The sequence below is a fragment of the Peromyscus maniculatus genome, chromosome 1 (genome assembly GCF_049852395.1).
Source record: "Peromyscus maniculatus bairdii isolate BWxNUB_F1_BW_parent chromosome 1, HU_Pman_BW_mat_3.1, whole genome shotgun sequence".
Lineage (NCBI taxonomy): Eukaryota > Metazoa > Chordata > Mammalia > Rodentia > Cricetidae > Peromyscus > Peromyscus maniculatus.
Genome location: NC_134852.1, coordinates 29565969 through 29702042, shown reverse-complemented (window position 1 = coordinate 29702042; position 136074 = coordinate 29565969). Strand labels below are relative to the sequence as shown.

At 54.0% G+C, this 136074-nt stretch overlaps 8 protein-coding genes across 50 annotated transcripts in view; 2 read left to right on the top strand and 6 right to left on the bottom strand.

Moving 5' to 3' along the window:
* The window catches only part of Fbxo46 (F-box protein 46), a 17874-nt gene extending 2273 nt beyond the window's left edge, over positions 1-15601 (bottom strand). Inside the window, exons 1-4 of one of the 9 annotated variants that reach the window (XM_076572613.1) lie at positions 15492-15599; positions 3235-3411; positions 2824-2943; positions 1-918 (exon numbers count right to left, since the gene is read on the bottom strand). The exon at positions 1-918 is cut by the window's left edge and continues 2273 nt beyond it. In XM_076572613.1, the coding sequence (XP_076428728.1) occupies positions 1-650 (650 nt within the window). In that variant the 5' untranslated portion in view covers positions 651-918; positions 2824-2943; positions 3235-3411; positions 15492-15599. Of the gene's footprint in view, positions 919-2823; positions 2944-3234; positions 3412-4627; positions 5136-5229; positions 5339-15491 lie in introns of those variants that run through there. The other 8 variants (XM_076572619.1, XM_076572585.1, XM_076572589.1 and 5 more) reach the window with 8 other exon arrangements.
* Positions 15602-17463: 1862 nt separating this feature from the next.
* Positions 17464-37841, top strand: Meiosin (meiosis initiator). 20 transcript variants are annotated; one of them, XM_076572561.1, is made up of 14 exons: positions 17464-17779; positions 19863-19933; positions 22803-22893; positions 29074-29167; positions 30287-30412; positions 31271-31423; positions 32412-32517; positions 33199-33269; positions 33708-33863; positions 34180-34232; positions 34938-35093; positions 35163-35398; positions 35971-36060; positions 36912-37841. In XM_076572561.1, the coding sequence occupies exons 2-14, from the start codon at positions 19863-19865 to the stop codon at positions 37078-37080; spliced, it is 1572 nt and encodes a 523-aa protein (XP_076428676.1). In that variant the 5' UTR covers positions 17464-17779; the 3' UTR covers positions 37081-37841. The 20 variants fall into 20 exon arrangements, with proteins under 20 accessions (XP_076428676.1, XP_076428691.1, XP_076428671.1 ...); XM_076572576.1 differs by having other exon boundaries at positions 17537-17779; positions 35166-35398; XM_076572556.1 differs by having other exon boundaries at positions 17541-17779; positions 33172-33269.
* On the bottom strand, positions 37770-41494 carry Six5 (SIX homeobox 5). Its single transcript, XM_006993740.4, has 3 exons — positions 40660-41494; positions 39071-39873; positions 37770-38962 (listed from the first exon to the last, which is right to left on the bottom strand). The coding sequence occupies exons 1-3, from the start codon at positions 41442-41444 to the stop codon at positions 38373-38375; spliced, it is 2178 nt and encodes a 725-aa protein (XP_006993802.3). The 5' UTR covers positions 41445-41494; the 3' UTR covers positions 37770-38372.
* A 745-nt stretch (positions 41495-42239) lies between these two features.
* On the bottom strand, positions 42240-52582 carry Dmpk (DM1 protein kinase). 8 transcript variants are annotated; one of them, XM_076572442.1, is made up of 16 exons: positions 52272-52582; positions 50419-50510; positions 50107-50190; positions 49938-50033; positions 49542-49690; positions 49257-49350; positions 48854-49060; positions 48275-48538; positions 47555-47640; positions 45028-45139; positions 44339-44363; positions 44176-44296; positions 43997-44094; positions 43789-43835; positions 43407-43492; positions 42240-43082 (listed from the first exon to the last, which is right to left on the bottom strand). In XM_076572442.1, exons 1-16 carry the CDS (start codon positions 52429-52431, stop codon positions 42935-42937), a joined length of 1869 nt encoding a protein of 622 aa, XP_076428557.1. In that variant the 5' UTR covers positions 52432-52582; the 3' UTR covers positions 42240-42934. The 8 variants fall into 8 exon arrangements, with proteins under 8 accessions (XP_076428557.1, XP_006993800.1, XP_015842716.1 ...); XM_006993738.4 differs by having other exon boundaries at positions 43407-43496; positions 44176-44363; XM_015987230.3 differs by having other exon boundaries at positions 44176-44363.
* A 1063-nt stretch (positions 52583-53645) lies between these two features.
* Positions 53646-60871, bottom strand: Dmwd (DM1 locus, WD repeat containing). Of its 2 annotated transcripts, XM_006993773.3 has the most exons (5): positions 60386-60871; positions 58194-58376; positions 55133-56398; positions 54423-54497; positions 53646-54165 (listed from the first exon to the last, which is right to left on the bottom strand). In XM_006993773.3, the coding sequence occupies exons 1-5, from the start codon at positions 60818-60820 to the stop codon at positions 54118-54120; spliced, it is 2007 nt and encodes a 668-aa protein (XP_006993835.2). In that variant the 5' UTR covers positions 60821-60871; the 3' UTR covers positions 53646-54117. The 2 variants fall into 2 exon arrangements, with proteins under 2 accessions (XP_006993835.2, XP_076428527.1); XM_076572412.1 differs by lacking the exon at positions 54423-54497.
* A 2572-nt stretch (positions 60872-63443) lies between these two features.
* On the bottom strand, positions 63444-87138 carry Rsph6a (radial spoke head 6 homolog A). 3 transcript variants are annotated; one of them, XM_006993736.4, is made up of 6 exons: positions 86310-87138; positions 83826-84057; positions 70772-71536; positions 69630-69774; positions 68005-68122; positions 63444-63842 (listed from the first exon to the last, which is right to left on the bottom strand). In XM_006993736.4, exons 1-6 carry the CDS (start codon positions 86966-86968, stop codon positions 63605-63607), a joined length of 2157 nt encoding a protein of 718 aa, XP_006993798.1. In that variant the 5' UTR covers positions 86969-87138; the 3' UTR covers positions 63444-63604. The 3 variants fall into 3 exon arrangements, with proteins under 3 accessions (XP_006993798.1, XP_015842715.1, XP_076428477.1); XM_076572362.1 differs by having other exon boundaries at positions 63584-63838; positions 86310-87082; XM_015987229.3 differs by lacking the exon at positions 68005-68122 and having other exon boundaries at positions 86310-87084.
* Positions 87139-87161: 23 nt separating this feature from the next.
* Positions 87162-120292, bottom strand: Sympk (symplekin scaffold protein). Of its 4 annotated transcripts, none has more exons than XM_042272450.2 (27): positions 120087-120292; positions 115941-116064; positions 115732-115797; positions 112067-112120; positions 111909-111982; positions 109364-109490; positions 107866-108115; positions 106714-106884; positions 105453-105692; positions 102200-102354; positions 101816-101966; positions 99514-99718; positions 98692-98842; positions 96862-97097; positions 96332-96413; positions 96083-96196; positions 95212-95359; positions 94481-94641; positions 93390-93498; positions 93042-93142; positions 92457-92547; positions 91696-91797; positions 89248-89435; positions 88335-88511; positions 88107-88202; positions 87491-87847; positions 87162-87376 (listed from the first exon to the last, which is right to left on the bottom strand). In XM_042272450.2, the coding sequence occupies exons 2-27, from the start codon at positions 116043-116045 to the stop codon at positions 87248-87250; spliced, it is 3840 nt and encodes a 1279-aa protein (XP_042128384.1). In that variant the 5' UTR covers positions 116046-116064; positions 120087-120292; the 3' UTR covers positions 87162-87247. The 4 variants fall into 4 exon arrangements, with proteins under 4 accessions (XP_042128384.1, XP_042128389.2, XP_042128394.1 ...); XM_042272455.2 differs by lacking the exon at positions 120087-120292 and adding an exon at positions 119719-120002; XM_042272460.2 differs by lacking the exons at positions 111909-111982; positions 112067-112120; positions 115732-115797; positions 115941-116064; positions 120087-120292 and adding an exon at positions 112036-112056.
* Positions 120293-120335: 43 nt separating this feature from the next.
* On the top strand, positions 120336-131353 carry Foxa3 (forkhead box A3). Of its 3 annotated transcripts, none has more exons than XM_015987274.3 (2): positions 120336-120925; positions 129629-131353. In XM_015987274.3, the coding sequence occupies exon 2, from the start codon at positions 129659-129661 to the stop codon at positions 130625-130627; it is 969 nt and encodes a 322-aa protein (XP_015842760.1). In that variant the 5' UTR covers positions 120336-120925; positions 129629-129658; the 3' UTR covers positions 130628-131353. The 3 variants fall into 3 exon arrangements, with proteins under 3 accessions (XP_015842760.1, XP_006993796.1, XP_076428508.1); XM_006993734.4 differs by lacking the exon at positions 120336-120925 and adding an exon at positions 121066-121241; XM_076572393.1 differs by lacking the exon at positions 120336-120925 and adding an exon at positions 127022-127120.
* Positions 131354-136074: the final 4721 nt, after the last annotated feature.

Genomic DNA, 136074 nt, shown 5'->3' with positions numbered 1-136074 from the left:
CTCTCTGACCCCAGCCCCTTGGCGGGTCCTCCTTGCTCAGCTGACACAAAGACCACCGGGGCTGGGGTGGTGGGGCGCGGGTAACTCTGCAGGGCCAGGGCAGCTCTCTGTTCCACCAGAGCCACCATTTCTGCGACGGAGAGCAGGTCCACATCATCCCCGGATGCCGTGGGGGCCCCCTCAGTGGCGGGGGCTCCTCCTCTGCCCCCGGGGTCTGGAGGAGCCTTGGTGGGCTCAAGGCAGCGCCTCCTCCTCTTGGCTTTGGAGCTATCGCTGCCCCAGTGCCCTTTGACCTTCATAGAGCTGGCCCGGCTACCCCCGCCACACTGGTGGGCCACAAAGAAGGCCACCTTCTCCTTTGTATTTCCAGGCTTGATTACATACCACGTGTCTAGCAGAACTCGACCCTCGTCGCCAGCGGCTGCTGAAGAGAGGAGTGGAGCATGCTGGGAGGTGGGGGCTTCTGCAGCCAAGGCAGGCGGCGTGTTCTCTGAGTGTGCAGGCCCATGGTCAGGCTCAGCCCCACTGCTGGCGTCAGAGCAGGCGGGAGGCTTGAGGGCCGCGGAAGGCGGGCGTGGCTGGTTCTGGGAATACGTTCCAAAGGGCCTGGGGCACCAGAGCTGGAAGGGCAGGAGGCTGCCCCTGTCCATGCTGGGAGGTGAGAGCAAACAGCAGGCAGCCACTGAATCTCAGGACCAGGATGGTGGTAGGGAGCTCCACATGCCACCTGGAGACATAGAAAGTTGCAGCACTGTTGTGGAATATTATTTTAAGATGTGTTGCCGGGCGGTGGTGGCGCACGCCTTTAATCCCAGCACTTGAGAGGCAGAGGCAGGTGGATCTCTCTAAGTTCGAGGCCAGCCTGGTCTACAGAGGGAGATCCAGGAAAGGCACCAAAACTACACGGAGAAAGCCTGTCTCGAAAAAAAGATGTTACATTTGTTTATACTGTGGAACATTTGTTTAATGATGAAAGATGTGCTGTATTCTTTATGCTGCATTTGTTTAAACTCTCAAGCTGTGTTACTGTGCCTGTCTAAAACACCTGATGGTCTAATAAAGAGCTGAAGATGGTCTAATAAATGGCCACAGATAAGTGGGGCTGGCAGGCAGAGAGAATAAATAGGAGAAATCTGAGAAAGAGAAAAGATTGGGGAGCAAGAGAAGGAGAGGAGGAGGACTCCAGGGGCCAGCCACATAGCTACTCAGGAAGCCACAGTCTAAGACATAAAGGAAGGTATGCAGAAATAGACAAAGGCAAAAGCCCAGAGGGTAGATGGGATAATTTAAGAAAAGCTGGCTAGAAACAAGCCAAGCTAAGGCTGAGCATTCACAAGTAAGAATAAGCCTCCGTGTATTATTTGGGAGCTGGGTGGTGGGCCCCCAAAGATCGAAGAGTGAAGAGTATAAAAACAGCCAACAACAGAGCACTGAAGTCACTGCCTTTCTTCCCAAGGCCACTCAGTCTTCAGTTCTGCACCAGGGACAGATGACATTAGAGACTGAAAACTGTGTCCCAGACAGTCGAGCCGTGCAGGCCTACATATACCCGGGGAAGGAGGGAGGGAGGAAGGGAGAAAGGGGGGAGGAAGGGAGGCAGGTGTGAGAGCAGGAGGCCACCCCGGGCTCCACCAGACACCCCCCCCCCCCACACACACACACTCTCAAGGGCGGGGAGCATGGCTCTACAGTTCAGCCACAGCACTTGCCTGACTGCACCTCGTGAGGGGTCTGAGATGCGGCTGAGCGGCAACCTCTCTAGAAGGCTGGACTGTGTCCCTAGCACGGCCAAGAAAACAAAACTCTATCCCAGCCACACACCAGGGAAGCAGAGGGATGCAGCCAATGCCTTTGCTTCCAGTCCAGAGGCCTCCAGTTGCTGACCTTTAACCTTTATTATTTATTTTTTAGTTTTTTTGAGACAGGGTCTCTCTGTATTAGCCCTGGGTATCCTGAAATTCACTCTGTAGCTCAGGCTGGCCAGGAACTCTGAGATCCACCTGCCTCTGCCTCCTGAGTGCTGGGACTAAAGGCATTCGCTACCACACCTGGCCTAACCTTTAACCTTCAGCGAAAGTACCAGCTGGGCCAAGCTCCTCCTCCTTACACTTGTACCTTTAGTGGCCAGTTCCTGAAAAGGCAGACATGCCCAGCCTTGTCTACAGCTGCTAGGGCACACAGAGGGTAAGGTAACTAGGCAAGGGAGGAAAAGCTGAAGCCAGAACCAGACAGACCCTTAAGAAATTCATTCTTGGCTGGGTGGTGGTGGCGCACGCCTTTAATCCCAGCACTCGGGAGACAGAGGCAGGTGGATCTCTGTGAGTTTGAAGCCAGCCTCGTCTCCAAAGTGAGTTCCAGGAAAGGCGCAAAGCTACACAGAGAAATCCTGTCTCGAAAAAAAAAAAAAAAATTCACTCTCCACTTGTTTTGGGTCATGGGATTCTTAAATATGATATATGATGATGGTTCTTTTTCTTTTTGAGACAGGGCCTCACTGTAGCCCAGGCTAGTCTTGAACTCACAGCAATCCAATCCTCTTGCTTCATTCTGGGATTACAAGTGTGAGTCACTATACTCAGCTTTTCTGAGGTTATTCTCTGAGATAGGATCTCACTCTTTAGCCCTGGCTGTCAGGAGCCTAGCAATGCACTTGCTCAGCTCCCCAGGTGCCCGGGATCACAGGCCTGAGCTGCAGCATCTGTTGAGAGCACCCTTAATAATGACTTCTCTTTCTTGTTTGCATGACTGTGCACACATCAGCTAGTCTAGAGGCAGCTTTGTGACTGAGTTTGATGGCAGCACTTTATGTCTCACTCTACTTACCAGCAGGTAGCAGATGCCTAGTCTCCACTTTTGGCCCATCTCCTTGCAGACATCTCAACATGAAAACAACCCTCCAACAGGGCATGGTGATGAGTGCTTACAATCCCAGATCTGAGGAGGCTGAGGCAAAAAGATGGAGAGTTCCAGGTCAGCCTGGGCTACATAGTCAGACCTTGTCTAAAAAGATACAAACAAACAAATAAAAGGAAAAGAAAACAAAGAAGAAAATAACCCTTCACAAAATAAACCCTGAATATCCCAATGGAACAGAGAGGTAAGTAAACTACATGCCAAGAATTAAGCCCAGCCCACTGACTGTAAATTAAATTTTATGGAAACAAATTATGGCTGCTTTCATCCCAAAAGAGCAGAGCTACATCAATGATTGTATGGCCTGAAATAATTCATTACCTAGTCTTTTATAGAAAAAGTTAGCTGGGCTGGAGAGATGGCTCAGAGGTTAAGAACACTGGAGGTTCTTCCAAAGGTCCTGGGTTCAATTCCCAACAACCACATGGTGGCTCACAATCATCTATCATGAGATCTGGTGCCCTCTTCTGACATGCAGGGTTACATCCAGGCAGAACACTGTATACATAATAAATAAAAAGTTAGCTTTGCTGGACAGAAGTGGCGGTGTATGCCTTTTATTCCAGCTCTTGGGAGGCAGAGGTAGGTGATTCTCTGAGTTCGAGACCAGTCTGTTCTACAGAGCAAGTTCCAAGAAAGCCAGGACTACACAGAGAAACCCTGTCTCAAAAACAAAAAGTAAAAAAAAAACCCCAAAAAACAAAAACAAACAAGAGGCCAGGCTTGGTGGAGCACGCCTTTAATCCCAGCACTTAGGAGGCAGAGGCAGGTGGATTTCTGTGAGTTTGAGGCCAGCCTGGTCTACAGAGTGAGTTCCAGGATAGGCTCCAAAGTTAAACAGAGAAACCCTGTCTCGAAAAACCAACCAACCAAACAAAAACAAAACAAAACCAATCCAAACCCACCCACCCACCCCCCAAAAAAGAAAAGTTAGGGGATGCTATAGGATAGACTGCCTGCTCTAAATCCAGGCAAATCTGACACCCTATTACTTCATGGTCCTGCAGATGCCATTCAAAATCAGCCTCCAAACACCATCACCAGTAACAGAACCCTGATCTTAAGAATCCTTACCCAACCCCACCCTCATTTCCAGAATCTTCATGTCCACCCCCAAAGTATCCAGACTTTTTCAAATTCTACTTTAAAATTCCAACCTCCTCCTCAAGACCCTACTAAGCCTGGTGGCACATGCCTGTAATCCCAGCACTTGAGAGGCTGGGATATGAGACAGGGGGACTATATAAAGAGACCTTGCCCTCCCAAAAAATCAAAGAGGCGCAGGCCTTTAATCCCAGCACTTGGGAAGTAGAAGCAGGTGGATCTCTGAGTTCAAAGCCATCCTGGTCTATGTATCTAGTCCTAGGCCAGCCAGAGCTACCTAAAGACCCTGTCTCATAAATAAATAATAATGGGAGCTGGAGAGATGGCTCAGCAGTTAAAAAGTACTTGCTGCTTTTGCAGAGGACCCAAGTGTGGTTCCCAGTACCCACAGAGTGGCTCTCTGTAACTCCAGTTCCAGAAGATCCATCTAGTCTCCAAGGCAACAGACAGGTATGTGGTGCACAGACACACACTCAGGCAAAACAACCATACACATAAAACTTAAAACAAAAATCAAAATAATAAATCAATACGCCCTCCAGCACGGAGAAGCCAAATCACAAATAACTTTTCACACATCTGAAGATACACAGCAATACCCGAATCTCACAGGTGACTCAGTGGGTCTCCCGACATCCTCCGCTCATTCCAGACACCGATCCTTATTCTACCCCTTCATTCCCCAGAAGCTCCCGAACCTTGAAAGAACTCGGACATAAAAACACCCTCTTTAAAACGAACCCCAAACCAAACAAATATGTCAACAGTCCCTAATGAAACCTCGAGCGGCACAACGGCAGACACGTGTCCCGCGTGCTCCAGCAGGCTGGGAGGCCGGAGTCTCTGCAGCGCAGCTCTGCTTGCAGAGGGGCCGCAGGAAGGGAAGCGCCCCTGTCCTTGGTCACACGGGTGGGAAGTACTCAAGCCCAGGCATCCTGTGCCCACCAGACACCCCAACCACAAAGGACACCTCTAAAACACAGCCAAGCCCCCCACACTACAAAACGACCCAAACCCAAGGCGCCTCTTAAGCTCCCGGGAACCCTAAAGTGGCCCCTCCACCCCCGCAACTTTCCCAAGCGCTCAAATAATCGCGTCGGTGCAAACGCGCCCCCAAACCCTGGACCCGCCTCCTTCTCGAGGGGATCTTCCGACCCCCTCGGGTGACCCCCCTCCGATAAAAACCCAGACACGCCCCCCAGGCGCGCTTACCCGCAGCGCCTCCCCTAGGCGGCCCGGAGAACGGCCGCCCGCAAGCATGCGCACCGGAGCCCCGCGGGCCCGCCCCCTCGCGCGGGCAGGCGCGCCGCGCGCTCCGCCCCGCCCCTTTGTTGACAGACGCGCGCGTGACGGCCCCGGCCAATGAGCGGCCGCGGTTCAGAGCCGTGCCCATATAAGGAAGGCCCTGGCGAAGGGGCCCGACTTGGAAAACAGGAGGAGTAGGCGGGAGGTGACGGGAGGGGGCGGGCGGGATGGAAGCAGCCCGACGTAAGGGAGTGGGGACAAATGCCTGCCGTCCAGGACTGCCGCACGGGGAACCCGGGAACTAGCCACCGCACTCAAGGGGAGGAGTACTACCCGACGGCCCCTTGAAACCCGAGCCCTGATTGACGCTAGAGATTTAAAGGGCCACGCGGCCGGGGACTGGCGGGCTCCCGGCAGAAAGAACCACGTAGGGGAACGGTGCGAGAATCTGGCTTTGGTTACTAGTTCTGGCGGGGATGGAGAGAGGTTTCTCGGTGTGACACCCGGAGCCTTAGTCACCTCGCCTTTTAAACAAACAGGCAAGCCGGGTGTGACGCCTCAACGCCTGTAATTCCAGTAGTCCGGGAGGCTGAGGCAGGAAGTTTTAAGCCAGCCTGGGCTATATAGTGTCAGACTTTCGTAAAATAAAAATAAAACATACTAAAACACAAGAACAAGCAAAGCCACAGCAATAACAACAAACCCCCCAAATCCACAAACAGGCAAACTCGGGGCTGGAGGTATGGCTCAGCGGTTCAGAGCACTGGCTGCTGTTGCAGAGGACCTGGGTTCGATTCCAGCACCCGCAGGGCAGCCCACAGCCGCCTGTAAGTCCAGTTCCAGAGGCTTGGCATCCTCTTTTGACCTCTGCGGGCACTGCATGCATGCAGTCCACAGACACACATGCAGGCAAAACACCTATGTATTAAAAAGGGTGGGAGGAAAGCTGGCCTTTAGGAAACAGAGCCTGGGCTATGTCAGACCTTGTTTCAAAGGCCAAATGCAAAAACCAAAGAACAGATGTTAACCCTGTACTGGACCCCACAGCCCCTGGACTTGGAATTCAAGGCTAAGGTAACTGGCCATGAGGACCGGTCCAGTCTTCCCTACAAGGCTCCCCAAACCTCTGCACTCACTACAGGAAAGCAACAGGAAGTCACTCAAAACTGACTGTTAAGTTATCTTAAATTACAGACACCTTGTGTTGTTTCAGTGCAGTGCAGGTGCCTGGAGAGATGGTTCAGCGGGTAAGGGCATTACGACTTTTAACCAGAACTCACTTGGTAGCCCAGGCTGGCCTCGAACTCACAGAGATCCGCCTGGCTCTGCCTCCCAAGTGCTGGGATTAAAGGCGTGCGCCACCAGCACCCGGCCAGAGCTTACAGTTTTAAGGATTTATTTTTATTACTTTTAAAGTGTGTGTGTGTGTGTGTGTGTGTGTGTGTGTGTGTGTGTGTGTATTCGAGTGCAGTGTCCACAGTCCAGATGAGGGTGTTGGGGTTGCAGGCACCTGCGAGCCGACTGATGGGCTGGGAGCTCGGGTCCTCTGGAAGAGCAGCAAATGCTCTTAATCGCTGAGCCATTTCTCCAACCCTGTAATCCACAATTTTAATGGGAACCACAAACACACCTATCCCAGGAGGTTGCCTGAGAAAGCAAGGCTGATAGGAGCAGAGCCCCGCACTCTACACCCTCATTAAGTGCCCCCAATAATTAGAGAATGCACATTCCCACACCCTGATGTACAGAGATCCTCCTGCGGGCTGGTCCTGGATGCATAGGCTACACACATGACATTGGGCTCACCAGAAACAGCTCACAGGGAAGGGGAAGGACATCCACTCAAAGGCAACATAAATACATTATGCAGTTAGCAGCACTTAAAATTAACCCTTTAACTCCCACATCTTCTCACTCTGTAGTCCAGCCTGGCCTCCAACTCTTGATTCTCCTGCCTCAGCCTCTTAAGCATTGGCAGCCCAAGCATGCTCCACAACCAATGTGTCTCTTTTTTGTGTCTTTATTTGGGGGTCTATGTATGGCAAATGAATATGTTTGTGTGGGAGTGTGTAAGTGTGCTTGAAAATGCACACGAGTGTGTATAGTGGACACAGATCCACACCAGGTGTCTTACTCAATCACTCAGCACATGTTTCTTTTCGCCCACCCCGAAACAGGGTTTCTCTGTGTAACAGGCCTGGCCGTCCTGGAACTCACTTCGTAGACCAGGCTGGGCCCGAACTCACAGAGATTTTCCTTCTTCTGCCTCTCTACTACTGGGATTAAAAGTGCACACTGCCTCCACCACCACCACCACAGGCTGTACATGGTTTTTGAGGCAGGATATCTCACTGAAACCCAAGCTCAGTTGTAGCTTGATTAGGCGGCCAATGAGAACCGATCCAAATGTCTCCTCTGCCTGCCATCCTCCTGCTACTGGGGTTACAGATGCACACAGCTGTGCCTGGCTTCTTAGGTGGGTGCTGGGATCCGAACCCAGGTCCTCAGGCTTGCAGAGCAGGCTCTTTACCGACTAAGCCATCTCCCCGTACTGTGTTCATTCTTTCTTTCTGTGCATGTGTGTCTGTATGTAGGTGTGTGCACAGGTAAGGGTGCCCAAGGAGGTCAAAAGAGGGCGTCAGAGCCACCTGACATGGCTGCTGGAAACCAAACCCAGGCCCTCTGCAAAAGCCAGTGCTCTTACCGCTGAGCTACCTCCCCGGCCCAGCCCGGCCGTCAAGGATGAGGAAGGGAGCCCAGGCGGAGAAAGACTAGGTAGCTGCTCTGCTCTTCGGACTGAGCTCTGAGGCAATGCTGCCCACACTCGCCGGGCGTGGATTGTGTCACTCGGTCCTCAAGGCCATCACACTCAATGTTGCCTGTCTGAAATACTGTTCCTCACCCACCCCAGGGCTCACCCTTCCCCTCCGCCTCTGGGGGGCCTTGACGCAAGCTCACAGCTTCTCCACAACAGAACACAAACTCAGCCCTCGCTGGCTTCTCTCCGTCCCGCCCATCACCAGCCACCGCACCTGACACTTCGCTTATGAGGTGTGCTGTCTGCTTCTCCTTCCATTAAAATGGAAGAGTAAGGCTGGCATTTCCCTTTGTCTCGGTACAAGTACAGCAGAAGCTCACTTCAAACTGGCATGCCTGTCTCTTTGTTCCCTATCGTTTGCCTTCCCGAAGCATGGCGCCACGTGCCAGGCCCTGGGAACAGGCAAGAAACTTCAGGGCGGTTGACTCCAACTGTGCATTGCATCAAACAGCCCAGGTCACCGTGTGCAATACATTGTCTGACTGAGCGGACAACCCGATTGCTGGCCAACGTTTACGTGTCTACCACTGGAGACATCTCAATAGCTGGCCACTCCAGTCAGCTGCCCTGAAAAGTCCCACCCACCCCCTTGGGGGCCTTCCCAGGCTATCCTTGACCTCTTCCTCACCACCATCCTGCTTCTAACACCTGTCCCTGAGCTGGGCAGCTGAGAGGTTCTCCCTTCTCCAGCCTGTACATTTGTTTCAGGAGGGCTGGACTCTCTCCTTGAAGCTATTCTGGACCCGTGAGTAGCTCACTGGCTCCTCAGGGGTCTACAAGCCTTGCTTACCCATGCCCCATCCCATCCCAACCCCCACATCACCTCCGGCTTTTGGCCTGGGTGTCAGCGCTCCTCTCTCCCTCCGAGGGTCAGCCACCACACCATCCTCAACCTCGTCCTACAGTGTTTTTTAAGAACTGAGGTATGAGGTATAACTGAGGTTTAACAAACTGCTTGTTTGCCCTTTGGGAGGGGAAACAGGGACACAGGGAGGCCACCTCGCCTGGTTTCTGTCTGCTTCCAGGATCTCTACATGCCTGAAGGTTTAGATAGCTCTGTCCTGAGGATTATTAGTCAGAAACAACTTCAAAGCCAGCCCGATGGCTACATCTGTAATTCCAGCTCTCTGGGAGGCTGAGGAAGGAGGATCACAAGTTCAAAGCCAGCCTGGGCAACTGTTGGGGAGACCTGCCTCCTAAAGAGGGTGAGGTCGTGGCTTGGCAGTACAGCATGTGCCTAGAATCCACCAATGAGGGACTGCAAATGTGGCTCAGTGCTAGAGCATTTACCTAGCAGGCAGAAGGCTTTGAATTCCATCCCCAGTACAGAAATAAATAAATAAATAAGTAAATAAATAAATCGGGGTCCTGGAGAGATGGCTCAGCAGTTAAGAGCCCTGGCTGCTCTTGAAGAGGATCCAGGCTCAGTTCCCAGCACCCATATGGGTGGCTAACAACTATCCTTAGGTCCAATTCCAGAGGGTCTAGTGCCCTCTTCTGGTCTCTGCAGGCACCAGGCACATAGACAGTGCACATACATATATGCAGGCAAAAACACTCATACACATAAAATATTTGTTATTGTTTTTTGAGACAGAGTCTTCCTTTGCAACCCAAGCTGGTTTGGAAGTCACTATGAGTTCAGTCTGTGTTGGAACTCCAAGCAATCCCCCTGCCTCAGCCTCCTCATTGCTGGGATCACAGGTGTATGTCATCATACCAGAGCAGCCCTCTTTAGTTCACGTTCTGAAATGAAACTGATCCCCAGCAATCACTCGCAGAAACCAAGCCAGGAAACTTGCCCCTTACTGCTGGGTCCTGAGCCTTGCTTATTCATTTAACAGATGTTTATAAAAACCTGTATTGCAGGGGCTAGAGAGGTGGCTCAGTAGTTAAGAGCACTGGTTGTTCTGACAGAGGACCCGGGTTTAGTTCCCAGCACCCACTTGGTAGTTCACAACTGCCTGCAACCCCAGTTCCAGAGGGTCCAGTGTCCTCCTCTGGTCTCTGAGGGTACCACACACATATAATGTGCAGACATACATACTGGCAAAACATCTACACACATTAAAAAAACAAGGCTGGGTGTGGTGATGCACACCTTTGATCCCAGCACTCGGGAGGCAGAGGCAGGTGGATCTCTGTGAGTTCAGGGCCAGCCTGGTCTACAGAGTGAGTTCCAGGACAGCCAGAGCTACACAGAGAAACCCTGTCTCAAAACAAACAAACAAACAAAACAACAAGAACAAAACTATATTGCAGGCAGCTGTGGTGGTGCATCCTTTAATCCTGGCACTTTGGGCCAGACAGAGGCAGGCATATCTCTGTGAGATTGAGGCTAGCCTGATCTACACAATCAATCCAGGCCAGCCAGGGCTATACAGTGAGATCCTCTCCCAAACACAAACAAGACCTGCACTGTGACAGGTGTGGTTCCAGGCATTGGAGACACACGAGGAACAGGAGACAGAAATCCTTGTTCTCAAGGGGCTGCCATACTAATTGGATCAAGGGAAAATAAACACAACAGCAGTTTCCAGGTAGAAATAAACAAACACAGAGGCGAGGGGCTGGGCTGGATGGAAGGGGAGTATGATCTCCAATCAAGCAGTCAGTGAGGATAGGAGGAGGCCATCTCCTTCTCCCTACGAAGGTACGCACCACAGGCAAACTCTAACAGCGCTGCCACCACAGCTAGTAATATGCTGTCACAAATGGAATATTACAACAACGACAATCATTTTAGAGGCGGATGTGACGTCGAATGCCTGAAAACTCAGCATTCTGGAAGTGGAGGCAAAAAGATCCTGGAGAGCTCAAGGCCAATCAGGAAGGACTAAAGAGTCCTGATTGAGCACTGGCTGCTCATGCAGAGGACCTAGGTTCAATTCCCAGCACCCACAAGGCGGCTCACAACCATCTGTAACTCCAGTTCCAATGGATCAGACGCCCTCTTCTGGCCCCCACAGGTACTGCATGCACGTGGTATACACATGCAGGCCAACACTCAAAACACCTAAGTACAAATAAATATTGGAAGCTTAGTCTATAAAGTGGACCCGGGCTTCATGCTCACCATCACGTAAAAAGAAGTAGGTCATGGTGGCATACGTCTGTAACCCCACCACTGCAGGTACAGAGATAGGCTTGCTGGTACATACACGTGCAGACACATACACACACATGGATGTGCTATATGAGTGAGCCTCAGACAGGCACAGACTGAAATCCAATTTAAGATTTTTTTTTAAGCCAAAAGAGCATGGTACCTGGAGCCTGTGATCCCAGCACTTGGGAGGTGGAGACAAGAGAATCAGTCATCATCCTCAGTCACAAAGTGAGTTCAACACCAGCCTGGGCTTCATCAGACCCTGTCTTAGAAGAAGAAAGAAAAAAGCAACAACCACGTGTGGGAGCATAGGTCTACAATTCCAGCGCAGTAGTGACTGGGACAGACGAAAGTTTGGGGCCAGCCTATGCTACATAATGCGACTATTTCAGAAAACAAACACGGAGTATCAACAGTCAGCAGAGGTGAACAGATCTCTGTCGGCAGAGTTTCAGAGCAGTGAAACTATGAGGGTAGAATGTGCCTCACAAAACAGAAACAAAGGGGACGAAACGGCAAAATAATTTGGAAATGTCACTTGTTTTTCTAAGACAAACAAATGAAGGACATGGGGGTGGGGTGGGGGGGTGTCAGCTCACCCAGCTGTAACACACAGGGACAGGGGAAGTGAGAGATAGATGTTCAACCAACAAGCCCCAAACCAACAGGCGTTCAGATAATTTAAGAAAGAGTAGAGAGGCCAGGCAGTGGTGGCGCACGCCTTTAATCCCAGCACTCAGGAGGCAGAGGCAGGCGGATCTCTGTGAGTTTGAAGCCAGCCTGGGCTACAGAGTGAGATCCAGGACAGCCAGGGCTACACGGAGAAACCCTGTCTTGAAAAATCAAACCAACCAACCAAAAGAAAAGAGTGGAGAGACAATGCTAAAGGTTCTCGGGCTAGGGGCGCGCAGGGGTGGGGTGGGAGAGGACGCACATCCCTGTAGGTCATGACAACGATGCAAAGACAAGGCAGTGGGGGTGCAGGGGTGAAACCAGCAGGTGTTAGAGGAACTGGACCTCCAAGCTGAGCCCAAAGCCCTAGTGCCGAGAACAGTGCCCTGGCATTATGAAGAGAGGGAGCCCCGGAGGGCAGAGGCCAGTCTGCCTACCGTCCACTCTGGCACCTAGTAGAGGGTCTGGCCGCTTACGGAGTGAATCCCAGGTCAGCAAGGTGACTCACGAGTACTGGCACTGGCCGCCAAGCCTATCCAGACCGACTTCCATCCTCAGAACGCACACGGTGGAAGGAGAAAACCCACTCCCACTGACTTCCATAGACACCCCATAGTACACACTATATAATAGATATACAAATACACGCTTAGCTGAAGCCCCACTTCCTTCAGATGGCAACCTTCCTCTCCCCTCCCACCGCCCTCTTCCTTCCTTCCTAGGTCACGTGCAGCCCAGGTAGCCTTACACGTCAGCTCCCCACACTTCCATCTGAGTGGGACGACCATACCACGCTGAAATGTATTTTCTTCAAAGAACGGAAATCCCAGAAGGTTGTCATCCTTATTGAGAGCATAATGCAACAGGCATTTTAAACATGGCCTGACTGTCCATTCCCTCACGGGCTGAATGTGGTCCCATTTTACATATTGAAAAAATGGAGGTCAGGAATGGTGGAGCACACCTTTAATCCCCACACTTGGGAGGCAGAGGCAGGTGGATCTCCATGAGTTCACGGCCAGCCTGGTCTACACAGAGTTCCAGAACAGCCAGGGCTACAGAGAGACCTTGTCTCAAAAAAAGAAAAAAAGAAAAAGAAATCTGAGACTGAGCATGGGACACAGCTTAGCCGAAGGCATGGTAAGCCACCTGGCTCCGCCAGATGTCGGAGCTTTGGCCATAACCTTTACTACCAGTCAATGAAGTTATAAACTAAAGGCTCCAAGCAAATGACCCATGCTTGGGCTACTAAGACGGCTGAGCAGTGCTTGCTCCTCTTTCTGAGGTCGCAGGTTCGGTTCCCAGCACCCACATCAGGCAGCCCACAATCACCTGTACCTCTAGCTTATGGGCATTTGAACCGCCCTCTTCTGGGGCACAGGTACAACTCCCCACATCCCATACACATAAATGAAAGAATAAAGGTTTAAAAATAAAAAAGCCCAAATTGTTTCAAAGTGAATTACAAAGTTGCTAAGTTCCTTAAGGAAGCCCCCTTCCTGCCCTGGCCAAAATGTTAGAGGGTTCACACACACACACACCACCACCACCACCACCACCACCACCACCAACAACAACAACAACAACAACAAGAAAACCAAAAATCAAAACAAACAAAACCCTAACTCAGTTGTCAGCAGTATTTCTAACTCACTGGAAAGACTTGGGAATTGGGACATTCGCATACCGGGCAAGTGAATTATTAATATTTAGCTGGAGACAGATTGAGTTTCTGGGCACCTGTGTGGGAGCCTTGCTTAGGCTTAGGAGCCCAGGAATAGGGGGCAGGAAGGTGGGACTGGGAAGATCAGGGGAAGGGGGCAACTAGAAAGTGAAGGGACAGCACACCTGATGCTCCCTTGCTGGTTCCTCTTCCTATCTTCCTTATCCGATGTCTCCCATTTGTTTTAAAAACAAAAACATGGACCAGTGATGTAGCTCTGCTGGTAGAGCGGCTGCCTAGTGTGCACAAAGCCCTGGGCTGGATCCCCAGCACATCATAAACCAGGCATGGTGTGGTGCACCCCTGTAACCCCAGAAGTCAGGATAAGGAGGCAGGAGGATCAGAAGTTCAAGGCCATCCTCAGCTACACAGAGAGTTTGAGGTCAGCGTGGAACACATGAGAGCCTCAAAACAACAACAAATACTCTCTGGGCTGGGGTGGTAATCCCAGCACTCCGGATGCTGAGGGAGGAAGCTCAACAGGGCCCAGCCTGAGCTACACAGAGTCTCCAGACGTGTGTACTGTGCACTTACTCTAAGCATTTCCAGACATCATCTCCCTAAACTCTCCAGCCTACCTAGCTTATGGGTCTCATTTAATAGCTGCACAGAGTCCTAAGACTTGCCCCGGGTCACACAAAAGAATTAAATTCTGTCTGACAGTTGCTCTGGCCGGTGTCTCTACTCACCATATCTTCCTTTACTATAAGCAGAGGGGACTGGATGAAAGCAACCCAGGCAGATTCTGACCTGGACAGCAATGCTAGATTTACCATTTAATGCCGGCTGAGAACAAGAAAGCTGCTTAAACTCTATGTGCCTCTGCTTCTTTTCTATAAAATGGAGCACCTACCCCTAAGAGGCACTGTCTGAATCCGATAAATTAATACAAACAGCTAAAACCAAGATCGGGCGTGTTTGAAAAACTGGTAGTAAGGGGCAGGGGTGGAGGGGACCACTGTCAAGTTTTGGGGAAAAGTCTGAGGACCGGACTGAAAAGTAGGGACATTATTAGCAAGCAACTCTAACCCAGTCAACCCTCCTGGGACGGGAGCTTCCCTCCGACAGCTCTGAGGCTGGGTCTTAACTTCCCTATCGAAAAGTATCGATTTTTAAGGAGTCTCCCTTGAGCTATCTTCACAGGGGCCTGCTTGTTCTCATCATTACAGATAAGGACACAGAGCCTTCCAGAGAGACTTGCCTAGGTCACAAAGGAGGGGCAGAATCAGGAATCCCAAAACTGGACTGGCCACACAAACCACTATTCGTCCGGATCCCACTGGGGCTGGAAGGGTGCGAAAGGTGGTTCCTACCGACCTCCGGTCACATCAACGCAGAGTTCCGTGACTGTCCGGTCTCTGGTTAGATTAAGGCTCGATATGCTCCGCTCCTAAACTCACGCACCCTACATGGCCCTCTGGTCCTAGAGGCTAACCTACACCCTCGCTGACTTCCACCTCCCACGTCCTCAACTTGCCTGGCCGCCCCAGCGCGCAGTCAGAGAACTCGACCCAACTGCATCCGCAGTCAGTCTCTCCCTTCACTCTTCGAGCCCCGACTCCCATGCCCTTCCCTGTCCACCAGGCTAACTAACCTCTCTCGAAATCGCCCACTTCAGGGTCTCCTGCCTAGATGTCCAGCCAGGACTCCCCCTCGGAGCCTAACTCCCCCAGCTCCGAATCCCCTTACCAGTCAATTCCAACGCTTGACTCTCTCTCCACCTCCAAGACCCCTCCCTAGCCCCCATTCTACTCCCTCGGGCTCCCGTTCCTCTCAATCCCCACCCACAGCGATCTCTCCACGCCCAGTCCTTTCTTTAGCCTCAGTCTGCTTCCTCTCGAACCCGGGTCCCGAACCCCCCGCCCATACTCTCGAACACCCGCAGGACCCAGCTCGGGGAATCTCACCATCTCCCCGCGCTGCAGCTCGCTCGACTACGCGGGTTTCCCCCACTCGCTCCTCTCCAGCCTCCCCTTCCGGGTTCTCGCCCCGAAGCCCGCCGGGAATTGGAGTACGGGCGGCCACGGACTACAGCTCCCAACATGCAGCACCGTACCTTGGAGGCGGAGTAGGAAACACACGAGGCGGGCTGGGAACGAGAACGACTCAAATTCCCAGGAGGCAAAGGGCACACTCAGCTGCGCAGGCGCAGAAAGTTCTCCCGCGAGGCTCTCTGGGAAATGGAGTCCAGCCGCCTCCATTTTGGCCCGAGGCCCCTGAAGAGGAAATTGAGGCAACTTCAAAGCGGCGTTAGTGAGGGATGGAGAGTCGAGAAAGAAAAACATTTATTGATTTATTTATGTCATTTAACAATTGATGATATATGCGTTTCCCAAGCTTTCCCTCCCACTCCTCTCCTCCATCTCACACCCCACTTTTGCCTGCTACCTCCTCCTAATTCACAAACAAGAAAAGCAAGATGCTGGAGTGAGGGAAGCCCAGGCGCGCTGCGACTGTCTATACCCCAGACAGCAGGACCTCCAGAGGGCAGGAATCGTTATGTTCCTCGGTTAGGCAGCTAGACCAGTACTGAGTGGTTAGTTCATGCTGTTTGACCACTTTGGAGAAGCCTAGGAAGAATTAGCCCAAATTTCTAAAAGTTACGGTGAACGTAGATCAAGCCTCTGCCCACATCAGTACTGGGAGCCAAGACAGTTAACCCAAGGTACTAGTCATGGCCTGGTGGCTAGAAAACGTCTGAAGATCTCCACCCCACCACCATCATCGCGAAATTCCCATATCCGTGTACATGAGAACGTGCTTTCGTTTATTTTATTTGAGTGTGTGTGTAGATTAGAGGGTGACTCTCAGGAGTCTATTGCCCTTCTCCCAGAGTCCCGGGGATGGAACTCAGGTGTGAGGATGCGCCGCCTCACCAGCCCAAAAAAGCTTTCTAAAATGTACAGTTTGGGATGGTCATGGTGGCGATATCTTCTTGAATTTGAGGCTAGCCTGGTCTACCTACATACTGAGTTCAAGGCTATGAGACTCTATGTCAGAAAATAAACAAACGCCTGGAAAGATTTCTCAGCAGTTAAGAGCACATATCGTTCTTGCAGAGAACCTGAGTTTGCTTCCAGCACCCACCCTGGGAAGTTCACAACTGCCTGTAACTCCAGCTCTAGGGGGATCTGATGCCTCTGCCCTTGGGGAGACCTGTGCTGTGCGCTCATGCGCACATACTTCCCCCGACAGGCACCGTGTATACACAGTCAATAGTAACAATATTATTAAAGGATTTATTTGTTTATTATGTATACAGCATGTCTGACCGCAGGCCAGAAGAGGGCACCAGATCTCATTACAGATGACTGTGAGCCACCATGTGGGTGCTGGGAACTGAACTCAGGACCTCTGGAAGAGCAGTCGGTGCTCTTAACCTCTGAGCCATCTCTGCAGCCCTTGTTTTTTTAAATAAAGAAACTGTATAGTTTGTAGCCTGACGTGGTGGTGCACTCCTTGCCTTCGAGCGCCAAGCACTGGGCAAGCCTGGGCTACATAGCAAGCCCTGGCCCACACACAGACCCGAAAACGGTTACTTTGTTTGCATGTGCAGGCCCTGGCACCTCTACAGTTCCTTCAGGTCTACAAAGGCTCGTTTCGAGGAAGTTGGCAAGTTACCAGCCCGAGCAAGGTGCCGGGCACACCGTGGTCTTTAACCAGAGAGGCGCTGAAGGGAAGGGGTGGGACGGGGCACAGGAGGGCCGGCAGGGGGCGTGCTGACACCTCCCGCCAGTCTCCAGGGGGACCGGCCAGGGGGCGGGGCAAACAACCAGGGGGCGGGACCAACCAGGGGGCGGGGCCCTAGGAAAAGGCGGGAAGCGCAGCGAGAGCTGATTGGCCGGCAGTCCAGGAGCACGTGTCAGAGCTGCGGCCGGTGCCCCGCCGTGGGTGCGCGTGCGCAGGGCCCCCTCGCCGCCCCGCCCCTTTCCAACGCCTTCCCCCGCTCCCCGCTCAGGGCCCCTGCGCCGCGTGGCGGGAACGTGGAGGGGCGTGGCCTCGCCTCAGGAGCGCCAGGGTGGGGTGGGGAGGGCGACGTCGCACGCGCCTCGCGTCCTGCCATTCCTCGCTCGGCCCGCGCCTCGGGCGGCACGCGGCCCGCATCCCCGGGACCGGCGCGAGCCCTCGCTGCCCTCGCCCGCCCGCGTCCAAGCCAGAAGCCGGGCCTTAAGGCCCTTGTGCAAGTCTTGAGGAGGCGGGTGCTGGGCGCCAGCGCGGGCGGGGCGGGCGGTGCCTCGGCGCCAGCCGGCCGGGGGTGGCCGGGGGCGGCCGGGGGCGGCCAGGGGCGGCCAGGGGCGGCCGGGGGTGGCCAGGGGCGGCAAGGTCGCACCCTTAGCGTGGAGCAGGACCACAGGGCTTGAGGCCAGGCCTGGGGTGGAGGGGGGGATTCAGGCTAAAGCTGGGTTTCTGGAACGTTCTTCCTGAGTGGCGTGGCCGGCATGGTGGTTTCTGGAAAGTTCTTCCTGAGTGGCGTGGCCGGCATGGTGATTTCTGGAACGTTCCTCCTGAGTGGCGTGGCCGACAGTGATTTCTGGAACGTTCTTTCTGAGTGGCATGGCCGGCATGGTGGTTTCTGGAACGTTCTTCTTCCTGGTGGCGTGGCCGACATTTTTTTTTTTTTTTTTCTGGAACGTTCCTCTTGAGTGGCGTGGCCGGCCTGGGTCTCCTGTTGGAGGCTCGGCTTCTGGAGTCTGAAGGAGACCCGGAAATCTTTCTAGCATTTGGAAGGTCAGGGGTCGGATTTGACCGGGCCCGGGCTCTTCAGTAACAGCACGGACTATTAGGTGTGCACACTGTTAGGTGGGGCAGTTTGGGTCTCTGAGAGCTCATGCTAAGGCCTTGAAGTTGCCCCCCTCCCCACGGAGTGTAGGCGTCGATTTAGGGTTCTAAGTCCCAGTGGATGCTCTCGCGAGATCTAAGCTTTCTTTTTCTTTTTTTGGTTGTTTCGAGACAGGGTTTCTGTGTAGCCCTGGCTTTCCTGGATCTCGCTCTGTAGACCAGGCTGGCCTGGAACTCACAGAGATCCGCCTGCCTCTGCCTCCCGAGTGCTAGGATTACAGGCGTGCGCCGGCGCCGCCGCAGCCACCACCCCGCTTAGATCTAAATTTTCTAAGATCACAATTTGAAGATCTGAGGGTCAGTTTTGGAGTCTGCAAATATTTATTCTAGGACATGAGACACATTTTTGGGGGAGTGGTTGAGGTCTGTTTTGGAGGACCTGCATAGTCTATAGAATTTAGGCTTTTGTAGTTTGTGATCTTGATATTAGGATTAAGGTCTTATTTGAGGGTCAATAGTCAACATTTTGCACATCCAGGATCTCAGTATTAGATTTTCAGGGTTTTATACATTCAGAAGCACCTTTGGGGGATTTGGCCCTCACTTTTGGGATTTTATTTATTTATCTATTGGTGGTTTCTTTTTGTTATTGTTGTTGTTTGTTTGTTGTTCTTTGAGAGAGGGTCTCACTATGACTGGCCTGGAACTCAGAGAAATCTGGCTGCCTCTGCTTCCTGAGTCCTGAGATTAAAGGCATGGACCTCCAAGCCTGGCTTACTTTGAGATTAATTTTTTAAATTATTTTTTGTGTGTGAATGTTTTGCCTGCATATATGTATGTGTACCACATACATAGAGTTGCTGGAGTAGGTCAGAAGAAGATTGGAACTTGAGTTAGAGACAGTTGTGAGCCACCATATGGGTATTAGGACTCAAATCTAAGTCCCCTGGAAAGGCCGTCAGTGCTCTTAACCATAGAGCCATTTATCAGGCTTTCACTTTGAGATTTTAAAGTCAGTTTTCATCTGTTAATATCACCATCTATCTGGGAGAGGTAGAGCCAGGTGAATCTCTGTGGGTTCAAGTCCAGCCTGATCTACACAGTGAATTCTAGGACAGCCAGAGCTACACAGAGAGATCCCATCTCAACCCCCACCCACCCCTTTCTAGAGGTCTCAAGCCACAGTTTTCAGGCTAGACAGTTTGTATTTCAGCCTTTGGCATCCCATTATTGATGTCTAAATTCTGAGATCAATGTCTGGGAATTTGCTGGTTTTAGTTTTAGATTCAAATTTTAGGAGCTTAAGCTTACCATTTGGAATTTGTGATCCTCTGTTTAGTTTAGGGTTTTAATTTAGATTCCTGTGCCCATAGTTATGTCCTATTTTAGGATCTGGGTGCTTTAAAGATGCACCATGGGGGTGGGGAAGGGTGTACATTATTTGTCCCATTCATTCTGGAGTCCCGAAGGTCACTAATAATTTGTTTCCCTCTGTGCAGATGTTGGGTTCCGGCAGATACTTGTGTTTCCCTGATGAGCTCAGAGCTAGTTCTTTGAGTCCTACTGACAGGTAATGCTTCTCCCCTCTCCAGGACAGTCTCAGCCACTGCTACTGAATAGAATAATAGTAACAACACAATGTTACTAAACACTTACTGTTTCCCGATTGTTTGGTCCTTTGTATCTAATAACCGTTACAACCACCTGACAAAGAAGCAGAGGGAATATTCCTGCCTTTTCCCAGAGAGGGTTCTGAGGTGATTTCAGGCTTTGATATTCTTGGGGTTTTGTTTGTTTTTCCAGTGCTGGGTGTGAACCCAGGACTTTATGGTGTGAGGTGATAAGGAATTTAAAAAAAAAAATCACTATACTACATCCACAGCTCCCATTCCGACACTCTTTTCTTTCTTTTTTAGATTTTGCTTTGTTTTGTGCATGCAGTGCCTGTGGAGGCCAGGAGAGGGCACCAGATCTCCCTAGAACTGGCATTACCAAGAGTTGTGAGCCATTTTGTGGGTGCTGGGATTGCAACCTGGATTCTCTGTAAGAGCCCAAGTGCTCTTATTGCTGAGCCATCTCTCCAGTCCCTCTCATTCTGAGGTTCTTAAATGTTCTTTCTTCCATTCTGTTATTCACACATTTATACATCCACCCATCAGACAATGTTAGGAGTCTTTTGGGTGCTGGGGGTGAGGGGGAATACTGAAATGGCCTTCAGGGCCACATGCATGATAGGCAACCCTCTACCACTGAACTATATCCTCAGCTGTAGGAATCTGAAAAGGGGGATTCATATAGCAGATTGAGGGTTGGATTGGACTCCCTGTCCATCCTTCCAGTTTGGACAAATTAAAAACAGTTGGAGTTCATCTTGCCCTGTACTGTCTTCCCCTTAATGGATGTTCATCCAGCCCTCCTCATTCATTAACATCACAGTTAAGCACCTCCTTTGCTCTGGGCCTCTATGTAGGCACTATGCTCAGAAGGAGCACCATGAGGAAAATGAAGAATTGTGTATCCTGCAGCCCATTGCTTCCTGGAATCTTAGTCATCAACAGTTTAGGCTCTTGTTTCCCCCTTTCTAGATGAGGGATCTTTATAATAATAAAGACTCTTGGTTGCAGTGGGTAGAAACCTAGCTAAAACTAGCTTAGGCATAAAAGGGCATCTGCTGGATCATTGAAACAAAAATTCAGGGGTACCAGGGCCTGGCTGGTCCCAGGCAAGGGTTGAATGGTGCTTCCTTGGCTCCATCTTTCTTATCAAGCAGACTCTCCCTAGGGGAGGGCGCGATGACTCCTAGCTGCTCAGGTCCATATCCTGCCTGCTTGATCACCCCACAGAGCCTCTTTTCAAGACTCACTGAGTAAGTCCTGGTAACTTCTTAGATGGACCTTGGTTCTGCGCTCCCTTTCAGCCTCTCTGAAACATGAACAGAGAGTAGAGAAGTTGCCCAAAGGACAACTGAGGTGCTATTACCAGGGAAGGCGGAATGGAATGTTGGTTAAGCAAAAACAGCAATTATCAACAAGTCATTCAGTAATCTATGTGCCCCATTATCTATCATCCCTTACTCCCATCATTCTGAGGAATGATTGTGCCCTCTCTTTTCAGTTGTTTTTTTTTAAGATAAGATTTAGCTCTATCCTGAGTTGGCCTCAAATTCATAACAGTCCTCCTGCTGCACATTCTCAAGTGCTGGGATTGACAGGTGCAGACTGTGCAAGGAAATAAACAGATAAGGTCAGGAAGATGGCTCGGTGGACCTACAGCCAAGCAGCACCTCTCCTGTACTTCCATCAGAGCCAGCCTGAGGATTGTTTTGGTGTGGATGGGGCACAGCCATCAGGGGGGAGCAGGGTACAAGAGCTGGCAGCTGAAGGTCCTGAGGACGGTGTGAGGAGAGCTGATGACAGTGCAGGTGCTAGAGCACCCACAGGAGCCCTGGGGCAGTGGGGTGCTGTGTAATTTGGGAGAGGAAGTTGGCTCTACTCAGTGGGGGAGGAGTGGTGCTGTGCATGCTCTATCGTGGGTGTCTCATGAATTATGCAGTTGGGGATTAGGCCCTGGACGTTGCCACAAGTCAACTCCTTTCATGCCTGTATTGGGTCCTTTAGCAGGCACACGTTGAGTTTTCAGATTATGAGAGCCCAGTGCTTGTGCCAGGGACACAGTGGTGGACTGCAGGGACATTGAGCTCACCCACCCAGTGCAGTGAGGTCAGTCAGTATGAAAGAGCCAAAGTACTGCTAGGACCAGAGTGGCCAGCGGGGCCAGAAAAGGTAGGGTACTGTGAGCCACACAGCAGCTTGTAGTGCACACTTGTAATCCCAATATTCGGGAGACTAAAGCAGGGGCCTGCTGAGTTTGAGTCCCTCCTGGGCTACATAGCAAGACCTTATCTCAAAACAACAACAACAACAACAACAACAACAACAACAACAACAAAAAACCTCCAAATGCTCCTTAGGAATGGCATGACCTTGAGGGTGTGAAACAAGGGGGTGACAAAGTCAGATTTGTGTTTCAGAAAAGCTCCTGCTGCCTCAGAAGCTATAGATGGAGGAGGCCAGATGGGAGGCTGGGAGTCTTGTGAGGGTGTGAAGATGGTCATTCAAAGATTACGGATTTAACAAAATCAGAGTGGGAGGATGGGTAAGATTGGGGGACCTATTGGTCTAAGGGATAAAGGAAAATGATACGTTCTGATCATGTCTGAGACTCTGTCTTGGGTGTCCTAGAATGGGGGTAGAGGACAGCCTTGACATGAGACCGAAGGCTTGGGGGCAGGTGGCAAAGCTTTAAAGCTAGATGTGGTGGCTCATGCCTGTGATTTTAGTACTTGAGAGGCTGAGGCAGTATGGTCGTATCACTTTGTCCCCAAAAGCTATGTTTAATTTTAGATGTCTTAACCAAAATTGGCCCTCATCCCCAAACAGGAAGGATAAGAAGAACCACACAAACAAGCTTCGAGAGCTGGCCTTGCTGATCCCTGTGACCATGAAAACCAGAAACAAGAAGCACACCAAGGTGTGGGGACTGGAGAGGAGGCAGGCGGGAGGACGGGTGTCAGAGCAGGAAGTGGGGCCTCTCAGTGATGGACTTGAAACAGGGGTGGTCTTGCTCTGAGCAGGAATTTCTGGGAGTTCATGATCTCACTAGGGATTCTCTAGAAGCCAGTTCCTCACCCAAGGTCAACACGTGCTGTACCACTAGGCTATACCCATGGAAGTCTTTCAGGGTAAGAGGAGGGGTAGGTGGAGCAGGGGCTGGAGACAGCTCAGTCAGCACTTGTTACCCAAGCATGAGAACCTGAGCTCCAGTCCCAGACCCCACAGAAAACCATGTATAATAGGTGTCTTAGTGCATGCTTGTATTGGTCAACCAACCTAGCCTAATCGGACATTGAGCTCAGGTCACATTGAGAGATCCTGTTTCCAAAAAAGAAAAAGAAAAAGCCCACAGTGGACAGCCCCTGAGGAATGACACTGAAGATGGCATCCAACCTCTACATGTATGTGCACACCGGCACCCACATGAACGTGCACACTCACACAGAGAAAGAGGCAAAGGGAACTGGGAGTGGAAAAGTAGAGGCAGAGGTCACACAGAGAGCAGGAGCCCTCCAGCCTCACAGCTGCTGCCCGAGACTCCTCATTCTTTCTCAGCTGCAGGTTTTCAGTTGTTAAAAGGAAAGAGTAAGCCAGGCCTGGTGGCCCATGCTTTGAATCCCAGCACTCAGGAGGCAGAGTTAAGGCCAACCTGAGCTACAAAGTGACATCTAGGGCTGTTACACAGAGAACCTGTCTTTAAAAAACAAAAACAAAGGACAGATAACTTCTGTTCCTAAGCAATACCGCAAGACAAAAATAATGTCCTGGCCTGTAGTTTAACAACAGAGCTCTTGCCTGTCAAGTGCAAGGTTCTAGATTTCATCTTTGGGGGTGGAGGTGAGGTGCAGAGGGAAGACAAAAAGTGTGGCCTAGTTGTACATGCCTTTTATTCTAGCACCTGGGAGGCTGAGGCAGGAAAACTGCAAGTTCAAGGTCTGTCTGGGCTACAGAGTGAGTTCACAACAGCATGGGTAGCTTACTGAGATCTTATTTCAAAATACAAATGTAAACAGAGGACTGGAGATGGTAGCTCAGTGGTAGAGCACTTGCCTTGGACACACAGGCCCTGGGTTCAGAGAGAGAGACTTGAGGGAATGCATTATCTTTTCCTTTGGCAACTTGCAAAGGCCTCACACTCCTTGCAAACCATCAACAAAGTCTCTTCAGGGTCCTCTGTTTTCATATGGTTTCTCCACTTTTGACCCTCCTGCCTCCCTCTTACAAAGATCCTCATGACTGTACCAGGCTCATGTGGGTAATCTCAAGTAATCTCTCCATCTCCAGATTCTTAACTCAGTGACATCTGTAAATTCTCCTTGCCCTATAAGACAACCTAATCACAGGCACAGGACTCGGATGTGGCCACCTTTGGGACTGGGATGTGACTATGGAGGAATTTTCTGATGTCCTCAAGCATTTGCATATTTGATGTTATAGGTACTGTCACAGGTTTCTGGGAAGCCAGGGAAGAGATGGACACAGTTCCTGCCCTCAAGGAATGAGTCTAGCATTTTATAACTGACGAAATGTCCACCTCCTTTGGAATTTTCTCTAATGCTGTCTACTTTTTTAAATCTCTAAATTAATTTTTTAATTTTTTAAAAAATGTGTATGGGTATTTTCCCTACACGTGTGACTGTAACAGAAGAGGGCGTTAGATCCCCTGGAGGTGGTTGTGAGCCAACCTTGGGTGCTTGGAATAGAACCTGGGTCCTCCAGAAGATGAACTAGAGCTTTTATGTGATGACTTAACTTTCTTGATCTAGCTCCCTACCTCTTTTTTTAGGTAATAGGAGGCTTCATACATGCTTTGCAAGGATTCTGCTACCAAGCCATACTCAGCCCTCTATTTATTTAAATAATTAATGTATCTGTGGTACCAAGCATTGAACCCAGAGCCTTGTGCATACTAGATCAATACTCTTCACTGAACTATACTTATTCCTGAGACAAGGTCTCGCTAAGCTTCCAGGCTGGCCTTGAACTCGCTCTGTAGTCTTGGCTGGCCTAAACTTGGAATCCTTTGCCTCTACCTCTTGAGTGGCTAGGATTATGGGCCTGTATCATCAGGCCTGGTTTCCTTCTACTTCTGTTTTGTTTGTTTGTTTGTTTTTTGGTTTTTGAAGATGGGGTTTTTCTGTGTAGCCCTGGCTGACCTGGAACTTGCTCTGTAGACAGGCTGGCCATAAACTCAGATCCACCTGCCTCTGCCTCTTGAGTGCTGGGATTAAAGGTGTGCGCCACCACTCCTGGCCTACCTCTCTGTGTTAAAAAAATATTCTTACTGTGTGTATGAAAGAGAAAGTGGGGGGCACACATGTCTTGGCATGTTTATAGAGGTCAGAGGACAAATTTCAGGAGTCAGTTCTCTCCTGGACGGTGGGATCTGGGAATGGAGCTCAGGTTCTCAGGCCCGTACAGCAAGTGCTTTCACCCTCTGACTTGTTCGTTTACCCTCGCAGCCCATTCAGCTGCCTTCTCTACCACATATCCTCTCCTGTGCTCAGGAGCCCTTGCCCTTCCACACTCTGTATGGGTTCCCTCCTGGCCGCCTGGCCCACATACACTCTGCTTTCCAGTCAGTGCTCAGGCTCTGGGGTCAGTCCATCGTACTGGAGGAAGTTGTCCACCTGATCGTGTGGCCATGAACGTGCTGACTGGAACTGTTAGGGATGTCTTCCTTATGTCTGAGGTATCCATCCACGCTGCTCTGGCTGATTGATTGCCTCCTGTCCTGTATGAAACTGTAGCCTTTCCATATGGCCACCAAAGTCCTTATCACAGTGATTGTTCCCTCATTTAAAAAAAAAAAGCACACACACACACACACACACACACACTCACACTCACACTCACACTCATTTAGTTACTGACTGGAAGTGGTACATGTGCACAGTGGCAAGCACCTTCACCCACTGAGCTATCTTGCCGGCCCTGTTCCCTCACGTCTGCCAGGGCAAGGGCTCCAAAGGATGACTCTCTTCCTAGCATCCACCCTAGAGCATGATTGATAACTGTCGCTTCCAATTTACTGTGAATTCCTGGAATCAGACCCTGAATGTTGAGTATCTTAAACATGTCTCCTTCTTTAAAAACTAAAGTTTTAAATTATTATTTGGTACAAATGTCATGATACAATTGTCCACGATCAGGTGGACAACTTCCTCCAGTACGATGGACTGACCCCAGAGCCTGAGCACTGACTGGAAAGCAGAGTGTATGTGGGCCAGGCGGCCAGGAGGGAACCCAAACAGAGTGTGGAAGGGCAAGGGCTCCTGAGCACAGGAGAGCATATGTGGTAGAGAAGGCAGCTGAATGGGCTGGCGAGGGTAAACGAACAAGTCAGAGGGTGTCAGTTTTCTCATGTGGGCTCGTGGGACTACACACAGGATGTCAAGCTTAGTGGCAGGTGGTGCCTTTCCCTGCTAAGCCATCTCACAGGCCTACCTTCTTTTTGCACTTTGCTATGTAGTCCTGCTTGGCTTGGTACTTGCTTTATAACCCAGAGTGTCCTCAAACTAATGGCAATACTCAGCTTCTGGTGTTATGATTATAGGCCTGTGCCACCACATCTACCAAGGCTGTGAGAGATGTATGGACATGCTCACTTTTTGGGCGTGATGTTGGAACAAGGTTTCTATGTGTAGCCCTGGCTGTCCTGGAACTCTGTTTGTAGACCAGGCTGGCCTAGAACTCAGAGATCTGCTTGCCTCTGCTTCCTGAGTGCTGGGATTAAAGATGTGGGCCTCCACACCTGGCAACATGCTCACTTTAAAAAAACTTTCTTGTGTCTATTCATTCTATTTTATATGTATGAATGTTTTTCCTGAATGCATGTGTGTGCATCACAAGAATGCCTGGTGCCTGTGAAGGTCAGAAGAGGGTGTTAGATCACCTAGAATAAGAGTTATAGGGAGTTGTGAGCCCCTATATCAGTGCTGGGAACCAAACCCAGGTCCTCTGCAAGAACAGCAAATGCTCTTAACTGCTGAACCAAGTCTCCAGCCCCTGGACATGCTTACTCTTTGGTTTAAGAAATTCATGAAGAAGGCTGGGCATAGTGGTATGCACCTTTAATTCCAGCATTCAAAGATAGAGGCAGGTGGATCACTATGAGTTCAAGGCTAACCTGGTCTACATAGACAGCCAGAGCTACATAGTGAGATCCTGTTTAAAAGCAAAACAGAACAACACAACAACAACAACAAAAACTATGTGTTTTTTTTTTTTAAAGGAAGAAATTCTTGAAGGAACAGATTGTCCAGAAATACCCAGGGGTGGGGGAGGGAAGGAGAGAGAGGGAGATAGGTTGGGGGGCAGGGAGAGAGAATGAGAATGAGTGAGAATACATCATCCTAAAGTGCCTTCAGTTATTCAGTCACTCAATGTTCAACCGATGTTTGTTGAATGAGTTCTCTGTTGTGACAGTTTTAAGACCTATTATAACTTGAGATGGTCCCTGAGGTCTCACCTTCTGGTTGTAGTTACCAGGTCATGTTCCTAAAGCACCAAGACTGAATCTTCTAGCTGGGTATGAAGCCCATGCCTATAATTCGGGAGGCTGAAGCAGGAGGATTACCAGTTTGAGACCAGCCTGAGGTACACAGTAAGACCCTTTCTCAAAAACAAAACAAGAAAACAGAAACAGCCTTCTATCTTGAAATGAGGGATGGAGTTGAACCACCTTTGCGTGGAGCATTTGTGTACATCTCACAGCTACAAAGGTTTCAGTGTAACCCGTTCCAAGCCTGGTGTATGACATGCCAATCTAAGCAGGGGCCTGCTCAGTGCTCCGCTCACAGCTTTTTGCTCTTTTTTTTTTTTTTCTTTCCTTTCTTTTTGGTTTTTTGAAATAGGGTTTCACTGTGTAGCCCTGGCTGTCCTGGAACTTGCTGTGTAGAGCAGGCTGGACTCGAACTCAGAGATCTGCCTCCCAAGTGCACTCTCTTTGAATCCCTTGAGATCCCCCTCAAAGGCAATCTCATTCAAACAAAGACTAAGCCTTTTTAAAATTTTGTGTGTGTGTGTGTGTGTGTGTGTGTGTGTGTGTGTGTAGAAGGGTGGCAGGAGATATTCTCTCAGTCCCTTTCTTGTCCCTTTGTCTCTCTTTCTGTGGACTCTTGCTATGTAGTCTGTACTGTCCTGGAATTTGCAGTCCTCCCGTCTCAGCTTCCTGAGTACTGGGATTATAGGAGTGTTCCAGCATGTTTGGAATGATTTTTGTATTGTTTTTTAGTTTTGGGTTTCCTGTAGCAGCTCAGGAGGTATTTAGTGGCTGTGGTAGGCAGGTGGTGTCTGCCCACTGACCGGAAGCACCCTGATGGGGAAATCTCCTTCTCTAAAAGGCCCTGGCTGAGCCACCCCAGCACTCTCTGCCTTTGGAGTATGGAAATAGGTTAGCTAAGATCTTGCCTCAGCTAGCTCAAGGTCAAAGGGAGAGAACATGGCAGCAGATAACAGAAAGCAGTGTGGCTGCAGTGGAGGTCGAAAGAAGTCCAGGCTGTTACAGAGTGCTGGGAGGTGGGAAGCTGACCCAGCCTGGGCCAGATGGTCAGAAGGGAAGGGGCCATGCTGAAGTTCAGAGGGGGAGCAGGCAGGTGAGGGGCCTGATGGGAGGAACGGAGGGCCAGACAGGGAGGTGAGTATAAGCAAAGGGCCTGGTGCCAGAAGCTGAGCAGTATGTGCCAGTGACTGGAACCAGGAGGCTGACTGCCCTGGTCAGATTCCAGCCCTGCCTCCTGAGGTTTCCAAACCAGATTAGTGTTCAGCCTCAGTCTTCAGCTGGCTCTCTAGGAAAGGCTAGGGACTATACAGCAGAGTAGGTGAAGCTCTGCCAATAAGGCTGCTCTAGCCTCCATGCCCCCAGCCTCTTCTTCCTGCCCGAGTGTGGTATTATGTGGAGGGTAGGGTGTGAGGCACTTCCTGTCTCTGTTCCCCAGGAGTCTCCAATGTCCTGGGCCCTGACCCTTATACAAGTCAGGGTCTTACAGAACGTATCCTAGGCCAGCTTCCAACTCATGATCCTGCTACCTCTGCCTCTTGTGGAGCTGAGAGGACAGGTGGGTGGTGTGCCCCACTCTCCACCCTGTCTCTGCAGAAGGAGATCCTGCTACGTGTCCTGCACTACATCCAGTACCTCCAGAGAAGCATTGATGTGGCCAAGGCGTTGCTCAAGCTCCACAACAACAGAGGTGGGTTTGTGGGTGAGCAGTTCCACCTCCAGTGCCTCTACACCACACCTTTTCCTGGCCTCAGGGAAACCAATTGGCCACCTTCCCTTTCCTGGGAAGGTGACTGCATCAGAGAGGTAAGCAAGGTGCTGTAGGAGAGCCAGATGTGATGGCTCGCTCACACCTGTTACTCCAGCAGCCAGCCTAGGCTACACAGTGAGTTCCAGCCCAGCCTAACCTACAGAGCAAGACCCAGTCTTAAGGAAACAAAGCAAAACATGGACACTGTGTTTTGGAGTTTGGAGGAGGAAGCCTAAGAGCTTGGCCTTCAAGGACAGTACAAGGGAATCCTGCCAAACTGCAGAACCACTCTGACCAAGAGCATGTGGGCGTGAGGAAACGTAGAATGTTTAGGGACAGGCAGCAGATGTGATAGGGCACTGAGTGGGTTGATGCATGCCCTTTTCCCAGCCAGTTCTGATTTAGACTCTACTGTGATCATAGCCTCTCTGGGATTCAGTCCTGCAATCTATAAATTGGGAACCAATCAGCACTTCCCTCCTGTGTGTGTGATGGGAGTCAAATGGGTTAATACAAAGAAGCAACATGGTGGCTGCAGCACACAGCTCTCGGCACCATACAGTGGCTGGTGTGAAACACTTGGGCAGGAAGAAGAGGCTGGGGGCGCAGAGGCTAGAGCAAGGGGATGACGTCTGTAGGGCGGAGCAGAGGGGTAGAGATGAGAAGTATCAGAAGATTGAACCAGGGAACATCCTGCTCAGATTAATTTGCTTTTGTTTCTTTTTTCTTTTCTTTGTTTCTTTCTTTTTTTGGTTGATGATGTTTTATTTGTTTTTGAGACAGAGTCTTGCTGTATAGCCCAGACTGGCCTCAAACTTGCAATAACCCTTCTGCCTTAGCTTCATATGTGCTGGGATGACACATTTATGTTCCTATGCTTTCCTGCCCTGTCCTATGTCCTCTTGGCTGTGCCACCATAGATCTCAATTTTTTTTTTTTGTTTGTAAAGTCTGCCTGAAAACCTTCCCACCTCTTTCCAAGGGTTGGAAAACCTTGTCTGGGAGGAGAAGGATGTGCAGGACAGAATGGGCTCTGATTTGCCCCCTTCTCCACTCCCAGGGCTGGGTCGGAACCCATCTGCCGGCCCAACCTGGAGGAGAAGCTCCACCCCCTCCAGCTCTCAGAAATCACACTTTTGGGGAACCTGCTCGAGACCTCGAAAGAAGAAGTTCACCCGAGTGTCAGGTACATGTGGTCTCTGGAGGCAGGACAGGGAGCTGCTGTCCCTGTAGGGACACACTGGGTGAGGCCCTGCCAGGCTATGCCTGAGGCCACTCCCAGACCTTCCATGGGAGGCTGAGGCCTAGGGTGGCGTGCTCTCCTCTGGGCCTTCATTTCTTCCTCATTGGGACAGGCACCAGTCCAGGCCCTCTCAAGGTTATAGAAAAAGCCTGAGCAGACACTGCCAAGCAGTGCTTAATAGCAGAAGCACTGGCAAGGCCCAAGGAGGATGCTGCTGTCATCATTTATTGTCCTTGAGGTAGGGCACAGGGGAGGCGGGATGGTAGGAAGGTCCAATTGTAGTGGCCAAGAGTCCTGGCTCTAGCCCAGCCTCACCACACCCTCACTTCCCAAACCCTTAAAGGACCTCAATGTCAAAGCCTGTGAAATGGGACTACGGCCTACCTGATCACTAGTTTCTAGTCATGGCTGCACATTGGAATTACTTTAGGTGCTTAGAAACTTCCTCGGTGTGTACATACACATAGAAAGCTGGCATCATTGGCCTGGTGTGGAATGTCACACCCACTGTGCATCATGCTGTTAGAGCTCAGAGTTATGCAGACCGAGTCGGCTCAGTGAGCTCTGCTTGAGGAGCTGGGCACACCTGGGGTGCTGGTGAGTGGCCAGGCCAGGCAATGCTCTGGAATGAGACAGCCCAGAGCAGAAGAGTTCCTTCCCTGAGCCAAATTCTAAGGATCCTAGTGACCCCACCATGCCCCCTGACTCTGTCTGTTCTCTCAGAGCGCCCAACCTGGCCCCAGAAGCCTCGTCACTCTCTGGCTCTGGACCAATCTGAAAATCTGGTCACTGCACACCCAGGTCAGAAGGAAGAAAACGGTGCCACTTACCCAAGAGATCTCAGCCCTGGCACCCACCCTACAACTGCACCGTCCCTGTTGGAAGGTGATGGAGGAGGGGCCCAGCTGGTCTTCCTGGACATGGCTCAGAACATTGTTGCCCATGACATCACAAGTTGGTGCCTTTCCTCAGTGGGAACTTACTATTTTATTTGCATGTGTGTGTGTGTGTGTGTGTGTGTGTGTGTGTGTGTGTGTGTGTTTGTGAGCTCTTTCACAGATTTTGCCTTGGACAGTCCTAGCAACAAGGCATACGTCACTGAATGGGATGACACTGCCTCTCTTATCATGGGGCTTTCACCCACAGCTTTCCTTTCTTGTGTAGGGCTCAGTAAGGGAGGGACAAGATCAGGGTCACCCTTGTGTTAAGCTTCAAGTCTCAGATCTGGTGATGGAGGAGCATGTGCCTACTGGGCTTCCCTGAAGAAGCCAGACTGTCCCTTGGCCCTGTCACTGTACCAGAGGGGAGAAGGGATGGAAATACCTAAAAAGGACAGAAAAGCAGACCGGAATGCAAGCCTTGGCCTGGCACTAGCTCTGAGTCCTCAGAGTGCCCAATTCTCCATCATGCTCCCCCATTGTTCATGTACCTCCTCTAGGTCAGGCCATAACTTGTTGGTGCTTGTGACACAGTAGTGACCAAATTCTCAGTCCAGTGACAGAATTCCCCACATTTCCCAGGCCACCCAGACTTGCTGGGGTGCTAGAATGCCCTGGTCCCAGAGGAGGCATCATCTTCCTGCTACTATATGAGGCTAGACATGCCATTCACATGGCAGTGACTGGGCTAGCCCATTTGTATAATGCATTGTGCTTCAGTACAAAGACTTGCAGGGACAGGACAGGGCCAGCCACACTTGTGTGCCATCACTGTTGTCATGGTGTTGTGATTCCATGGTAGGGATGTGATCCTCAGTGCAGCTTCTGAGAGAGGTGTGAGTCAGTGCTGTGGTGACTTGGGCACCACAGCCTAAGGTTCTGGTTTGGGTATGGGAGGAGGAAGGCTGGTGGCAGAGTCTGGTCCCTCTCCTTCCCCTGTCTTGGGGCCCTGGAATCTGGCCCGTATACAGCCATAATCATCTTATTCTGATACCCCTTCCTAGGTGATCATGGTGCAGGGACCCGGGATGGTGAGCCTGACATTGACATCAAGGCTCAGAGCAGGGTTCAGAGGTCCTATTTCCTCACCAGGGCACAGCCCTGTCTCAGGTAAGGAAACCCCAGGGTGTCAGTGGCTGGGGCTGAGGTATCTGTGGAATGTGATAAATGACTTGACATTCTCTGCCAGAGCTCCCTGAATGGCACCCTGGGCCCAGCTGCATGCTGGCTGATGCCAGCTCCCATGAAGGTCTGGATTGTCACCTGCTGATCTCCCTTGCCTCTCTCCCCCTCCCAGCCTGTTCTCATCCACTGAGTGCTTCTCTACTACAGACCTTGACCATATCAGTGGGTCTGCCCAAACCTCTTCCTTGGCATTGGAGAATGTGGCCTGTCTCACCATATCAGCCTCTTGCCGTTACCACCAACCTTCCACTGAACAGCACAAATGTTCTCCAGTTCCCACACTGCCTGCTCTGAGCTTGCTGCGCTGGTCCCTATACTTGGAGCATCTGCCTCTCTGATTTACCTGGGAAGCCACCCTCTCCTATGTGCCCTCTGGTCTTCCCTGGAACACTCCACCACGGGGTCCCCTGTGTTGTCAGCATCTCATTTTTCCTCACAAGACTTTGAAGCACCTTGAGGGTAGAAGCCCCAGCTGATTAATTTCCCTGGGATTGCGTAGAGTTGGCCATGTGAACTCTACAAGTCACATCTGAGTTCAGCCCAGGGCTCTGTGTCCTCCTCTGATTCCAACTCTCACAGGCAGAAGTTATTCTTTTGCACTTCCAGTGAGGCAGACAAAGAAGCCCCAGACACTGACCCCTGGCTTCCTGCGTGGACCTCAGAGGACAGCCCCAACGGTGATTACAACTCCTCTTCTTGTAGGCTGTGAGCCTTCTGAACCTTCCTCTCCAGAGGGTTTCTATGGCAAAGAAAAGCAGGAAGAAGGTTGGGGAATGCTGAGCACAGGGATGGCAAACATACTGTCTATCATCACTCTGCCCCTGGTTGCTGTGCCAGACATTGCTAATCAATCCCTATTTTCATAAGCCGGCCACTACAGAGCTTTTTGACTACAGAGCTATGGCTCACTGCAGTCAGTCCGCTGGCTCTGGCACACTGTAATGTGTGATCTTTCCTTTTTTTGATGATATATTGCCAGGCAGTGTGCCTCTTAATTTCCTATACCACCACAACTCTGAATGGCAGTCTCTTTTCCCAGTGTCTGACACTATCCCTTCCAAGAATGCTGCTGCACTGGCGCTTGACCACAGTCCTAAGTACCATGATCCTTTCAGGGAGCCCACTGGCCGCGGGGTCTTCCCAGATCAATACCTGGCATGTGACGAACTACCTGAGTGAGATCTTAGGACTCAGCTCTTCCCTCTTCAGCTCCCCAAGCAAAATCCTGCCAGATCATGTCCTGGAGGACGGAACCTACTTTCTGACTGAAGGTGGGCTGCCAGAGTGGAAGGAGCTTTATTCATTCATAAAACATGAGGACACCCACCCACCAAGTACTGGGCCTTAGCTAGGCCCAGTGGATGTGCAGAGGGTCTTGAGGGGCCCATAGTCCCTCCCAGCATAGGGGCCAGTAGGCCATGTAGTAGAGGGGAGGCTCCAAAAAGTTGCCACACTCACAGTTGGCCTGTGAGTGAGACTGGGTCATGGGCTAGGAAATCCCAAAGGGGAGAAAATCATGGAGGGGACTGGGGCTAGCCAGGGGTGCTGTAAGAAAGGCGCCTAGTCCTGCCAGTGCTCTGCTCACAGGTCTCTTGGAGTCTTCAGCTGCTGCCTGTGAACTGGAGGGTCCCCAAGAGAAGGTAAGTTCTAGCTTCCTGGCTTGACTCCCTCACTGAGCATCCCACACCTCCATCCTTCCCAGTTACCAAGTCTGTCCTCACCGAGACCCGCCTTTGAGCTTACTGCTGCCCAAGAGGGCCTGGGAAAGGCCTGCCGAAGATCGTAGCTACCCCCCAAGCAGGGTGGGGACAGGGCACTTCTTTTACCTTCAGTGGTTTACCACTCACGGAGGAGCCGCAATGCTTCGTGTGTACGTGTTTAAGGCGTCCCTGTGTTTGACACAGGGTCTCTTGGGTCTCAGACTGTCCTCAAATTCTATCTTCCTGCCTCAGCCTTGAGAGAGCTTGGATTACAGGAGTGTACCAATTTATCTGGCCAAATAAGTCTCAATTCCCTGAGCATGGAGTTTACTTCAGTGGACTCATGAGGAAAGACTCCATTGTCATCAGGTTTTGTTTTTTGCCTCCAGCTCAGCCACAGGAGGGAGTAGGAGGGAGGGAGAACTGGTGCTGAGGCCGCTGGGCTGGGAGGGGCACCTGTGTCCCTGTTCTAGTCCCAGTTTCCTCATGTGTGAATTGATGGCATGAGGCCCCTGCTTGGGACCTTTGAGTCAAGGTTCCTGAGTTTCCAGGGTATGGAAACAGGCAAGGTGTCTCTCTAACCTGTGCTGTTTCTAATGCCCTGCATGTCCTGTAGTCAGTGAGTGTCTTCCTCATCTGGTCCAGGACACACCCTCTGAGGGCCCCACAGGCCCTCCTAACTTCGAGTCCTCAGTCTCACTGGACCACTGCTACCTATCGCTGAGTGAGAACATCAAGGTGCTGTCCAGCTGCAGCTCCAGTTCAGAGTCCACAGACACTGAGTCCCTGTGGGGACAAGAGGTGAGTGGGGTGGCCATCTACCCAGGGAGGACGGGGGTCTTCTCCCTTGCTCAGTCTTCTGTCCTGCAGCAGGCCAACCGTGAGGGCTTGCAGACCCCCAGTGATGAGGACAGAGACTACACATGGACTCCTACCCGACGGTCTTCTGGCCTGCTGGTAGCTGGCAAGAAAACCAAGAAGGTCCAGGCAAGCCAGGGCCCTGTGAAGCCCAAAGATAGCAGAAAAGCCTGTCCTGGCCAGGTGAAGAAAAAGTGTGTTAATGGCTTCATCATGTTCTGCAGGATGAACCGGAAGCAGTACATCCGGTGGGTGAGGGCCCCTGGGTTTTTACAAAGAGGTTACCGTCCCCATGTGCACCCCCAGACCATGAGGCCCCACTGCTGTGCCTTCCCATCCTGTGCAGCAGACCCAAGCTCAAACTTGAGACATCAGAGAAAAGGAAATTAATTGGCTTCTGTCACCATCAAGAAAACTGCCTCCAGGAGGGGTTGGTTCTGGGCTGGAGCAGTCCTGTCCCTCTCTCCTGAGCTGTCATCTCCAGCATGCGGGGCTACAGTGGCGGCAGGTTGTCGTCAGGAGGTGCAGGCTCAGTCCTGCCGGATGCCCTGAAGTCTCATCTCTAAATGTCCTTGGGGTGGACATAGATCAGGTGCCAGCCCTGGACCTGTCACTGTTGGCTGAGTTTCGCCGGGAGAACAGGTTTGGGGTGGGGGGCCTGTGAAGTGGTGGCTACAGGTCATTTATGCTTTGGGGGACACTGTGTCTCTTCCTTGCATCTTACTCTGGAGGGTGTAATGGGGCACTGGGAAGCTGGTGGGAGAGGAAAGATGGCCAAGGACCATGATGTGACCATTGTAACCTCTGCCTTCCTGCCCAGAGCCTGTCCTGGGACTGCATCCACAGCTGCCACCAAGGAGCTGGCTCAGCTGTGGCGAAGAATGACTCTGGAGGAAAGGAGACCATACTGGTGAGAAGTACCTTCCAGAGGGTGTGGGGGGAACCATGGGCCCCGACCTGTGACCCTCATGCCTCCCTCAGAGCCTCGTGACTTTACTAACAGGTTGGGGCTTTGCTGGGCTGAGGACTTGTGAAACAAATTCTTTTTCTTTGTATATGTATGGTGCATGCACATGCGTGTGTGGTATGTGCACACATGCACATGCATGCAGAGGCCAGAACAGGAGGACATCAGGTATCTTTGTCTTGCTTTTGCCTTGTTGCCTTGAGGCAAGGCCTCCCACTGAATGGGGATCTGGCCTTTACAGCCAGGACGGCTGGACAGCAAGCCTTTGGGATATGCCCGTCTCTGTTCCTAGGGCTTTGACACAGGCACACACAGCCAGGCGCAGCTCTTTATGTGGATACTGGTGACTCAAACTCACAGCCCAGAGCAAGTGCTTATTCACTGAGTATCTCTCTGGCTCCTGGGTCACAAGTTTTATGACTTGTGAGGTGACAGATAGAGTGTCACCTGCAGCTGAGAAGTGTCACCTTTGCTGGGTCTTGGACCTGCTGCCTCCATTTCTGCTTTGCCACATAGAGCACCTCAGTTATTTCCCGTCACTTGGCCTCTTCTCTCTTGTCTTAGTCATCCTTCCTCAACTCTGTCCCTTCCACCAACTTCAACCCCCATGTCTGTGGCGAGCACCCGGCGGCAGGGTTCAATTTAGATATCAGAACCTAGAGCCCCAAGAGAGACGGGCCCCATGGGGTCAGAGAGTTCTGGCTCCTTGAAGCCCAGGTTTGGTCAGTGCTAGGGGCAGAGATCTAGTGGGGGAACCTAGGAGCCGAGAGTGAGGAACCTCCATCTGTCCCCAGCACCAAGGCACGCAGGTTCAGCCGCCAACACAACCGCATTGTGAAGCAGGAGAGCTCCAGCAGTGAGGATGAGGATGGGGAGACCCCTAAGCCCTTCTACCAGCTGCTGGCTGAGAAGGCCCAGGTGTCTTTGGGCCTGGCTTCCCTGCTCTCCCTTCATGGCCAGTGAGAGAGCAGCCCCTGCTGGGTCTGCCATCTGCTTAGCTCCCAGGTCCCCCAATGTTTGTTCCCTCTGGGCCTCAGCAGCCACTGCTAAGGATCCCCTGCCCAGTCCCCAACTCCTGGCACCAGAGAAGAAGTGTGTTTACTGACCCAAGGCTGTTCTCTGCCTTGGGTACAGCCCTTCCCACCTGTTCTTAGAGGATGGGTGCCCCAGATGACATGCAGAGCTCCCCTCTGCTTCCAGAATCGTAGGTTTCAGCCATTTGTTTTCAATGCATCCTTCCCTGCTCTATTTATGGACTATCAATTGTCTTAAAATGAAGTGGAACCCTATTGAAGAGCAGGGAGAAAAAGAATGCTGTGTCCAGGATCCCTTGGCCCTGAGTGGGCTTTCCACACATCAAATCCAAAAGCCCTTTGCTTCTGAACTTGGAAAACCCTCCAGAGTCCACAGGTGTGAACTCAACCCCTTTACCTCAGGAATCCAGTCTTGGGATGTGGTGACCCGTGTTCATAATTCCAGCCTTCAGAAGGCTGAGGCAGGAAGATAGGATTTGAGGCCAGCCTGGGCTATGGAATATGACCCCATCTCAAAAAGAACCCAGACAAAAAAAGCGAGTCACAGCCTCAGGCTTGGGGTTGTCTCTAGTTCTCTCTCGGGCCGGTGGTTTGGCAGATGACCCTTACCCCAGTGGCTCTGTTGTCTGTTAACTTGACTTTAATTGAAATGGAGGCATTACATGTCCTAGAAAAATAAAGATTTACGATGATACAAACTAGACAAAACTAGGGGCCGGGGAAATCTTTGGTCTGGGGCTGGATCCTGGGGCTCAAGTCCAGGGAAGTAAGGAAGGCCCCGTGCACCCATTGGACCCTCTCAGCAGGAAGGGCTCTCTGGGCCACACCCTGGTCTCCTCTCCCTGGGACTCAGGCAGTTCTGGGAACACTGGGTATCAGTGGGGCTATTAATAGTGTTATGGGGAGGGTGCCGGCTGGAAATCAGCCACTCGGCAGGGCCTTCCTCAACTAGTACCAGGTAGAGGAGGACAAAGCCCGAGTCAGGACCCCTAGTGCCCCATGCACCGGGCAGGCAGAGCATGGGAGGGCTGTAACATGGACTTCCCATCAGGAAAGGACAGTGCCCAGGCAGGGGTGATTCTCTGGCTTCTCCAAGGCTTGCAGCTCGTCCAGGGCGGAGGGCTGTAGTGTGGGACCTTCAGACTGCACTCGACTGAGGGTTCCTCCTCCTGTCCGAGCACCTTGAGCACCATTGTCAGGAGAGGTGGTTGATCCAGGCAGTCACAGTTCCAAGGGCTCCTCCACAGGCACGGACTGCAGCTGCGTCAGGACCTTGGCCTCCGCTTCTAGCCCCTCATCAACCTCAGTCCCTGCTGTGGCCCCCAGGAGCAGCCCCTGGGGGTCTGGGTCTGGCAGTCTCAGCACAGTGTGGGTGGCCTGTGTCCCCAGCCCCTCTACCCCTGCGCTCAGTTCCAGCCCTGCTGGCCAGACTGGTACAGCCGCAGGGGACAGCATCAGACCCTCGGGCAGGGGTGTTGGGAAGCCGGGCAGCAGGCCAGAGGAGTCCGGGGAGAAAGGCAGGCCGGTGGCAGAGGTGACAGCAGGGGCAGGTGGCAGTGGCTGAGTAGAGACTGGCCCTAGAGTGTGACCCTCCGGGAGGCCGGGGCTGGGGGTCACTGGGAGGGCTCCTTCAGACACTGTGATGGCTGGCTCTTGCTTCAGGGGCAGGGCTAGGCTGGGGGCAGGTGGAAGGACCTGGGAGACGAGCATGCTGGTGGGGAAGGTGGCAGTGAGGATGATCTTGCCCTGCTGCACAGCTACCCCAGTGACGATGGGGCTGCCGGACACGGGGTTGGCCAGGAGAAAGTTTCCTGTGGAGAGAGGAGATGGAGGGCAAGATGCTGGGGGTCGGGCAGAAGTGCCAGAGGCAAGACACCTGCTCCCCCAGCCCGCCGGGCCGAAGAAAGCAGGAGGGGTACCTGGGGTGGTGGCCGAGGGAAGCTGCAGGGCGGTCACCCCCACACCGGAGTTGATCAGGTGCACGTTGGTAGGCCCCGGGGTAGCCGCCACTTTCACGGGGCTGCCTGGCCCAGCTGCCAACAGTTGGAGCGGCCCCACAGCCTGAGGCAGGGTCACCACCTGGGAGGTGGGCACCACCTGGGGCAAGTTCAGCAGTGGGGAAGTGGGGCTCAGGCCTGCTGGGTACCCAGACGAGGGGGAGAGTGGTACGACCTGAGGAGCAGCCACAGAGGGAACGGCTCCTGGGGTCAGAGGGAAGGTGGGGGCAGGTGGGGGGCCGGGGACTACCTGGGGCAGGGTCCCTGGGACTTCCTCTCCAGCTGCCCCCGGAACAGCCCCCTGGACCCCTTTGGTCTCAGGAGCCTCAGACGGAGCCTCCTCCAACCGAACCTCTCCAGTCTGAGGGTCCAGGACCAGGGAAGTCTTGGCCTCACTGGCTCCCTGGGGGCTGGGTTGTGGAGGAGGGGCACCCCCTCCTCCTGTGAGCAGCAGGGGCCCCAGGCTGGAGGCCTCTCCTAGGGCCAAGCTATTGATGATGACGGGGCTGCCATTGAGCAGCACTGCTGGGGGACTGCCGGCTGCCAGGAAGCTCCCATTCACCAGGATGGAGGAGGAGGCGGGGCATGTCGCAGGAGGGGTGGCCCCCGCTAGGAAGATAGAACTCTGGGGGGGCGCCTCAGCAGCCACGGGGGCCACAGCCCTCTCCAGGTCTTCGGGACTTCCGCTGGACTCATCCTCAGTAGTGGGGTTCCCATCGGACTCGCTGGCAGGAGAAAGGATGAAGTCTCAGGCCTGAAGGTTACACACATGGCCCCAGAGGCGGTGGCAACCCAAGCTCCCGTTAACTATTTGAGCCCTTCAGGGGATCCGCGCGAATCCCAGGGCCTCCACAAACCCTGCGGGGGTTGACAGCATGGCGGGAATGCCAAGCTGGAGGGAAGCTTTCCCGTTGCCTTGGCCTGCAGCCGAGCACCCAGGCTGCCCCAAGTCCCCTGGGTCAGCAGGCGCGTGGCTGCAGAGTGAGGCAGCAGAACCCTTTCCTCCAGTTCTTCCCCTGCCCTCCCCCGGGCCTTCAGAGACCAGAGCTAGAGGCCCGGCGCTGGGGTGGGAGGGGAAGGGCTTGGGTTACAAGGGAAACCGGAGCCGGAGAAGGTTCACGTTTCACAACAAAGACAGGCAACAGAGCACGCTGTTTGGGCCGGAGGGGGCGTGGGAGTGGGCGTAAGTAACAGTCACTGAGGGGCCAGGCTGCAGAGGTCCCCACCCTCGGTGTCTTAGACAAAGGCCCCCTTGCCCTTACCACAGCCCCTCCAAGGGGACACCCCCCCCCAACACACACACACTTTTCTTACTGCCGCCTGCACTGCAGTCCCAACCTGGAAACAGCGGCCATTCAGAACCTCTGCCCGTGGGGCAGCGATGCCCAGAGAAGCCAGGGTGTGCCTGGTCTCTGGGCTCAGCCCGTGAGCTCGCCAACGCCGGGGGCACAAAGGGTCAGGCGCGCAGACTCGACTGCAGCGGGAACCGAGGAGAGGGCCGGTCCCCTCACCTTTTGCAGGGCGCTCCGCCGCCGGTCCCAGTCCGGTCGCGCTGTCGCCGGTTCTTGAACCAGTTGCTGACCTGTGTGAGCGAGAGGCCGGTGAGCGTGGCCAGGCGGCGCTTCTCGTCTGGCGTGGGATAGCGGTTGCCGCGGTAGCAGGCCTTGAGCGCCGCGCGCGAGCGCTCCTTGAAGCAGTAGACGGTCTCCTCGCCATCCCAGATGGTCTTGGGCAGAGGGAACTTCTTGCGCAGCCGGTATTTGTCCACCGCGCCCAGCGCACGGCCGCGGGCCCGCTCGGCCTCGTGGTAGCGCGCGCGCAGGTAGAGGTCCTGCAGGAAGGCGTGGTGGGCGGCGGGGAAAGGGCGGCTCTCGAGGAGCCGGTAGAGCTCGGCGTATTCACCCCGCTGGAAGGCCACTAGGGCCCTCGCGCGCAGCACCGGATCGCTGCCACGTAGGCGCTCGGCCGGGGGCAGCGCGCCCAGGAAGCGGCTCAAGCGACCGGCGTGGCCAGCCTGCAGCAGCGCCTCGCACACGCACGCCACCTGCTCGGGCGAGAAGCGGAGGCCCGTGGGCGCCTCGGCCGCGGTCTCGCGGGGAGACCCCGGGCCGCTCGGGGACCCGGAATCCGCCGCTGCCGCCTCGCCCGCCCCGGCCGCCGCCGCCGCCGCCTCCCCCTCGGCCGCCTGCAGAGTCTGCAGAAGCTGGCGCGCTTCCTCCTCCTCCTCCTCGGTCGCCGCCGCTGCCTCCCCCCCGGCCGTCGGCCCCGCGCTCGGCTCTGCAGGCGAGGTAGCCATGTTTGGCAACTTTGGGAAGTTCCTCCCTCCTCTGCCGCCTCCTTCGGGCTTCCCCGGCCCCCTCCCCCGCCCAGCCCTCCTCGGCCCCCCTTCCCCGTCCCGGTCCCCCCGCCGTCTTCTGGCCCCCTCCTGGCCCAAAGGCTAGACTCAGCTCTGCACTCGGGTCTGTCCCTGTGTCTGTGTGTCCGCCCCCCTCCCCGGCTGTCAAGATTCTTTGTTTTCCTTCAGCCTCTGGCCGCGCTCTCGGCCTCCCCCTGCGTGTGCCTCTGGCTCAGGGCCTCAGTTTCCCCATCAGGGCAACGGAGAAGGTAGTGGATCGTCCAGGAAGCTAGTTTAGGGCGCGAAGCCGCCTCGATCTCCCGGGTCCCTTGAAGGCCCCCCTTCCTCCCCATCTCCGCGCCGCGCTCCGCCCCTCGGAATTCCCGGCCCCGCGGGGAGGGGGCGGATCTGGCGGGAGGAGGGGCGGGAGAAACGAGCTAGAAAGTTTGCAGCAACTTTTCTGATGCTTTGGTGCTAGGAGCGGATGCGCGTGGCTTGCGCAGGCGCGGTGGGAGCCCTGCCGGCCCAACCCCCTACTTTTTCAAGCTTGAGTAGCACAGCTGGGTCACAGCTGGGCGGGGGGGCGGTGTCTCGGGTGGCTTGTTGCTCCTCTCCTACTGGCTGGATGCCTAAACTCCGCCCTTCAGGCCGGTCCGCTCCCTTTGCGTCCCACTAGCTCCGGGCCGGCCATTGGTTGTCTCTACTGGGCTCTCATTGGCCCACCGGGGGCTTCCTCCCCACAACAGAAACATTCGCTTAGAGCAGACCAGAAAGTATTTTATTCGCAAGGGTCGGGGGTGGGTTGTCGGTGGGGACAGACAATAAATACCGAGGAATGTCGAGTCTCAGTGCATCCAAAACGTGGGTCCCGGAGTCTGTCAGTGAGTCAGAGGACAAGGTCAATAAATACCCAAACTGCCTTGGGGCTGGGGGGGGGGGCTGGGGGGGTTGCAGCCGTGGCTGTATGTGAGGGAGGGGTCGCAGCAACCCCCAGGAGCGGAGCTGTCGGAAGTCAAAGGCTTTCATGAGAGCTGGTAGAGGTCCTGCTGGTCGTTTGCTGTGAGAATGGGACGTCCCCAGAGATCAGGGGCTCATGCACAAGGACTTATGGTTTGTGACCGATATCTGGAAGCGTGAAAAGTGAAATCGGATGGGCTGAGCAGTTCGCCCATCCACGTCGGGGCTGAGTAAAGGGTGGTCGGCGAATGCCCCGGCGGCAGCGGCAGCGTTCAAGCCGCCAGCCCTGCAGAAACCGGGTTCCTGCAAACGGGTCCTGCTCCTCCCTCCCCGGCCGCCGGGGGGCGGGCCCGGATCACAGGCGTGGAGCCGGGTGGGAACCAGGCTCGCAGAAGTGAGGGATGGGGGGGGGGCGAGAAGGGGGGACGGTCTCTGTGCCGTTCCCAGGTCACACGGCTTTCTAAGGGGGCCTAGGCGAAAGATGGCTTGGAGTCCTAGGGTTCAGGGGGCGAAGGTGGCTCCCGGGAAACACCAGACCGGGGTGTAGGCCACCAGCCCAGTGCAGCCCAGTGTGGCGGCAGCAGCCAGAGCAGCGGCGAACAGGAGGAGGCAACGCGCCTCGGATAGGCCAGGCCTAGGGACCTGCAGGCAAGAGGGCGGCATTAGCAACAGGCCACAGGGGCCCACTGGCTCCAGGGAGCCGCCCGGCCTGCACCCATAGACGGGCCAAGAATCCTCGGAGCGTATCCCTGATTCCCACAGCCCGAAGCTAGTTTGCCAGCTCGCAAACCTGAGTTCCCATCAGAACTCATCATTGGCTACTGCGTAGCGGTCTGTGTTGATTGGCTGCGCGATCACCCTCCCTCCCTGCGGTGGGCCGAGCTCCACAGAGGCACAGCAAAGCGGTGGTGACACTCAGTGGGCGGAGCGAGCCGGAGGCCCGAGGTGGGCGGACTTGGGACATACCCTGGCAGGGAGCAGCAGGTGACGGCGGTGCACGGGGCCTGGCCCCACCAGCGGGCATTGGCCCAGAGCCACGGCCGGGGGGCCATCTAGCTGGAGAGAGAAGGGACAGGTGACCCGATCGGAGCCCAGCCCGGCCCGGCCTGGACGCCCTCAGCAGCAGGGCAAGAGGCAGTACAGGGAGTCAAGGCCAGAATGGGAACCTAGGACGTTCCTTTGGGGAGGATTTGGCAAAGGGCCTGAAACGAGGGAGAACTGGGAGATGCAGGCTGAGTGAAGGGCGTCTTCCTCCTAGAGCCCCCAAGGAGAGCGAGCCCTAAATGTGGGCGGGAAATGGGCTGTGGGTAGCAGATTTGAGCGGGGGTGGGGAAGATAGGGGTCTTACATGGGAAGGTGGATCCGTGGCCCAGGGACTGGGGACCCCCATGACAGCTGGAAGGAGAAGAGAGGTGTATGGAGCGTGGAGGGCGGAGGAGGGCGGTGGCTCGGCGTGCCCCAGCCTGGGCCCCTCCCCTGCTCCAAGTGTCCACACACCCAGCACGCCCCCATCTTCACCCAGCGCCCTCCTGGCCCAGGGTGGGTGAGGGACTCGCCTGCGGCTCCCGGGGCCTGCAGCATCTCCATCCGCTCCTGCAGCTGCCGAACGTGAGCCTCCAGGTCTCGGTTCCGGACCTCGGCTTCCTGCAGTTGGCTGCACGAAGATAGGAAGGTAAGCCAGTCCATAGGGTGAGGGGCTGCGAAGGTTGCTGGGACCCCGCACCTCGACCCCGACCTGGAGAAGTTCTGGTTGGCAGTGCGGATAGCCTCCAGCTCGCGGCTCAGGCTTTGCCGGGTGAGAACCTCCTCCTCCAGGGCTTCCTGGAGCTCCCGCAGCGTCACCACGGTCTCCGCCTCTGCTGCCGCAGCGGCGACAGCGGGGACGGCCGCTGGGTCACCAGCCGCTGGGTCGGGCACTTCGGCCTGTAGGTGGGGATTGAGTTGGGGACCAGCACTGGGCTCAGCCCCGCACACCCTCCCCCCACCTCCAGTCCCTGGTATCCTAGGAGCTTCTGGGAGTCAACACAGGAACTGAAGGGCTGGCATCAGTATGTCCCTCCCAGTTCATGTGCTTCAGACAAACCTGGCTTTACCCACAGACCTCCCCAGTTCGTGTGTGGCCTGCTGTCTACAACCGCCCCGCCCATGCCACCCACCCACCTGCAGCTTTTAAGAAACCAGTATCCCACCTGGTGGGCTCCAACCTTGTTCTTCCGACTAACCACGAGGACCCCCAACTCAGCCTCCTCCAGGTGGTCAGCAGTCCCTCCTTCCCTCCCTCCTTCCCTCCCTCCCTCCCTCCCTCGCTCCCAGCCCCACGCCAGGAGAGCATCTGCCTCTGAGCTGTATATTCCCTAGCTCTCGTTCTTTCCTGGAAGACAGGGTCTCATCGTATAGCCCAAGCAAGACCTGACTTTGCGATCCTTCTGCCTGTTCCTCCTGAGTAGCTAGGACGACAGGGGCTGCTGGGTCTTACTGAAGCAGCAGCCTGGCAGCGAACGGCCAGCTTGGCACGGCAGGTGCCCCCACCCAGCAAGCTCTGCCCCTCTCTCTGCTCGGTCTTCACCAGGCTCTCCTGACTACTCACCACTTGATCCGGTGGGGGCACTGGGGGCTCCAAGTTGAGCACTTGCAAGTCTGCCTCAGGCAACTGCAGGGCCTCCAGTTCCATGGGGGCGGGGTCCAGGGCCTCACTGTCTCTGAGAGGAGGAAGGGGCTACCAGACGGGGATCGGGGCTTCCCGGCCTGCGGGCACCAGGCCAGGCTCCTAAGGCCCCATGGCTGAAGGAGGAGCGGGGCACAGTGAAGAGAGCAGACTGCTAGGGCCGGTCCAAAGGGCCCCTCTGCCTAGCAAAGCCCCTGCTGACAGGGCCTCAGACTCTTGGCCGTCGTGCCCAGCGGTATGGCCCCACAGAGGGTGGGCTGTATCCCAACCTGCTCTAAGCAGCATAGGATGCTGCTTGCAGATCAGGACTGTGCAGGTCTGGGGCAGGGCTGATGGTGAGCAAGCTTCCCTGTACAGGAGGTGTTCCCCGTTTACTCCTGAGAAGAGGGCCATTCAGTCACTGGACATTTTGTGGCAACGGGGATTAAGCCCAGGACCTCATACATGCTAGGCAAGTTCTCTTTGTTGTTAAGACGGGTTTCTCTGCATAGCCCTGGCTGTCCTGAAACTCACCATGTAGCTCAGGCTGGCCTGGAACTTGCTCTAGCTAACGACCATGAACTTTGGATCCTCCTGTCCTTACCTCCCCGGTGCTGGGATGACAGGTGAAGGCACCATGCATACTCTCCGCAGTGCTGAGGCCGAAGCCCAGCCCCTGTGCATGCCAGCCAAGCACTCTGCCAGCCCAGCTGCAGCTGCAGCCTGGTGCTGGGATGCTCTCCTGCACTGGAGCATGTCCCAGCCCTGAAGCACTGTCTTTCTTGAATAATTGGTTTCTCTTTTTCTTTTCTGAGACTAAGGGCTTACTATGTACCCCAGGCTGACCTTGAACTTGTCATCCTCCTGCCTCCACTCCTCCAGCACTGGGACTGCAGGTGTGTGTGCCACCACATGCCTGACCAATAATGAATTTTTTTTATTTTTGGTGTTTTGAGACAAGTTTTCACTCTGGTTCATCAGGTTGGCCTCTTTGACGGTGGGGTTAGACGGTAAGCCACCCTGCCTAGCAACAGTGGATATTTGTCTATCTTTGTCTCTTGAGACAGAGTCCCTTGTAGCCCAGGTTGGTCTATATAGCCCAGGATGGTCTTGAACTTCTGATCCTCCTGCATCTACCTGCTAGGTGCTGAGATTATAGGTTTGTGCCACCACATCCAGCATAACAGATGCTTTCAAAAGGCTTTACTGACTAGGCACGGTGGTACATGCCCATAATCACAACACTCTAAGGCCAGCTTAGGCTGGATGAACAAGATCCTGCCTCAGAAAACAAGACAAAGAACTTTTAAAAACTCAAAAGTTGTTTTATTGTTATATGCTTCAATGAGTTTGTGTTCTTAAAATGTCAAATTCCAGGCTTGTTTTCTGAAAGTCTGGGTCCTATGACATGTCCTAAAAACATAAAAGTCAATAGCTGGGAGATTCTGGAAGGCTAAGTATAAGATCTTTGGGTTATGGCGGGTGGTGGCGGCGCATGCCTTTAATCCCAGCATTCGGGAGGCAGAGCCAGGACAAGCACCAAAACTACACAGAGAAACACTGTCTTGAGAAAAAAAAGAAGAAAAAAAAGATTCTTGGGTTATACAACTGGACTGAAAATGTTGAAGTACACATGGCCAGGAAAGCCAGAGCTATGTAACAGAGAGACTCGGTCTCAAAAAAGCAAAATAAAACCAATAAAATACATATGTGTTCCTGTGCAGGCTAGTCTTGTGTCAACTTGATACAAGCCGCGAGTCATCAAAGAGGAGGGAGCCCCAATAAAGAAAATGCCTCCAAGCTGAGCAGCGGCGCACACCTTTAATACCAGCACTCAGGAGGCAGAGGCAGGAGAATCTCTGAGTTCGAGGCCAGCCTGGTCTACAGAGCGAGATCCAGGACAGGCACCAAAACTACACAGAGAAACCCTGCCTCGGAAAAACCGAGGGAAAAAACAAAACAAAACAAAACAAAATAAAAACAAAACAAAACAAAACAAAAAAAGAAACAAGAAAAAACCCACCTACCTAAAAACATCAGGCTTCAGGCAAGCCTATAGGGCATTATCTTAATTAGTCATTGATAGGAGAGGGCCCAGCCCATTGTTGGTGGAGCCATGCCTGGGCTGGTGGTCCTGGGTTCTATAAAAAGCAGGCTGAAAAAGCCACGAGGAACAAGCAAGCAAGTAGCACTCTTCCATGACCCCTACATCTGCACCAGCTCCTGCCTCCAGGTTCCTGCCCTGCTTTGAGTTCCTGTCCTGACTTCCTTCAAGGATGGACTATGATGTGGAAGTGTAAGCTAAATGAACCCTTTCCTCCCCAATCTGCTCTTGATCATGGTGTTTCATCACAGCAACAGAAAACCTAACTAAGTTCCTCAGAGTCCTTGGTCCCAAGACTGATCCTTCGAACTGACGGACTGAAGTGAGCCTGCGTACACACAGTAGCCAGTGGGCAGTCACGCTTACCTGAGGGCCATGCAAGAGTAAGAGTAACCCACGAAAGGCAGGTGGACCCCAAGCGGCATGTCTTCCTGTATGTCCGACAGGGTCTCCTGTGGACGAGGTGCAGGGCTGTGGCCAGCAGTTGTCAGGGACGCCCTCACCCCTCCGATCATCACTGTCCCCCCTAAACCAACCCAGGAACTAGGGGGTCCCCCCATCCCTTTCTCTTCTCTCTTGTGGCTTCTGGTCGGGGCTCTGCCCACACCACACTTTCCTCCACTGCCAGTGGGCCAAGGCAGGACCTGGAGCCGGTTAAATGCTAAGAGAGCACTCTCCTGAGAAAGGATCTCCTGCCTCTCCCAGCATCCTTCTGGGTCTCAGCTCAGTCCCCTCCAAGAAGCCCTCTAGCACCTTCCAGAGCCCAGGTCTGCACTCCATTTTAGCCTTGCCAACAGTGAGCCCTCTCTGTCTTGAGAACTGGTCACTTGTGTGTCCTCAAGCCTGAGTGGACACATAGCAGTGCTCTAGAATAAAAATTTGGGACCCAAGAAGGTCATCACCCATTTTTTCAGTTTTCAAGGGAGGGTCTCACCCTACAGCCCTGCCTGGCTGGCTTTGACCCTCCACTGGAGATGCACCGTCTCTGGCCTGAAGGTGTGCACCATCACATCTAGCCAATCACCCCAGTTTTCTGGCGGGGGTTAGGGGGGTTCCCTCAACCACTCAGGAGACACAGGTACGTACCCCGCCCCCGCTCACCATGGCAGTGAGCCGGTCCTCCACCACATCAAAATTGCAGGTGTCCGTGGCACCCTCGAAGTCTGGTGTAAAGGGGGGCACGCTGTCTCTGAGACCCTCCCAATCAAGGCCACAGAAGAAAGGGTGCTTCTGGAAGTCACCTGCCCCACCTCGGCCTAGCCTTATCTCAGCAGGGCAAAGCAACCTCCGAATGAGATCTTGAACTTCCTCGGGGACACCCGTGTCTGCCAGAGGCAGAGACAAGTGTTCCTGTTCGGAAAGCAGAGAAAACCAAGAGGAAGTCCTGGGCTGAGAGCTGGCTCAGTGGTCAAGAGCACTGGCTGCTCTTGCAGAGAAATCAAGGTCCTGTTTCCCAGCACCCACATGGCAGCCCACAAGTCTGTGTGGCTCCAGTTCCAGGGGACCACATAGTGCATTCATTCATGGGCATTTCACATAGTGCACAGACGTACGTGCAGAATGAACGCTCATTCACACATATACAATTATCTTCAAAAAAGAAAAAAGCGTCAGCCTGGGAGCATGCGCCACCACGCCAGGCGCCCTGCGTGGCGCCCCGCTCACCGTGTAATGCACAATCTTGGCATAAGTCTCCGCTGTGGAGTCGGCGTAGAACGGTGTCTGCCCGTAGAACATTTCGTAGGCGAACACGCCCAGCGCCCACCAGTCACACTCGGGTCCATAGCTGCCTGCCCCAGGCCCTCCGCCCACAGCCTGCAGGATCTCAGGAGACAGGTAGTCCGGGGTGCCCACAGCCACCAGCGACCTCACCTGTGCCAACCAGACCTGAATACTTAGACCCTTCGCCACTGTCCAATCGGGAGCAAGGGGCGTCCCCAGCCCAGCTCCTCTTTTGCTCTACATCCGGCCCCGCCCCTACCCAAGCTCTGCTCTTCATCCCAGTGCCCTCTGCATCCTCTGGTCCCCGACTGGTGGGGAGAGTTTCGCCAGGCCCTTCCCACCATACCGTTCCGTCAGGCTGTAGTTTGAGGCAGGAGCCAAAGTCAGCCAGACGGATGTGCCCACACCGGTCCAGCAGAATGTTATCTGGTTTGATGTCCCTGTGCAGAGAGAGAAGAGGGAAGGATGCTTGAAGGACGTCCTTCCTGGGTCCCCAGGCTCGGTCCAGTTCCACCCCAGCAGGGATTCTATAGTTCTAGACCACATTCCTGCCCCCAATGGGATCGGACCTCAGGTACCCTTCCTTCCCACACAAACTCTGCTAACCCTCCAAGGGCCCTGCCGCGCCCACCTGTGCACGTAGCCCAGCCGGTGCACCGAGTCTATGGCCATGACAATCTCGGCCAGGTAGAAGCGCGCCATCTCGGCAGGGATCCGCTCCCCAAACTTGCTCAGCAGCGTTAGCAGGTCCCCGCCCACGTAGTATTCCATGACCAGGTACTGAGAGCGGGCATGTCACAGGGGGTCGGTAGCCCCCAAGACTCCCAGAGACACCCCGTCCCCAAGCATAGAGCCCTCCAGTGTGAGAGAGCACCCCAGAGATCCGAAGGCCGAACCAGACATCACCTCTGTTCTCAAGGAAGATCCCTCCTCTACCTGAGACAGTCCTACCCGGCCCTACTCCAGCTTCCTTGACTTAAGGTGGTGCATCTGTCCCTCCTGCCTGGTCACCCTGCCCGGAGCTCACCAGGTAGTTCTCATCCTGGAAGGCGAAGTGCAGCTGCGTGATCCAGCGCCGGTCCCCCTTCACCAACACGTCCCTTTCTTCCCGGAAGCACGACACCTGTGAGGTAGGGGAGACGCTGCAGAAAGTGAGCTGGAGAGACGAGGGCGCCTCCCGCAGCCCTGGCCCTCACCTCGCCTCTCTTCAGCATGTCCCACTTATTCATGATCTTCATGGCATACACCTGGCCCGTCTGTTTCATCCTCACCACCGCTACCTAGAGGCGGACCGGGTGACAGAAGATGAAGCAGGGAAGCAGGCAGGCTCCCCAGACAGGGCTCCACCCTATCTCCACCCAGCCTTAGCCACGCCCCCACGCACACAACACCGCTGACTGCCCTCAAGCCCCGCCTCGGCCTTAGGTTCAAGCTCATTCATCAATTTTTAAGGCTCTGCCCCCCGCTGCTCTGCCCCACCCACCTCAAGTTCCACTCTCAGGACTCACCTCACTGAATGCCCCGCGCCCGATCACCTTCAGAATCTCAAAGTCATCCCTCTGCAGTCGGACCTCCTTAAGCCTTGCTGCAATGGGCTCCACTGGGTGGGGTGGAGGGAGGGAGGGTCAGAGGTCTCTACACGCTTTCCCTGCCCCTCAGGATGATTTTAGGATTCTGCTTCCAAAGCCTCTGCCATGCTTGGGGGACCCAGAACTGACTGTCTCCACAGGGCTGCAGTGTGGCTAGGGAAGCGGGAACCTAAGCCCTCCAGCCCCACTCCACGTGAAGATGAGGGTGCTCAGTCAGCCGAGACCTCATCTAACGTCCTGGGCCGCGGCCTCAACAGGCAGCGGCGTCTGGCAGCCAGCGGAGGGCTGCACTTGGGAAACCCGGCGTGTGGAGCCTGCAGTAGGGGGGGTCACAGCCCCCAGGTCCTGGACACTGCGGGAAGGAAGCATCCCTGGTCTCCTTAGCGCCAGCGCTGCAGGGGGGGGGGGGTCTGCGCTAGCCAGGGTGCTTCGGCAGGGGGAGAGGGCAGCTAGGCCAGGGGCTGAGGACTCGGGGGCAGGGGCAGGGGGCAGAGGAAGGCCAGGCCTCCCCTGGGGAAAGTCAGGACTGGCAGTGAGGACAGGAGGACTGAGCGTGGGCAAGAGGGAGGTGGTGGGTGACGGGGAAGAGAGGGTTCGGGGAAAGTGGGCCGCTGGAGAAGACACAGCCAAGGCCAAGCTGGGGGGGTTGGGAGGAGAGAGCCAAGGCATTGAGCCCTTTTAAGGCAGCGGGAACCCAGGCCCCCTCCCCCGCCCAGGCCTGGCAGGGGAGGGGCCCACGGGATGCTGCTCAGGCCACAAAAGGACTGCTCCTAGAGGGCCAGACCCCCACCCCCACTCCAGCTCTCAGTTTACCCTGCCAGCCCAGCCCCATCCTCTGCAAAAGGGAGGTTGAAGGAGTCACTGAGGGCCACAGAGGAGAAAAGTCCTCCACAAACTTAGTGGCCTAGCCCATGGCCTTTACCTTTCCATCTGTAAAATGGGGGAGGAGGGGAGAATGAGCTGAGGTCACAGACATGGGCATACAGGTCAAGGACCAAGAGCAGAACCCTTCATGACAGGCACGGGGCAACACAACAGTGTTATTTGTAAGGAAGCTGGGTTAAGCCTGAGCTTTGGGCTGGATGTGGGCAGGAGCAGATAAGCTCCAGGCCCATGCACCAGGCCAGAGAAGCCCTTTGGAGAAGGGCATTTAAGTCAACAGGGGAACTAGAGGCCTTGCGCTAGGACCACGGAGGCAGGTGGACGCCAAGTAAGATCCCCAATCGGGGCCACAGGGTCTAGGAGGGACCAAGACGCTAAGGATGGGCACTCAGAAGCTGAAGTTGTTCTCCCTAATTTGGGGGGACAGAGGGGTGCTGGGTGGCGCCTGTCTGCCGGGCTGGCTCTCCCCCAGGGCCTCTGTGAGTCACTGTGCCCTCATAGTTCCTGGACACCTGTCAGGGCAGCTGGGGAGGCAGACGCCAAACACCTGCCTACAGGCCACACCCTGGCAGCTGCCCCACGCTGTCCCTCCCCACACTCTGGGAAACCAGGGAGGGCTGTAAAGCTCATTTTGGAGGGTGAGGGTCCTGGAAGAGAGAGCCGCCAGGCCCCTGCGTGGGTCTAGAGAGAAGGCAGCAGGCTGTGCCCACCCCAGCCCGCACTGGCTGAGTCATGGCTGGCCTCCACGGACCCCAGTCTGCCCCGCCAGGGGAGCGTGGGGTCAAGGGTCCCTGCAGGAAGCCCCCTCCTCTCCGGCCCCCCGCAGCCAGTTCCTGCCCTGCAGACCCACCTCTGCCGTGCCCCCACCCAGGCCTCCTGCCCATACTCACCCCACTGCAAGAAGTCGGCCACATACTTGTCCTGGGCTAGGTGGGAGGCGCCCAGCTCCTGGTGGACGCCCAGGAGAAGGTCGAGCAGGGGCTCCAGCCCCAGGAAGCTGGGGTCCAGCACCAGCTGCTGGAGCTGCCTCAGCCGCACCTCGGCTGACATGGTGGGCAGGCAGCACCATGGCCCCTCCCCGGGCCGGAGCTCGGGGTCCTCCTGTCACGGGGCCTGGCTGCCCCTGTCCAGGCCCCAGAGCCCGGGCCGCATGTCTGTCTGTCTCCGACTATCCCTTGGGTCCCTCTGGCCAGTTCTACGGCTGAGGCCTCCTCCTCTTTCCCCACCCCTTGGCCCAGCCCCCCTCCCGCCTCCCAGCCTTAACCCCTCCTGAGCCAACACCCCAACTCCCTTCTCTCAGGGCCCCTCAAAACTCAATGCCCAACGTCAAGGGACAGAGTAGTACTCCAGAGATGCCCTGAAAAGCCCCTCCCCGCTCACAAAAGGGAGGAGCACAGGGAGTTACAGGTGTGGGGTGTCAGTGCCCAGAAGGGCCGGTCTAGGCTCAGAGCCGGGAGGGGGGGAAAGGGGCCGAGGCCTGAGCCCACAGGGGAGGGGGCAGAGGCCAGGGGCAGCTTCTTCGTGACTCAGCAATGGATTCCGACTTTGGGACAGTTAAATTTAGTCCCTGTGCCTGCTGTATTACACGCCCCCCCTTTTTTGGCAGGAGGTGGAAGGGAGATCAGGAGGGAACGTATCCAGCCACCAGGGCTAGGGGTGACCTGCTGGCCCAAGCCTGGAGGAGGCAAGTGGTGGAGCCAGGCCCTCCCCAAGTGAGAGAGACCCCAAAAATAGCTCCTTGGCCACAGGCCGGGGCAGCCACATTCCTGCCTGGGCTAGGATTAGAGACAGAAACATTTTGGGGGTTGGGGGCGGAGTCACCTGGACAGCCAGCCAGGGGACATGTTAGTCTTTCTAGGGTGGCCAGTTCTCTGGGGAGGAAATCACGGCCTCGAGCTGGCACTTCATGGGCCAGTCACAGATGGGCCAGGGGCACCAGGCTGCAAAGGCATGTCCAGAAGAGGCGGGCAGCTCAATTCCCAGCTTCCTCCCTCCTCCCGCAAGAGCAGGCCTGGATAGTCCTGGTGCTTTGACACAAGTTTCAAAGCCTCCCAAGGACCTAGCGAAGGGGCCACATCAGCCTCTTGACTCTGGGGGTCAGGGGCTCTTCTTCCAGAGGCTCTGCTCAGGGCTGGGGGCAGGGGAGACTGTGGATTGGCCTTCTTTTGGTCAGAGCACAGCCCGCAGGACGGACGGACGGACACACACGGACACACACACACACACACACACACACACACACGCCCCAGGGAACAGAGACGCAGTGCAAACAAGGACTTTAGTATAAATAAGAGGTCCAGGGGGACAAGGAGGGCCCTGGGGGCTTCCATAATTTAACACTCTTCAAAAGCACAAACCATAGCAAGGGATGGGGTGTGGGCTGGGAGGGGGGACACCCCCCTGCCACCCTCTAACCCAGGGGCACTGTGGAGCTGGGCGGTTGTGGGTGGAGTCTCTCCCAGGAGTGAGCAGTCACATGCCGGGACAGGGAACTGTGTTAACACTGACATTTCGGAGGACAGGTCATTGTACTTGGCAGTGGGTGGAGGCCAAGCCTGCGGCCACACAGGCCGCTACATCCCCTTGGCTGGGCCAGTGTAGGGGTCCCCAGTATTTGTGCAGGGTGGGGGCTTGGAGAAGTCCTTCCATCATGATTAGTCTTGTTAATACAGTGATCCTTGAGGTCAGCAGGGAGGGTTATGGCTAGGAGGCTGGGGACACAGGACATCCACGGCTTCACACCACAGTGCCACTGGGGGAGTTGCCTGGTTGGGAGGAGATGCCCTGGGGAGGGTGAGAGGGAGGTTGGATTAGACAACACCTGGGCTTTTGCTAGTGCTTGGAGGGGGGGCGGGGGGCCACCCAAAGGCTTCACAGCTGCTTCTGCCCCAGCTGGGTCCCCTGGCCCCCCAGTCCAAAGCTGCCGTCCTGGCTAGGAACCAACAGCTCAGCGTCTTCCCTGCCCCAGGTGACCCAGGGCGGACAAGGCAGGGACAGTGGAGAAAAGAGAAGGCCACTGCCAGCTTGGGGGTTGCTCCTACCTCTACCACTGACTTGCTGGGTGACCGGGGCCAACTTGCTTCCCCTGCCTGGGCCTCGGTCTCCTCGTCTGTAAACTAGGGAGACAGAGGAGTTTCTTTTAGAATTCAGACTTCCCAAGCCCTACCATCCTGCCTTCGCTCTGAGGCTGCTCTGAATGCTAAGGCTTCTGGACTCTAACCTTCCACAGCGAGGATCTGAGGGCCTGAAGGCAGTGTGGGGTCCCAGAAGCTGAGCTCACATGCTCAGAACCTAGACAGACCAGGCTTTCATCTCACTAAGACCACAGCCACCGCACGGCCCATATGCAAGATGCAGTGACCAGGACACACACGCCACGCAGAAGCGCAGGCCTGGGCCCTGACGATTCCCATTCAAGCCTTGAGCAGCTGGCTCAGAAATGGAGTGTCTAAGAGACAGGCTGGAAGCCAGGCCCTCAGCTCAATCTCATTCCTAGAGTGTCAGCCCCAAACTAAAGTTTCACCATTTAAAATGCAGATTTCCCGTAAAAATAGGTTCTGCCTCGAGTGTTAAGTGCTAAGGGTGGGTCACTGGGCCATCAGAGGCCCTGGATGGTTGGCTGTGGGCCCCGCCATTCTCTCTCCTACACCTGACCTCTGCTGACTGGTGCCGGGAGGGTGTCCCTCAGACAGGCAGGAACCATCCTGATGCCCGAGCCCTGGGGGTCCTGCCCCAGGGCAGGTGGACTCACCGCCTTGCCTGGCCGAGCCCAGGTGCAGATGAGGCCCTCTTGGCAGGCGGTGATGATACAGTCCTCCAGGAACAGCAGCACGGTCAGGCGCTCCTGAGCGATCTTCTTGCACACGAGTGGCTCCAGCAGCGGGACCTCGTGGATTCGAGGGCACAGTGCCGTGCCCAGCACCTTGGCTGGGTCCAAGCGGCTGCGGGGAGCAGGGCCACTCAGCTTGTCACTGTTGCTGCTACTGCCCCCACTGCCCCCGCGGCTGATGTTTCCCAGGCTGTGGTAGCGCTTGTGTTCCTTTTCAGCCCCCCGGTCCCGGCGCTCCTGCAGGGTCAGCGTGGCGAAGCGGCCGATGCTGAACGGCGTGCCAGGCTCCACTGCTGCACTGGGCCCGCCAGCCTTACCGCCACCAGCCGGGTGCGGGAGGCTGTTGGAGCGTGACAGGGAGCGGGGCAGGGGGCCTGTGCTGCCTGTCTCTCCGGCCCGAGAGCTCCCCGAGGCTGGTGGGGTGGCCCCCGGTGTGCCTGGAAGGGTGCGGGTACGGGCCAGAGAGGGGTGAGGAGAGAGGACGTCCTCCGTGAGGTCCCACAGGCAGAACTGTGTGTCCTGGCCAGCTGAGCCAAAGCGGTAGGTGATGGAGCCAGCCTTGGGCAGTGGGGACAGTGGGGGTCCCGTGTCTGAGCTGGTGGCTTCAGGCTCCTCCTCCTCACCACTGGGATCTCCGTCACCACTGGATGATGCCGCCTCCTCTGCCCGGGTGGTGTAGGGATCGAAGGCCACGGCGTTGACCCAGGACTTGTGGCCATGGCCTCGAGCCACCACACGACCCTCCGTGAAGGACCACACGGTGACCAGGTCGTCTTCCCCTCCCGTCACCACATAGCGGCCATCGGGGCTCCAGCACACACAGAGCAGACCCCCAAAGTAGCTCTTCATGAGCCCACGCAGAAGCATGCTGTCAAAGTGGAAGACACGCAGACAGCCATCCTGGCTGACGCAGGCTAGGTGTCGGCCATCGGGTGAGAACGCAAACTCGTTGAGGGGCCCCTCCCCCACCGCCCACTTGGCCAGTGGATTGCGGGGCGCCTTGCTCTTGGCTGCGTAGACGGCGAAGCCCTCCCCCTGTTTCAGCAGGCTATACTGCGGTGGGGTGGAGGCGCAGGGGTGGCTGACATTGTAGAGGTACAGGTGGCCGCTGGCGTGAGAGGCGAGGAACAGACTCTCTGACTCAGGCAGCCACTTCAGGTATGTCACCTTGGTCTTGTCAATCAGCCGCTGCGAAGGGAAGAATGACAGGGTGGGGTTGGGAGGGGGTGACCACTTCTGTTGGGCCCCAGCTCCCCCACTGACTGGGACAGAGGAAAGAAGGGCTGCCTGGGAGGAGTCCACGGTGCCTCCATGTCCCACTTCTGACCAAGGCACAGGCCTGCTGTCAGAGGGCTAGCCTCTAGCCACTTCATTATGGCTGTCTCCACTGTCAGCCTAAAGATAAGAACTTCAACCTCCGAGTCCTGAGAAAGGGTCCCCATCACCAGTCCCAGCGGCTGGCACAGCATCCGAAGGACATGGCCAAGCAATGCCCTGCACAATCTGAAGGCACCTCACCCCCCGCCTCGGCTGCCCGTGTCAGATCCCTCCAGGCATCTCTCTTTCCCACACCGAAGTCTCGTCTTCCAACAGGAGCTGTAGGCTCCCTGAGCAAAGTGTGCCCACAACCCAGCACCCTGGCCCCACGGCCACCACCCACAATGCCCCCGCTGGCTTCACCCACTCGTAACCGCCTCTTCCTCGGTGGCCAGAGATTAGTAAATTCCAGTTCGCCCCGAGCGCTGCCCTGCCTGAAGCCCCACAGCTCGAGGCAGCCACTGTGATGACCCAACTTCTCTCCTGGGACCTGGCTGCGTCCCACCCAGGGCTGAGGAAGCCCCAGCCCTCGAAGCATCTCGGCCCTGTGGCTGAGGCACAAAAGGGCACGCAGGGTTCCTCTTGTGGCTCCTGGTGATGAGGAGGGCAAGGTCCTTCCTACAGCTTTCCAGGCCAACCAAGGCACACCTCCCGTTCCTTCTCAGAGTGCATCTTCTGTCTTTTCTCCCTCAGCGGCTACTCTGGCCACACAGCCCAGTGGCTGTCCTGTCTGGGGGAGTTTAGCTAAGCTAAGCTGTTCCTTCTACTATGGAGCCCAGGCCAACCTTGAACTTTCGATCCTCCTGCCTCAGCCTCCCAAAGAGCTGCAATAACAGACCTGTGCTACCAGGCCCAGCCCATTCTCTCTACTTATACGTCCTCCCTGCCTTCCTGGCTGGCCAGGGCCACACGCAGCACACCCAATGGACCTGTGCAGCTTGTCTCCAGCCTGAGAGGTGGCTAGGGCACTTCCATCTGCTCACTGAGCTGTTTGTGGACAGAGGCCTGCACAGGAGGAGTCCCTGGTCTGGGATTTTAAGGCACTCACTGTGCACCTCCTCGCTCCCTCTGGCCATCTGCTCATCTGGAGAACATGTGTGGACCACCTCCCCTGGACCACAGACAGTGGGGGGGGGCTCCCTGCCTGCTTGCTTGCTAAGGTCATCTCCTGGCATTCCCTCTTAAGGCCAGGCAGTCCGACCGAGCAGTCCCTGTGAATGAGTTATATAATCCTGTGAGGAGGGACACAAATCCCACTTTGCAGACCAACACTATGGCTCAGAGAACAAACCACCTTCCCCAGACCACACAGTAAGTCAAGGATACAGCAGGGACTAGAATCCAGAGCCTGAAGAGCCCAGACTTTGAAGTTAGCAAGAATATCAAGAAAGTCCCAACTGCCTATGAGCCTCAGTCTGCTAATCTGTGAGATGGGCACCATACTTCCTTATCCATCCATGAACTTAAGAAGTAAAGCTTCTTTCAACACAGGCTGGCACCGTAGAGGACCAAGACACTGTAAGCACAATGGCGCCATCAGCAGCAGCTGTCTGTCACTCGCTCCCTCTCCCTCCTCCTGCCCCACTCAAGTCTATTCTGTGTCCAGGCAGCTCAGTGTGGGGGTGGGGAGAAAAACAAGAAGCGGGCAGTCCACGTCCTCAATCACCTCTTCGTTGAACAGCTTGCTGGTGTCCTTCTTGATGAGGTCCAGGTACTGCACCTGGCCAGCAGAGAAGCCTACCAGCAAGGAGATGGTCTCCGTGGCAGCTGTGAACTGGTTGAAGTCATGGCAGGTGGGCTGGGTCCCCTTGTAGATCCGCTTGTCGATGGGCTTGTTGAGGTCAATGGACTTGAACCGTGGGAGAAGACAAGTTAACGGGTCAGAGCAGGGAGAGGAAGGAAGAGGAAGCTGAGGTCGGGGGAAACCACCAAGAGGAAGCAGGGTTAACCTCGGGGGAAGTGGGTAGGTGGGTGGGGAGGGGCAGGTACCCACAGGCCGGAAGGGGATTCAAACCCAGAAGGGCAGCGCACACATGCTCACATGCACACCATCCAATAAAGACCACAGAGCCTTTCAAGGTGTAATTTAGGGACAGCCACAGGGTTCAGAGTCCCCAAAGGCCTGGAGCAGATTCTCCTCCAGTCTTCCCAGCAACCATCACAGTACAACTCCAGCAGGACTTAGCACAATAGTCCGAGACCCCCAAGACCCAAGGACTCAAAAAATCCCAACCTCCTAGATTTCTCTCTTTTTCTTTTGTACATGTAGGATATGCCTGTGTGCATGCGTGTGCATTAAGAATGGGGGTGAGAGTTCAGAGGTCAACATTTAGGGTCTTTCTCTGTGACTTTCTAACATTTGACACAGGGTCTCTCCCTGAACCTGGAGTTCAACAACTCAGTCAGACCGGCTGCCAGAGAGCCCCAAGGACCCTTCGGCCTCTGCCCCCTGAATTGGGGCTGCAGACATACAGCCTAACATGGGGCACCGGGTCCAGACTCAGGTCCTCATGACTGCAGACATACAGCCTAACATGGGGTACCGGATCCAGACTCAGGTCCTCATGAATGCAGACATACAGCCTAACACGGGGTACCGGGTCCAGACTCAGGTCCTCATGAATGCAGACATACAGCCTAACATGGGGTACTGGATCCAGACTCAGGTCCTCATGAATGCAGACATACAGCCTAACACGGGGTACCGGATCCAGACTCAGGTCCTCATGAATGCAGACATACAGCCTAACATGGGGTACTGGATCCAGACTCAGGTCCTCATGAATGCAGACATACAGCCTAACATGGGGTACCGGGTCCAGACTCAGGTCCTCATGACTGCAGACATACAGCCTAACACGGGGTACCCGATCCAGACTCAGGTCCTCATGCCTTCAAAGCACACATTTCATCCACAGAGCCATCTCCGAAGCTCCATTTCTTTCTATTTGGCTCCCTAAACTCCAGGACCACTGTCATAGTTCAGACACCCATCAATCATCACAGTCCCTCATATTTTAGGTACACAGTCACCCCTGGACTCTCAGGATCCCCATCTCTCTCCCTCTCACACTTCTGGGACTAATTGCTTTAGAGATGCCTGCCACACCTGAGGATGCCCCCTGCCAGGAACTCCATCAACTCAGGACTCCCTTCATCTCCTCCAAAGCCTCACTCCCTTCCGACTCCGCATTCTTTAGGATCTCATTCACCTGTTGCTTTGTTCGAAGACCCCTAAACTACACCTCCGGTCCACCCCCTGCCTTTTACCTGTAGGGCTCTCAACCTCATCACTTACAAATAAACGCCTGGCACTCGTGGGTTGGATAAGTCTCAAGACTCACTGCAACACGCCAAGAACGCAGTATTTCTTCCTTCTTCCGTCTCCCCTATCCTCTGAGGATTCCCCACCGCCCGCACAATGCCTGTGCCCGCGGAAGCCGTGAACCCCCGCCCCATCTCCACTCAGAAGCTCCATCAGGTCCAGAACACACCCTCACCACCTCCAAGAAGCACCCCCGACCCCAACACACAGACACACACACACACACACACACATGCACGCACACACACGCACACACACTCACGCACACACACACACTCACGCACACACACCGCGCACACGCACACACACACACACACACAGACACGCACGCACACACACCGTGCACCCACACACACGCACACACACACACACACGCACGCACGCACGCACGCGAAGATTCCCCTGCAACCTCTCGGGCTCCATCAGCTCCAGGAACCAGGCTCCCCCGGGATGCCCACCCTCCGCTGCCTCCGCCACTCCGGGGACCCCGATGCATGCGCTCGGCACCCCCGCGGCGCGGATCACTCACTCACCCGCTGGCTCCCGCGGCGGCAGCAGCCGGGGTAGAAGTAAAGCTCGCGGCCCAGGTTGAAGCAGACGCGGTCCCCACCCGCGCCCAGTCCCGAGGGCGTGGAGGGCGGCTCCCCAGCGCCATCGGGCTCCCCGAGGCGCACCAGGCTGAGGCGGACGGCGGGCAGCGCGGGCCCGGGGCCCGGCCCGGCGGGCGGCGGGGACGACGCGGGCCCCGCGGCGCCAGGCCCCGAGGCGGCGGCGGCAGGTCCGGGCGGGGGCTGAGGGGGCTGCGGCGGCGCCGGGGTCTGGGCGGAGGCCGGCCCCGACCTGCGCGCCGCGTCGCCGGGCAGCAGCTTGTAGAAGCCCTCGCGAGTGCGGAACTGCGACTTGATCTCGGCGCAGTCGCCCATGGCGGCGCTGGGGCCCGCGCCGCCCTCCGCGCCGCCCGCCGCCATCTTGGCCGCCCACCGGGCCCCGCCGCAGCCGCCCGCCGGCCCGCCCGCCCGCCGCCGGACCCCCGACCGGAAGCTGCGGGCCTAGCGCCGGAAGGGGTAGGGTCGTCGTCCGGGTGACGCGTCTACGATTGGCACCCGGAGCCGAAGGCGGGAGGAGCGGGGGACAGTTGCTGAGGTAACGGTTCGGGGGGCTGTGGGCGGGGTTACGGGGTGGGCGTGGTCGCCGCGACCGACGCCGGCAAGTGGTTGGCTGCGGGGCGTGGCCGACAGGAACGCCCTGGACCCTAACAACAGCAGCGCCCTGGGAGGCGTTTGCCTAGCAACCGAGAAACCTTGAGCACTCTTCAGAGTCCTCGTGTTGTTACAGCTGACTCCAGGCGATTCTTGCCTTTATTATTATTATTATTATTATTATTATTATTTTTTAAACATTACGGGGGGCTGGGGAGATGACTCCGTGGTTAAGAGGTGAAGGCTGCTCTTCTAGAGGACCTGGGTTCGTTTCCCAGCGCACACACGGCAGCTCACACCTGTCCGTAACCAGTTCTAAGGGACCCGACACCCTCACACAGACATACATGTCGGCAAAATACCAATGCCTATAAAATAAATAAATAAATAAATGCTTTTTAAAAATTACTGCCTTTATCTATTTTTTGTGTGGACAAGCACAGTGTCAAACCCCCTTCCAGCATGTGGGTCCTAGGCTTGGGAATCAGGTCCTCGTGCTTGGCAGTAAGTGCCATGACCCGACCCGCCGGGCCATCTCAGTGACCTTTGTTTTGTCCCACACTTGCAGCCCAGGCTGTCCTCAAACTTGACCCAGTCCTTTGGCCTCCATAAGTGCTTGGATTTCAGGCCTGAGACCCCGCACCCGCTTCCTGGTGTCATTTTAGACTCAAGGGTTTACTTCTCTGCCCTTCCCTCCTCATGTGGTCCCCTGCTGCTGTGAGACTCCTGTGGAGCCCTCCGTGACCTATCTGACTCTGCCCGCCTTTTGCGGTTTTGTTTTCGTGATGATGGTCAGCTTTGTGGATTTGACACGACCTAGAATCAAATGGAAGGCGGTCTCGATGAGAGACTGTCTACAGGATAAACGCGCTGAAGAAAGAACACCCCGGGCCCTGACTTAACCCCAGGATCAGAGCTTGAAATCCCACCAATCTCTGAGCTTGCTCCAGAGTCAGGCTGCAGAATCCCACCAATCCCTGAGATCCCTGGAAAAGCGCCCCACCCTATATAAACCCTGTACCTGCTGCTGCTTCTCACCCTCCTGGCAGATTCAGCCATCCTGGATTTTTTCCTTCCCAATAAATCTCAAGTGAGGTTTGTTGTGTGCTGTGACACTTTTCCCTGAGATGGCAAGCAGAACTGTAACACTTTTGCTAGGGGAAACTTGTCCCTAGCAGGGCAGAGTTGTAACAACTTTGCTAGATAGGAGCAGAGCTGTAACAACGTAGCTGGGGAAATCCTCCCCTGCCGAAGCAGAGTTGTTACACTTGCATTGGGGAAACCTTTCCCTGAAGCCGGGCTGTAAGCTGCCGTGTTTACAGTGACTATGGTACTCCTTGACTCCTGACTGCCAGGATACCTTTCTGCAATACTTACACTGTCTATCTACCTTGGCTTGGCCTGCAGGCATGTCTGTGGGTAACTGTCCTAATTGATGTGGGAAGACCCAGTCCACTGTGGGAGGCACCATGCCCTAGGCAGGGGGGCCTGAACTGTGTAAGAGTTGAGACAGGACTGAGCACAACCAAGCAAGCATACATGCATTCCTTCTCTCTACTCTTGACTAGGGATGTTCCTGCCTTGACCTCCCCGCTATGAGGGACCTGGAATTGCAAGCTGAAACAGTGTTTTCTCCCTTAAGTTGCCCCTTGTGAAGGTATTTTATATTTTTATCACTTCAACAGAAGAAAAACTGGTTCTGTTTTGCCATTTATATAATTAACTTATTTACTTATTTATTTACTATTGTGTGAGACAAGGTCTCTAGCTCAGGCTGACCTCCACCTCACTTTGTACCTGAAGAAAACCATGCACCCCAGGTCTTCCCTGCCTCTACCTCTTCCAGGTTGGTATGACACCATTTGTACAGGGGCAAGCACTCAACCGACGGATTGTGAACCGCCATGTGGGGGCTGGGACTCGAACTCAGGTCTTCTGGAAGAGTAGGCAATGTTCTTAACCACTGAGTCATCTCTCCAGTTCCCACCACCCCATAAACAAAACTTTGAGAAAAAACCAAATGGGGCTGGTGGGCCCAAGTTCAGTTCCCAGCTCCCACATCAGGGAGGGGCTCAGAAGAGACATGGTATCTGAACCCCTCCTCTTCTGGCCTCTGAGGGCCTCTGCACACACATTCACAGACACATAAATAAAAAACAAACCTTTAAAAACAAACAAACAAGCCAGGTGGCGGTGGCGCACACCTTCAATCCCAGCACTGGGGAGGCAGAGGCAGGGGGATCTCTGTGAGTTTATAGACAGCTTGGTCTACACAGCCGGATTCAGGACAGCCAGGGCTGCGCAGAGAAACCCTGTCTCGAGAAACCAAAAATAAAGAAATAAACAAGCACACGCAAACACGGAGAGGAATGAATGAGTCAACCACCCAGTATGATGAATGAATGTAACTTAGCGGCTGTGCTGGGGGGGCTTTATTTGGAGCATTGTGTGCCTTCCTACCCGTGTCCTGCAAGGGCAGGGAACAAAGCAACAGAAAAAATACAATCTGTAACTACCAATAAGGGAAAGGCTGTGGGAAAGAGCTCGGTGATCTCAGTCCTCCAGGTCTTCATCCTCCTCCTCCTCCTCGTCCTCTTCCTCTTCCTCTGCGGCTGCCAGGGCCTGCTCCTGGGCAGCCTTCAGGGCCTGCTCCTCCTCCACCGTGGGGTCACTCATCTCCATGATCTCAGGGCCGCTGGGGTACTCCTGCTGAATCGGAGCTGGCAGGGATGGGTTGAAGTTCTCAGGGCTGTATTTGTGACCCCAGCCAATGTAGAGGTTCTCAAACTTCCTAGAGAAACAGGGAGACATTCTCTTGGAGGGTGGGACTAAGCGTGGCATGGCGTCACTGAAGAGTTACCAGTGGGCAGGTGAAAGGTACGCACAGGGTCTCTCTGTCAGTCTGTCCATCCCACAAAGGTTTACTGAGCACCTGTTCTGTATCTAAAGTGGCCATGCCACCAATAAGTGGCAAGGGGACTGGAGAATGAATGTGTGCGTGTGTGCGTGCGTGCGTGCCTGTGTCTGTGTGTCTGTCTGTCTGTCTGTCTGTGTGGGTTTGTGCACATGAATGCAGTGCCTTCAGAGGCCAGACGAGGGCATCAGATCCCTGGGTGATGATTGTTGGTTGTTTTTGCTCTTTTGGGGCGCCTGCCACTCAGCTCCCAAATAAATTACACATGGAGGCTTATTCTTAATTATAAATTCCTGGCCTTAGCTTGTCTTGTTTCTTGCCAGCTTTCCTTAACTTTAAATGATCCCGTCTACCTTTTGCCTCTGGGCTTTTCCTGTTCTCTTACTTCTGTAAATCTTGCTCTTCCTCCGTGGCTAGCTGTGTAGCTGGGTGGCTGGCCCCTGGAGTCCTCCTCCTTTCTGGCTCCTTCCTCTTTCTCCTTTCCTACCTGATTTCTCCTTCTATATATTCTGTCTGTCTGCCAGCCCTGCCTATCCTTTCTCCTGCTTCGCTATTGGCCATTCAGTCCTTTATTAGATCATCAGGTGTTTTAGACAGGCACAGTAACACAGCTTCACAGAGTTAAACAAATGCAACATAAACAAAAGTCATACGCCTTAAAATAATCTTCTACAACACATTGGAGTTGCAGGTGGCTGTGAAGCTGCCAAATATGGGTGCTGAGGAACTGATCTCAGGTCTTCTGCAAGAGCAGTACACGCTCTTAACTTTTGAGACAGGGTCTCACTATCTAGCTCTGGCTGGTGTGGAACATGTGTATGTAGACAAGGCTGGCCTCAGACTTGTACAGATTGCCTACTTCTGCCTTCCAAGTATGGAGAATAACGGGGACATCACCAAGCTCAGCTCTTCATTTGTATTTTGAGGCAGAGTCTCTTCACCAAGTCTGGAGCTCATCAATTCTGCTAGGCTGCCTCACTAGTAAATTCCAGGGATCCATTGATCCCCAGCCCCTCACTGGGGGATTCTAGGCAGGGGCTCTACCACTGAGCCACACCCCAGCCCCTCACTGGCTTGGGCAGCAAGTACCTCACCCACTAAGCCTTCTCCTCAGCCTTTGATGTCTTCTTCCATCACTTACCATCTCTGGGTCTATTGGTTCCTGGTCTCATGTGGTCCCCCACGCCCTCCCTTTACGGATTTCTCATTTCATTCTCAGGGAGTCACAAGGCATATCTGCTATGATTGCAGTCGCCTTACATCTACTGAGCCTTGTTTGAAGATTCAGTTCACACTCTGTCTTGGAGTGTTTCCGTGGACACTAGAGAAGTATGTGTGTTCTGCTGTTTTGGGGTGGAGTGGCTTTGATTTAATTTTAGTTAATTTCAATTTTAAAAATAAAACTGATACTTAATTTGGTTATTGGAAAACCTCCAGAATTCTGGAACAGCTCGGGTACATGCGTCTGCTTTTCCCTCTTTTCTCTCTTTATGGGAGTGTGTCACCATGTATCCTAGACTGGCCGTCAGCTGGAAACTCTTGCCTCGGCCTCTTTGGTGGTTGGATAACAGATATATAACAGTAGCCTGGCTAAGGTTATTTCCCCTAGTGGTACTGGAGGTTGAAGCCAGGGTCTCCCACCGGCCAGAAAAGCACTTAGCTGCTGGGCCACACCCCCAGCCCTTCACTGGGGGATTCTAGGCAGGTGCTCTACCACTGAGCCACACCCCAGCCCCACACTGGGGGATTCTAGGCAGGGGCTCTACCACTGAGCCACACCCCAGCCCCTCATTGGGGGATTCTAGGCAGGGGCTCTACCACTGAGACACACCCCAGCCCCTCACTGGGGGATTCTAGGCAGGGGCTCTACCACTGAGCCACGCCCCCATACCACTGAGCTGTATGTAGCCTCAGCTCTCTTTTTTTTTTTTAATCTTGAAATACATTCTAGGTTGCTCAGCCTGGCCTTAAGTTCCTCTGCAGCCAACGCTGGCCTTGGAATAGTTCATCTTCCTGCCTTGGTTTCCTGATCATCTGAGTTATTGGAATCATGAACCTGCACCACCAGTCCAGCAAGTCTTTCTAATGAAAACTTCATATCCAAACTGAGATTCATTTTACTGGAAAATATATTCCAGATTCTGAAATAAAGAATGAAAAATAGAACCCGGGCGGTGGTGGCGCACGCCTTTAATCCCAGCACTTGGGAGGCAGAGGCAGGTGGATCTCTGTGAGTTCAAGGCCAGCCTGGGCTACAGAGCAAGATCCAGGACAGGCACCAAAGCTACACAGAGAAACCCTGTCTTGAAAAAAACAAAAACAAAACAAAAGTACTGGGTGCTTCTTCTGGAGGACCTGGGTTCAATTCCCAGCAACCACATGGTGGTTCACAACCATCTCTAGTGAGATCTGATGCCCTCTTCTGGCCTGCAGGCATACATGATGACATGCACCTGTAACCCCAGGACTCCAGAAGCGGAGGTTGGAGGGTTGGGAGTTCAAGTCCAGCCAGAGCAGCTTAATGAAACCCTGTGCCAACAACAGTAAGGCTCTTTTGGGGCCAGAGAGACAGCAGCACAAGCCGGACAACCCGAGTCTGATCCTGGAGCCCACATAAGAGGTCAGATTTGGTGATGCACAAGTCTACCTCAGCACTTGTACTGTGGATGGGGTGCAGAGACGTGGAATCATTATCTGCAAGCTCGGGAGCTAGCCTGGAGTACGCAGCACAGCACAGAAACAAGACAGACAGGCTGCCACAATAGGGTGGAAGGTTAGCTCCCCTTCCTGTGGCTTCCACCTCAACATGCGTGACACACACATGCACACACACACATGCACACACACACACATGCACACACACATACATGCACACACACACACATGCACACACACACACACATGCACACACACACATGCACAAAAAAAACAATTAAAGGATTCTTAGGCACTTGTGATTATGCACACCTCTAATGCAACCCTCAGGAGTCAGAGGCAGGTGGATCTCTCTGAGTTCGAGGACAGCCTGGTCTACAGAGTGAGTTCCAGATCAGCCAGGTCTGTCTACATGGTGAGACCATGTCTCAAAGAAATCCCACATAAAACAAAATAAAATCTCTTTTTGGGTTGGTGCGATGGCTCAGCTGTTAAGAATGTTTACTGGTTTCCTGCACCTACATCAGGAGACTCAGAACCACCTGTAACTCCAGTTCCTGGACACCCAGTGCCCTCTACTGGCCACCAAAGGCACCCGCATGAATATGGTGTACATGAACACACACACACACACACACACACACACACACACACACGTAAACAATATACATAACTTTTTCCAGAACACTCTAAAAAAAGACCAAGATGGATGAGTCAATGAACTGATGGATGCATGGATGGACGGACTGATGACGAAGGAATGGGTGAGTGGATGGGAGGGAGGGGAGGGAGAAAAAGGGGCATGAGCATGTAGGGGCCAGTGGAACTCAATTTGACTTTCAGAGGGATTTTTAAAAACTAATGTGTGGCTGGAGTAAGAGGGTTGGAAAAATCCTAGTCTCAGACTCTGGGCAAAAAAATAATAATCCACAAGAATATGGTTGAAGTATCAAGTTTCCATGAATCTCCATCTGGACTCTAAGCCCAGAACGCAACAATGCTGCGCACATTCAGAGTTCAGAGCAGGAAAGCTCTGCCCTCTGGTGGACAGATCTGGCACCGCAGCCAGGCTCTCTGGAGGCTGTGCCGGACTGGGCGGTTGGTGAGCTTGCTTTAGGAACTTAAAGGGACAATTTAAAGGTAAAAAGGATGGAAGTGGAGGTGGCTGCGGATTGTCAATATATATTTTTTGAGGTGGGATCTCTCTGTGTAGCCCTGGATGTCCTGAAACTCGCTCTATAGACCAGGCTGGCCCGGAACTCCCAGAGATCCACCTGCCTCTGCCTCCCGAGTGCTGGGAGCAAAGGTGTGCGCCACCACTGCCTGGCGGGAAGGTAGGACGTCTGTACCGTAGACAGACCCTTGGGTCAAGGCTCAACCGTACTTGCCAATGGCGTAGGCGTAGGCCCCTGGCCAGAGGTTGGAGCGAACGACAGCCACCGAGTACTGCGGGCTGAGGCTGCAGGAGATGCGGGTGGTCCAGGGCGCCAGGTGCATGATTTCTGTGGTGAGAAGGAAAAGGGAAGTGGGGTCAGGGGTCCCCAAGCCCCGCTTTACCACATGGGTGAAGAGACGGAATAGCGGGGACCAGGCAGGAGGTACAAATCACACTGAGAGCCCTGGCTCTGGCCGCTCTCTCTCCTGATGTGGCCCGAGGAAGCCACTTCCCCTGTCCCTGCTTCAGTGAAGGAAACAAGGACACTCATGTCACTTCCCTTCTGGGGCGCGGGTGGGGGGTGGGGGGTAGTGAGGTCTGGTAGCGATGCTTCCAGCAGGGAGCTACAAGCACTCTCTTGCAGGGTACATGGCTTTGAACCAGGGTGCTGTGGCTCATGCTCAGGACCTGGACTGCCCTCCCGGCCACTCCTTCCTCTTCCCTCCAAGTGCCTCAGCCTTGGGAATTCCTGCCATGAATGCAAAATTCAACTTGGCTGCCCCCCTTAGGCGAGGCTAAACTCTCTTCCCCAAGCCTGGGTCAGGCTCAAAAGACTGTCTCCCAGCTAGGTGTAGGGGCACACGCCAGTAATCCCAGCACTGAGGAGACCAGAGGATTGTTTAGAGTTCAAGGCCAGCCTGGGCTACAGAGTGAGACCTGCCTTAAATGGCTGTTGGAGAATATTTTAAGGTGTGTTACTTTTGTTTATGTTGCATTTGTTGAACTCTGTAAAGCTGTCTAAAATACCTGATGGTCTAATAAAGAACTGAACAGCCAATAGCGAGGCAGGAGAAAGGATAGGCAGGGCTGGCAGGCAGACAGAATATATAGAGGGAGAAATCTGGGAAAAAAGAAGTAGCCAGGAGGACTCCAGGGGCCAGCCACCCAGCTACACAGCCAGCCATGGAGGAAGAGTACGATTTACAGAAGTAAGAGAACAGGAAAAGCCCAGAGGCAAAAGGAAGATGGGATAATTTAAGAGAAGCTGGCTAGAAACAAGTCAAGCTAAGGCTGGGCATTTATAATTAAGAATAAACCTCCGTGTGTGATTTATTTGGGAGCTGGGTGGTTGGCCCCCCCAAACAGTAAAAAAAGGCCAACAACAAAACAACAACCCCATGACAGCCCCCCAGAAAGAGAGAAAACCAGGGAAGAGACTCTGGTCATGGTCAAGTGCCAGACGAGGCTTGGTGACAAGATGGACACATTCCCCCAGACCCAGTTTGCTTGCTTGTTTGTTTGTTTTAAAACAGGGTAGCAGGGGTTGGGGATTGAGCTCAGTGGTAGAGCGCTTGCCTAGCAAGCGCAAGGCCCTGAGTTCGGTCCTCAGCTCCGGGGAAAAAAATAAAATAAAATAAGCACACAGCCAGGCTGGTCTCAAACTCCATGCATTGCTGAGGATGCCTCAGGAGCCTCCGGCTTTTACCTCCCTAATGCTGGGGTGACTTGTGCTCCCAGGGCTGGCCCAATGACCACTGCACCGAGGCTCTGTAGGTGGGTGACATCCATGTTTCCTTCCACCCCACCAATCCCTCACAGGCCAGCACGGCACCTGCCCCCAAAGAAGGACTCACCTGCATCTTCCGAGAGAGGAGTCAGAAGAGGAGGACCGACCTCTTGCTCCACCTCCTCCATGGCCTCGTCCGCCTTCTCTTCTTCCTCCCCTAACTCCTCCTCTTCCTCTGTCTTCTGCATTGGGTTCACCCACGTACAGCGGCCCTGGGGGGGGGGGTGCAGTGGCAAACTCAGATGGCACCCTCCGACAAAGCTTAGCCTACTGTGGGAGAGAGCGGAGGGAGAGCCCGACAGGCCCCTGGAACACTGGTCCTGGCCCCAGTGAGCACCAGGGTGCTGGACACATTGCGGAGAAAAGAGACCTCGGTCTTTCTGCTCTGGGACCGCTCTCATTCAGCAGTTGATTGAATGAATCAATTCACTAGTGAATTAATTAGATGTTCCCAGCTGGGCCAGTGAGATGGTTTAGTGGATAAAAGTGTCTACGGAAAAGTCTGACATCATGGGTTCAATTCCCAGGACCCACATGGTGGAAGGAGAGGACCGACTCCAGAAAGCTGTCCTCTGCCATCTACAAACACAATTAACATGTAATAAATTAAAATGTAGTTACAAAGTCCTTGCTCCCAACAATCTTCATGGAATGACTAAAATCCAAGGCTGATGTCAGGACCCAGCAGGCACCAGACACAATCAGCATCATCGCCACCTGTCCCCATTCAAAAATCGCAAAGACACATTCTGCATAGGTAGAGAGTTGGGTAGATGAATGGGGGGGGGCGATGTATGAATGGATAGACGGTTGACAGACATGTGGGTGGTTAGATACACTGATGAATGGACTGGTAGGTGAACAGATCTGCGGTTGGGAGGGAGGGTAGCTGGGTGAAGGGTTGGTTGATGTGTAAGTAGATGAATGGATGAATGGACAGATCACTGGATGGGATAGATAGGTGGATTCAAGGGAGAAGGATGGGTGGATAGACCAATGAATGGATTGATCCATGATTGGATGTTTGGGTAGATGGATGAGTGGGTGAGTATAATACTAGATGGATGGATGGATGGATGGATGGATGGATGGATGGATGGATGGATGGATGGATGGATGGAGGTTTGGACAACCGCCAGCATCATGCTCTTACCATACAGATGCTGGGCTGGATTGGGGTGGTTCCTGGTTGGGGCACTCGGTCCTCACCTGAGGCAGGATGTGCTGCGTGTGATGTACCCAGTTGGCCATGGAGTCCACGAGCTCCAGCACTGGGATGCCCTCAAAATCGGGGTTCTCCTCGAACGAGTCGCGCCCGGCGCCGCCCTCCTCCTCCTCATCGCCCTCCTCCTCGCCGAACTGGTAGAAGCCCAGCGGGCTGATGTGCGTGGCGGCCGAGATGCGCGCAATTTGTGCGCGCAGGTAGTTGGCCTCGTTGCCGGGGAAGGGAGGGTAGCTGACGACCGGCGTGTCCAGGAAGCCCGTGAAGAACTTCTTGATCTTGCGCGCGCTCACGATCTGCGCGGGCGTCACGTGCGGCAGGCGCGTCCACGGGCGGCCCGGCTCGTTGCACACGAAGTACAGGTACTTGTTGGCGCCGGTGCGGCTCTCCTCCTTGGGGATGACGGGCGGCGGCTTCCACTGCGGCTTGGGCACCACATCCACTACCTTCTCCTCATCCTCCTCGCCCTCCTCCTCACCGTGCGCCTCCAGGACCTCGCCTCCCTCGATCAGCTCCTCCACCTCCTCCTCCTCGCCCTCCTCCTCGCCCTCGCGGAACTCCACCTCGGCCACCAGGTAGCTGCGGCTCAGACCCAGGATCTTGCCCCAGAAGCGGCACGTGTGGATGGGTTGCTGCTCCACCAGCTGCCTCAGGGCCATGAAGATTCGGAAACTTTCGTCCGAGCTCAGCCCCACGCCCGCCTGCTCGAAGTAGAAGGCCATCTCCATGATGTTGGGCACCGGGCTGTCCGTCTGCACGGGGATGGGAGAGAGGATGGAAGGCTGGAGGCTTCGGAGCCTGATTCTCCTGCCACCGCCGGGGTCGCGGGGATGGTACTCGGGTCAGCAGCCTCAGCAGTAAGACCCCAGCCAGCCCCGCAGACCGACTCCTCCAGAGTTAAGAAACTTGGGCTAAAGCCCCCAGTTTGGGGAATGTCCCCAGGGAGGGTGTCCCTTGATGCAAAGGGAAACAAACAAACAAACAAATAAATAAAACCACACCGGGAGAAAATCCTTTTCTCTTTGTTCTGACCGAAATGAAGGATGGAAAGCCTGAAGCCACAGTAGCCCTTTGGGTACCCACAGGTAATGCATGCGTGGGTGGCCATACCCTATACCCTAATAGTAATGGCGTGAAAGGTGGAACTGTCCCTCGGGCGCACCGCTGGATTGCGCTACTACCCGGGTCTTCTTTCTTGTTCTACTGGACGAAAAAGCCACTATTGCCAAGCACGGTGGCGCATGCCTTTAGACCCCGCACTTGGAAGGCAGAGGGCCGATGGATCTCTGTGAGTTCGAGGCCAGCCTGGTCCACAGAACGAGATCCAACCAGCCAGGGATACGTATCAAGACTGTCTAAAAAACAAAGCCACTGTGAATCATGGTGTCTGTTACTTAAAACGCAACACATTGCCTCCTTTTCCACTGTGTTCTTGGTTCGTGAAGGCGGGATGGAGAATGGAGGGCGGGAGGGGCCGGAAAAGGAAAGCTTGACATGAGTCCTGGGGGTGGGGGTGGGGTGGAAACAGCTGTCGGGAAGAAGTGAAATAAATGTGTGTCTGTGGCTTGTGCCCTCTGCGGGTCACCCACCAGGGCTCTTGCCTTCCTCTGAAGAGTGCCCGCCATTCGCTCAGCAGTGGGGGAAACGGGCCACAAAGCTCCACACTCCTGTCTAGCAATATCGAAACAGCCAGTGGTGCCCTGAGCTGAGCCAATGCAGCTGAGACCTCTGGCTGGTTGCGGGCCATCTTTGGAGTCTCTGCCTGCAGATTCATGAGGCGTTTTTCATGTGTGCGGGGTGTGTGTGTGTTTGTGTGTGTGTGTGTGTGTGTGTGTGTGTGTGTATGCAATTAGGATTGGCATTCAAAAGCCAGGCGGTGGTGGCCCATGCCTTTAACTTAGCACTCGGGAGGCAGAGGCAGGTGGATCTCTGTGAGTTCGAGGCCAGCCTGGTCTACAGAATGAGTTCCAGGACAGACAGGGCTACACAGAGAAACCCTGTCTTGAAAAAGAAAAAAAAAAAAAGAAAAAGAAAAAGCAAAAAAAAAAAAAAAAAGAAAAGAAAAGAAAAGAATTGCCATTCAAAATAAAAAAAAAGAATTGGCATTCAAAATGGATGCTTCACATTAAATATTAGGCTTTCAGTAGCTAATATATTTTATGCATTATCTACCGCCAAAACCAAAAACCCACGACAGTATTTTAGAACTAGAAAAGTAGTTATGTCATCTTTCACAACCCCTGTTCATTACCTGCAGTTTCTCCTCATCCCTCTAGCCAGCATTTCCTGTTCTCTTGCCCTCCTGTTACACTGTATCCATTCATACATTTTACATACATAATGGCTGTGTTCCACATAGGAGGGCTAACATCAGGGTTAGTTATGTTTCTGAGATTGTGGCCTCACAATATTATACATTCCAAGTCCATCCATTTTGTTTGGTTTTTCGAGTCAGGGTTTCTCTGTATAGTTTTGTGCCTTTCCTGGAACTCACTTTGTAGACCAGGCTGGCTTCAAACTCACAGAGATCCGCCTGCCTCTGCCTCCCGAGGGCAGGGATAAAGGCGTGCGCCACCACTGCCCAGCTTTTGTTTCAGGTTTTAGATTATTCAATCCCTTTTGAGTTGGTTTTTGTACAAGGTGAATGTGGATCTAACTTCAGTCTTCTGGAGGCAGAAACCCCGTTTGTTGACTAGGCTGTCTTTTTTTCCAAAGTCTGTTTTTGCCTCCGTTGTCAAAAACTAAGTATCCATCCTTTCCTGTTCAATTTCTGGGTCTTCGATTCCACGCCATTGGTTTACTGGCCTTTTCATGCCAGTACCAGGCTGTCTTTATCACCAGAGTACTACGGTATGATTTATTGAAATTTTTTATACAATATTGCTGCAAGCCACAAAAATATATGAAGTAGGCCGGGCAGTGGTGGCGCACGCCTTTAATCCCAGCACTTGGCAGGCAGAGGCAGGTGGATCTCTGTGAGTTCAAGGCCAGCCTGGTCTACAGAGTGAGTTCCAGGAAAAGGTGCAAAGCTACACAGAGAAACCCTGTCTCGAAAAACCAATATATATATATGAAGTAGGATTTCAGCTGATTATGACAAGCTAATACTTGGAAGAAGCCAAAGGCCTTCCAGAGGTCAAGCTGAGGGTCAAGGAGCCATGGTGATATTTGGCTTTTGATTATCAGCTGTTTCCTGTTGTGAGTTTCTTGTGTGCTATTGTAGCTTTCCCATAATTTATTGGCCTCGTTTCCCCTCTACTAAAGGAATATTTAGATAATCTTCTGTGCTGACAGCTATGCACAGCCAGAACCCCAGTTCAAGCCTCCCTGTAATTGTAGTCATTGGCAGCATCCGGCCAGGTCCATCCTTGGATGGAGGAAAGGATCTTATCAGAGATACCTCTGTACTCTAAGAACAGACTTAAGCATCCAGATTATCTGTTTGAGAAGGCCTAATGGATGTGCTAATTAAGCTTAACTTTCTCCTTTCCAAAGTCTTATCTCTAGTTTTAGATCTACCCTTAACAATTAACTCTCGGGGTTGAGGATTTAGCTCAGTGGTAGAGCGCTTGTCTAGCAAGCACAAGGCCCTGGGTTCGGTCCTCAGCTCTGGGGAAAAAAAAAACCCAAAAACCAAAAAAACAATTAACTCAGAACTAAAGGGTTCCTCCTTACAGGTACATCTAGCTGTGATGGAAGTTGCCTAGCCAAGTTGCCTAGCGACAGAGCACACTCGCCAGAAACAGCAGGAGCAGAGATAGCTTGGAGAGATAAGGGTCAAAGGGATAAAAAAGCAGTTTTATTTTTAGAGAAGGACTGGATGGAAAAGAGAAGAGAGAACGGAAGAGCTAGATGGGTAAGAACTGGAGAGGAATGGATTGAGATGGGGAAGAACTAGATTGAAGGGCTAGAAGAGAGTACTAGGGGAAGGAGATGGAAGATGAGGAAGAGCCAGAAGGGGAAGAACAAGATGAGAAAGAAGATGGGAGAGGAGCTAAGATGGGAAAGAACTAGATGGAAGAGAACCTAGATGGGGCAGCACTAAGATGAGAGAATTAAGATAGAACTTAGAGGGGACAGCAGATTAATGTAAGGAGAAATCAGGCAAGAAAGGAGCTAGGCATGAGAGCAGAACTGAAGCCATGTAGATAGGATTTTATCCCAGAGGAATGTAGTACATGGACAGAAGAGCTCAGTGTCTTAGATTCCTTTCCTGAAAATAATTCTCGCCGTTCATAGCTTCTCTTCTGAGCCCCTGGGAAGAAGATTATTAAAGCTGGTCCTTAATAATTTTCGAGACAATATGTTTTGGTCATATTCTCTTCTCCCCACTCCAGCTCTTCCCAGATCCTCCTCCCTACCCACCCCATTTCATGCATTCTCTCTCTCTCTCTCTTTCTCTCTCTCTCTCTCTCTCTCTCTCTCTCTCTCTCTCTCAGGTTTAGTATTGTAACATCTCTGGCAGGATTCTCACTCCTTGGTATTTTGTGCTTCCACATTATTTTTATTTATTTATTTATTTATTTATTTATTTATTTATTTATTTATTTTTGAGACAGGGTTTCACTAGCTGTCCTGGAACTTGCTCTGTAGGTCAGGCTGGCCTCAAACTCAGGGATTCACTTGTTTCTGCTTCCTGAGTACTGGGATTAAAGGCATGAGCCACCACACCCAACCTCACAAGAATTATGTTGGTTTTTTTTTTTTCTAAATCTGTGAAGTTTTACATGGGATTGTCATAGGGATTGTATTAATTTTGTATAATAATTTTAGTAGCGCAGACATTTTCACAATATTAATAATGCCTACCCAGGAACATGGAATGTTCTGTCATCTAGTATTTTCTGTGATTCCCTCTTTCAAATATCTTGCTATCTTGGTTGTAGAGATCTTTCATGTCTTTATTTAAATGTATTCCTAAATACTTAATTGGGGGGGGATCATTTTGAATGGAATTTTTAAAAAAAGTTTATTTATTTATTTATTTATTTATTTATTTATTTATTTATTTATTTATTTATTTATTTATTATGTATACAGCATGTATGACTGCAGGCCAGAAGAGGGCACCAGATCTCATTATAGATGGTTGTGAGTCACCATGTGGTTGCTGAGAATTGAACTCAGGACCTCTGGAAGAGCAGCAGTCAGTGCTCTTAACCTCTGAGCCATCTCTCTCCAGCCCTTGAATGGAATATTTTTCTAATTTCTAACAATGTTCTGAGAGTAGTCAGTATAAATGAAGCTATTGTTTGTGAGGTTTTGGTTTTGTTTTGTTTTTGATTTCTTGAGACAGAGTTTCTCTATGTAGCCCCTGGCTGTACTGAAATTCACTCTGTAGACCAGGCTGGCCTGAAACTCACAGAGATCTACCTGCCTCTATCTCCGAGTGCTGTGATTAAAAGCATGCTCCACCACCATCTGGCTTTTTAAAATTTATTTATTATGTACACAGTGTTCTGCCTACATGCCAGAAGAGGACACCAGAAAGAATTATAGATGGTTGTGAGCCACCATGTAGTTGCTGGGAATTGAACTCAGGACCTCTGGAAGAGCAGCCAATGCTCTTAACCTCTGAGCCATCTCTCCAGGCCCTGGCTTTTTTTATTATTATTATTATTATTATTATTATTATTATTATTATTATTATTATAATTATTATTATTGATTTTGTATCCTGAAACTTTACTGTGTTTATTAGGTCCAAGAATTTTCTAGTCAACTCAATAGGGACTCCTCTAAAGAACCATGTCATCTGCAAAAAGAGAGTTTGACTTTGTCCCTTCCTATTTTTATGTCCTTTATGTCCTTCTCTTGGCTAATTGCTACAGCCATGACTGCAAGCAACACACCGAATGAGAGGGACAGTGGCCATCCTGGTATGATCCTGATTTTAGAGGAAATGCTCTCAGTCTGTCTCCATCTGATGTAATGTTGGCTGTAGGGTCGATGGGTAAAGCCCTTTATTATTCTGAGGTCTATTCCATCTGTTCCTAACAGCTCCAGAACTTTTATCACAAAAGCATGTTGAACTTTGTCAAATGCCTTTTCAGAGCCGACTAAAATAGCCATGTGTGGTTTCTGCCCTAGAGTGTTTATGAGGGATCACATTCATTGATGGATGTGTGTCGAGTCAGACTGACCTTGCCTCTCTGGGATGAAGCCCACTTGGACATAATGTATGATCTTCGTGTGCTCCTGAAATTGGTTTGCAAACATTTTATTAAGAAGATTCACATTGCCAGGAGGTGGGGGCAGCGCACGCCTTTAATCCCAGCACTTGGGAGGCAGAGGCAGGTGATCTCTGTGAGTTCAAGGCTAGCCTGGTCTACAGAGTGAGGACAGCCAGGACTGTTACACAGAGAAACCCTGTCTCGAAAAGCCTAAATAAATAAATAAATAAATAAATAAATAAATAAATAAATAAATAAATAAATGAATATTTTATGTTCATCAGAGAAATAGGTCTGTAATTTTCTCTCTTTTTTTGTAGAGTGTTCTTTCACTTTCTATTTTATGAAACAGGTTAAGAAGAATTGGTGTGAGGTTTTCCTTGGAGGTTTGGTAGAAGTCAGCAGTGAACCCACCTGGTCCTGGGTTTTTCTTGTCTTACTAACAGCTTCAGTCTCATTGCTTGTAACAAGTCTGCTTAAGATTGCACACACACACAGACACACTCACATGCACACATGCAAGCATCTTCAGGGCTTAATTTTAGTAGATGATATGCATTTAGAAATCCTTCCTGGGGCTGCAGAGATGGCTCAGCAGTTAAGAGCACTGGCTGCTCTTCCAGAGGACCCAGGTTCAATTCACAGCATCCACATGGCAGCTCACAACCGTCTGTAACTCCAGTTCTAGGGGGTCTGACACCCTCACACAGACATACAAGCAGGCCAAACACCAATGCACATAAAAAAAAAAATTTCCATTTCTTCTGGCTTACCTAGCTTTTCAGAGTTAAGTCTTCATGGAAATTTCCAGCCATGTTCTGTATTTCACTGGGGTCAGTTGCAAGGACACCCTTTTGATCTCTAATTTTTATTAATTTTTGTCTTCTCCCTCTTTATTTTGTCAGATTAGCTAAGGACTTGTGTATCTTGCTTTTCAAATGACCGATTCTTTGTTTGGCTGGGTTTGTGTGGTGTTCTTTCATTCTCAATTTCATTCATTTCTTCCCTCCTCTCCCTCAGTGCCATCGCTGTTTGGGATCGGCCACGTTTGGGATCAGCCACGTGCGTTTCGAGATCCTTGTACACATCATTAGGTTATTTATTCGATGTCCCTCGGCTTCTTTCACACACTTTCTTTCACTTATCGCTATTAGCTCTCCTCTTTAGAGCCTTGGCTGCACCCCAGGGCTTCAGACAGGATGTGATTGCATTTTCATTTGCCTCTGGGGATTTTTTTTTTTCATTTCCTTTTTGACTTCTTGGATGACCCACTGTTCATCCAAACGTGTGTTAAGACTCCAGATATTTTTGTAGTTTCTCTTGTTGATTTCTAATTTTATTACATTATGATATTGTAGGAATTCTCTCTCTCTTGCTCGCTTGCTCTCTTTTTGTATTGAAACGACTTGTGTCCTTTGATGTGACTGACTTTGGAGAAGGTTCCATATTCCGTATATATCTGTTAAGTCCAGGTCATCCATAGAATATTTTAGTCTGAAATTGAATTGCCTTTTTTTTTTTTTTAATTTGGAAGACCTAGCTAAATTTGAGAGTGGAGCATTCGTTGGTGGGGCTGGAGAGATGGCTCAGCGGTTAAGAGCACTGGCTGCTCTTTCAGACACTGGAGTTTGATTCCCAGCACTCACATTGGGCTGCTCACAAACGCCTGTAACTCCATGTCCATGGGATCAGATCCCTTCTGGCCTCCAAGGTCACCTGCACACATGTGGGCATGTTACACACAGGCACAGATGCATAAACAAAAAGAAAAAACATCTTTGAAAACAATGCAAGCCAGGTTTGTTTTCAAGACAGGGTTTCCCTGTGTAGCCCTGTCTGTCCTGGAACTCACTCTGTAGTCCACGCTGAAAACCACAGTTATTAATATGCCAGGATCTCCATGTGATGTTCATGTAGCCTCAAACTCAACTCTACATCCTGCCTCGGCCTCCTGAGTCCTGGGATTACAGGCGTGCACCACTGTGTGGAAACCTCCCTCAGTCCAGGATGTTACAGTGTGTTTGCCTCGATGTCACTGACAGTAGCCTCACGAGATGGCTCAGGCTGTAAAGCGTTTGCTTTGCAAGCTTGAGGACCCAGTTCGATCCTTAGAACCCTGTAAACAGTCAGGTGTGGCGGCACAGGCTTGCAGCCCCACTGGGGAGGCAGAGACAGGTTCCTGGATTCATTAGTCAGCTCTCCTAGTCTAGCTGGCAAGGGTGTTTGGATGTGTTCCAGTGAGCACATCATCTTTTTAAAATACATTTTGTGTGAATGGGCCTTTCGTGCCATGCATGTCTGTGTGCTATGTATGTGCTTGGTACCCTAGGAGGCCAGAAGAGGGCATCAGGTCCCCCAGAACTGGAGTTACAGATGACTGTGATCTGCCATGTGGGTGCTGGAAATCGAACACAGGTTTTCTGGAAGAGCAGCCAGTGCTCTTAACCACTGAGCCATCTCTCCAGCCCCTACTCTTTTTTTTTTTTTTTTTTTTTTTTTTTTTTTTTTTTTTTTTTTGAGACAGGGTTTCTCTGAAGCCCTGGCTGTCCAGGAATTTTCTTTGTAGCCCTGGCTGGCCTTGAACTCAGAGGTCCACCTGCATCTACCTCCTGAGTGGGGGGATTAAAGTCGTGCGCCGCCGCCGCCGCCGCCGCCGCCGCCGCCCGGATGCACATGGCATTTTTTAGAACCCTGGATCCACGAGCAAATGGTGTCGTGCCACACTACAGCCAAAGGAGGTCGGTATGGCCAGCCCTTCTGGCCACTGTTGTGGAATCAAGTGTGGACAAGCACTCCAAATGACAGAGTCAACTCCTTTTTTTTTTGCTTTGTTTTTTGTTTTTTGAGACAGGGAGAACATGGAACATGTCTTGCTAGTCTTAAATTGCCTATGTACACCAGGCTGGTCTTGAACTCAGAGATCCACCTGTTTCTGCCTCATGAGTGCTTCCATCAAAAGCATGTGCCACCACATTAGATTGGCCCTAATCTGCTGGGTGTGGTTGGATGGAGGGAAAAACCAGCGACATGGTCCCCAGAGATCATTTTCTGGTGTGTCTGGGTTTCGGCACTGGTTGGTCGGACACTCAGAGGCCACCTGAACATGTCTTACTCTGTGATGAGCCTTGACTTGCTGGAAAAACCAAAATCTTGATTCTTCTTTCTCTCATCCTGTTTCTACTGTTAGGAAAATCCCAGCTGCCATTTGTGACCATGCTGTTTTGTTGTGAGACAAGGACCTTACATTACCCTTAAACTCACCCATGTAGCCAAGAGTGGGCTTGAACTTCTAACTTACTGGCTCCACGTCCTAAGTGCTTGGATTACAGGCGTGTCCTACCACAACCAGTCAATGTGGTGCTGGGCGTTGAACCCAGGCCTGCATGCATCCTCGATAAGCACTCTACCACTGCGCTATGTCCCTATATTTTTTTTCAGTGCTAGACATCAAACCCAGAGCCTTTTGAATAGTGAACAATCTTTCTTCCCCTAAACCACGCCCCCAGCCCCTCACTGGGGGATTCTAGGCAGGGGCTCTACCACTGAGCCACATCCCCAGCCCCTCACTGGGGGATTCTAGGCAGGGGCTCTACCACTGAGCCACACCCCAGCCCCTCACCGGGGATTCTAGGCAGGGGCTCTACCACTGAGCCACACCCCCAGCCCTCACTGGGGGATTCTAGGCAGGGGCTCTACCACTGAGCCACACCCCAGCCCCTCACTGGGGGACTCTAGGCAGGGGCTCTACCACTGAGCCACACCCCAGGCCCTCACTGGGGGATTCTAGGCAGAGGCTCTACCACTGAGCCACACCCCAGCCCCTCACTGGGGGATTCTAGGCAGGGGCTCTACCACTGAGCCACACCCCAGCCCCTCACTGGGGGATTCTAGGCAGAAGCTCTACCACCCAGTTATACCCTCAGATTGGATTTTAGAGGGGAAGATTTAAGATGAGATCTCGTAGCTGGTCAGTGGTAATGCACTCCTTTAATCCCAGCACTGGGGAGGCAGAGATAGATGGTTCTCTGAGTTCAAGGCCAGCCTGGTCTACAGAGTGAGTTCCAGCACAGCCAGGGCCACATAGAAAACAGACAGGAGTTCCTGTGGTGTGAAGTAATGTAGGTGACAATTCCAGGCAGTGGAGGATGGACCATCCCATCAAAGTCCTTGGGAATTACAGCTAGCAAGAGACACAATGAGAAAAAGAGGAGCCCTACCCCAGCCCAGATGTGGCTCCGTCTCTTCCCAAAAACAAGCACAAGCACAGGCCACGGATGCCTACAGTTTTTCTCTCTAGACGTTGAATTCAGAACTCTGGGACTGCCAGATGGTGGCGGCAGCGCACGCCTTTAATCTCAGCACTTGGGAGGCAGAGGCAGGCAGATCCCTGTGAGTTCGATCAAGGCCAGCCTAGTCTACAGAGTGAGATCCAGGACAGGCTCCAAAGCTACACAGAGAAACTCTGTCTCAAAAAACCAAAAAAACCAAAAAAAAACAAAAAAACAAAAACAAAAAAAACAAAAAACAAAGGAACTCTGGGACTGGGGACATAGCTATCATGACACGGAGACTTCTTATTAATTATGAAAGCTCAGCTGATAGCTTAGGCCTGTTCCTAGCTAGCTCTTAGAACTTAAATTAACCCATCTCTATTAATTTATGTGCTCCCACGTGGCTTGTTACCTCATCTCCTACATGTCATGATTCCTCCATGTCTCCCCGTGACTCTGCCCTTCTTCTTCCCAGTATTCTCTCTGCCCTGAAAATCCTGCCTGGTTATTGGCCATTTAGCTTTTTATGAAACCAGTCACAGTGACATATCTTCACACAGTGAAAAGGGACATTCCACAACAGCCTACTATGCATGAGAAGGACCGAATAAACCCTGGAAGCTCATGACTGTCATCCCAGCCCTCAGGAGGTAGAGGCAGGAGGATCAGGTATCCAGTGCCATCCTTAACTACCTAGCAAGTTCAAAGCCAGGGATATATCAGACCCTTTGTCAAAACCTGACCTCCCAACCCTGCAAAAATAAAAAAAGAAATAAAGAAAACAACTGTCCCCAGTTCTAAGGAGCTGGGTCTCAGCCTTCCAGAGCCCATCAAGGCATGAAGTTCACACAGGGTGGGACTCGGAGGGAGCAGTGAACCAAGGTGTGTGTAGAACCTCCCCCAGGGATGGTTTTTGGTCATTGTTTTTTTCGAGACAGGGTTTCTCTGTGTTGCTTTGGAGCCTTTCCTGGAACTCAGTCTGTAGACCAGGCTGGCCTCGAACTCACAGAGATCTGCCTGCCTCTGCCTCTGGAGTGCTGGGACTAAAGGTGTGCGCCACCACCACCCAGCCCCCAGGAATGTTCTATTGAGGCAGGGCCTCCTGGGATCTGGAGCGAAGTGGGGAAGGACAGCTAAGGGATAGCCTTCAAAACATAATCTTTTCTTATTTATAAGATTTAATTTTTTTTTTATGTGTATGAGTGTTTTGCCTACATGTATATCTGTATACCATGTGTGTGCCTGATGCTCTAGGAGGTCAGAAGAGGGCACCAGATCCCCTGGAACTTTCCCATCCATTTTTTTTTCTTAAAAACAGGGTCTCATGTAGCCTAGACTGGTTGACCAGATGACTGTGAGCTGCCATGTAGAGATGGAAAACAAATACAGGTCCTTTTGGAAGAGCAGCCAATGCTCTTAACTGCTAAGCCATCTCTCCAGCCCCTGGTTATACCTTTAAAAATATAGTTTCTTGTTTGTGTGCAAATCAGAGGACAACTTGTGGAAATATGCTCTTCTGCCAGCACATGGGTGGGTCCTGGGGAACATATAGGTTGTCATGCTTGGTGGCAAACACGTTTACCCACTGACTCATCATCATTATAATTAGGATACTAGCTCACTCTGAGTCCTGGAAGGCCAGAAACCCCTCTGAGTTGGCCACATTAGCTTCAACTCATAACCCTCTTACCTCAGCTCTCCTGGGCATTTCTACCTTTTTTAATTTTTAATTTTTAATTAATTAATTTATTTATTTTGTTTTTCGAGACAGGGTTTCTCTGTGTAGCTTTGTACCTTTCCTGGGACTCGCTTTGTAGCCCAGGCTGGCCTCGAACTCACAGAGCTCCACCTGCCTCTGCCTCCCGAGCGCTGGGATTAAAGGCATGTGCCACCACCGCCCAAAACAAGAAAACAGGGTTTCATGTATCCCAGGCTGGTTGACCTGGAACTCACCATGTGGCTAAGGATGACCCTGAATTTCTGTTCCACCTCCCAAGAGGTAATGTTACAGGTGTGTGCTACCCAACCCAGTTTACGCAGCACTGGGGAGGGGCCCAGGGCTTTGTACCTGTTGGGCAAACACTACCCACTGAGCCATGTTCCCAGTCCCTCCCCCAGACTGCATCACTCAGTTCTGGAACAAAGGACTGTGGCCTTAAATACTCTGAGGAGGGTAGAATATTCTTGGGTCATAGGGGGAAAAGTTCTTAGCAGGCCTTAACTTATAAATAGGCAACTGAGGCAGGGGGAGAGGAAGGAATGGATTCTGAGTTGAGAGACTCAGAGATGATAGGAAATGTTTGTGGAGGGGGCGATGGTGAATCATTCTCATGAGATGGGAGACCGGGCTCCCTCACGTGACAGCCAGGGGGCGGTTTCGAGAAGGCAGAGCCAGTGCCTGTCCCTTGCTCCTAAACCTTGTGTGGTGTCCCAGACACTGCTTCGGGTGGACCCCTCCCCAGGCACGGCAGACACTGTATTGCCAGTCACTTCTGTTTGCACCCTCAGCCGACTGTGGCGTGGCGTAGGCCAGTCCGTCCCCCGTCCCCCCCCCCACTCTCCCCCGCCCCCCCACCTCTCCACACCAGCTCACTCACCACCTCCTCTTCCATTTCCTGTTCGCCTTCTCCTCCACCCCTGCCGAACAGGGCCTTTTGCTTCTCGGCCATCTCGTAGGTGGGCTGCATCTCAGGATCGTCCCGCAGCGTGTCCAGCTTGGGGTGGAACCATTCCCACTGCGTGTTGCGGTTCAGAGTCTCCAGGATGGACAAGGGGTCCTCGGGCCGCTGGTTCAGGATCTTGGTCAGCAGGTTCACCAGGTGCTCATACCTGCCTCCCAGGAGGAGGGGGAGATGGGGGATATCGCTCGCTCAGTGCACTGAGCCTATTTGGGGCCTGTCCCTTTGTCTACTGCTAGGGACATAGGAGGAAACAGAAAATGTCCCTGCCCAGGTGGAATTGACATTCTGATGATAGACGCAAATGACTACATATAGCCAAGATGGGGTGCTAAGACCTCCCTTCCATCCTTCTCTGTAGCAGGGTCTCACTATGTAGCCCAAGCTGGCCCTAAACAAGAAGTCTGGCTTCATGACTTCTATTTAATATTGTTTAAGTGCTCATAGCCAATGCAATAAGGCATGAAAAGGAAAAGGATTCAAATAGAATAAGCAAAATTGTTTAGGTTCACAGACAATGCCTGGGGTTGCAGGAAGATCCTGGGGTGGGGGTGTGCCTGGTATACTGGAAAAAGATGGAGTTTTAGTGTAGCCAGAACGGGGTAAGGAAGATTAAGAATGGAGAAGCCAGAGTAATAACAGTCCCATGATGGTTTCCACCCATCAGTCCAAGCACCACACTGAGCATTTGGGAGCATTATTGAATACTTGCAACAACCATCTCTCCCTCTCCCTCCCTCTCTCTCTCTCACTCACTCACGCACACATACATAGTAATTTTTTAATTTAGATTTTATTGTATTTTTATGTGTACAACTGTTTTTGCCTGTCTGTATTTATACCATATGCATGCCTGATGCTTACAGGGGTCAGAAGTTGCTGGGATTTCTGGGTGCTGGAAACTGAACCTGACTCCTCTACAAAAGTAACAAATGTTCAAGATTTATTTATTTATTGTTTATAGTGTTCTGCCTGCAGGCCAGAAGAGGGCGCCAGATCTCATTACAGAGGGTTGTGAGCCACCATGTGGTTTCTGGGAATTGAACTCAGGACCTCTGGAAGAGGAGCCAGTGTTCTCAACCTCTGAGCCATTTCTCCAGGCCCCTAAATTATATATATATATGTTTTTCGAGACAGGGTTTCTCTGTGTAGCTTTGCACCTTTCCTGGAACTCACTCTGTAGACCAGGCTGTCCTCGAACTCAGAGATCTGCCTGCCTCTGCCTCCTGAGTGCTGGGATTAAAGGCGTGCGCCACCACCGCCCGGCTACCTAAATTAATATTTTAAACATCTTGAAAAGGCTGGAAAGACAGCTCTGTGGTTAAGAGTACACACTGCTCTTGCAGAGAACCAAGACTTTGGTTGCCAACACCTACGTCAGGAAGTCCACAACTGCCTAACTCCAGTGCCAGAGTATGCAATGCCCTCTTCTGTCCTTCACAGGCAATGTGTTCACATGTGCAAACACACACACACACACGCACACGCAGAGAGAGAGAGAGAGAGAGAGAGAGAGAGAGAGAGAGAGAGAGAGAGAGAGATGAAACCTTGGAAAAAGAAGTGAGACTGGCCAGGGCATTTCAGGAAGAAACCTTGGAGCTCTCGAGACTGGAAACGTGGGTTGAGGAAACACATGCAAGTTAGTTTTGAGTGGATCTGGAGCCTGAGGTAGAGAGTAAGTGGTGAGTGGAAATTGCGTATCCACTGTAGGCAGGGTGGGGAGCCACACCTCCTGAGTGTCCTCTTCCAGTCAGCAGGGAGCCACAGCAGGTTCTCAGCACAGGCGGGGTGGGATCGGCCACATGCTTTAGGCAGCCCTGTCTCATCCTCTTACTCCCCCTCCCCCACCGTGGTCCGGACACAGCAGCGCCCTTCCACGGCCTGGCTGTGCCCTATGTCTGGACCACTCTTCCTCTTGTTATGTGCAAGCTGCTACCCCCAGGTCCCTCCCCGCGTCACCTCCTAAGCCCTTCCCATTGACTCTGCCACGTTCAGCATTCGTACTTCATTCTCTACAGCACACCTAATGGAAGAGGGAGGGGACCATGACCGCAGCTCAGTGACTGACAACCACCCTCCTCAGACAGGGAAGCTAGTAGACAAGAACAGGGCCCTGGGAGCCAGAAGCCTTGCTCTACGATGCTGGCTCTACCACTTCCTGTGCTGTGTGATTTTAGATAAGCAACCCGACCTCTCTGGTTCAGTCTGCTGCAGATCTGTGAACCCTTGGGACTAGATGTTAGGGTGGGGTGTGCTGGCACGGAGACGGCACCTGTTGCTACTCCTCCCTCAGTTCTCTGCCAGGTTAGATGATGTCCACAGAGACCCCACACCCACGGCAGCCTTGGCTAAGGGCCCTTCCCAGCCTGCGGCCCACCTTCTCCACCCCCAACCTCCTCTCACAGGCTGAGGCTGCAGTTCACGCTGGTCTGCAGCAGGTAGGCCTTGGCGTTCTGCACTGCCAGCTCGCGGGGCTCAGGGTCGGGCACCTCTCCGACGAAGGGCATGAAGCCCAGGTCAGAGGGCCCTGAGTGCAGAGTGGGGTCGTCCCTCAGGTATGGCCCGTGCTGCACGGCCTGGCCCATTAACTGGTCCTCTCGCGGGTACATGTTGAACTGGCCCAGGATGCTGGCGCCCGGATCCGGGTAGGTCTCCAGTTGTTCTAAGAGGCCCTGTCCCTGAGGGAACTGCTGCATCATTCTGTTCTCATCCAGGTAGGACTGTGGCGAGAACTCCATTGGAAAGCCTGGTGGGTAGCCTAAGCTCATGGACCGGTTATACTCCATGTCTTCCTCGCCTTGGTTATCTGAGGTCAAGCTGGTCCTCTGCGGCCAGTGAGGCAGGGTAGTCGCCTGCAGGTCCTGACTGCCCTGACTGCTCCGGCTACCCCGACTGCCCCGCTGCGGAGGTTTGCGCAGCACATCGTCCAGAGTTCGGCGAACCCCGTCCTCTGAGACGGGCAAGAGAGGCTGCGAGGACTCTCGACTGCGTCCCCTCTCTGAGCTTTGAGAAGTCTTCCGGCTTTGGGATGAGGGGTCGGCGTTGGGTGGTGGCTCCCCCATGTTTCGAAAGGGTGTGGATCTGTAGGAGGAAGGCTAACCAGTGGGGGCCGCGCCTGCAACCTGTACCCTGCCTGCCGTTACATTACTAGCGCGGGGCGCCTGCAGGGTGGGAGCCGGGTGTGCGCAGGCGCAGTGTAGTACTGCTCCGACTTCGGTCTCTAGTCCGCTGCAGAGAGACACTGCAGCCACCACGCCCTGAGCGCCACCTCCTTTATTTGTGTTAAGGCAATGCTCTAGGTGGCCCACCCCGCTCCTCCCCCCAAACTCCCGCAGCAGCTGTCAGCTGTTCCCCTTGCTCTCGGGCTCCCTGGTCTCCGGGCTGGAGGTTGTCAAGGTTTCCTCCACGGCGTGGTTGAGGCTCTGAGGGCTCCGCTCATCCTTGGAGCTCGGTCCGACTGCTGCTGCCTCCTGGTGGCGGGAGAAGGCAAGGGACAGCGGGTCAGGAGCAGGCTGCACCCTCAGCCCCATGCCCGGCCGGGGCTCTGCTCCAGCCTCCCTCTGCAGTTCTAGCTGCCGCCCTACCTTAGGCAGGGGACCCTCAAGACTAGAGTCCAGGAGTGTGCTTTCAGCCAGCCCTGAGTCGTCATCCATGCTGATGAAGATGGCCGGGGTCTCACATTCGGGACCCTCCTCCCGGTATTCCATGGCCTCCTCAGCCGGGGTGGGACCGGCTCGGGCCGCTGGCACCACCGCCGGCATGGAGGAGGATGCCGAGGCGGCAGGCACTCCCACGCCTGTGGGCTTCAGCTTCTGTTCCTCCTCCAGCTGCCGCTTCAGGGCCTTCTCCTGAGCCAATCGCAGGCCGATGAGGTCCTGAGGGGGCCGTGGAGCAGGGGCCGGGGCCGGGGCCAGAGCCAGTGCCAAGGGTTCCAGGTCATCCTAGAGTGAGAGGGGCACTCAGCTCAGAAAGGACGGTTCCCAACCCCCAGCATGGAGGAGACAGAGGCCACCGAGCTGCAGAAAGCATGGAGGGCACACTGCAGTTTCTCCATCTGAACATGGGAGTGGGGTGGAGAGTGGGGGGTGGGGGTGAGGGGTGGCGTTCTCCTTTATCAGGAACGCAATCTTGGGAGACTGGGTTTAACAACTGGGCCTCTTGGGGTGAGAGCCACAGGCAGGTGGATCACATTACCCTCACCTCTTCCAGGGGCCCTGCAGGCGTGTCCTTGACTTCCGGTTCCTGCTTGCCGCTGGCCTCCAGGATAGTCATGATGGAGTTGGGAATGTGTGCTTGCTAGGTTAAGGGAAAGGCGGGAGCCAGAGCTGTAGAGAGTTCTGGCCAGAGGCAGCTTTCAGCAGCCCATAACCCAGAACTCGAACCCTCCAGAGCCCTCTTGCTCGCTTGCTCCGGCTCCGGCCCAGGTACCTGGTGGGGGGTGAAGGAGCGCACGTGGGCCAGCAGAGGCTCCCGGAGCTCAGGGCACTTATCGAAGACCGCACCGAGCTGCTGCGGAGGAAGCTGCAGGATGACCTGGAAGCTCTGCGGCTTGGTGCGCTGGCAGCACTTGATGAAGCCCTCCCATACCTTGGGGTACTTCCACACCTGTGGGGCAGGAGGGGGCCATCAGGGGAAGGCCCGAGAGGCCACCACCTTCCCCCGGGCACTGCCATGGCTAGGAGCCCAGGTGCCACCACTTGACCGCATATTCCTGGCTTCATACACCCACCTGCCCAGGAATTTGCCTTTTCTCACCTAGGAAACTGTATACTAGGACATGACCCGGGAAGGGGGGGACCCCGCCCCCAATCCCTAGGTCAGTACCCCCACATGTTGTTCTCACAGTCTCTCTAGCGGGTGCCTTTAGCCATATTTAGTAGGCTGCAGATGCAGGGACCTTAGCCAGATGCTGCACAGGGACAGCCTTGGCTTGAACCCAGTTCTCAGATGGAGGATAGAACCTGATTATCATTTCCACAAAACAGTTCTACAAGTTGGTGCTGCAAGCTCAAAATCCCAGCACTTGGAAGACTGATGCAAGAGCATCACCACAAATTTGAGTTCTTGGTTATTCTGGGCTGTCTAGTGAAACCCCCACCCTAACTCCCGGTCTCTATCCAGCTGAGCTATGTGCCCTGCAGGGCCCAGGGGTGGGGTGAAGGGAGGTACTCACACCTCTCCTATCCCTAACTGTTCTCACTGGTCACCCTGTAGCCAGCTGGAGGAAACTGGAGGGAGCACAGCAAAAGGCAGGGTTGGTAGGCGGTCCAGATTAGGATCCTGCTCCCAGGCAGCGGAGACTGGCCCACTGTGCCGACTGCCTGGGGCCGGGGCAGGTTACCTGCTTCATGATGAGGCGGGCCAGGATGTTCATGACGAAGCCCCCCAGGCGGGGGTACATGGTCAGGGACTGGATGACGGTCCGCATGAGCAGCATGGGCAGGGGGCTTTGCTCCATCAGCTGCTGCATCACCACAGCTAGCACCTCCGAGGTGTACACATTGCGCTCCGCAAAACACAGGTTGGTGGCTGTGAGGAGGCGGAGATGGGCCTGTCCTCTCTGCCTGGATGTCCCCATCAAGTGGGGACCCCACCCACGCTTCTCCACCCCTACCACAAAGGCCCTTCATGAGGATGTCCAACGGTCCTGCCCCCAGGAAGATGGGGAGAGGTGTGTCCAAACCCCTGGATACCCCGTGGTGCGCCAACTGGGAGACTCAGCCTCTTCCCTGAGGACAGTCCTGGGGAGCTGCTGTAACCCTGGGGTGCAGTAACCCACTAAGGGGGAGAGGTAGGAGCTGCTGACACCCTAGCATCCCCAGAAAGTCTGGTCTCTGCCAGAGGCTGACCAAAAGGCAGCAGGGTCTGATGGAGCAGTGAGGATCCGACACAGGACACTGAGGAGAGGAACAGGGAAGGAGGGGTAAGAGGCAGTGGTGAGGTCAGACCCAGGATGCGGACCCAGCCGAGCAGCCAGTGCCCACAGGATGTGGAAAGGGGTCAACGGAAGAGCACGGAGCAGGCCTCGCTTGGGGTCTAGCTCCTGGGAGTGGGTGGCAGTGTCAGGGCCAACTGGGCTGGGGCGGGGGCAATCACAGGAGCTGCCTCTCAAGTCCTTCCCCAAACACCACTGGCCATGTGAGTGTGTCAACCAGGAAGTCTTTATTGAGCCAGAAGAAAGGTCCCCACCCCACCCCGCCAACCTCTGAGAGGCCAATGGAGGGGAGGGTGGACCTGTAAGGAGGCGGCCCAGAGAGAGGAGGGACACTGCAGCAGATGCACAGGCTGGAGGGCAGAGGAGAGAGGCTGCCAGGACTTGAGGAGGTGCTGGTCCTCGTGGAGACACGCTCCCCTGCTGCTCAGATGGGCCCCAGCCCACCCAGCCTCTTCTTGCGCTTCTCACTCAGCCTCTAAGCCTCCCCTCAGCAGCCCCGACTGTCCTCTACCCCAGAGGGCTGCGTGCGGCCAGGGCCCGTCTCCTCCCTCACCTGGAACCTCTGTTCAGCTCACTGTCACCTCATCCCTATCGGTCCTGCTGGCTGAAGGTGGCCCCACTTCAGAAAGACCTTCCCACGTCCCAGCCGAGCTAGTTATCAGGGTTGTCAGCGTCCCAACCTGTAGCCAGCACCGTGCTGGGGATCCACAGCACCCAGGGACGGCAGGGTTCACATAAGCACAGATGAGATGCAGGGGGAACTGTGGGGTGCTTGGCCCAGCGAGCCTGGAGGCTGTGGACGGACAAGCATTCCCAAGCAGACCGCAGTGCACAAGGTGGGACGTCTACTGGTGCCTGGGCAGCCTTTGTGTGTGTGCGTGTGTGTGTGTGTGTTCCAGATTACGCACAATCTATGGGACAGGACTGTCCCCCTGCACCTGAAGAAGTGAGGGTGTGGCAGAACACTTGCCTGGCACACTTGAGGCTCTAGGTTCATTCCCAGAATGGTAAAAATTACAAGAAGGTGTGGATGTGTGTGGTGTGTGTCTAAAGCCCACAACCCTGGACCACAACCTTTGAGACCTGCCCCTGATCATCCCCCCCTGGGCCTGCAGCTCTCGGCCCCATCTTCACAAGCCCCGCCCACTAGGGCTGCTGAGGAAGGCCGGAAAGCAGTCTCTGAAGAAGCTACTGCAGGCCAGAGAGGAAAGGGGGGCAGAGAGGACACCCGCGCTAAAGTGAGCAGAGGCTGGAGGACAGGGTGACGGGCAGGGCCCCTGCTGGAACAGAGCTGTTCTGGCCCACAAGTCTCCGCGGAAGGGTAGAAGAAGGGAAAACGATGTGTTCCCAGGGAGGCTCATGGGCAGAGCCCTTCTTGGTTTGGGTCCAGTGTGGCTCACGTGTTACATGGCTGACTTCTGTGAACTCTGTGCCCTGACTACACCATACTTACCAAGAGCCACGTGGGTGATAGGAGTGGGCTTGTGGCATGGAGGGAGAGCCTGGCTCCGAGGGAGTGCTCGGGCGGCCAGGGCAGAGGAAGCCTGCCAGACTGTCACCAGGCCCCTGCTATGGACGTCCTCTGCTGCCTCAACTCAGGCCTGGCATGATCATGCCAGCAGAGACCCTCATGCCTCTGAATTGCTCCCTTGAGTTCCTCAGAAGAGGGTGGGAAGGATGCCCTCACTCCCAAGAACCCCCTGATGCCAAGGCACAGTCTGCAGTGCCTCACAGAGGCCGAGACGGGGCAGGGACAGCAGCAGGCGAGTCTTCAAGCCAGTGGGGCCATGCGGGTGACAGAGGCCCTGCCCCAAGTCCACGGGAGCTGGGCCATGTGGGAAGAGGGTGCCTCACCTTTGATGATGGATTTCATGTCACACTTCACGGAGTCAATGTTGTGCAAGGCAATCAGCAGCTCTCCCGGATTCAGGGGCGACAGGGCTGAGTTCCCTTCACCTGCAGTGGGTGGCAACGGGGAGGAGATGGTACAGAGGCCTCAGCCAGACTTGAGGAACAGTCCATACCGGTAAGGCACCCTGCTTCGGGGACTGGGGGACAGAGGGTGAGGCTGGGTGAAGTGGCCTGAAGTCCTCACCCCTCTCCCCTCCCACCTTGTTAGAGCTGCCTTGCTGCGGCCCACTGTTCCCACTGGGGTGTGCACCGAGGGCTGAGCGGGGCCAGCCGTCCCAGGACTGACTCTGCAGGGGCAGGGGCTGGGGCAGGGGCAGGGGCAGGGGCTGGGGCAGGGGCAGGGGCAGGGGCTGGGGCAGGGGCAGGGGCAGGGGCTGGGGCAGGCCCACGCCAGGTCTCACTAAACGCTAAGCGGCTTGAACCCTCTGCTGTGTTGGGGCAGAGTGGAAAAAGGCCGTCTGGAGAGGTGGCCTCCTGCCATGGATGGAGAGCAGTGTGCTGTGCAGTCACGTGCCCTCCACCGTGTCCCGAACTGTGGCCACAGGGACCAGGATGAGGAACTTGTTCACATCACTGGCTATTTTCCCTCCTCAAACATTTTCCTTTTGTTTCTCACCACAGTAGACAAGCTCCCTGGGCCCTTCCCACAGGACCCCTGTGCAGTGGGGGTAAGCTGAGGGCTGGCGAGAAGGGAGGGCACCTACCGTGCTGGGTGCCCAGCAGGCGGTTGAAGACCTCCTTCACCACGATGGGGTTGAGTTTGATGAGCTTGGGCAGGGCCTGGATCACCTCTTTCTAAGGGGAAGGGTGGAGAGAGGAGGGGATGATGAGCTGGAGGGCCCCACTGGCCACCTACTTCCCGGTGAGGCTTCTAAGCCTCATGACACGTTCCCTGCCCCCAAAGCTGCTGCCTACCTATGGTGGACAGTGTCACCCTCATTCCCGTCCATCGGGGGTAAGGTATCCCTGGCCCCCGAGTCACTAGAGACACAGGCTTACCGAGACCCGGCTACTGGGGGCGGGTGTCCCATAGGCCAGGGACGATGGTGTGTGCACTCAGGCTCACACACCGGAGCAGTGCCCGAGCCTGAGATGGGCCTGGAGACCTGCTCCCGAGCACGGGGTACAACTGCTGCCCGCAGGGCACGGCGGCGTGCGTCCCTGCCACCCCGGCCTCTGGCCACACCCCAAGGGGTGGCCCGCAGGGCACGGCGGCATGCGTCCCTGCCATCCCCGGCCTCTGGCCACACCCCGTGGGGTGGCTGGCCACCGCCCCGCCCCTGCCCTACCTTCTCCAGCCCGTTGAGCACAGGGATGAGGAAGCGCACGTCGGGCAGCCGCTTGTGGTACAGGTCTCGGACCCGCTTCACCAGCTCTGGGGACGGCGGCACTTCAGGAAGACAGAGAAGAGCAGTTGGGGTGACTGGGAGGGGACAGAGGAGGAAGCATATGGGAGGAGGCTTTGCGGGCATGGGGAAGGGGCAGTGCAACTCCAGAGCAGGATCCCCAGCCCCGCCTTCCCTAATGTGGCTCCCTTGGCTTTTCTCTACAGTGAGGACCAGGGACTGGAAATTCACAGGGGCTCTTGCAGGGGAAGAACAGGCAGGAGGGAGGGTGGGAGGGAGGGCAGGAGGCACCTTTGTCGGTGAGGCTGTGCAGGCAGCGGGTGACCAGCGTCTCCGCCCCCTTGGGGCAGTTTTCCACTAGCAGCAGCAGCTCTGGGGAGTTCATGCCCATCCCTCGGATCTGGATTAGAGGTCAGCAAGACCAGGTTACAGGGAGCATTCGTGGAGGCTGCAGAAGCTGGGGGCGGGGTTAGTCACTGGGCTCCAGGTCTCTCCTGGTGTCAGGTCGGAGCCTTGATCTGGGAGGTGCCCTCCTCTCTCTCGGGCGGGTCAGTGACCCAGCTGTTTCCAGCCTTCCATGCCAATCTGTGTGGCAGTGCCTGGGGAGGCTTTCCTGTCGCTGTCCACCCTCCTGCAACCACTGCCATCCCAGTCTGAGGTACAGGCTACTCAGCAGCTGCTGCCCTGAGTATGGGGCAGGGAGCTCGCTGGCTGCCCTTGGCATCCTCCCCTGCAGTGTGAGGGACACTGAGGCACTCAGCCCAGAGCCTGCCTAGCGCTTCTCTTTCTCGGCGATCGGCTACTGCACCTTAGGTAAAGGCCCCACCCTGCCCTTCTCCCTCCACTTCTACCCAGGGTTTTCCATAATGAAAACACCGTGAGGGCAGGATTGTGCATGCCTGTCACCCCAGCACTCGGGAAGCTGAGGCAGGAGGATCTCTAGTGAAGCTGGGGCGGAGCTCTCACACAAAACCAAGGGTTCTGAATCCAGCAGCAAACAGGGCAACCATCTGAACTGCTTGTCATGAGGTGGCCCTGTGGCATGGGGACCAGTGGAAACACTAAAGAGCTTAGATGCTAATGTGGTCATTGCTTGGGGACTGGCCCGCACCCTCACGGCAGGGCAGACTGAGAAGCACAGAGGCAGAATGTCCGGGTGTGCCCCCTCCGGGTGTGCCCCCTCCAGGTGTGCCCCCCCTCCAGGCTCTGTATCTCTGAGCCACTCTTCCTTCTTATGAGCTGAAGAATGATGTAAGTGCCACCCACAAGCCAAAGCCATCATCCCGATGACAGCTCTTTCCCTTTGTGCTACTGAGATGGACCCCCAAGGAGCAGCTGGAGTTGGGGACTCAGCCCTGCCCAGGTGGGCTCGGGAGCCTCACCGGCTGCTCAATGACCCTGAGCACTGTCCGCTTGATGTCGGCGATGGCCTCAGTGTACACGGCTGCCAGCTCATGGATCAGCTTGTGGTTCTGAGGCAGGAGAGCCAGATAGAGGTAAAGACACTGCTTCACTGTCTCCTCGGTCCAGGGCGCAGCCACCTCTGACGGGACAGGGCCATGCATCAGTAGAGGCCTAGATTTCCTTCCCAAAGCCCTGTTCCGTCTGTGCCTTCTCAGTGAAGTCAGAGGGAAGAGGGAAGAGGCAGAGAAGGAGCAGGACTCCCCACACCTCCAACCACCCAGCTCCAAGGCAGCTAGGTCAGTCTACGACACGAACTGAACCCTGTATCTGGCTGTCGGGGACCCCGCGGGCAGCCTCCCAGCAGCCCTGCTGCCGTCCACACTGGTCCTACTTACCGTCGGCACAAAGACCCTGCTGCTGCTAACCCTTTGTGCTCCAGCCTTTTTGGGGAACAACCACTTCCGCTCACATGTCCTCCCTGGGCCTCACACCCTCTCCTGGGAGGGCTTCCACATCCCTGCAGGACCTTCTGTCTGCAATCTGGCAGGATGTGGGTCTGTGCTGAGCGACTCCTGTCTGTCTCTGTCTGTCTGTCTGTCTGTCTGTCTGTCTGTCTGTCTGTCTGTCTTGGCCCTGCTTGCTACTATCCAGCAGCCATTCTGACAGGCTGGGTGGAGCCCAACACAAATCAGACGAAGCTGCATCCAACCTGTGTCCTTGTCAGCTCCGAAGAGCACTGAGGGCGGGTTGGGGTGGACCAGGAGCTGCAGGTAGTTGAGGGCGAATTTCTCCACATACTCTCGAAGCTGCTCCTTCTCATACATGCGCTTAATGAAGAGCAGGGCCTGGGAGCGCACCTGAGGGGAAACGGGCGAGATGGAGGGGCGGAGGAAGGCACAGAATGGAGCGGCAGTGCTGTGAAACAAGCCCAGGCCGGGCGGGGCCCAAGACAGCAGTGCCCAGCATCTCGGGCTGCAGCATCTCACCCTGGCCCATCTACCCTGCTAGTCCCTGCCTTCTCGCTCTCCTCATTCCTCAACAGTGACTCCCTGGCAAGTGGACTTGGCTTTGAACTCGGCAGGACAGGCAGCCCACTGCCCAGAATACATGTCACTAGCCAAGCTTCATTTCATTCAGACACAATCTGCCGGGAGCCACGAGATCAGGTCTGGTCTTCAGCATGAGTGTGTGGCAAATGACAGCCCAGGGCCGGGGTGCTGTGATGACGGAATGTTGTCTGGTCACGCACTGCCGGGGGGAGGGGGGGCTGGGTCCAGGGACCTCTTCACTGGAGCACAGCCTCATCTGGAGCACAGCCACTACGTGTGACAGTTATCTCAGGTCTACACGGGTGGGTGCCTAGGCACCGTCTACTGTGATGGCATGCTGCCTGTGGTCACATGGGCTCCTCTGCTGGCTGCTGCCTCAGGCTCCAGTTCACCAACGGGAGTGAGAGGAGAGTGAGGAGGTCACGGGCACACTCAGGGTCAGGCTAGCTAGCACCTGACTCCATGGTGACGGGAGAGCAAGAGTCCTGAGGCCAGGAGAGCCAGGCTGGCTGGCGATGGGCACAAGCTCACCCTGTCCTTCTCATGCGAGCTGAGGTCAAGGAGGACGTGCAGGTACTGGAACTGTCGAGAAGGGCGCTTGAAGATCAGGTCTCCAAGTGTCGACATGCCCAGGTAGGCGCGGCTCTGCAGATGGGGGCAACGCTCAGCCTGCTGTGCGGCCTCTCAAACCAAGTCCCCAGGACTGGGCCTCACGTCACCCCCACCTCCAGTCTAAACCAGACCCTCAGACCCGTCCTGCCTCAACTGCAGCCTGCTCACCTCATCCTCACAGTACTTCCGTATCACCTCCAAGGCACTCTCGGTGATCAGCGGGGCCTCCAAAACCACCTTGGTGAAGACCCTGCCCAGAAAAGAGGCGGGTCCTGCTGGAGAAGGGCAGCGAGGCAGCCTATATCCCTGTGGCCCACCTGCACCCCAGCCGCCTCAGCCCTGGGTCCGGAGCTCCAGACTGGCACAGAGGCAGACATGCTCCTCCCTCCTGACATCTGTTTGCTATGACTAGGGATGGAGCCCAGGGCTTCTTGTGTGCTAGGGAGGGACCCCATCACCTAGCCAGGGCCCCACCCCGGGAACTGTCAGTGCAGATGGGAAACAGAAGCCCAGAGGGTGACAGGCCACTCAGACCAAGGGGCAGAGTTGGGAGTGACGCTGATGAACATCACCGCAAGCCCTGTAGGAAACGGAAAACGGGCGAGAGAGGGGGACACGAGGAGGGCAGGTCTGGGCGGCACCGGGACGAAGGGGAAGTGGGAGGCAGGAAGGAGGTGGGGCTTGCGGCCAGCCCTCACCCGTCCTTCTGGTCCGGTTTCTCCTGCAGGCCAGAGAGCAGGCGGATGAGGCAGTCCTCGTACTTGTCCAGGGTGCCCGAGGCCCCTGCGGCTAGGTAGGCGTTGTACTCCTGGTAGAGCCAGGCGAAAGCCAGGTCCAGGCGGCCCCGGACATCTTCCAGGATGAAGGACAGCACCTCTGCCTTGAGTCCAGAGTCAAACTGTGTCACCAGGCTGGCCAGGATCTTGATGCGCACCTGGGGAGGTGAGCACACGTCAGTGTGGCCGCCGGAGCACCTCAGTCAGGCTCAGGAGCCCCCAGTACAGACACCGTGTACCGTGGGAACAGCGGTTAACATCTACGACGTCAGCACCCAGACCGCTCAAGTTCAAGGCCAGCAAGGTCAAAGTGAGAGAGACCTTATCTAGAACACCAGTCACTCCATCACTCCACCAACCCTTCAACCAAGCAGGCGGTGTGAAGCACAGACACGGCAGCACCACACCGAGTGGCAGCGGACAGGGAGAAACCAACCATCTGCTGTCACCAAACCACCCAGGCCCCCGGAGAAACGGGGTGGTGAGCAGGTCCTTCAGGTACAGGAAAACGTCCTGAAGATTCCCTTTTTGTCCTTGCTAGGCATGGACAGGATGTGGGCGACAACCAATAAAGACGACATGGTGTCTGTATTGTCCACCAATCTTTCATGGAACTGGGGAGGAAAGCCTCAGCCTTTGCACATGCTAGGTGCAGAGGCAAAAGTATCCAAATCAAAGAGAAAACACGTACGCACAGATAAATGCTTAAAATGAAAGAAAAAGCAAGGCATGATGGTCCACGCCTTTAATCCCAGCATTTGGGAGGCAGAGGCAGGCATATCTCTGTGAGTCTCCAGAGAGAGTTCCAGGACAGCCAAGGCTATAGAGAGAAATCCTGTCTCGAAAAACCAAAATCAAGCCGGGCAGTGGTGGCGCACGCCTTTAATCCCAGCACTCGGAAGGCAGAGGCAGGTGGATCTTTGTGAGTTCGAGAGCATCTTGGTCTACAGAGTGAGTTCCAGGAAAGTCAGGGCTACACAAAGAAACCCTGTCTCGAAAACCTAAAAACAAAAAAACAACAAAAAAAGAAAAACCAGGGCTGGAGAGATGGCTCAGCGGTTTAAGAGCACTGGCTGCTCTTCCAGAGGTTTTGAGTTCAATTCCCAGCAACCACAGGGTGGCTCACAACCATCTGTGATGAGATCTGGTGCCCTTTTCTGGCATGCAGGCCTACATACAAGCAGAATACTGTATATATGATAAATAAATAAGTCTTTTTAAAAAAGGAAAGAAAAAGAAAAACCAAAAACAACAATAAAACAAACAAACAAACAAACAAAAAACCAGAAAATAAAGGCTGGAGAGATGTCTTCACGGTTAAGAACACTGGCTGCTCTTGCAGAGGACTTGGGTTAGGTTTCCAGCACCCACACGGTGGCTCACAACTCCCTGTAACTCCAGCTCCAGAGAACCCGGAGCCCTCCCCTGGCCTCTGTAGGCTCCTGCACACACACAGTGCACATAAACTCATGCAGACAAACACACATATACTATAAATTAAACAAACAAACAAATTTTATAAAAGAAGCAAAATACTTGAAGCCAGGTCTGTCCGAGATGTAACACTGCTAAGGAAAGTGGCCACTAAGAACCAGGCCTGCAGGACCAGCCCCATGGAGAGCTGCCCCCACCTCACAAGCCTCCACTGTCTAGAAGGCTGCTGCTGACTTGGCAGGAGGCGGAGTCAAGCCTGGAGGAGCCAGGGAGGGACTGGAGAGCCACACAGACTTTTCACTAAACTGCAGCACACACCTGGGCCGCCCCACTGCAGGCTACAGCCTTCTCAGCCCTCAGGATCCGCTTCACAGCTCCCAGCTTCATGGCTTCCACCTGGGCATCTGTCAGGGGCTTCAGCACATCACTCAGACGGAAGATCTTCTTGCGCCCACCAGCGCCTGCCAGCCTACATGAGGATGGGGGCAAGGACAGCGACTTGGCATGCTTTCTGTTCCCAGTCTGTCTAGTGGCGCCAGCTCTGGGACTGGGCCACACAAAGACACACAGCCCTCCTCAGCTATGAATTCCCTAACTGAGTGAGGTCAGCACACCAGGAAGACTGAGTGAGAAGGAAATTGTGGCTGTTTTGCCAAGGAGGGTGTCTCCCTATGAGAACAGGCAGGACCAGAAGAGTCTCAGACAGAGAAGGGTAGGCACAAGACCCTGGCCGGGGCTTGCTGTGGTGGGGGAAGAGGAATGGGGAGGGAGCCAGAGGCTGCAAGGGAGCCGGTAACACTGGACCCTGGGGGGGCGGGGTGTCGAGATTGATTTGGGGTAAAAGTGATGGGAAGAATGAGGGTGGCGATGATGAGCAAAAGCCCTTGTTGCACATTAGGACCAATACTGACTGCCTCACTGTCACATGACTTGTGACCCCGAGTTCTCTAACCTAGTGACTCCATCTCTGAGAGGCACCACCATTCTCCCAAGACAGAAAAAGGAGGTGTGGCTGCGGAGACCCACTGACTGTGAAGTCAGGGGGAACCTGACCCAGCCCTCTGCCTGCCTTACACTCACACCCGCAAACAGAGCACGCTCACAGGACGGGGCCCATTGTCCATCTAAAAGGACACTCACCGTGGCTGCGTGACAGGGATGATAGGCTCCGGCCTCCTCTTGGCCTGGGGTACCTCCTCCTCCAAGGGGGACATGGTGCTCAGAGAGCCCACCACGGAGATGGCCTGGCCCTGCACAGACAGGCGCCGCTTGATGAGGACGCTCTCCGGCTTCACCACCTTCTCCTCCTTGGGCTCCTCCTTGCACTGTTTCGTCTGCTCCACACCTGAGGGAGGCAGCCACAGCACCCTCAGCTCCATCACCGCCTGCGGCCCAGGCTCTGCTGTGCACGCACTGTACCCACCCTGTAGCCCGCCTACCAACAGGAGCCAGCCAGAAGGCTTCACTCCTGGAGGCACAGCCCATGTCACAGCCAACCGAGATACGTCACAAGCAAGCTCTCTTAGGTTTATGTCTGTGCAGCATATGTGTATGTGTGTGTGTGACTTGTGAGTTAGTGTGCTAGACTGTGCTCACACATCAAAGTGAGAGATGGATTCTTAACTTCTTTTATCTCTACTTTGTGTGGGTCTTTTTGTTTTTTTTGAGACAGGGTTTCTTTGTGTAACAGTTCTGGCTGTTCTGGAACTCACTCTGTAGACCAGGCTGGCCTCGAACTCACAGATATCTGCCTGCCTCTGCCTCCCAAGTGCTGGGATTAAGAGCATGCGACACCACTGCCCGGCTCTACGTTTTTTAAAAATTGAGACAGGGTCTCACTGTGCAGCCCTAGCTAGCCTGGACTCACTCTGTAAACCGCTGGCCTCAAATTCAGAGATCTGCCTGCCTCTGTCTCCTGAGTGCCAAGGTTAAAAGGGTATGCTGCCCTGCCTGGCTTTTTATTTTTTAAATCATTACACTGTATTTATGTATCGTGCATGTGTACATATGTAGGTGAGAGGACAATTTGTGGAGTTGGTTCTCTCAATGAGCCCCAAGGATTAAACTCAGGCCATCAGATGGGCAGCAGGCACCTTTGCCAACCGAGCCATTTAACCAGCCACACTTTGTGTTTTAAGACAGGGTCACCCACAGAACGCAGAGCTAGCTGTTTCATGAAGACGGTTGGCCAGGAAGATCCAGGACCCACCTGTCTCTGCCCTCATCCAGCGCTGGGAAACCAGCACACCACCTTGGCTTCTCTGTGGATGTTAGGGATCAAACACAAGTCCTCATGCCAACTTACACAGTAAGCACATGCCCACCAAGCCATCTCCCCAGCTTCTATTCTAAAAGGTTTATCGCATCTTATTTATTTGTACGGGGATATGCATGCACATGCCAGGGTGCATGTGTAGTGTGGGCTTCTCTCCTTCACCACGCAGGTTCCAGGGATCAAACTCAAGTTCTGAGCTTGACAGCAAATACTTGTAGCCACGGAGATGACTGACGTACCAGCCCATTTGGGGTTGGTGAGTTAGGGTCTCATGCACTCCAGGCTGTCCTCAAACTCACTATGCATGCAAGGATGACCTCTAATCCTCCTGCCTCCACTCCCTAGGATGTCAGGTGAGTGCCACTCAGGCATCCTCATGATAAGCAGTCTTTAACAGCAGAGGCCATGTGACTTGACAACTCCATCCCTTGGAGCACACTTGGGAAAACCTGAATGCACCAAGGACTCGTAGACTGCTGTTCACAGCAGCTCTGCTCACGACAACAGGGTCTGGAACAAGAACTGGTGCGTGGCTCAGAGGGTAGGGACCGAGTCCAGTCTCTGGAGCCCACGTGGAAAGAGCGAGCGTGCTTGTGAGGCTCACAGCCGCGCTGACACGGGAGTTGTACTTGTGTTACAATTTGCACCTCAGAGAACAGGCCAGTGCCTAGTGTGGCTCACACCGGTCACCCCCACACTCAGGACTAGGCAGGAAGACGGGTGCAAGTTAAGAGGCCAACATGGGTTTCTCAACAAGACGACAAGAGCCTGGGCTGGAGGGCGGCTCAGTGTGAAGAGCATTTGCAGCTCTTGCTGAGGATCCAAGTTTCGCTCCCGCTCCCAACACCACCTCCTGTGATTCTTCCATCTCCACAAGACCTGACACCCTCTTCTTGGCCTCTGAGGGCACACACAAAAAACCAAAAACATACTGACAAAAAAAGGGGAAGACTCCAAGGCTCAGAGTCTCAGTGACCTGCACAGTCAGTCAGGTTCAGTCTGGACCTCAAGGTGAAGTCTGCTGGATCTCAAAGCCCAGGGCCTGAGACACTGAGCATTCTGCATAAGGATGGACCCATGAGGGGTGGCAAATGACCTTCACCCCCACAGCTTTCCCAGGAGGAGAGTCCAGTGCCAAGGCCTGGCCTGGGTCAGCACGAGACTCACCAGGACCCAGCCCCGCGGCTGTCATCTGCGTGGCCATGAGCCGAGCCAGGTGCTTGATCTGGGCTTCAGTGCCTGCTGACTCCACCGGGGTGTAGATGGCTTGGAAGGAGGCAGGCATGGTCTCAGGCAGGTACACCATGCTGATGAGGACCTGCGGGATGCCCAGGGAGGGGATCCTTAGCCAGCTCAGCCTAGGGCAGCATGGGAGAAGCAGCAGCAGGAACTGGTCAGCCTGGGCCTGCTCTCCTTGTCTCAGCTTTCTGTGGAGCCCATGACCACCAGGCTGTCCACTTGGGAGAGACCCCGCCCCAGAACAGAGAGAGTAGATGGGGAGTGGGACCCTGAGGACCAATGGCTGGGATCCAGACCCCTGTCCCTCCTCACCAGATTGGCCACATTGTCGGGTGTCAGCAGAGGCTGCAAGAACTCAGCGGTGATGTCCGTGTCTGACTGGCCTGAGGTCTGGGCCGAGGCCTTCGAAGTCCCGGATGGTCCAGGCTCCAAGTCTTTGTCCTCATCGTCTTCTCCCAAGTTGGGCTCTGAGAAGGGGAAGGGACAAGAGGCTGGCTCTCTAGGCTGCAGCAGGACCTGTGCTAGGGAGCCAGGTGGCCCTGCCTCTAGCAGGTCACTGCAGGGAGCAGACACACAGCAGGCATGCTGCATTTGCCATGGCCATGAAAGCACCACAGGCCCAGGATCCATCTCTTCCTGGGTCTCGGGTCTCGTCTGGGACACGGCAAAAAACCAAAAACCTCTAGTTGACCAGCTCCAAGGTAATGAACACATCATTAATATACTCCACACTGAGGATGGAATGCAGGACCCGCACTCACTAGGCAGGTGTCCCCAGCAAGAGACAATGTTGCTGTTACTGTCTCCATCACTGACATCATCCTCCTTCACCTTTTAAAAGGGTTGTTTATTTAGTTTATATGTCAGGGTACTTGCCTACATGTGTGTATATATATCTGTGCATTATATGTGTGCATGTGGAGGTCAGAAGAGGGTGATGGATCCCCTAGAACTGCACTAGAACTGTTATGAGCTGTCATGTCAGTACTGGGAATTGAACCCGGGTCTACTGAAAGAACAGAGAGCACTCTTAACCTGAGTTATCACACCAGCTCCACCTAGCCCCCCTTTTTGAGACACTGTCTTTTTTTTTTTTTTTTTTTTAATTTTAATTTAACTTTATTTTATGTACATTGGTATGAGGGTGTTGGATCCCCTGGAACTGGAGTTACAGCTGTTGTGAGCTGCCATGTGGTGCTGGGAAATGAACCCGGGTCCTCTAGAAGAGCAGCCAGCGCTCTAAACCGCTGAGCCGTCTCTCTAGCCCGAGACACTTTCTTATGTTCCTCAGGCTGGTCTAAACTTACTATATAGCTTGGATTAGTTTGGAACTCATGACTCTCCTGCTTCAGACCCCCAAGTGCCGGGATCAGAGGCATGGACCACCATGCCTTGCTAGAAGGTTGGCATTCCACAGTAGGGGACTTAGTGGATATGGACAGGACGTGAGCTGAGTGAGCAAGTGAGAGACATATGGACCCAATGCACTGTGTGATCCATATCCACACACAGAAGCCTCCAGTACCACTTCTGCAACCTGTCTGGCCATCCAAAATCACTTCAAAACAGTAAGTTTCAAGAAACATGGAGCTGGACAAATGGGTCAACCCGTGAGAGCATTTGCTGTTTTCCAAAGGACCCAAATTTGGTGTCCATCACTCATGTCACACAGATCACAAATAAATGCTTGAAAGGGTCCAATGTCCTCTGCCGGCCTTTGTGGGCAACTGCACTCATGCTCATACACACCCACAGACATACAAGCACATACATGATTAAAAATAAAAATGTATCTTAGCCAGGTGGGCGGTGGTGGCGCACACCTTTCATCCCAGCACTCAGGAAGCAGAGGCAGATGGATCTCTGTGAGTTTGAGGTCGGCCTGGGCTACAGAGTGAGGTCCAGGACAGTTAGAGCTACACAAAGAAACCCTGTCTTAATCAATCATAAAGAGAGAGAAAGAGAGAGAGAGAGAGAGAGAGATTGACTTTAGACAAAGTGTAAATGCACAAGCCCTGTACTTAAGAGCCTTCCTTCGGGAGTGTTCCAGGATTAGGTATAGAACAGTCCTACAGCAGGAACAGAGATGAGATGTCCACAAATCGAACTGTTAACGTCCCATGCACATTACAAAGCACCTGGCCACCATTGAAAAGATGCAGGGCAGAGATAGAGGTAGCTTAGACTTAAGGACACCCAAACAGGGGTTCACAACTAACTGCAATGCCAGTTTTAGGGGATTTGATACCCTCTTCTGTCTTCCAAAGACACCAAGCATAAATGTGGTAAACATAAATGTGTGCAAGCAGAATGCTCACACATAAAATAAAATGAATCTAACGAAAAAGTTAAAAAATAGTAAAAAGAGGCAGGGCCCGAGATGGGCTCAGTGGGGAAAGGTGCTTCCTGCACAAACCTGCAGATCGGAGTTCAATCCGCAGAACTCACGTCGGGGGAAGGAGAGGCCAGACACCAGAGCTGTGCCTGGCCTCCACACACGCGCCACGGCACATGTGCAGCACAATAAAGGTCAAACATGCAGTAGATTTCAATGTGCACACACAAATACCCCTAGAAACCTAACGGAAGCACAACACTGCTCTCACTCACTGAGCGATGGAGAAATGTAGCTAGATTCCCACGGCGGCCCTTATGAAATGAATTAATTCCATTTGAGCATGAAAAAGAACTTCATAGCTCGGTGCATTGGCACACATCTGCAAGCCCAGCACTTCAGAAGCAGAGGCAGGTGGATCTCTATGAGTTTGAAGGCCAGCCAGGACTATAGAGTGAGATCCTGACAAAAACAAAACAAAACCCCCAAATAATTTCAGAAATGTTCTATAAACAAACACAAGTGACATTTTTTAAAATGTTGGTACGGAGAGTCTATTATGGTCAACACTACCATTGAGTACCCCAGAAGTCACTTCAAAGCTAGGGTGGTGACGCATGCCTGCAATCCCTACACTTGGAGGCAGAAAAGGTAAGACTGTGTCTCAACAAAAACCAAAAATGTTAAAAATTTCAAAATTAAAAAAGAAAAATCCAAGCTGGGTAGTGGTGGCACACGTTTTTCATCTCAGTACTCAGGAGGCAGAGGCAGGGGGATCTCTATGGGTTTGAGGCCAGCCTGGGCTACAGAGTGAGTTCCAGGACAGTCAGGATGGTTACACAGAGAAATCCAAAAACCAAAAAAAGAAAAATCAAATTCTATATATCGTGTAAAGGAAAAGAGCCTTCTCCACATGTATAAACAGGAAAGAAAACATTCAGACTAAAACACACTGGCCACTCACTTCATTCCTCTCTGTAACATCTAAAGGAATCCGAATTGGCCACACACCTGTCATCCCAGCAGTCCAGAAGGGAGACAGAAAGACCACGGTCATCCTTTCCTAGACTACAAGTCCCTACTCAGAAACACACGCTCACACTTACTCAATGTTCTACACCCCAGTTATTTCACTTGGGTGTTTTTACGGAATGCCCTTTGCATTACTGCAACTTCACACCATGTCCCACAGCCACCTCAGCCAGCCCCAGGCCCTACTACCCAGCTCACCCAGCTTCATCTTCTTCAGCGTGGAGTCGGCATCATCCCGGGGCCGTTTGCGGGAATCCTTGCTGCTGGGCATGTTGCGGGCGATCTCTGCCTGGGGGGTGCCCAGGTCCACCAGCAGGGTGGTGATCTGGGCCTGGAACTCCAAGGAGGCAGGGTGCTTGAGCACGCTCAGCAAGTGCAGCTTGAGGTTCTTACGCACGCTGCTCACCTGGGACTTGGCCAGTGTTGGGGGCAGGTTGGCTGTGAGGACAGAAGCGGGAGCTCGGTGCTGGGACAGAGCACTGTGTGGCCTGCCAGGCTCAAGGCTTAGCCCCAGACGAGGGTGGGGCTCTTGCTGCCATTCCTTGGGAAGTTCCTAGGCTCACAGCGCTGGTGGCCTTCCCTCTTTCAAGCTGAGACTGAAAACCTAAGAGACCTCTACGATATTAGTCCTTTAAGATGAGGAAACCTAAAGGTTATTTCTCTGCACTCGAGCCTCAGGTCCCCGCCTCGATCTGCAGTCCAGCGCTACCCTGGGGAGAGCTGTAACTGCCACCGTCTCCAAAGCTGCTGCCTGAACAGCTGCCACGGCTCAGGCCAGGCCTCCTGCCGCTGGCATGACCAGCCAGAGTCTCAGTCACCTTGGTAAGCAAGCTTCCCTTGCTCCACAGAGAAAGAGGCCTCTAACTGGGCCTGTGCAGTATCCACCATCAGTTCCTCGGCCAGCGCCACTCTCATTCCCTTTTGAGGGAACCACCCTGTCTCCATCCTCTGTCCAAGTGTGCAGGAGACTGGGGCCAATGAGAACACGGCGTTTCCCTGGCCACTGTGATTGGCTCACTGGTAGGCTCGCAATCTCTGCTCGGCCAATCATAAACAATGAGCGTCAACCCTTGCCTTTTGCTGGAATGATGGGGAAAGAGTTGCTCTCTCTCTCTGTTGCTAAGTAGATAGCCCCCTGGAGCTCTGAGGCCATCTTTGCTGCTTCAAGAAACAGCCAGAAAACAAAGCCAACACAAGAGCTCAGAGGTGGACACACTAGAGCCAGGACCAGCATTCGTTCATGCCTCAAGCCTAGACTTCTGGAAATGGAAAAACGTCACCAGCCTCATGTGCTGGCGGGCCGAGCATGCCAAGCCTGCGCTGAAGCAGTTTCTACCTAACCTGGAGCTTGTGGTGAGCTGCAGTGCTGACTAGCACACAGGGGGGGAACGCACAGCTCACCAGCACCTCAGAACCAGCACCCCGCTAGGAGAGGGCACGAGGGGGGCCTTCAACCTACCATGCAGGGTCTCATAGGCCTGGATCACCTCGGACATGAACATGGGTCTCTGGCGGGCGATGTTGGCAAGGGAGCCCAGGGCTGTGGTCAGGTTGATGGAGGAGATGGCGGGGTGTACCATGAACTTCAGCAGCTGCTCCAAGGCCGCCTTGCCTTCTTCCCACAGGACATCTAACGGGGAAGAAGAGAGGATCAGTCAGTGGCAGCCCCACTGTCAACCTGACTCCATGAAGCTTCGCCCACACAGCTTAACTGACCCTGGAGCATCATGGCTCTCAGTCTAGTCCTCCAGAGCCAACGCTTAATATTTTGGTGTAAATACACTGAGCTCCTATTACAGGAAAATGACTAAAGCAAATTCCACATGTACCTACAGAGCTCACTGTAGCAGCACTGTGGGCCACTGCATACCTACAGAGCACACTGTGGGCCACTGCATACCTACAGAGCACACTGTAGCAGCACTGTGGGTCACTGCATACCTACAGAGCACACTGTGGGCCACTGCATACCTACAGAGCTCACTGTGGGCCACTGCATACCTACAGAGCTCACTCTGGGCCACTGCATACCTACAGAGCACACTGTGGGCCACTGCATACCTACAGAGCACACTGTGGGCCACTGCATACCTACAGAGCACACTGTGGGCCACTGCATACCTACAGAGCACACTGTGGGCCACTGCATACCTACAGAGCTCACTCTGGGCCACTGCATACCTACAGAGCACACTGTAGCAGCACTCTGGGCCACTGCATAGCAAGTTCTTTTGTTTTGTTTAAAACAGGGTCTTATTATGTAGTCTGGACTGGACTCAAACTCATGATCCTCCTGCCTCCACCTCCCAAGTGCTGGTGTTTTCAGGCATCTCGTGCCCAGTGTATGCAGGGCTGGGGAAACTTCAGGGCTCTGTGGCAGGCAAGCACTCCACCAATGCATCTGCAGCTCAGGCCTGTAACCTCACCACACTCAAAAGGTTCAGTTAAGAGGATCAGAAGTTCAAGGTTACCCTCAGCTACACAAGACTAACCTGGGATACATGACACCTTGTCAGGAACAAAACAACAGAAAGGGCATGTGGGAAGAAGAAGGTGACTGTGAGAAGGGGTGGTGAGCACACACAGGGCTCTAGGGCAGGGCAGCACTCACTGTACTGGATGTAGGGGTGATCTCGAGGAATCCGGTCCAGACTGATGTCATGCTCCTGGCGTCGGGGGACTTCTGAATCAGCCATGCGGGGTGACAGGGTGACAATGAGGCCCTCCACAAACTTGATGGCATGTGTACGGATGCCATCATTGTCAGAATCCAACAGCAGGATGATTTCCCCAGCCATGGAGGACACCATGTCCCAGCAGGCCTCCTGGAGATCGTTGATGACCCGAGACTTCACCATCCACTGCCAAGCGACCAGGAGGAATAGAAGAGACAGAGAGCCAAGACAACACATCAAAGTCAGCAGGTTCCGCCCCGATCCCAGACTGAACGAGTGTGAGTACACCCACTCAGCTAAACCAGCAGCTCTGCTCAGTGCTGGGCGAGGCTGGGATGGGGGCGACCGAGACACAGCTAGCCTCGGTGATGAAGTACCCCATCTCAAGATACAGGAGCAGTCACCTCAGAGGCTGCTCTTCCAGAGGACCAGGTTAGATTCCCATACCCACACAGCAGTTTTCAACTGTCTGTAACTGCAGTTCCAGAAGAACTGATGCCCTCTTCTGGCCTCCACAGGCACTGTACACACAGTGCATAGACACACATGCAGGCAAAACATCCATATACCAAAAAAAAAAAAAAGAAAAAAAAAGGCAGCAGTGAAGCAGTGACTAACCAGCTTCATTTTGCTACCAATGAATGGCCGAATCAATGAACTCACTCCTGTGTCATCAAGTAAGAGCTGAGAACTCATGTGATTCCCCCTCTTTTCAAGATTTATTTTTATGTGTACGGTGTTTTGTCTACATGTTATCTGTGTACCACATATATGTAGTACCCGTAGGGGTCATAGCGGGCGTCGGGTGACCTGAAATTGGAGTTACAGATGGTTATGAGACACCATGTGGGAAGTGAACCTGGGTCCTCTGGAAGAGCAAGTATTCCCAACAGCTTGGCCATCTCTGCATACTCATGATCCTTTTTAAAAAAAAAATGCTATTATTTTGTAGTCCAAGGTGGCCTTGCCTCTTCTGCTTCAGCCTCCCACATGCTGGGCTGACAGGCGAGCAAGCAAAGCCTGGCTGCTGATTCTTCAGTCTGTGTTGCTCATTGAGGTAGCTCTGAGAAGGCTGCACCTCGAGTCCTGATCCTGACTGTCCCCCGCACCACCTGCCAGAGGGTTGGAAAGTGGAGATTCCTGGGCAATGTCTGTTGAATGCATAAATGAGTGGACCCAGAAGACAACCTTAGGTGCCTTGTAGTCTGTTCTCACACAGCAGCAAACTCGATCATGCCAAGCTCATGCTCGCCAGGACTGACAGTACAGGCCATAAGCCAGCCAGAGGAGGCGGCACAGGAAGGGAGAGGGAAATCAAGGTTTCCCCGGGCAACTCAGCCCTGAGTTCAACACCCACTACCAAACCAAACCACACTGACGAGGCTTCGACTGTAAGGCAGGCCATCCTTCATCTGGAAGGCCCGTGCTCCTCACCTGCAGGGCCACCTTGTAGAGCTGGGTCATGGTGAGAATGGCCTTCTTCACCACGTTCACATTCTCATCCCGCAGGAGCATGTTGAGGTTGGCGATGAGCTTTAGCAGCAGCTCAATGTCTCTCTTGCTGGGGAGGGAAGAAAAGGGGCCTGGTCATGCTGACCTTGGGGCAGAGGACAGGGACTCAGGCCCACAGATCAAGACACTGAGGTGGACGGATCAGAATCTTTGTTGCTAGCACATCAGTGGTGGAGGAGGATGCTGACCCCTCCCTCCACTGTACGTCTGTCATGGGCCCCTGGGCCACAGCTGGCCCTGCAGCTTTCACTCCTTCAACTCTGTGGGCACAGCTGTCTCTGTAAGTGACAGCCAACAACTGTCCCACGTCTGGCCAGTGCATCATCTTCTCCTCTGAGAGCCTCAGCCCCGGCCTGGCCTCTGACAACAGCTGAGGATGACCTTGAGCTCCAGATCTGCCTCCACATCCTGTGTGCTAGAATTTGTAAGTGTGTGCCTCCACACAGATTTATAAGGTGCTGGGGATGGAAGCCCAGGCCTTGTACATGCTAGGCAAGCACTGGGACTGCACCACATCCCCAGCCTTGGTCCTTCATCCTATCTGAAGAACATCTACTGCGCAGGTGGTGGAAACAGCCACAAAACCCACCAAGTACTTAATGAAAGGGCTTGACAGAAACACCTCGTTTTGTTTACTCAGGCCTGAAGGCTCCCACATTAGGGACCCTTCGGTAGGACTAAGAACTGGCAGGGTTACTTCGGTTGCCAGAAAGAACCAAAGGCCTCCAGGAACGTCTCATCAAGGAACAAAGAAATCTGAGAAGGTCAGCCAGCCCCAGAGCTCAGTACATTAATGTGCTTTTTCACAAAATAAGTTCCATCTGATTCTAAGCATCAGCTGCACCATTCAAAAAATATGAGGCATCAAACAAACAAAGAAACAAATGAAAAAGACCAAAAAACAGGCTGGAGAGATGGTTCAGTGTTTAAGAGCACTGGCTGCAGGCCTGGCTCTGTGAGACTCTCAGATAAAAAAACTGTCAGATGCTAGAAGGCAGGGCAGTACACAGCTCTGCTCCCTGCTGCGTCCTTAGGCACACGGGGACACATCTGCTACACACAATGTTTTGTGAACCCCGAAAATTTTGTAAAGCTGGGTGTGGTGGCACAGGCTACAATCTCGGCACTGAGGAAGCTGAGGCGGTTCAAGAAGTTCAAGGCCACAGTGAGAACCTGTCTCCAGCAGACAAACAAAAACCACCACCCATTTTACAGGAAAGAGGCGAGTGTGACAATGTAGGGCACTGGGGTCAGAGATAGAGGATAACATAGCCTAGGTCTGCCAAGTCCCACCAAGTGAACCTGGGAAACCCCACCTGACCCTCCAAGCCTATTTTCTCAACTGAACAGACCAAAAAATGCCTCAAGGCCTCACGCGGGAGGTTGAACAAGTAGGTCAAGACTCCACAGCTCCTGGCAGGCTAGGAGGGCAACAAAAAGAGCTGTTTTATCTCCTCCCGGTTACAGAGCCAGAATGAGAAGAGAGGAACGAGCTACTCCCCGTTCTGAGGAGCAGGGGTGATGGTCCACCCCAGGCTGCTGTAGCGATCAAAGGCTAGAGACCCCAGCCACTGAGACAGGAGTCCTTGCTGGTTCAACACCTCCACTGTCTCCTGAGAACCAACCCTGTCCGGGGCAGACGCCAGGACGTGGAGGCCAGCAAGACAGGCAGCCCTGCTGTGAAGCTGACACTTGTTTTGTGGTGAGTGGCCCAGGCGATTTCAAGCACTGTGGAGCATCACAGAGAACAGCGACAGTGAAGAGAAGCGCCACTGCGCAGGCCCAGAGGGAACGCTCAGGAAGGGTTTCCGAGGAGCCCTGGCCAGGGGAGGGAGCGGCCACCTAAGCAGACAGCTACGAAGGACACTGGTGTTTAGTGAGGGGCAGAGAAGAGACGGGGATGGGTCGGATGAGAGCATGGGTGTGGGCGGGCAGGACTGTGAGACTCCATGTCCTCAGCAGCTCACCGGGCTATGTGCAGAGGGAGGCAGGCAGGGGGGGATGACTCCCCTCTGGCAGATGCTTCAGAACCAGACTTTGAGGCCAGGGACTGGGGGCAAACCTCCTGCTCCAGAGACAGGAGGACCAAAAAGTCAAGGTTATCCTCTGCTACAAAGTGGGCTCCTGGCCAGCCTAAGCTACATTAGACCTTGTCTAAAGCAAAACAAGAACTCCAGATGACTGTAGTAATCTCCACTGATGATTGTTTTAAAATAGTATGTGGGTGAGAGGTGGAGTGGGCTGGAGAGACGGCTCAGCAGCTAAGAGTGCATACTGCTCTCAAGAGAACCTGAGTTCACTTCCCAGCACTGTGTCACGTCAGCCTGGTGCCTGTATTCTGAAAGGAGGACTGCTGCTCGGACTAACAAAGCAACCAGGAAGTGTTGGTTGAAGTACAGGGACACTAGGTATATTGGGGGGAGGGACACAAGCCAGGACAGCCAGGCGCTCTCAAGGAGACCCGTACCATGCCTCCTCGATGAAGCCAATGACAAATTTGCGCACTTCAATGGACTTGTCTGCTTGGAAAGCGATGATCTCCTGTAACGTCAGAGGGGAGATGGATCAGGCCACACCGAGGAGCATCACCTCACCTTTATCCCATCCCCCAGGCTGACCACTCACATCCAGGAAGTTGTCGAGCAGGGTGGGGTCTTTGTTGATGATCAGCTCCTGGACCTAGGAGAATGGAGGAGGAGGAGTAGACATAAAACATAAAAGCTATGCCGGGCGGTGGTGGCGCACGCCTTTAATCCCAGCACTTGGGAGGCAGAGGCAGGCAGATCTCTGTGAATTCGAGGCCAGCCTGGGCTACCAAGTGAGTTCCAGGAAAGGCGCAAAGCTACACAGAGAAACCCTGTCTCGAAAAACCAAAAAAAAAAAAAAAAAAAAAAAAACATGAAATAAAGGAAATAAAAATGAGGACGGGGAGAGGGCTCGGTGGGTAAAACCCTCCTCCACAAGATGAGGACAGAGGTCGGGTCTCCAGAGCACCACAGCTGCAGTCCCTGCACTTCCGAGGCAGAGACAGGCTCCCGGAGCAACCTATCGATCAGCAAGCTCTGGGCTCTACTGAGACCCTGCCTCAATAAAGCAGAGAGTGATTGAGAAACACAGTCAACTTTTGGCCTCCTCATGTATGCATACATGCATCTCATACCACGCTACCAAGCTTCTACATCCATGTCAACAAGCACACATGCACTCCAGACATACAGGGAAAATAAAAAATAGATGCTTAATTTAAATACAGGGGCTGGAGAGGTGGCTCAGCAATTAAGAGCACTGGGTGCTCTTCCAGAGGACCGACCAGGTTTGATTCCCAGCATGCAGTCACAACCATCTGTAACTCCAGCTCCAAGAGGACCTGATTGATACCCTCTGCTGGCCTTTGTCAGCATTGCACACACACACGTAGGCCAAACACATAAAATTAACAAACAAACGTCAGATAAACCCAGATCTAGTCCATGCAGACAGGAATAAGAAGGAATATCACTGGTGGTTCTGACGATCCCGATCCTCAAATGCTATGCTGTCTAATGAGACCCTCACAGATGAAGGTTCTCATAGGCCACTGGGAAGCTTCCCTGGGCCTGCAGAAAGGAGGCAGGTCCTGGTCAGCAGTGGGGACATGACATCCAAGAGCACTAAACAAAAGAAAGCTGATCCTAGTGGCATAGGCCTATGATCCAAGCTACTTGAGGAGACAGGAAGACTATGAGTTCAACACCTGCCTAGGCTGCAGAGTGAGTTCAGGCCAGTTTGAACAACACAGCGTGAACACTTCTCAAACTAAAAGTCAGCCACTCATGATGGCACACACCTTTAATCCCAGCACTTTAAGGCAGAGGCAGGTGGATCGCTGTGATTTTGAGGGAGCCTGGTCTACACACTGAACTCCAGGCCAGCCAGGACTACACAGAAAAAGATCCTGTCTCGAAAAACCAAATGAATGAATGAAGAGTTGGAATAGTAAAAGGGCCGAGACTGTAGCTCAGCAGTCGCGTGCTTGCCGGGCAAGCCAAGGCTAAGGAAAGCAAAGGAGGGAAAGCCCTGGGGCTCCTGCCTTCCTGAGGCTCAGCCTCCTCTTGTCTGCCAGTTCTCCATCCTTACAATGTCAGCATCCAGCAAGCATCCCAACCCTGAGAGCCCCTTTCCTGGGACCTCCCACTTGTCAGGCTTTTTTTTGAGACAGGATCTCACAACTATCTCAAAGCTGGAAGTTTTAGCTCAGCTGCCTAGCTAGCAAGCTCCCAGGATTCACCTTTGCCACCCCCAGAGCTGAGCTCATAGACATGCACAGCCATGCCCAACTTTGATATGGGTGCTGGGGGTCTGAACCCAAATTCTTCCGCTTTCACAGTGAACTACCGGCCCAGCTCCTGCTCTTGGAAGTAACACCTTCTCCCAGACCTCCTCCTGAAAACTCAAAGCTGGTCCAAAACCTCAATGATACCATTCCAAGTACTGCTCTTAAATCGCCCCCATAACCACACCAACACCCATTCTACTGCACAGGAGGGGCTGGCACCTTTGACAACATGCTAAGCAAGTAGAACTAGGGTCCTGACCTAGGCAATGTGATCCTAGTCTCTAATGTTGTGTATTTTTAATTCATGGTGCTTCGGAGAAGGGTCCCAAGGCTTTGTACTTATTAAGTAAAGAATGCCTACCACTGAGCCAGGCCCCCAGTCCCTCACTGGGGGATTCTAGGCAGGAGCTCTGCCACTGAGCCACACCCCAGCCCCTCACTGGGGGATTCTAGGCAGGGGCTCTACCACTGAGCCACACCCCAGCCCCTCACTGGGGGATTCTAGGCAGGGGCTCTACCACTGAGCTACACCCCAGCCCCTCACTGGGGGATTCTAGGCAGGGGCTCTACCACTGAGCCACACCCCAGCCCCTCACTAGGGGATTCTAGGCAGGGGCTCTACCACTGAGACACACCCCTAGCCCCTCACTGGGGGATTCTAGGCAGGGGCTCTGCCACTGAGCCACACCCCCAGCCCCTCACTGGAGGATTCTAGGCAGGGGCTCTACTACTGAGCCGCACCCCCAGCCCCTCACTGGAGGATTCTAGGCAGGGGCTCTACCACCAAGCTGTGCCTTTACCCTATCCAATGATCTCTGAACGTCATCTTGGCTTCTTATTCTGAAGGCCCCCTACCTTTTTCTATCTCAGCTCATGCTTTGGTGCTCTGTGTTTAGTTATGATTTACATCTTCTCTTCCTCCAGCAATTGGTTCAGACATCCCCTTTTAGAACACCTACCCTGACCCCCTATCCTGGACAGGTCAGGAGTTCCCTCTTGATTCTGCTGGTCAGCCCTGCCCACTATGGGTCCTCACTGTCTGTTCACTGTGCTGGACCATGTGAGAGAGAAAAGGCACAGGACCCGTAGGTGGACCCCACAATCCAAGGGCTGGTTGACCAGGTGCTCGAAGAGTGACCTTAGGCTCCGAGTTTGGGAAGCACTGGCTGAGCACTGCACTCGGGTACAGGTGTGCACAAGTGTGCATGTGCAGTCATGTATGAGTGTAACACGGGGGTGTGTGTATGGGGGGGTGCACGCATGAATACAGTACAGGTATGCACAAGTGTGCATGTGCAGTCATGTATGAGTCTAACACGGGGGTGTGTGTATGGGGGGGGTGCACGCATGAATACAGTACAGGCATAAGTGCACAAGTGTGCATGTGCAGTCATGTATGAGTGTAACACAGGTGTGTGTGTATGGGGGGGGTGCACGCACATGAATACAGTACAGGTATGCACAAGTGTGCATGTGCAGTCATGTATGAGTGTAACACGGGTGTGTGTGTATGGGGGGGTGCACGCACATGAATACAGTACAGGTATGCACAAGTGTGCATGTGCAGTCATGTATGAGTCTAACACGGGGGTGTGTGTATGGGGGGGTGCACACACATGAATACAGTACAGGTATGCACAAGTGTGCATGTGCAGTCATGTATGAGTCTAACACGGGGGTGTGTGTATGGGGGGGTGCACACACATGAATACAGTACAGGCATAAGTGCACAAGTGTGCATGTGCAGTCATGTATCAGTGTAACACGGGGGTGTGTGAGCGCACGCATGAATACAGTACAGGCATAAGTGCACATGTGTGCATGTGAAGGCATGAATGGGTGCATCACAGGTGTGTGAATGTGTGTATAGGCATGTATGCATGTAGGCATGTATGACCGCAGGGGTTAGCCATGAGACCTTCTCAGGGACTATTCCCTGCCCGTCCTGCCTCCCTCTCCCTTACTCCCAACTCACCTGTTTGAGCACTGTGATCTTGGAGTCATTGGTGATCAACGCTGCCTGGTTCAGAAGATCCACCACCTGGAGGGAGGGGCGAGCCAGGTGTCACGGCCTGCCTTGCTGGCCCAGGTCGATCCCCACAGTCCTCCTGAGCTGCTGTCTTGGGCAGCATCGTGCGAAGGTGAGAGTCACACTCTCACTCCCACCCCCTCAGCTACACTTACCCTCTCAGAAGTGGTCATGCCATCAATGCCTGGCCCTTCCTCTTGTGTGAAAAACTGTGATGCCACGCTCCGGCGGGTGACACTGTCTCCACTGCCGCTTGCCATGACTGCTGTCAGGTTCTCCCTGGAAAAGAAACCAGTAAGTTTCCCTGTCCAGTCCTCCTTCCTCCTCTAGGGTGGGTACAGGATTTATGTTCATGTGCAGGGGGTCCAATCCCAGGGACAATGATGTCCCAGTCAGAGGCACAATGCGTCATCACCAATACTTTTTGTTATTTTTTTTAAACACAGGGTGTCGTGTTGTTGGGCTGGTCTCAGACTGAATGGGGAGCCAAAGATGGCCATCAACTCCTACTCCTGTCTGTGCCTCCCAAGAGCTGGGATTACAGGTGTGCACAGCCACACGTCTCCAGGCCAGCCAGGGCTGCACAGTGAGACACATCTCAAAAAAAGAAAAGAAGGAAGGAGGGAGGGAGGGAGGGAGGGAGGGAAGGAGGGCCATCTACATGACCAGGTGTGGTGGTTCATATCTCTCATATCTCAGCATTTTCAAGATGCAGGTAGGTAGAAGCATCAAGATTTTAAAGCCAGCCTCAGTTACATAGAGAGTTCAAAACCAGCCAGGGCGACTTCATTCTGTCTCCCCCCCAAAAAAAGTTGAAACAGAGAAAAGACTCATTGTGATACAGCATCCTTAAGCTCCTTCTGTGAAAGTGAGGGAGAGGAACTTCTACACAATTATCACAAAGTCATACTGACAAAATCATGAAATGACTCACAACATTACTTTAATCCATCCAAATGTCCTTAATAGGGAGACAGGTTGCAAAGACGCACCTGCACACCGCAGGGCCCTGCAGGCCAGGGGGCAGTGCTTGCACAGAGTGTGCAAGGCCCTGAGTGGCACGGGCTGGACACTGGGTAAATGAGGCCAGCAGACGGCACAGCTGTAAAGAGAAACGGACGGGGAGCCAGGCAGGCCCACACCTCTAGTCTTACACTCTTGGAGTCTGAGGCGGGAGGACTGTGAATCCAGCCCAGCTGGGCAGCTAAGCAAGACTCTCTATTGAGGGCGGGGGAAGGGATATGGAGACTCTCTACACGCTGACAGAATGCAGTGAATCTGGGAGCACCAGCAGAGTGGACCAGAGGGATTCCCACAGCTCCCTTTTTACGAGGGGGGGACGGAGGTGGGGGGGGGATGAGGGAGAGAGATCTGTTAAATGAAGAAAACCAAGGCCAGGGTGATATAATCCTGGCGGGACGCTAAGGCAGGAGGACCAAATCGAGCTGGATGCCCATGTGAAGATATGAAAAAGGACAAACCAAAAGCTTTTTTTGTTTTGTTTTGTTTTTTGAGACAGGGTTTCTCTGTGTAGCTTTGAGCTTTTCCCAGGCTGGCCTCGAACTCACAGAGCTCTACCTGACTCTGCCTCCCAGCTAAAGGTGTGCTAACATTCTGAGCCACGTGTGAAAGTATGTCTGTCACTCTCACACACTGCTTAGAGTCAGGACCATAGCCACATCTCTACCTTAAAGGCCTAAGAAGCCTTCTAGGGGCTAGCCTTGTCTCTCTCTGGCTGCTTTGCAGTCAGCTGACCTCACCCTGCACACCCCTTTCTCAAAGTCTGTTTCTTCTCTTGCCCGTAGAGATCTAGTGCTTTCTTCCATAGTGAGGCCTTCCCCACTCCAAATTCACACACACACACACACACACACACACACACACACACACACACACCCTGTGCACCTCCAATGTGTTCCTTTCAGCCACACTACTGACCACCTCCATGCCCCGTGTCTGTTCATCAAGCCAAGGGGCATGGCCACCAGACATGACCACCTCAATGCTCCTTGGACCAGAAAGGAAGACACTTTCCACTCTTTTTCTGGATGATACATCAAGAACCAACAAAACTTTCCTTCCTCTTTGGTTTACTCTTTAATTTTCTGGGTTTTGTTTTGTCTTGAGTATATATTCCTATTTTTCTTTTTTACTATTTTTAAATTAGTAAAAATGATGTTCAGCTGACCATCAGTATCAGAGATTGGCCCCAGGGCCCCCTTCATATCAAAATTCAGTCTCTGGCCGGTTGGTGGCGCACGCCCTTAATCCCAGCACTTGGGAGATAGAGGCAGATGGACCTCTGTGAGTTCCCAGCCAGCCTGGTCTATAGAGTGAGTTCCAGGACACCTAGGACTGTTACACAGAGAAACCCTGTCTCGGAAAAAAAAAAAAAAATCAAAGAAACAAACAAAATTCAGTCCCTTATTTAAAACAGAACTGTTTGGCCAGACCTCGTTGCACAGCATTTTAATCCCACTCAAAACAAAAAACAAGAACAACAAAACAGTACTGTAGGGGCTGGGGACAGAGCTCAGTTGGTACTCAGTTGTTTAATATTCACAAAGCCCCAGGCTCCATCTCCAGCATCACATAAACCAGTGGTATAAAATTCAAGGTCATCCTCCATACATAGTGAGTTGGGAAGTCAGCCTGGGCCAGGAGACCTTGCCACAAACAACAGAGCAGTGTTCATATGAAACCACACACCCTCTGGCACATTTTTTAAAAACTCTCTCTCCCTGGCTGGCTGGAGATGGAACCCAGGGCCCCCTGCATGCCAGGCAAGTGCTCTACCACTGAGCTACATCCCAGTCCTTTTTGCTGTTAAGACTTTGAGAGAGGCTCTCACCAAGTTGCCCAGGCTGCCAGTAAACTCATTCTGCAGTCCTGGCAAGGACTAGAACTTTGAGATCCTCCTGCCTCAGTCTCTTCAGTAGCTGAAATTACAGGTCTGTGCCATCAAGCCTGGTTTAAATCATCTCCAGATGACTTAAAATACCTAAGGCAATATAAATACTATGTAAAGGTTGTTACATTGTATCGTTTAGGGGCTAATGTTTAAAAAAAGTCTACATATGGTCAGCTGAATCCACACGTGACCTTCTGGATACAAAGGGCTGACTGTCAACAAACTATTTTCTTTTTTTGTTTGTTTTTGAAGACAGGGTTTCTCTGAATATCCCTGGCTGTCCTGGAACTCACAGAGATCCGCCTGCCTCTGTCTCCCGAGTGCTGGGATTAAAAGCGTGCGCCACCGCCACCTGGCCATAAACTATTTTCTATTTCACTGTTTTTCTCTTAATAAATGCTGGGGGGGGGGTCTGTCTATTTTTCTCCTTCCTTTCTTTTTTCCTACAGCTGCAAATCATTTCCTTACGTAAATGTAATTACTGATTTCAGCCAGGCTTCCAACTTTAGAATAGTTGGGGTGCTTGCAGGCTGGCTGGCTATCTGAACCACTAACAAATTATCTGGCTCCCCCTCGCTCGCTGCGCGCTCGGCTGTGAACTGCTCCTCCCACCAGAAGTACAACAACTCCTCTGTTACCCTAACGAGAGGATCTCCTCCGAGTAGTTTGTCGTCCCCCCCCCATTCATTCAATGACCGTCAACTGAGCAACTCCCGTGTGTGATGGGACGGGAGCTGTGCTGGAAGCAGCAGGCACTGACGGAGACACACCCACACAAGAGTTCAGGGTCAGAGACATCCTCAGACAGCGCACAAATAAAACCCTAAAAAATAACAAACCCGACCACGCGTGGTGCAGAGAGAGGAAAGCGCCGGGACCCGGGGGAGCCTTCAGCAGGAGGACCTGGGGCGGGGAGGAGGGCGGGAAACGGGGGGTCCGTGGGGGAGGTGACGTGGGGGTGCCGAGCCCCCCGACCCCAAGGATGAAAGGGAGTTAGGCAGGCGGAGGATGGCTCACTGCACCTTCCGGGGGGATGGAGAGGCGGGGAGCCCGTGCAAAGGCCCCGAGGAGGGAGGCACATGGCCATTCTGGGGAAGTCAAGGGTCGGTTGCAGCTGCGTGCGGAGCGGAGGGGGAGCCAAGGCGCAGGCAGACCGGCGGCGGCGGAGGCCCGCGGGCCAGGCGTCCGCGGGGGCCACGTTGGAACTTTGGCCGCGGGGAACTTGGTGGCCGAGGAAGGGTCCCCAGCAGGGGTGGGGGGAGGACGAGAGGGCCCGCGCCCCCGCTGCTCCCGGCCCGGCCCCGCCGCTCGCGCCCCGGCAGCAGCGCCCCGGCCGCAGCGCCCCTCCTCCCCGCGCCCCCGGCCCTCACGCCGCCCGCCGCCCGCTCACCGCGGCTCCGGCCTCCGTCCCCCTCGCGCCCCCTCAGCAGCGCCGCTCCGCAGACGCTGCCGCCGCCGCCATCTTCCGCCCGCCGCCGTAACACAGCGCAGGCGCTGCACTAGCAGGGCCGCCGGGAAATGGAGTCCCGCACCGCGGCCCGTCCCCGCCCCTACGGCGTGCCGCGTCGGCAGCCGCCCGCCCTCCCCGGGTGTCCACCGGGGCGGCCGCCATTTCCGGCCCTCGAGCGCCATGCCTCTTGGGAAATGTAGTCCGTGGCGCGCGGGCGCCGGGCGGAAATGAGAACGGAGGCTTCTGGGAAATGGAGTTCCCGGAGGGCCTCCCCCCCCCCCCAACCTCCCTAGACGGCAGGCTGACGTTAGACCGGGGAGCGCTGTGAGCGGAGCTCCTGGGTCTTGGAGGAGATCTGGTGCCTTAATGGGGTCTGAGCAGAAGGCCTGAGCCTTTCCACCGCTGGCCCTGGCCCCGTAGGCAGCCTGCGGCATCTGCAGTCGTCGAAAGCCTCAGTCTTCCCGTCTGTCCAATGGGAATGGGGTTTCAAGCATCTCTGCGGGATATTTACGGTGTCATACATGGACTGATGGAGTCCTGAGCGCTGTCAGCCTCCTCTCCTTCGTGGAGGGCACGAGGGGCTCTGGCGTTTCCCTCTCTTAGGTGGAGATGATGAGACACCTCGAGGCGGAAAGGTTCCCCAGCCCTCGCCCCCGTTGTGGCTCTAGGGCTCTTGGGATCTGCAGTGTGTGGTCCTGCACTCCACTCCCGGTAGCTGCCCCCTCGCTTCAACCATCGCTCGCTCCCAGGTGCCAGGACCGAGGCTGCGGGTGCCTAAGGTTTGTCTCCTTGCGATCCCGCAGGGGGCGCCCCGATCCGAGCGCACCGCCCTGGGGGAGGTGGGAGGGGAGCCCGGGGCGGGCCAGGGCGGGGGTGTCCCGGCTATAAAAAGTGACTGCCTCCCGAGGCGCCTGGGCCAGCGGGACTCCCGGGCTGCGAGCCTCAGTGCCTGCCGAGTGGCCGGAGCGAGCGCTCGGTTCCCCCGGGGGGCCGCAGCCTGGGCGTGTCGGGGCGCAGGCCCGGGGGATGCTGGGCTCGGTGAAGATGGAGGCCCACGACCTGGCCGAGTGGAGCTACTACCCGGAGGCGGGCGAGGTGTGTCCTCGGGGATGGCGGAGCGGGAAACGGGGGGCAGGTGTGGAGCTGCGGGCTGGGGTGCAAACGGGGGCGGCGGTGGTGTGGGCCCAGGTGGGAGCCAAAGGCTTGGGGACACAAACACCAGGTGTGGGAGTCAGTCGGGGACAGGGGGACGAGACTTGGGAGAGCGATTCAGACTAGCACGGTCCAGGCGATGCTTTGCTTCCAAGCGAGGAAAATGTTAGCAAGAAAACCTCGAGGCCGCACTTGAAAGGTGTTGGGACCCTGCTTCATTCAAGTGAACAAAATTGGAGATGGAAAACCGGAGCTCTGGGATAGGGGGTTCGAACTGGAGGACCTCAAGAGACGAGGTTCAAAGTAGAGAGGACGGGTTGGGAGCTCCCACTACGGGACGTCTGTGGCAGAAGGACGGGGTGGGGTGGGGGCTTTGGGCAGTTGGGATCAGAATCGGGGTTCGGGGATAAAGATCAGCTGGGGAGCTAAGGTAGGGGAAACGGGTAAGCGGGATCCTTTTGAGGAACCCACCGTAACAGGTGGCTTAGGTGGACCAGTCCTCAGATGACGTCAGCCTTGGGAGATCAGAAGACATATGGGCCTCCACACCTATGTGTAGAAGTCGGTCTTCACCCCACGTCCTTACCCCGGCCCTCAGCAGGGCCTCCCTTCAGACCGTGCACAATCTAGTCATTGCTAGATTTACCTCAGTTCCTCCAGCCTGACAAACAGAAAGTCCCCCTTCACGTCTAACTCCTGTTTGTCCTGTTGCAAGGGACCCGTGCTTTGTTCACTGGCCCTGTAGTCCGCATTGTGAGGTTCTGGGCCCATAGGTTCCTGACCCAGGAGACCGAATGAAGGTGGACGCGGCGTGTGAGATTGGAGTGGCCGGGCTCACCACCAGAGTCAAGATTTAGTAGTTGAGGGAGGTGGCTAGGCTCAGGATTTCCAAGTTGTGGGGTTGGACTCCTGGATCCCTAGGGGTTATGGGGCTCGGACTTGGCCAGGCGCCCGGGAGGGGCCTGTCCTAGGTCTGGGGAGGTGTAGGGGGGAGGCAGAGCTGACAGGGAAGGTATTGGGAGTGTGGGGAGGTGGGAAGGGAGGGGGCCGGAGGTGTTGGTGATATTACGGGGAAGGCAGAGGCCAAGGTGTTACGTGGAGGCTCTCAGGTAGTTGGGAGTTGGAGCACTGGGTTTAAGAGTCAATTCCAAATTGGTCCTGGGGATACAGCCAAGGAAGTTAGTTTGGGGGGGGGGGGTCCTAGGGAGGAGAGGCTGAAGTTTGGGGGTAGTGTGTGAATGCCCCCCCCCCCAGCTGAGGAGGCAGTGAATGTGGAGACTGACAGAAACTGACAGACCAGTTGTGGTTCTGCACGTGTGTGTAAACCTAGCACTTGGGAAGCCGAGGCAGGAGGATGGCAAGTTTGAGGTCAGCTACACAGCAGGTTCCAGGCCAGCTTGACCTACAGAATGAGACCTTAGGGGAAGGGGAGTCAGGCGAGGGCCAGCCTAGATGTGATTTTGGAAGAGTTAAAGTAAGGAGAGACTGGATGGTGTACGGAGCTGCTGTTGAAGGTGTCCGTCCGCCCCCCCCCCCCGGCCCCCCCTCCCCGCCCCCCAGCCAGGCACCACTCACTCGGCACCGGTACTGGTACCAGAGTGCAGTACCTGCCAGTTCTCAGCAGGAAAGCCCACCTCTCTCCACGCTCTTGAGAACAATGGTGGGCTGCATTCCAGTGGGACTAAGAACAGGCAAGACCCCGCCCCCCAACTAATGGCTTCTGGGGGGGTGGGTGATGAAGTTGATATCTCCTGTCCTACTCGGTGGCATCCTGGGGTACACCCATGGGACCTTATGGTCAGCTGTCCCGACAGCTCCCCCTGCCCCCATTTTAGAGATGAGCTGTAGGGCGCCGTGCAGGGTGCTGGGGTCCTCAGGTGGGTCTGGAACTGGAAGCGTCACCAGGCTTCCTTTCGGCTGCCTAGCACACCCTTCTTCAGAAACAATAAGGAAATGAAAAGGAAGAAATTGAAGCCTCCCAGGTGGGGATGCAGGTCCCCTGAGGGCTTCCCCCCACTCTCAGCCGCACCCTGAGTGGAGTGGGGGAGATCCGGTTCAGACCCGGACCTCAGGGGTTCATCCCAGCTATGGGGCGTGGGAAAGCCCAGGGTGGATTAGAGCAGCTGGAGTGCTTGAGGTCAGACCTCAAGAAGGACTTCCGGGTGGGTGGGGAGCCAGAAAAGGAAGGCCCTGCTGTCCCAGGGTTGGGGAGGTAGAGTGAGGTGTGAAGGGATGAAGAGACTCTGGATCCCCCTGAGGCCATCACTTTTCCCTTCCAAGGGGAGGGGCAGAAGCAGCCAACCAGGGTGGGAGGACCAGAGCATGGAGGAGGGTAGGAAACAGGCTCCTGGAGAGAGAGGGTGATGCAGAGGGGAATTACCAAGCTATGTATACTGCACACAGGGGGAGGAGGGGGAGGGAGGGGGGCAAGGAGGGGAGACTGAGGCAAGAGATGAGGTGGTGAGTGACTGACAGGCGCTGGGTGGGAGAGGGAAGCGAAGGATGGGGAGAGGGACGCTGGATGGGGTGCGGGGCTTCTGGGGTGGAGCTGGAGGGACACTCACTGCGGATGGGAAATGGCCTGTGCAGGGGCCAGGGGTGGTGGTAAACACCTTTAATCCCTGCGGGAGGGAGGGGGAGGCAGGAGAATTGCCACACACCTGAAGGCAGCCAGGGCCGTACAGCAAGATCCTGTGTCAGAAGGAGGGAGGGAGAGGGGAGGGAGGAGAGGCGTGAAAGCCGTCGGAGCTGCCCGCAGAGCCCTGTGCGCTGGAAATGCCTGTACAGTCGGCATTTGGGAGGTGGGGGCCGGAGGCTCAGGAATTCAAGGCTATCCTTGTCCATCTAGTAAGAGCTTCCTGTGGGGGCTGCAAAGAGAGGGAGATGGCTCAACAGTTAAGAGTGCCACACCGCTCTCGCAGAGGACCTGAGTTCGATTCCCAGCATCCGCATTAGGCAGCGGACCACTGCCTGTGACTCTTGATCCAAGGGATCTGACAGCCTTTTCTGGCCTCCCCCAGCACCCACACTCACTTGCACACACCCACACACAGACGCCTACACAGAATGAAAAAGAAAGAAAGAAGAGAAAAGAAGCCGGGCGGTGGTGGCAGCAGCGCACGCCTTTAAACCCAGCACTCAGGAGGCAGAGGCAGGCGGATCTCTGTGAGTTCGAGGCCAGCCTGGACTACCAAGTGAGTTCCAGGAAAAGGTGCAAAGCTACACAGAGGAAACCCTGTCTCAAAAAACAAAACAAAAGAAAGAGAGAGAGAGAGAGAGAGAGAGAGAGAGAGAGAGAGAGAGAGAGAAGAAAAAAGCTGCCCGGGGCCGTAGCAGTCGCTCAAATGTTAGCCTGGTGCGCAGACAGCCCTGGCTTTGATGCCCGGCATATCACCCAGGTGGCTGCCCATGCTTGTAGTCTCAGCTCTTGGGAGGTAGAGGCAGAGGAGGAGTCAGGAGTTCGAGGTTACTCTAGGTTACTTCAAGGCTAGCCTGGGCTACGTGACACTCTTGTCAAAGTGAGGAAGGGAGGAGGGAGGGAGAAAAGAGCTACCTGGAGCGGCCGGAGGAGGAAGGCACAGGGACTTGTCACCTGTCCCTGACTCCCTAGGCTGTTCTGACAGGTCCCTTTGTTCTCTGGACCTCGAGTCCAGCTAACGCTCATGGTGTGTCAGAGAACCAGAAACCCAGTGGTTTCCACTCAATCAACACCGAGTCTAAGGTCCCTTCCATGGCCATGAGATCCCAGCCGGGAGAGGGGAGGGTGGTCAGGCACATGGAAGACTGGAGGAGAGAGGACAGAGGACAGAGGGTAGACAGGATGGTATGTCTAGAAAGACAAGGACCGTCCAACATGCTTAGCGTTTTCCCTGCTCTTCGGGATCGCTGACTTTCTGCTAGACAGGGTGGGCACTTCTGACTGTCCTGGCTGATCCAGGACACCAGTCAGGCCCAGGTTCTAGACTACCCAGTTTCTTCCTCTTCCTTTCAGTGTGGCCCTCACCCACTGACAACTTCTCTGGGCCATAGCTGACTCAGCTGTAAAATGGGCATCAAAACAACTCTTAAGTAAGGAGTGTGGCTCAGTGGTAGAGCCCCTGCCTAGAATCCCTCAGTGAGGGGCTGGGGTGTGGCTCAGTGGTAGAGCCCCAGCCTAGAATCCCCCAGTGAGGGGCTGGGGGTGTGGCTCAGTGGTAGAGCCCCAGCCTAGAATCCCCCAGTGAGGGGCTGGGGGTGTGGCTCAGTGGTAGAGCCCCAGCCTAGAATCCCCCAGTGAGGGGCTGGGGGTGTGGCTCAGTGGTGGAGCCCCTGCCTAGAATCCCCCAGTGAGGGGCTGGGGTGTGGCTCAGTGGTAGAGACCCTGCCTAGAATCCCCCAGTGAGGGGCTGGGGTGTGGCTCAGTGGTAGAGACCCTGCCTAGAATCCCCCAGTGAGGGGCTGGGGTGTGGCTCAGTGGTAGAGCCCCTGCCTAGTGCGTGTGATTCTGGGATTCAAGTCTCTGCACCAGCCACAGAACATGATGATATCACAGTAATAATAGCACACATACACATATGTTGGTAAGGATTAGAGACAACACCTGTGAAATGCTTAGGTCAGTTCCTGGCACAGTGTAGATGGTGAACAAATACCTGTTAAGGCTGGGTATGGCGGTACCCACCTGTAATCCCAGCCCCAGGGAGGCTGAGGCTGCTGCGGAGGGAGCTAGAGGGCAGCAGGGGCTGCAGAGCAAGACCCTGCCTCAAAAAAGAGGCATCAGCCGGGCGGCGGTGGCGCACGCCTTTAACCCCAGCCCTCGGGAGGCAGAGCCAGGCGGATCTCTGTGAGTTCGAGGCCAGCCTGGGCTACGAAGTGAGTTCCAGGAAAGGCGCAAAGCTACACAGAGAAACCCTGTCTCAGGAAAAAAAAGAAACAAAAAAAAAAAAAAAGAAAAGAAAAACAGAGAGGAATCTGAGCAACAAAAAAGATGCTGATTTGTTATCAGAAAAAGCATTTCAATGTAGAACCCAGGCTTTTCTTCAGTGCACATTGATCCTCCTGCCTTGGCCCCGAGTGCCAGCACCACAGGTGTGAGCCACCACCGTGAGACTGCCTGTGATTCTGGAAAACACACCAGTGTGTGCCGTATCTCGCTGAGCTAAGGGCACATGTGAACGTTTTTGAAAATGGGGTGCACTTGTAAATTTTTTTCAAATTCATTTATTTATATAAGTAGAAGTGTGTGTGTTTGGACATGCATGAGTGTGTTTCTGCATGAGTGTGCAAGAGTGCGTGTGTGTGAATGTGTGTGTGTGTGAATATGCGTCTGTGTGTTTCTGTGTGTGTTTGTGCATGCATGTGTGTGCATATGCATGTGTGTGTTTCTGTGTGTGTTTGCACATGCATGTATATGTTTCTGTATGTGTGTGCTGCACACACACACACACACACACACACACACACACACACACACCGTTGGAGAGAAGACTACTTTCAGGAAATGGAGATCTGACACCCTCTCTGGCCTCCTTGGCCACCAGGCACTCATGTGATATACATCCATCCATACAAGCAAGCAAAGCAATCATATCCATAAAATAAATTTTAAAAAAGGAATAAGAAAAAATGGAAAACCACTGATTTGTTACATAAATCAATTTTCAGCTGACTTGGCTAATTTTGATTGATTTCTCAATTTTACTGTGCTCAGGACCTCTTTTTTCTTTTTTCTTTTTTAAGGTGGTCTCTCAGTATGAAACCCTGGCTAATCTGATAGTTGCTGTGTAGACCAGGCTGGCTTTGATCGCCTGTGTCTGCCTCCCGAGTGCTGGGATTAAAGTCAGGTACCACTGTGCCCAACAAGGGGACATTTACAACCTATTTTTATGTTTGAGAGATAACCTTTAGTATGTATATGTGTGTGGTTATGCGCCCTTGAGAGCAAGTGCTCAAGGGCAGAGGTGTCGGACCCTCTAGGGCTAGAATTATAGGCAGTTATGAGGCACCCAGTGTGGGTACTGGGAACTGAACTCCTGACCTCGGGAAGGGCAGGATTTGCTCTTAACTCCTGAGCCCTCTCTCCAGCCCTCAAACTTCTCTACGATATTAAAAAACTGTTGAAGAAGCGAGGTGCACGCCTTTAACCCCAGCACTCGGGAGGCAGAGCCAGGAGGATCTCTGTGAGTTCAAGGTCAGCCTGGGCTACAGAGGGAGTTCCAGGACAGGCACCAAAACCTTGTCTCCAAAAACTGGGGGAAAAAGTAAATAAAATAAAAAGATAGATAGATAGATAGATAGATAGACAGACAGACAGATGGATAGATACTGAAGACCCCAAACAATTTCCTGGCTTTGTTTTTTAGAGTCTTTTGCTAGATGGCCTCCTGCCCCTCTTCCCCACTTGCTAGGATCGCAGGCCTGTGCTAGCAGGCCTGCTCCAGTTCCATAGATCTGGGGTATGTCCACTGATAATTGTATTCAAAAGTGAGACTTTAAAAAAAATTAAAATTTAAAAATAGGCATGAATGTAAAACTGTATTTATTTACACTTATTTATTGTGTGTGTGTGTGTGTGTGTGTGTGTGTGTGACCACACAAATGTCGTGGTCGTGGTACAAGTGTGGAGGTCTGAGGACAACTTTCAGGAATTGGCTCTCTCATTCCACCATGTAGGTCCTGAGGATCGAACTCGTGCTGTTAGGCTTGGGGGCAAGCGCCTTTACTCACTGAGCCATTTGCTGACCCCTAATTTAATTTAGTTTTATTTTTTTTGGGGGGGTGTATTTATTTTATTTTTTTGAGACAGGGTTTCTCTGTGTGACCCTGGCTATTTTGGAACCCACTCTGTAGAGGAGGCTGGCCTTGAACTCACAGAGATCCACTCTGCCTCCTGAGTGCTGGGATTAAAGGTGTGCGCCACCCACACCACCACCCAGCCCTAATTTAGTTTAAAATAACGGTCGTGTGTTAGTATAACTAAGGGGTTTCAGATACTGTTTAAAAAGAATAGTAAGCTTGAGAACAGGGTTAGCTACACAGTGAGGTTCTGTCTCAAAGATAAATAAATAAATAAATAAATAAATAAATAAATAAATAAATAAATAAATAAAATTTAGTGAGAAGAGAGACGCTATCTTCTTCTTCTACCACACAGCTGGCAAGATGTGAGAGTACATTCTAGACCTTTGGTCTATTGCAAGAGCAGATGTCACAGATCAATGAAAAGCTCATTATACACTCATATGAAAGAGGGTACAAAAGGTGGACGAAACTTTTCTTTTTTTACTTACTAGAGAGTGAATCCAGGCCCCCCTGTATGCTAGGTAAGTAGTCTACCATTGAGTCACACCCCCAGCCCCTCACTGGGGGATTCTAGGCAGGGGCTCTACCATTGAGTCACACCCCCAGCCCCTCACTGGGGGATTCTAGGCAGGGGCTCTACCACTGAGCCACACCCCCAGCCCCTCACTGGAGGATTCTAGGCAGGGGCTCTACCACTGAGCCACACCCCCAGCCCCTCACTGGGGGATTCTAGGCAGGGGCTCTACCACTGAGCCACACCCCAGCCCCTCACTGGGGGATTCTAGGCAGGGGCTCTACCACTGAGCCACGCCCCCAGCCCCCAGTAAGTTGTCCAGGCTGTTCTGGAAGTCTCTCTGAGGCCCAGGCTGGTCCCAAATTTGGGATCATTAGCCTCCCAGGTAGCTGGGATGACAGGCCTGTACCGCCATGCCTGGTAGACCTGATACTTCACTGTGATTTTGAAAATGGACTTGAGCGGGCTTAGCCAGGTGTGGTGGCGCACTCAGCACTCAGGAGGCAGAGGCAGATGGATCTCTTTAAGTTCGAAGCCAGCCCGTTCTACACAGTGAGACCGTGTCTCTAAGCCACCAACATAAAACAGGAAAATGGCCTTGACCTGGTGGATTCCTGAAAACAGTTTGAGAGACTCCCCCAGGGTAATTTCAGACCACCTACACTTCAAAAACCCGCGTTCAAACTTGACCTTGAATGTATGGTTTAGGGGGTACAACCCTGGAGTGAAAACAGGGGGACGTGATCTGGGGAGGCAGCTGCCTCCAGAGAGAGGCAATGATGGAAAGGACTCACAGACAAGGCAAGACCGGGCAGTGAGCTGGGCATGATGGCCCACACCTGCATTCCCAGCAATCGGGAGGCGGAGACAGGAGGATCAGGAATTCAGAGTCATCCTTGGTTGCAGAGTGAGGCTGGTTAGGGCTGTGTGAATCTGTCTTCAAACACCCGTGAGTGAGTGGACCCGTATTCCAGAGCCCCTGGGCCGAGCAGGAGGGTGAAAATCCACTGATGGATCTCCATTCCTTTCCCCGCAGGTGTACTCTCCGGTGACTCCCGTGCCCACCATGGCCCCTCTCAACTCCTACATGACCTTGAACCCTCTCAGCTCTCCCTACCCTCCAGGAGGGCTGCAGGCCTCCCCGCTGCCTACAGGACCCCTGGCACCCCCAGCCCCCACAGCGCCCCTGGGGCCCACCTTCCCGGGCCTGGGTGCGGGCGGCAACGCTGGAAGCAATACTTCCGGGTATGGCGCCCCCGGGCCCGGGCTGGCCCACGGAAAGGAGATGGCAAAGGGGTACCGGCGGCCGCTGGCCCACGCCAAGCCACCATATTCCTACATCTCTCTCATCACCATGGCCATCCAGCAGGCGCCAGGCAAGATGCTGACCCTGAGCGAGATCTACCAGTGGATCATGGACCTCTTCCCATACTACCGGGAGAACCAGCAGCGCTGGCAGAACTCCATCCGCCACTCTCTGTCCTTCAATGACTGCTTTGTCAAGGTGGCGCGCTCCCCAGACAAGCCGGGCAAGGGCTCCTACTGGGCCCTGCACCCCAGCTCCGGGAACATGTTTGAGAACGGCTGCTACCTTCGTCGTCAGAAACGCTTCAAGCTGGAGGAGAAAGTCAAGAAAGGAAACGGAGCTGCATCTACCCCCAGGAGTGGGGCGGTGGGGCCGGCCACCTCCGCCGCGACTGCAGCCGCCACGGCCACAGCGGTCACCTCCCAGGCTCAGCCGCAGCCTGCTCCCCCTGAGCCCGAGGCCCAGAGCGGGGAGGACGTGGGGGGTCTGGACTGCGCCTCCCCTTCTTCCTCCACGCCCTATTTCACTGGCCTGGAGCTCCCCGGGGAACTGAAGTTGGACGCCCCCTACAACTTCAACCACCCGTTCTCCATCAACAACCTGATGTCAGAACAGACACCAGCGCCTTCCAAACTGGACATGGGGTTTGGGGGCTACGGGGCCGAGAGCGGGGACCCAGGGGTGTACTACCAGAGCCTCTACTCCCGGTCCCTGCTTAATGCGTCCTAGCGCGGTGACTGGGAGCACGGTGATGGGGCCAGCTGGGACGGACACCAGGTTCCTGGGCCCTGGTCCTTCCGGTCACACTCTGCTTGTCCCGCTGATTAACATCTTATTTGGTCTAGAACTGTGAGGACCCATCGGCTGCTGTGGTAACTGCCACGGACCCCCTGGTGGGCCGCGGGTGGTGGTAGCGTGAAGGTCGCTGTGCTGGGTGTACAGTGAAAGCTTCCAGATGGAGTGAGGCCACTGGCTGGTCCGCGGAGGCATGGCCATGCTGGGTGACATCTTGTTTGGACCTTTGGAGGCTGCGATGGACATCTTGATTGATCTTTCCAGTATGTGGCAGTCACACTTCTTCGGCCCACTGTCTCCTGGGATCACTTTTTTTTTGGGGGGGGGGGCAGACTTCTCGGTACAACAGATGCCAGGTTGGCCACCATATCGATCACACGATGTCTTTTTTGACACACTGGATGCACGGAGGGGCCACCCCACTGGCAAGGTGACGCACCGTGATGGTCACCACAGGCCTGCCATCACCATCTCCTTGGTGGGGGTTGGGTGAGGGGTGGAGGTGAGGAGACCCTGTGATTTTTCTCTGAGGCTCGCCCCCAACCCTGGCGGCGAGAAAGGTCTGGTATGGGTGTGGGGAACTCTTTACAGAGGTCAAGTTCTTGCCTGGGACTTGGGATACCGGCTGCGTCTGACCATTAAAAAGGCACCTTCTCGGTCTCTGAGTGTCTCTTTTCCTCGGTGGGCCCTGTGGGGCTCAGACACCTCAGTTTGTGTTCCCCTGTGATCTTCCCTTGCCGGGGAGCTGGTGGCCTCTGTGGGGGGAAGGGCTGGGGGAAAGCAGCCATGTGACCTTTGTCTCTTTAGTGTCCCTGACCCCAAGGACAGTTTGTTCATAGATAGCAGCCCCCGCAGAAGTGGAGCCAGAGGGGAGGTGGCTTTGCAAGTGACCAAGGCCACCGCCCCACCCCCACTTTGCAGGCACACACACACACACACACACACACACACACACACACACACGTACACACACACACACACACACACACACACCTGGAGCCCTGAGGCTCCTCATTTTTCCTTATTTTTGAAAAAGGGTCTCATACTCTAGTCCGGGGTGCTGAAACTCTGCCCTCCACGGGCCAGGATTCCCGGCGTGCACACCTGGTTATTAACACTGATGTATTCTGGTGTATTCGGCGGTGCTGGGCATGGGACCCAGCTCCTGGAACAAGCCGGGCAGGCACTCACCTACTGAGCTAGGTCCACACCGTCATTCTCTGTCGCCCGCCCGCACTCTGGCTGGCCACCCCTTGGCTCTCTCCTTCTCTGGCCTCCCTCCCTCTCCCGGTTCAGAGTTTCCGCCTCTACCTGCCGCCTGGCAGGCAGGCGGGTCCCTCTATTTCTGTCGCAGTCCCGCCTCGCCCGCCCGGGCTGCATGTCACCCCCCGCCCCCTGCCTTGCTGGCTCCCAGTTGACAGCGGTCCCACCAGCCTGGCTGTCCTGGGGAATTCCTCCCGGTTCCTGGAAAAAACAACTGGGGCCGAGAGAAAGGCCCTCAGTCTCCCCGGGCCCCGGCCCTCCCCCCCGGGGCTGGGGGTCGCCGGCCCGAGGCAGGAAGCCCTGCGGTTTCTGGCTTCTCCCCGGCGGCCTCCGGATCTGGCCCCCGCCCCCCGGCCAACAGCCCAAATATTATTCCGCAGGAGGAGTCGGTGGCGGCGGGAGGAGGCCCGGGTTGAAAGAGGCTTTCAAGGCAGCCAGGCCTGGGGCTTCCTGTCCCCAGGCTCGGGCCTCAGGCTGCCCCATTGGGGACCTCAGGTGGCCTGAGAGGGAGAGGGGGGTGTTGTTGTAGGGTCCATAGGGGAGGGTGGGGCCATCCGTCGGGGTGTCTGGTGGCCACCAGCTCGCCTGGCCTCGCCTGGCGTGGGCAGGTGTGACCCCCCACCCCAGGGACAGCCGGCTGGTGTCCAACGTGGAAAAGTACCACCGGCAGACGTGGGACGCCCGAGATGAGGGATGGGTCGGGAATGGGGACAGGAGGGCATGAGGACTTGGGGAGGGCTCGGTTGTGGGGCTGGAGGGACATAGTCTAAGGAAAAGCCCTGGGGGTGGGAAACTGAGGCTAGGGGGCGGGAGGGGGTGTGGGGGGGTCCCTGCTTGGGCGCAGGGCTCTATAAACACGGGACACTTTGAGATAATGGCCATGGAAGTGGCCCACACCTGTGGTTCTCAGCACTCAAAAGAGGTAGAGAGGCAGGAGGGTTACTGGGTTGGGGCTAACCTAGGCTACATGTGAGTCTATGTCTCTTAAGAAAAAAAACAACTTGGCAAGAAATGAGTCATTTGAATAATCCTTTTTCCTAGGGCCCCTCACTTTATTAAGGGCAAAAGCTGAGGTAGAAAGGTGTCTTGACTTGATCAAGGCCCCACAGCTAATGATTGGGGTCCTAGGCAGGCCATCTGGCCTAGACTCAGTGTCCTGGACCTCCACTGTTCTAGAGGACACCCTCCACATCCTGCCTCAACTTGGTATAGCAGAAGCCTCACAGACAGAGGCCAGCTGTGGGTCGTTCTCGGGTGTGTGAGCGTGTGTGTGTGTGTGTGTGTGTGTGTGTGTGTGTGTGTGTGTGTGTGTTCGGGTCCTGTTTGTTGTACAGCTCTTTGTATTTCTTGGTACCATTTTGACGTGGCTTCTCTCTTGATCTGTGACGAGTCTTTTAGCATGCTGGTGTGTGTGCTTCTGCCTGTCTCTTGGGTGCCTGTCACAGGCCCTACACATAAAAACGCCTTTACCTGCCACTCTCTTTTCCTGGGTCCCGGTCCTTCAGACCTGTCACGGCCGACCTGCCTATATCGGTCACTGTGCGTCACTGTGTCTGTCCACGAATGTGTCACCATCTACCCTGGTGCCAGTGTGTGTGTTACTCACCACTCAGGCCACAGGTGGGCGTGTCGGGTCCGCTGGTGCCAGGACTGCGGCCCGGCCCTGCCTACCCTGGCTGCTGTGGTCCAGGCTGGACGCCTGTTTGCCATGCCTGCCTCAGGTAAACACGAGGATCCGGAGGCCCGGGGCCCTCCCTCACCTCTGCTCCTTAGCCTTCGAGCTGCGCCCAGCCCAGCTGGCCCACAGCCCGCTGACATACAGCCCCCAGCTTCCCCGTACCCACAGCCCCCAGCTTTAGCCTTAGCCTGGCCTCTGTCTCTCTGTCTGTCTGTCTGTCTGTCTCTAGAGCCGAGGTCCTCAACCTTCCTGATGCTGAGACTCTCTAATACGGTTCCTCATGTGGTGGTGACCGCCAACCATCAAGTTATTTTCGCTGCTACTTGGGAACTGTAATTTTGCTGCATGTGAGTCTATGTCTCTTAAGAAAAATGAACGTAATTGTATGAATTGTAACGTAATATCTGGTATGCGTATGTTCTTAGGTGATCCCTGTGAAAAGGTCCCATCCCAAAGGGGTCATGACTCACAGGTTGAGAACTACCCCTCTAGGGTCTCATGTAGCTCAGGCTGGCCTGGAGTTAGTTCACTATGTAGCCGGGATAACCTTGGACTCCTGTTCCTCTTCCTTCTACGGCCATAATGCTGTAGCGTTGCAGGCACGGGCCACCATGCCCAGCTTAGGAGGTGTTGGGTATTGAACCCGGAGCTTCTTACGCACTAGTCGAACACTCTGACAAAGGAACTGCATGCCTAGCCTGTTTTTTACTTTTCTTTATCTTTTTTTTAATGGATTGGGGATGTTTTGCTTGTTTGAGATATGTAGCCCAGGCTGGTCTCAGACTCCGTTTGCAGCCCAGGAGGACTGGGAACTCACTCCTCCTGACTTCACTACCCAGGTGCTGGGGTTACAGGTCACCATACCCGTGCTCCCAGTATTTTAATCTCTTCCTTTCTTTCTGTACCTACGTCCTTTCGCCTGAGTCCCCGCGGCTCCGACGTTCCCTGCCATAACCCTCTTCTCCATCCTTTTTCCTCTTGCCGGCCCAGTTTGTTTCTCAGATTAGTCTCCAACTTCAGAATCGGCTACTCGGTCACTTTCCGAGTCTGGGCTCTCAGGCTGCTCTTCACCGTGGAAGCTTCTCCGTCCTTAGTTCAAGTCTTGGCCACAGCGGCGGCGGGCTCTGCGGTGCCCTGGCCCTGTGGGGACAGAGCGGCCCCCAGCCTCTGCCCCAGCCCGCTGGTATATATAAAAAGGTATATGCACATCTTATTTATATCTGCATGGGGGCAGGAGGGGCAGACACTGGGGCCTTTGTGTAGCGACTGCCCGCTGCCCGCCTGCTCGGCAGGCGCTCCTCTCCCTTCGTCCCTGCCACCCGCCCCACTCACTGCCCCCGCCCCCCAACACAAAGGTTCCTGTGGGGCTTGCCAGCTTCCTCTGCCCGAGGTGTGAGTGGGCAGGGCACAGGGAGGCAGACGGGGGACCCAGAATTATTTTTTTCCAGGGCCTGGGAGGCTTGTGGGGAAGGTTCTGGAAAGAATAGGACTTCTCCACCACATTGCCGTCCGCTGTCTGTATCCATTGTCCCTGGTTGTCCCTCGGTCCTTAGGTGGCCTCCCCCTTTGTGGGGTCTCTGAGTCGGCCTGTCTGTCCACTTGCTCTGGCTCACGGCTGCTTCTGTGAGGAATCAAGCAGCTTACTACCTCAGGGCCTTTGCACATGTCAGCCGCACGGACTTCTCTAGGCTTGCTCCTTCTTTTCCTTTATTACTCAATGAATCTGTTCTAAAAATATCAACCTTCGATCCCTTTGCCTGACCCATCTTTTCCGGTGACTTAAGCTCCCAGGGCTGATGTTTTAAGGGTCTCTGTCTCTCATCTGAATGGTAGTTTCTGGGGACAGAAGCGGCATTCACGGTCCACACTACAATGTCTGACCCAGGACTTGTCACACAATGGTGGCTGAGATGTTTTTTACTGAGGGTAAGGATCCCGTTTATTTGTGCCCTGGGCTGGGTGATGCTGTGGGCATATCGATAATCAAGACAGCCCTGGCCTTCCCCTCGGGGCTCACAGTCCGGTGGTGAAAATGGGCAAGGCTGGGGTGAAGGAGTCCAGGGGACTGTGGGAACCCAGAAATGACCTTTCATGCAGCCTGGGAGACAGGGAGGCTTCCCGGATGGTGACAAGTGAGCTAAGCTGGACAGTTAAGGAAGAACTAGCCAGACTGTTTTCACCACATGGGGAGGCAATCAAGGATCCAGGACAGGCCTGGCCTTGTCCTTCATCCAGAGGTCTTCGGCTTTCTCTCTTTCTGGAAACTTCCTATTTTGAGCAAGTCTGAGGTCTTGGTGTTGCTACCTGCTTTTTGTTCTCTTCTCCTTTGCTGGCGTTCTGAGATGGACTCTTCCCATGCAGCCCAGGCTGGCCTGGAACTTGTGTTGGTATTTGTGCCTCGGCCTCCCGAGTGCTGGGATTATGGGTATCATCCTGCATC

Coding starts and splice junctions, on each gene's coding strand:
- Dmwd (XM_006993773.3), bottom strand. CDS start 60,820: ATGGCGGCGGGCGGCGCGGAGGGCGGCGCGGGCCCCAGCGCCGCCATG. Junction 56,399..58,193: donor GCAAGCTGTTCAACGAAGAG/GTGATTGAGGAC, acceptor TTCCCTTCGCAG/CGGCTGATTGACAAGACCAA. Junction 54,498..55,132: donor GGGCTCGGCCAGGCAAGGCG/GTGAGTCCACCT, acceptor CTGTCTCCCTAG/TTTACAGACGAGGAGACCGA.
- Six5 (XM_006993740.4), bottom strand. CDS start 41,444: ATGGCTACCTCGCCTGCAGAGCCGAGCGCGGGGCCGACGGCCGGGGGG. Junction 39,874..40,659: donor GGCGGAGCGCCCTGCAAAAG/GTGAGGGGACCG, acceptor TTCTCCTGCCAG/CGAGTCCGATGGGAACCCCA. Junction 38,963..39,070: donor TCCCTCGGCCACCACCCCAG/GTACCCCTCCTG, acceptor CTCTCTCCACAG/GAAACTTTCTCCTGGCCAAC.
- Rsph6a (XM_006993736.4), bottom strand. CDS start 86,968: ATGGGGGAGCCACCACCCAACGCCGACCCCTCATCCCAAAGCCGGAAG. Junction 84,058..86,309: donor GTGAACTGCAGCCTCAGCCT/GTGAGAGGAGGT, acceptor CCTGGGAGGCAG/GTATGAGCACCTGGTGAACC. Junction 63,843..68,004: donor TACGCCTACGCCATTGGCAA/GTACGGTTGAGC, acceptor CTGTTTCTCTAG/GAAGTTTGAGAACCTCTACA.
- Dmpk (XM_015987230.3), bottom strand. CDS start 52,431: ATGTCAGCCGAGGTGCGGCTGAGGCAGCTCCAGCAGCTGGTGCTGGAC. Junction 48,539..48,853: donor CCAAGATTGTGCATTACACG/GTGAGCGGGGCG, acceptor CTTTCCGAACAG/GAACACTTGTCTCTGCCTCT. Junction 44,095..44,175: donor GCCAACCAGAACTTCTCCAG/GTCGGGGTCGAG, acceptor ATCTTCGTGCAG/CCAACTGCAGGAAGCCGAGG.
- Meiosin (XM_076572480.1), top strand. CDS start 19,863: ATGTTGGGTTCCGGCAGATACTTGTGTTTCCCTGATGAGCTCAGAGCT. Junction 33,864..34,179: donor AACCTACTTTCTGACTGAAG/GTGGGCTGCCAG, acceptor CTCTGCTCACAG/GTCTCTTGGAGTCTTCAGCT. Junction 35,094..35,162: donor AGTCCCTGTGGGGACAAGAG/GTGAGTGGGGTG, acceptor TCTGTCCTGCAG/CAGGCCAACCGTGAGGGCTT.
- Sympk (XM_042272455.2), bottom strand. CDS start 119,783: ATGGCCATGTGCCTCCCTCCTCGGGGCCTTTGCACGGGCTCCCCGCCT. Junction 87,848..88,106: donor CTGCAGGGCCCCTGGAAGAG/GTGAGGGTAATG, acceptor CTCTCACTCTAG/GATGACCTGGAACCCTTGGC. Junction 87,377..87,490: donor TTGAGGGTCCCCTGCCTAAG/GTAGGGCGGCAG, acceptor TCCCGCCACCAG/GAGGCAGCAGCAGTCGGACC.
- Foxa3 (XM_006993734.4), top strand. CDS start 121,173: ATGCTGGGCTCGGTGAAGATGGAGGCCCACGACCTGGCCGAGTGGAGC. Junction 121,242..129,628: donor ACTACCCGGAGGCGGGCGAG/GTGTGTCCTCGG, acceptor CTTTCCCCGCAG/GTGTACTCTCCGGTGACTCC.